This window comes from Somniosus microcephalus, chromosome 2 (genome assembly GCF_052327205.1).
Source record: "Somniosus microcephalus isolate GS21.2 chromosome 2, FLI_Smic_1.0, whole genome shotgun sequence".
Lineage (NCBI taxonomy): Eukaryota > Metazoa > Chordata > Chondrichthyes > Squaliformes > Somniosidae > Somniosus > Somniosus microcephalus.
In genome coordinates this window covers 158,231,570-158,373,829 of record NC_140988.1, presented here as the reverse complement: position 1 = coordinate 158,373,829, position 142,260 = coordinate 158,231,570, and the positions used below count along the sequence as shown (strand labels likewise).

The 142,260-nt window shown below is 45.1% G+C and overlaps 1 protein-coding gene and 1 long non-coding RNA gene across 2 annotated transcripts; one reads left to right on the top strand and one right to left on the bottom strand.

The window, feature by feature from the left end:
* Positions 1-6,596: 6,596 nt before the first annotated feature.
* LOC147123065 (uncharacterized) lies at positions 6,597-18,386 on the top strand. The gene is made up of 3 exons (XR_015080391.1): positions 6,597-6,715; positions 17,935-18,028; positions 18,132-18,386. It is a non-coding gene; the product is annotated as an uncharacterized LOC147123065 (long non-coding RNA).
* A 26,227-nt stretch (positions 18,387-44,613) lies between these two features.
* Positions 44,614-141,265, bottom strand: LOC147123064 (stearoyl-CoA desaturase 5-like). The gene is made up of 5 exons (XM_085964922.1): positions 140,620-141,265; positions 130,901-131,031; positions 76,142-76,347; positions 69,931-70,163; positions 44,614-49,609 (listed from the first exon to the last, which is right to left on the bottom strand). The coding sequence occupies exons 1-5, from the start codon at positions 140,828-140,830 to the stop codon at positions 49,419-49,421; spliced, it is 972 nt and encodes a 323-aa protein (XP_085821048.1). The 5' UTR covers positions 140,831-141,265; the 3' UTR covers positions 44,614-49,418.
* Positions 141,266-142,260: the final 995 nt, after the last annotated feature.

Sequence of the window (142,260 nt, the reverse complement as noted above, 5' to 3'; positions counted from 1 at the left end):
TATTCAAGAAGGAGTTGGATATATTTCTTAAGGCTAAAGGGATCAAGGGATATGGGGAGAAGGCAGGGACAGGGTACTGAATTTGGATGATCAGCCATGATCTCATTGAATGGCGGAGCAGGCTCGAGGGGCCGAATGGCCTACTCCTGCTCCTATCTTCTATGTTTCTATGTTTCTGTATTACGTATTCTAAGTACAAAACAAGAAAAGACAATAACAAAAAAGGTGCTTTTTAACATAGAAAACACTCTGCTTTACAGAGGGAGAAGAGAAAATAAATAAAATAGATAAAGCAACAAATGCTGAGCCATGCTGGGAAAACTTGGTTGAAAAGATGAGATTTGAGAAGGTTTTTTAAAAGGTGGAGAGACAAGTGGGAGAGGCAGAGGGGTTTAGGTAGGAAGTTCCAGAGAAGGCAGCTGAAGGATCAGCTGTCAATGATGGGGCAAAGAGAGAATGGGATACACAAAAGGTCAGAATCAGTGAACCAATGGGTGCAGGAGGAGTTATAAGACTCGAAGTAGTTGCAGAGATAGGGCACCACACAGGACTTCTAGCTCTCCATTCTCTTAGCTCCAACCCAATATTGTTATTAAACCTGCTGACAAGGTTGGTGCTCTTATTGTGCACAACAAAGGCACACCTGACTGTCTGATTCTTCTTCATATAGGAAAAAAGAAAGAACTTGCATTTATGTAGCACCTTTCATGGTCTCAGGATGTCCCAAAGCGCTTCACAAAAGTGCAATTACTTTGTGTAGGAAAAAAAGACAGTCAATTTGCAAATAGCAGGGACTACAAATAGCAGGGAGATAAATAACCACTTAATCTGTTTTTGGTGATATTGGTTAAGGGTTAACTATGATCAGGGCATCAGGACAACATCCTACTCTTTTTCAAATAGTGCAATGGGGTCTTTTACATCAACTGTAGCTGGCATAATAGGACCTCTGTTTACCATCTCATCTGAAAGATGGCACCTCTGGCAATGCAGCACTCACTCAGTACTGTATTGCAGGATCAGCCTAGATTATGTGTTCAGAATAGAGCTTGAACCCACAATTCTTTGGCTCAGAGGTGAGAATGCTTTGCCTGGGCCAAGTTGACACTAGCTCCCTCGTGACCATACCCCACTATCTAATACTACACCATTATCTACCAGAACATCACTGATTTAATCTCTTCCAGATATCTTCCAGGCATTTCACCACTCCCCAACTCCTCAAGATTCAAAAACAGGACTGTGTTGGAAAACCCATTGCTTCAGCTTGCTCCTGTCCTACCAAACTTATTTTCTGTTATCTTTACAATTTATTCTCCCCTGTTCAATCTCTACCCATCTATACCTGTGACTCTCTTTTATGTTCTTTGTCACTTTGATGTTTTCAGGTTCTGCAGCCTTAATTGGCTAGGAATCATTCTTGTAGCTCTCCTCTGGACCTTTTCCAAGGCCACTATATCACCCACCATGTGGGGGTACCAAAACTGGGCACAGTACTCTAGATGCTGACCAGTGTCCAAATGGGGTCCTTTGATTTATACTTAATTGCTCTATTAATACAACCCAACACCTTGTTAGCTGTTATGTATTGTGTGTTCTCCTCCCACCTGTGGTGGCGCTGTCACAGCAGATAAATGGTTGGGTGTTCTCTTGGTTAAGTTTAGCTCTCTTTGTTCGGAACTCTCCAGAACTTCCCTTTCCCTTCGAATAAAGCACTTCATGTTTGAATCTCTGAGTTCGGAGTTCTAATTGTATCTAGGTAAAAAGGTACTGACACAACAAAGTGGCGACGAGGAGCGGATGAATCTGCGTACGTTACGGGTGCAGTGAGTAAACAGAAAATTTAATTTGAAACGTGAGATGGCTACTATATTAGGAAACATCGGTGATTTTGATGAAAATGTGGAGCAATGGAGCGCTTATACGGAACGTTTTGACTATTTTGTCTTGGCGAATGCGGTGGCAAACGAAAAGGTCGTGCCTACCTTTTTGAGTGTAATGGGGCCAAAGACATTCAATTTACTTCACAGCCTTGTGCAGCCAGATAAGCCAGGAACTAAAACATATAAGCAACTAGTGGAAATTCTTGGAGCACATTTTTCACCAAAACCTCTGGTTATTGCTGAGAGATTTAGATTTCACAAACGGAATCAAGAGGAGGGGGAATCAGTGATGATGTTTATTGCTGCTTTAAAAAGGTTGTCGGAACACTGCCAGTTCAAGGAGGTGCTGAATGACACCATTAGAGACAGACTTGTGTGTGGTCTGCAAAGTGCAGCCACACAGAAGCGCCTTCTTACTGAGGACAACCTTAGTCTTGAAAAGGCCATTGAAGTTAGTGTCTCCATGGAGATGGCGGAAAAGGAGGCTCACCAGTTGAGTTCAACAGGGAGAGTTCACAAGGTGTCGTCTGAGCCTAAAGGTGCGCGGAACGGCACATGTTACCGTTGTGGGAAAATGGGCCATCACGCTAATGACTGCTGGTGTACGGAGCTGGAATGCCGAAATTGTGGCAAAAAGGGTCACATTGAACGCACCTGTAGAGGTAAAAAAAGAACAGACAGAGCTGGGAAGCATGGAAGCAAAATGTCTGTATTTGGACAAGAGAGGAAAAAGAGTGTTCATTCAGTGCAGTATGATAGAACAAGCAAAACAGAGGGGAGCGACACCTCTGAGGAGGAAGAGGTGCACATACTGATGGTTGCAGGTGGTTCAAATGGCTACTGGGTGTCACCACTGGTGGAGGGACAATCAGTGCGGATGGAGGTGGACACAGGCGTGGCTGTGTCCCTTGTTTCAGACACTGTCTACAACAAAATGCTAAAGCATCTTACCCTTCAGCCAACAAACATTGTGCTAAAGATGTATACTGGTGAACCTGTGGCCATGAGAGGCGCCATTGAGGTGACAGTTAAATTGAACGGACAGACTGCAAAACTGCCACTATATGTGGTAAAGGGAAATTACCCATCACTACTGGGACGTGCATGGCTAGAGAAAATCACGCTGGACTGGCCTGCAGTCCGCATGATGTCAAAAGGGGAGTCAGGTCTGACTGCAGTGTTAAACAAACATGCAGAACTCTTCAATGGGGAACTTGGGAGCATGAAAAAGATCAGCGTGAGACTGGACATTAAACCTGACAGCAAGCCGAAGTTTCACAAAGCCCGACCTGTACCCTATGCAATTAGGCCAAAGGTTGAGGCTAACTTGGAGGCCTTAGTCGAGAATGGAGTCCTGGAGCCTGTGAGCGTGAGCAAGTGGGCCACACCCATTGTTCCTGTCCTGAAAAAGAATGGATCTGTTCGAATCTGCGGGGATTTTAAAGTGACTATTAACCCGGTGCTGTCTGCGGAACAGTACCCTCTTCCCCTCATTGATGATCTTTTTACGGGCCTGGCCGGATGGCAAAAGTTCAGCAAAATAGACTTATGCCAGGCTTATCTACAAATGCATGTCGATGACAAATCAAAGGAGCTGCTGACAATTGTGACACACAAGGGGCTATACAGGTACTGCCGCCTTCCGTTTGGAATTACGTCAGCCCCTGCTCTATTCCAAAGGGCAATGGATCAGATTTTGAGTGGACTGGCAGGAGTCCAGTGCTACCTGGATGACATCCTTGTCACTGGGATAAATGAGGAGGATCATCTTCTGAACTTGGATGTGACACTACAACGACTGAAAGAGTACAGACTCAGAGTTCATAAAGACAAATGTGAATTCTTTCAGTCTTCAGTTCAGTACCTGGGGCATGTGATTGACGCTACTGGCCTGCATAAGGCGCCGTCAAAGGTCAAGGCGATCGTGGAGGCCCCAGCACCCCAGAATGTGAGCCAGTTATGTTCATTTCTGGGGCTACTTAACTACTATGGGAAGTTTATTCCAGACTTAGCAACATTGCTGAAGCCATTACATCAGTTGCTATGTCAAGGCAAAACATGGAAATGGACTGAACTGTGCAACGAAGCTTTCGCCCAAGCAAAGAAAGCATTGCTGAAATCGGAGGTCCTGACACACTTCAACCCAAAGCTACCCATGCAGCTAGCATGTGATGCATCACCATATGGTGTGGGAGCAGTCATATCCCACATCATGCCTTCGGGTGAAGAGAAACCTATCGCCTTCGCATCACGCACCTTGAACAAGGCCAAGAGTAACTATGCGCAGATCGAGTGCGAGGCCTTGGGAATCGTTTTTGGAATTCGAAAATTTCATCAGTACCTGTTTGGGAGAAGGTTCACACTCCTGACGGACCACCGTCCATTGACTTCAATCTTCGGGCTCCACACCGGAATTCCGTCTCTCACTGCAAGCAGGATGCAAAGGTGGGCTTTACTGTTGTCAGCACACACATACGACATCAAATATCACAAATCAGACTTGCACGGCAATGCAGACGGTCTCTCGAGGCTACCCTTGCCTGTTACTCCCTCAGAGCCTCGTCAGATAGACATCTTCTACTTTAGACAAGTGGAGGGAGCACCTGTCACTGCAGTTCAGGTGCGAAGGTACACCCACAACGATCCAGTCCTGTCTGAGGTAATGGATGATGTCATTCGAGGGAGAGCTATAGGAGATTCTCCTAGTTTGAAACCTTACGTTTCAAAAAGAAATGAGCTCTCCGTCCAGGCAGGTTGTCTTCTTTGGGGACGCCGTGTCATCATTCTGCCACCTCTGAGGGAACCTATACTGCAACAACTTCATACAGGCCACAGTGGGATGGTTCGGATGAAGGAAATGGGAAGAAGCTACTTCTGGTGGCCAGGTCTCGATGGGAATATGGAGGAGAAAGCCAAAACATGTTCCCCATGTCAAAGGGTCCGGAATGTTCCACAGCTGGCAACCCTACACCCCTGGGATTGGCCTGCAGAAGTGTGGCAGCGAGTACATGTGGACTTCGCCAGTCCTTTCGAAGAGAAGATGTTTATGGTGGTTGTGGACGCTCGTAGCAAGTGGCCGGAGGTCGCTGTGATGAGGTCTACCACGGCAGAGAAAACAATTGAGAAACTTGGTGAGATGTTCAGCCGTTATGGCTCACCGGAACAACTCGTAAGTGACAACGGTCCACAATTTGTATCACAGGAGTTTGCAACCTTCCTGCATGTGAATGGTGTCCAACACATCAGGTCTGCGCCCTATCATCCCTCTACTAACGGCCAGGCAGAAAGGTTCGTGCAAACTTTGAAGCACGCCTTGAAGGCTTCGCAAGGTCAGGGCTCAATCCACCAACGTCTGAACAGCTTCCTGTTGTCCTACAGGAACGAGCTGCATGCCACAACCAAAACTTCCCCCGCTTCGCTCATGATGAAGAGGCAGTTGCGGACAAGTTTTGACTTACTCAAATCTCCAAGGGCAGAGCAGGTTGTCCATCGTCAACAACAAGCTCAAGTTGAAAAGAGAGAGAAAAGAGCCAAGGAGAGACGGTTTCATCCTGGAGAGCACGTCCTAGCTCGAAACTACAACACTGGACCGAAATGGGTTCCTGCTACGGTGATCGCGCAGAATACCCAGCTTCTCACCTCTGAGTCAGAAGGTTGTAGTTTCAAGTCCCACTCCAGTGACTTGAGCACAATAATCTAGGCTGACTCTACAGTGCAGTGCTGAGGGAGTGCTGCACTGTTGGAGGTGCCGTCTTTCAGTTGAGATGTTAAACTGAGCTCCCGTCTGCTCTCTCAGGTGGACATAAAAGATCCCATAGCACTATGTTGAAGAAGAGCAGGGAAATTATCCTCGGTGTCCTGGCCAATATTTATCCCTTAACCAACATAACAGAAACAGATTATGTGGTCATTATCACATTGCTGTTTGTGGGAGCTTGCTGTGCGCAAATTGGCTGCCGTGTTTTCTACATTACAACAGTGACTACACTCCAAAAAGTTTTTCTTTGGCTGTAAAGTGCATTGGGACGTCCGGTGGTTGTGAAAGGTGCTATATAAATGCAAGTCTTTCTTTCTTTCTTTCGCTGACCTGCTGTTGAAGTCAGAGTATTTATGTGGCTGATCCAGTTAAGTTTCTGGTCAATGGTGACCTCAAGGGTGTTGGTGGTGGGGAATTTGGCAATTGTAATGTCATTGAATGTCAAGAGGGCTCTCTCTTATTGGAGACGGTCATTGCCTAGCACTTACTTTACTTGCCACTTATCAGCCCAAGCCTGGATGTTGTCCAGGTCTTGCTGCATGCAGGCACTGACTGCTTCATTACCTGAGGAATTGTGAATGGAACTGAACACTGTGCAGTTATCAGCGAAAATCCCCACTGCAAGTCATGGAGTGTAACTCAGAACAGAGTGTTAAGCTGCGAGTTTGGTGAGTGAGGGAGTGAATCTGAAAGGTTAATCTCTTTTTAAAAATAAAATCTAGTCTTGTGTGCTTCCAATTAGCATTTAACTTAAATTTAAATTTACTGTTTCAAGTTTTAAGTTTCTTCCAGGCTTGAGCAGAGCTGAGCAAGCTCTGTGCTGGAGAGCAGGTGAGAGTAATTAATTAATTAACTGGTCTAATCTGGTTCTGTAACCACCAGAGAGCTCACTTATTTAAATCTCAGCAGTATAAATAAGGCTTCCTTCCCTTCTCTTTCTTTTTCCTTCCAGGACAGCAGGAGCTAAAAAGCTGCACAAAAGGGGATAGAGAACTAGCGGGAGTTCGGTTCCTTGACACCTCCCCCCCCCAATCGCATTTGGAGAAAAATAAAAGGTGCTATCACAGGGAAACGGGTAAGTGATTGGTTGATGAGTATTTTGCTCACTTCCCTTACCTTTTAAAGCTCAGGACATTTATTAGTAATTGTAAGGTTTCATTAGTACTAGTTTACTAGCTGTAATAAATCTTATTCGGTGTAGTAGGGTTTGTTAATTAATAAAAAATAAATTAATTAAGACTCAATAAAGATGGCAGGGCAGGTGATGTGTTGCAACTGCAGTGTGATCCAGGGCAAACACGTCTGCGGTAAGTGTCTGCGGCTTGAGGAGCTTCAGCTCAGAGTTGAGGAGCTGGAGGCCGAGCTGCAGACTCTGCGATGCATCAGGGAGGGGGAAAGTTACCTGGACACTTTATTCCAGGAGGCAGTCATACTCCTTAGGATAGGGTCTTCTGATTTGGTCAGTGGTCAGGGACAGGAGAATGTGACTGCGAGTGAGGCAGGTATGGGGACCCAGGAGGTGGAGGAGCCTTCGCCTTTGCAATTGTCCAACAGGTTTGAGGTTCTTGCGGCCTGTATGGATGAAAGCGATGGCTGCAGGGTGGATGAGCAAACTGACCATGGCACCGAGGTACAAGAAGCCATTCAAGCGGGGGGAGTTAATAGGAATGTAGTGGTAATTGGGGACAGCATAGTCAGGGGAATAGATACAGTTCTCTGCGGCCAAGAGCGAGAGTCCAGACGGCTGTGTTGCCTGCCCGGTGCCAGGGTTCGGGACATCTGCTCTGGGCTGGAGAGGAACTTGGAGGGGGAGGAGCCAGTGGTCGTGGTCCATGTAGGTACCAATGACATAGGTAGAAGTAGGAAAGAGGTTCTGCTGAGAGTATGAGCAGCGAGGGGCTAAATTAAAAAGCAGAACCTCAAGGGTAATAATGTCTGCATTATTACCTGAGCCACGAGCAAATTGGCATAGGGTAAATAAAATTAGAGATGAATGCGTGGCTCAAAGACTGGTGTGGGAGAAATGGGTTTCAATTCCTGGGGCACTGGCACCAGTACTGGGGAAAGTGGGATCTGTATTGTTGGGACAGTCTTCACCTGAACCGTGCTGGGACCAGTGTTCTAGCGAGTCGTATAACAAGGGCGGTAGAGAGGGCTTTAAACTAAATATTGGGGGCATGGGATCAAATTTGGGAAGATGTGGTAATTCAAAGATTAGAGAAAGGTATTAATATGGGAAATGATAAACAGACCATGACAGGAAGGGATAGAGAGTACAAATCTAAGAGTAAATCAACAGATCAGGCTAGAGGTTACAAAAAAAATAAAAGGACAAAACTAAAGGTTCTGCATCTGAATGCACGTAGCATTCGAAACAAAACAGATGAAATAAATAAATATGATCTGATAGCCATTACAGAAACATGGCTGCAGGATGACATAGATTGGGACCTGAATATTGAAGGGTACATTTAGGAAGGTGGAGGGTGGCTCTGTTAATTAATGATGGTATTTGCACAAAGAGAAGGATGACCCAAGTTCAGGAAACCAGGATGTAGAAGCGGTTTGGGTAGAGATGAGAAATAATAAAGGCAAGAAGTCACTTGTGGGAGTGGTGTACAGGCCCCCTAACAGTAACCACATGGTAGGATGGAGTATAAAGGAAGAAATAATGGGAGCTTGTCAGATGGGTACGGCAATAATCATGGGGGATTTTAATCTGCATATAGACTGGAAAAATCAGATGGGCAAAGGTAACATAGATGAGGAGTTCATGGAATGTTTTCGGGATAGTTTCTTACAACAGCATGTTCTGGAGCCAATCAGAGAGCAGGCTATTCTAGAACTGGTATTGTGCAATGAGATAGGATTAATTAATGACCTCACAGTGAAGGTGTCCCTAGGTAGCAGCAATGATTGAATTTTACATTCATTTTGAGAGAGAAGAGTGGGTCCAAGACTAGTATTTTAAACTTAAATAAGGGCAAGTATGAGGGCATGAAAGCAGAGCTAGCCAAAGTGAACTGGCAAATTAGGTTAAGGGATCGGTCAATAGAGTTGCAGTGGCAGTACATTTAAGGGGCTATTTCAAAATACACAGAATATATACATTCCAACAAGAGAAAAATTCCAAGGGGAGGACCCACCATCTGTGGTTAACTAAAAAAAAGTTAAAGATAGTATTAAACTTAAAGAAAAAGCATATAATTGCACAAAGATGGGTGGCAGGTCAGAATATAAAAAACAGCAAAGAACGACTAAAATAAGGAGCGAAAAGTCAGAGTACAAGAGAAAGCTAGCTAGAAATAGAAAAACAGATAGTAAGAGTTTCTATAGACATTTTAAAAAGAAAAGAGTTAACAAAGTGAGTGTTGGTCCTATAAAAAGTGAGTCTGGGGAATTAATAATGGAAAATAAGGAGATGGCAGTTGAATTGAACAGGTATTTTGCATTGGTCTTCACTATCTGGGATACAAGTAATATCCCAGAAATAGCTGTAAATCAGGAAATGGAAGGGAGGGAGGAACTCCAGAACATTTTTAATCACCAGGGAAGTGGTACTGAGCAAATTGTTGGAGCTGCGGGCTGACAAGTCCCCGGGTCCTGATGGACTTCATCCGAGGGTCTTAAAAGAAGTGGCTAGTGAGATAGTTGATGTGATAGCAAAATACTGCAGATGTTGGAAATCCGAAATAACAACAGAAAATGCTGGAAAAACTCAGCAGGTCAGGCAACATCCGTGGAGAGAAATTTGAGTTGACGTTTCGGGTTGGACCCTTCTTCAAAACTGGAAAGAAAAGAAACTAGATCGGAGGCAAGGCTGCGATCGGACAAAAGAATAAAAGAAACAAAAGAAGTAAGAGATTAGAAGCTAGACGAGATGGTAATAGGCTGGGATTAGGTGTAAAGTGTACTGGCAGGGCAAAAGATAGCTGCCAGGTGTGAGAGAAACAAAAGGAAAGGGCGGGGGGGGGGGGGAAAAGGAGTGGAACAATTACAAGAGAAAATGAAATGGGGGCCGAGCTTATGATCTGAAATTGTTGAACTCGATATTGAGTCCGGAAGGCTGCAGACTGCCTAATCGGAAGATGAGGTGCTGTTCCTCGAGTTTACGTTGAGCTTCCGTGGAACAATACAAGAGGCCAAGGACGGTGAGGTCCGAGTGGGAGTGGAGCGGTGAATTAAAATGACAGGCGACCGGAAGCTCGGGGTCACCCTTACGGACTGAACGGAGGTGTTCCGCAAAGCGGTCACCCAATCTGCGTTTGGTCTCCCCAACGTAGAGGAGACCGCATCGTGAGCAGCGAATACAGTATACTAGATTGCGAGAAGTACAAGTAAATCGCTGTTTCACCTGGAAGGGGTGTTTGGGGCCCTGGACAGTGGGAAGGGGGGAGGTATAGGGGCAGGTGTTAAATCTCCTCCGCTTGCACGGGAAGGTGCCAGGCGAAGAGGAAGGGCTGTTTGGGGTGATAGAGGAGTGGACTAGGGTGTCTCGGAGGGCGCGGTCCCTGCGGAATGCTGAAAGGGGAGGGGGGGGGAAGATACGTTTGGTGGTGGGATCACTTTGGAGGTAGTGGAAATGCCGGAGGATGATCCGTTGAATGTGGAGGCTGGTGGGGTGAAAGGTGAGGACAAGGGGAACCCTATCGTGGTTCCGGGAGGGAGGGGCAGGGGTGAGGGCAGAAGTGCGGGAGATAGAACTGACACGGTCGAGGGCAGTGTCAACCACAGTAGAGGGGAATCCTTGGTTGCGGAAAAAGGAAGACATGTCTGAAGCGTTGGTGCGTTGGTTTTAATTTTCCAAAATTCCCTAGATTTGGGGAAGGTGCCATTAGATTGGAAAATAGTGAATATAACTCCTTTATTCAAAAAGGGAGGGAGACAGAAAGCAGGAAACTACAGGCCAGTTAGCTTAACATCTGTCATAGGGAAGATGTTAGAAGTTATTATTAAAGATGTTATAGCAGGGCATTTAGAAAAGTTCAAAGTAATCAGGCAGTCAACATGGTTTTGTGCAAGGGAAATCTTGTTTAACCAATTTATTGGAGTTCTTTGAGGAAGTAACATGTGCTGTGGATAAAGGGAAACTGGTGGATGTAATGTACTTAGATTTCCAGAAGGCCTTTGATAAGGTGCCACATCAAAGGTTATTGCGGAAAATAAAAGCTCATGGTGTAGGGGGTAACATATTGGCATGGATAAAAGATTGGCTAGCTAATAGGAAATAGTAGGCATAAATGGGTCATTTTCTGATTGGCAAGATATAATGAGTGGTGTGCCACAGGGATCAATGCTAGGGCCTCAACTTTTTACAATTTATATGAATGACTTGGATGAAGGGACCGAAGGTATGGTTGCTAAATTTGCTGATGACACAAAGATAGGTAGGAAAGTAAATTGTGAAGAGGACATAAGGAGGCTACAAAGTGATATAGATAGGTTAAGTGAGTGAGCAAAGGTTTGGCAAATGGAGTATAATGTGGGAAAATGTGAAGTTGTCCATTTTGACAGGAAGAATAAAAAAGATGCATATTATCTAAATGGTGAGAGATTGCAGAGCTCTGAGATGCAGAGGGATCTGGGTGTCCTAGTGCATGAATTGCAAAAGGTTACTATGCAGGTACAGCAAGTAATTAGGAAAGCTAATAGAATGTTATCGTTTATTGTGAGGAGAATTGAATACAAAAGTAGGGAGGTTATGCTTCAGTTATCCAGGGCATTGGTGAGACCACATCTGGAGTACTGTGTACAGTATTGGTCTCCTTATTTAAGGAAGGATGTAAATGCATTGGAAGCAGTTCAGAGAAGGTTTACTAGACTAATACCTGGAATGGGCGGGTTGTCTTGTGAGGAAAGGTTGGACAGGCTAGGCTTGTATCTGCTGGAGTTTAGAAGAATAAGAGGTGACTTGATTGAAAAATAGAAGATCCTGAGGGGTCTGGACAGGGTGGATGTGGAGAGGATGGTTCCTCTTGTGAGAATCTAGAACTAGGGTTCACTGTTTAAAAATAAGGGGTTGCCCATTTAAGACAGAGGTGAGGAGAAATTTTTTCTCAGAGGGTCGTGAGTCTTTGGAACTCTCTTCCTCAGAGGGTGGTGGAAGCAGAGTCTTTGAATGTTTTTAAGGCAGAGGTAGATAGATTATTGGTAAGCAAGGGGGTGAAAAGTTATTGGGGTAGGCGGGAATGTGGAGTAATCGGATCAGCCATGATCTTATTGAATGGCAGAACAGGCTTGAAAGGCTGAGTGGCCTACTCCTGCTTTTAATTTGTATGTTGTGATGGAAAGAAGTTTGATGAAGCAGCTGAAGATGGTTGTGCCTAGAACATTACCCTGAGGAACTCCTGCAGTGATGTGCTGGGATGGTTGGCCTTCAACCACCACAACTATCTGTCTGTCATGCATCTCTTACTGGCAATTGATACTATGACATAAGAAAAGGACTCAAAATAATTGTTTCATTTCCTCTTTCTAATCTGGTGATGGTGTGTCAAGACCACAAGATAAAATCAAGTTAAATAAAATTGTTTAAAAAAAAATTCATATAAAACCATGAGTGTATGGAATGAGTACCTAGACTACAGCCCAGGAAGGTTCCAGGTTCAACCCATAATCTGTGCTGTTAAGTAATTTCAACTAAGGCAGCAGAAAGGGGATAATTCAGTTGGTTTCTGTGCCCCTGGGTTATAGAGGGGGGGGGGGAAATTGAACAGGCTTCCTTCTAATTGCCATCCAACAGGAAATGAACACGTGTGAGGGTGTCAGATGAGGACAGGATTGGGCTCGGCTGTAACAATCCCCACAATTGAACAACTTGTCTATGCTGAATGTCAGGACTCCCACTTGAATAGTGGCCACTGGAGCAAGTTACAGGAAGGTGACTGGTGCCATTGGAACCATATCACAGCAAGGAGCCAACATCAGGAGACGGAGAAAACTAGCAGAGAAAAATTAAGCAAAAAATATTATTAAAAATGTGAAAATAAAGTAAAGCTGAATAGGTAAATGCATTTGCTGATGTGGTACTGATTCATACAAATCAGAGGTCTCAGGTTTGACCTTTGGGCCGCGATTTTCTCAGCGGTGTCGGGATGGGGGGGGGCGGGTCAGCTGGTTTCTGGGTTCCAGTCCCGCCCCCAGCTGCCGCCGCTCTGCAGATGTGATTTTCCCTTGATTGGCCTTGTTAAGCCCGTCCTGCGGGCTTACCGGCCAATTAACAGGAAGCAGATTTGATGGCGCATCATCTGCTGGTTTCCTTAAAGGGACCATGCACAATTTTATTTTGACTGTTGATTTTTCAGTGTTTGACAGCGTTGAGGTGCTGAAAACACTGACAATCACTGCACAAAGGTGAACTCTTGCACCCAGGCTCTCCAATGACTCCCTCCATATGCATATGGAGGGAGTCACAGTACGCAGGGAGGTTCTCTTCCCTTCCAAGGACAGAAGAGACCACCCCAGGACACCAAATTACCTTGCACCTCCACCCAACCCTCTCTATCTACTTTATCACTTCCCCATCTCACTAGCCACCCCTCGCACTCAACCTCATTCTACTGCAAGCATACCAACAAACAACACACAATAATGGGCACTTGAGAGGTTTAGTCAATGTCCATGTGAAGTTTCTGGTAATGTGTTGTCATATAGTGAAATCTCTTTCAAATAGTGCCCATTATTGGACAGTTCTGAGCGCACCTTGAAGTGTCTTACTGAGTTCCAGTGAATGTTCAGTCATAACGTTTCCCCCCCCCCCCCCTCCTCTACCCCGCCCCGCTATAGTGATGTGTGTGCATGGAATGGCTTGGACATTAAAGGGATGCTTCACGGTGCTGGTGTGGGATGGTGTCAACCTAGTGCATCATGTGGCAGCCAGGGTTTCCAGCATCAAGTGAAGAAAGTCTGGCCATGGTGATGGAGGCCAGCAATTTTGTCAGAGGCTGATGCCCTGTGCCCAGTGCAGCATCAGGTGAAGGTGGCGAAGGTTGTTGATGAGGCTCGTGATGTTGGTGTTGGGGCTGATTGTGGCAGGATTTGGAGGACCAAGGTCTGATTGTTTCATTGGCTCCAATGTTGCTGGAATAGATGGCAGCTACAAGTGAGATGACAGAAGTGAGCTGTCACTGGTGAGAGGTTCTCCCAATGAGGTGGCACTGGACATACAGTTGGATTTAAAAACTTGTAAGCTAAAGAAATCTGTGTATTAAAAATGCAGTAACCAACATTTTCTTTGCACTGAAACTCACCATGTGCAACATGGCATCCTTGACACCACTTCTGCAGCTGTCATCTTTTCACAAACATCAGACCAGACTCTCAACACACCACACTTACCTGGCGTGTTGTCTGAATGTTGTAAAACCCGACCCAGAAGCTGGAAAATCAAAAAAGACCCTGAAAGTTGCTCACAAATACCAGTTAATAGACAATTAATTGCCTTTAATCCGTTTCCCACCGCCAGGGGTCGGGTCCATTTGCAAATCGGGGACCCGACACTTGAAGGTTGTGCGGAGGCGGGATGACAGCAGGTTCTGAACTCTCCATCAATCAAAATGACTTTAACCCCGGACTCGCCTCCAAACCCGCCCTGAGTGCTGGCAAAATTGCGGCCTTGATCTTGGTGAGTCAACTGATCTTAATTTGAGTGTTACAATTGGCCTCAGTATCTCTAGACTAGGCAGGGAAATAAAATCAACTGGAGTTGCACCATATGCTCACAATCTAGCAGCCCCTGATGGAACTGTGCTCATCAATGCTGCAACCTGTGATCGAATAGCCTACCAACATTTACTGTTTAAAGTAACGCATAAAGAATGGCCACTTGGGGGAGGTGACAGAGGGCTGCTGGCATCCAGCGCCCAGCATGAATCAGGCATCGGGGGAGTTAGAAGAAAATTGGTTGTAAAACAAAACCAAAGGGAACTAATGACAAGAAATGCATGGCAACTGCTGAATAATTTATTTCTCATCTCCCAAACAATGGCTAGAATTAGGAGTAGGCTGGAAACCTGCCGGTGCCACGCAAAATAATAGTGCAAGCAACAAGGGTATTTTGGTGCTGCCTGCAAATTTAAATTAGCGCTGCACTAAACCGACCGTGCAAGATTGGTTTTCTGGCACTACTCACAGCAGGAGGCCCATGTGGTGTGACCGTAGCGTCCCTGGAACAAGAGTGGTGTTGTCTTAAAGCAAGGCTGTCATTTTAGAAAGCAGTGTTGGTCCCTTAAAGGGAAACTGCCTTCTAAAATGAAACAAAATTAAAATAATGTAAAAATAGGCAGTTTTAGCCCTTACAGTTCAACTGCCTTCTGGAAAAAAAAATTAAATAATTCCCAAATGGCAGTCTTCAGCTCTAAAAGCTGAACTGCATTCCACACCTAAAAAAGTAGTAAAAGTGCTTCAGCACTAACACAAATGGCTCAACAAGCCAGGGAAGGGGCACACACCCAGGGTCTCGCACGCAGCACTCCAGCTTTGTTCAGGGGGTTGACACTGCAAGAGAGGTCCTCTACCCACAGGGGCCAGGAGGCCCTCAAGAAAGAACAATGTGGGACCACATCACCGAGGCTGACACTGCCAGCAGTGTCACCCCCACCACCTGGCTTGTGTCCAAAGAAGCTTCATAACCTCAGACCACTGGTCAAGGTCAGTGAATGCATCGTCAAAAGCCATCTCCTACCAACTGAACCACTAGCCTCACACATTGCTCATTGCACAACTCCCCGCCCCCCCCCCCCCCCAAATCACTCGCTTGCCAACAATCTCTACCAAACATGACACACACCGTCCATTCCTAGCTTCACCTAGCCCCCTTGGAGGAGACGGGGTTGGCCACTCTTGGAAGGAGCCCTTGGGCAGTGGCGGTGCTGAAAGGATACAAGATGCTGGTATCCTCATACATTATCCTCCTTCTCACATCCCTCTTCATTCGTTCCTGGTATCTGGGTGTCGCTGGTAGGCAGCATTTATTGCCCATCCCTAATTCACCTCTAAGGTGGTGGTGAGCCGCTTTCTTGAACCGCTGCAGTCCAGGATTTTGACTGTGAATATGAAGGAACGGCAATATATTTCCAAGTCAGGGTGATGTGTGATTTGGAGGTGATGGTGTACCCATGTGCCTGCTGCCCTTGACCTTCTAGGTGGTAGAGGTCGTGGGCTTGGGAGGTGCTGCCGAAGAAACATTGGCGAGTTGCTGCAGTGCATCTTGTAGATGGTACACACTGCAGCCATGGTGCGTCAGTGGTGGAGGTTGTGAATGTTTAAGGTGGTGGATGGGGTGTCAATCAAGTGGGCTGCTTTGTCCTGTATGGTGTTGAGCTTCTTGAGTGTTGGAGCTGCACCTATCCAGGCAAGTGGAGAGTATTCCATCACACTCCTGACCTGTGCCTTTATAGATAGTGGAAAGGCTTTGGGAGTCAGGAGGTGAGACACTTGCCGCAGAATACCTAGCCTCTGACCTGCTCTTGTAGCCAAAGTATTTGTGGCTGGTCCAGTTAACTTTCTGGTCAATGGTGACCCCCAGGATGCTGATGTTGGGTGATTCGGCGATGGTAATGCCATTGAATGTCAAGGGGCGGTGGTTAGAAGCTCTCTTGTTGGAGATAGTCATTGCCTGGCACTTGTGTGGTGCAAATGTTACTTGCCGATTATCAGCCCAAGCCTGAATGTCATCCAGGTCTTGCTGCATGCGGGCATGGACTGCTTCATTATCTGAGGAATTGCGAATGGAACTGAACACCGTGCAATCATCAGCGAATATCCCCACTTCTGTCCCTATGATGAAGTGAAGGTCATTGATGAAGCAGCTGAAGATGGCTGGGCCTAGGACACTGCCCTGAAGAACTCCTGCAGCGATGTCCTGGGGCTGAGATGATTGGCCTCCAACAACCACGACCATCTTGCTTTGTGCTAGGCATAACTCCAGCCACTGGAGAGTCTTTCCCCTGATTCCCATTGATTTCAATTTTACTAGGGCTCCTTGATGCCACACTCAATCAAATGCTACCTTGATGTCAAGGACAGTCACTCTCACCTCACTTCTGCAATTTAGCTCTTTTGTCCATGTTTGGACCAAGGCTGTAATGAGGTCTGGAGCCGCATGGTCCTGGCGGATCCCAAACTGAGTATCGGTGTGCAGGTTATTGGTGAGTACGTACCACTTGATAGCACTGTCGACCACACCTTCCATCATTTTGCTGATGATTGAGAGTAGACTGATGGGGCAGTAATTGGTCAGATTGGATTTGTCCTGTTTTTTTGTGGACCAGACATACCTGGGCAGTTTTCCACATTGCCAGGTCGATGCCAGTGTTGTAGCTGTACTGGAACAGCTTGGCTAGAGGCTCGGCTAGTTGTAGAGCACAAGTCTTTAGCAAGACAGCCGGGATATTGTCGGGGCCCATAGCCTGAAGGGATAATTACAGTCCTAGCCCTTTTGGGCTATCCCAGATCAGGCATATTCCCTAGACGTTCACCCTCAACTTAAGTTAGAGATAGCCGAATTCCAGAAGATGCTTTAAATGGGTCTAAAGGTTCAGGCTATCTCTCCCTAAAGGAAAGGAATGACTGAAGATGTTACTGTCCTCCAGATAGTACTTTTAATAAGTTGAACTAGACTGTAACCTTCCAGATATTGAGGGTCTGGAATATCCCCCCCCCCCCCAGAATTCTGCAACTGCTTACAAAAGAGTGTACAGAAATGTGGGTTCGCGAGTTTATACTGATTTACTCTGACAATTCTAAAAAATATATAATTTTATTTAAGAGCTGACATTCATTTAACATCTGCTGAATCAGTCGCAACATTAACAATTCAAAATACAATTAGCTTACATTTCTTATTTCTCAGAGATCCTTATTCTCAAATTTTTACTTTGTTACATTTCTTATTTCATATTTATTTCTAAATCCAGAACATCCACCAAAATCAATCACTTTGACTTCCCGAGACTCATAGTTAAAGACTTAGATGCCTCCTGAAGAGTTGAGAAATGCTTTGCCTGTTCAGCAAGTTCTGACTGTCTGTTAAAAAGGTCTTATTTTTATACCCTTTTGGCAGTGGTTTCTTCTTTGATGTTCTCTGCTGATGTCAGCTAATTGTTTTTATTGATACCTCTTTCGAATGCTTTCTATTTTCCTATCAATTCAACTATTGCATGCATAATTATTTCTCTGTTTTTGGAACACCTAAAAAAGGTAATCATAAAAACAATGACTGCAATGGTTTCTGTTTGTCATTCCTACAAAATGCTTTCATTCAATTCTTAATATTGGCTTTACTTTTTTTTACAGACATTGTGACCCCGTTCTGCTCCAAGTTTAATACAAACACAATGCAATTGCTTGGTGTCTCTATTGAAGTCATATTTTCAAAGCCGCCTTGTTGGTAATATATTTACAATATGTAAATTAAAACCACTAACTGTTTACTTGTTTTCTAGCTATCTCAATTGGTTGCGTATTTAATCTTATGGTTCATCCGCTCGCAGAGGGAAGAGGAAGAGGAAGACGCAGAAGAGGAGGAAACAGAAGGAAGGATGTAACCCAGACAGCCTCTTTCTGGCTGGGATGTTTGGGATGGAATCATCCGCCTGCAGTACTAGTGCCCACACCCCCAATTCCCCTTTCAACATTTGTCCCACACCTTACATTCCCTCTGTTACTGACCATCACAGTGTCCTCTTGGCCACAATGCTGAGTAGCCACCACAAAGCAAACTTTATAAATCTATCCATCCAATATGACATCAAGTAATCAACTCATTACCCTTAGTGACTGTCTTGTGTGTGCCTTTGCCTATCTTACTGATGTCACCCAGTGCTACCTCTGTGAATGCAGCATGACTTGTGGAAGGCTGCTGACTTTCAGTTGGGAGAGACTGCAGATGGCCTTGCCTCTCACTCTCACCCTCACTTGAAATGAGGAAGGCACAAGGGTACAGTTGTGGTGAGGGGAGGGTGGGAAAGCAAGAGGTGCATGCTTACACCATGCACACCTTGTAAATTAGAAGATATTGTGGGATGCATGCTAACCAATGGAAGCAGCATGCTATAGACAGAGCTAAGTGATCCCACAACCAACCGATGAGATCAAAGCTCTGCAGTCCTGCCACATCCAGTTGTGAATGGTGGTGGACTGTGGACTATTAAACAACTAATGGGAGGAAGAGGCTCCCTGAACATCCCCATCCTCAATGATGGTGGAGCCCAGCACATGAGTACAAAAGACAAGGCTGAAGCGTTTGCAATTATCTTCAGCCAGAAATGCCACGTGGATGATCCATCTCGGCCTCCTGGAGGTCCACACCATCACAGAAGCCAGTCTTCAGCCAATTCGATTCACTCCACATGATATCAAGAAAATACTGAGCACACTGGATACAGCAAAGGCTTGTGAAGGAATAGCCATGATTCAGAGAAATACATGATACCATGAACAAATTTCTAATATTAATACAGAATATACTGGGTTTAAAAATCTAAAGCCTCACACAAGTCTCAGCAGACAGGCTGCAAACAGAAATACAGGCTTCTGAGAAAAGATCAGTTGATAACAAAGTTGTAAACAAGCTTTGAAATGGGAATTAGTTAAATATACTAAAACAATGAAAGATTGAAGCAAACCATTGGTGCTTCCGAAAGGTCTAGTTTGGAGGCAGCACGATGAGAATGCCTAGTTTAAAGTGTTGAGATAACACGTTGGAACAGAAACACAAGCATTAAAAGAACCATGTGCCTTTGAAAACATGACATCAAGTAAAAGAAACACCTGCTGATCAAATAATTTTATGTTAAACTTGAACCTTCCTTCTGTTTCCTCCTCTTCTGTGTCTTTCTCTTCCCTCTGCAAGCAGATGCTGGAAATCTGAAGTAAAAGTAGAAAATGCTGGAAATACTCAGCATGTCAGGCATCACTCAACCTGAGACGTGAACTATGTTTCTTTCTCCATGGATGCTGCCTGACCTGTGTATTTCCAGCATTTTCTGTCTTCTCGGAGGCCTTCCTTTAACAGCCGAAGCCTTGCAAGCATCCAGCAGCATTCCCTGCACACCTTAAAAACTTAACATCTATTGCACCAAGCCACTACTTCAATAAAATATTTTTTTAAAGTCCAAATCTAAACTTACCTGAAAGATGTGTGTTTCCCTTTAAGAAGCACTGACAGCATCTCTGCAGGGCTGCTTCAAGCACGCTTTTCTGAACGTGCTTAGGACCCGGTGATAAACTCTGCAAAAAGGTTGAAGTTTGCAGAAGTGGCGTCAAGTCGGCGATTTACTCTGGTGATTTACATTTGAGTCCAGTACCGCTACCAAAATGTCGGCTGCTGAGTCCCCCACCGGAGGCCGATGGAAGTGAGGCAGCCGCCAATTTTTTCCAAAACGGGCCTTAACAGCCAGCGCAAACAATGCGAATTTCTAGGCCAATATCTCCACAGAAGTATTGCATTTTCTTTTAAATGTTACTGTATGCATTAAATACATTGTTATAAATGTAGAGGCCCTTGAGTTGTAACTGAATAAGGTGGCAGAGTAAGGTTAGTGTCTTACTCATAGCCATTAACTAGTTAGTTCTTCTTCCCTAAGCCAACTGTCTAAAGAGTCCTGTTACTGACGGGATAAATGTTCCACCTAGTTTAGAAACATAGAAGATAGGAGCAGGAGTAGGCCATTCAGCCCCTCGAGCCTGCTCCGCCATTCAATGAGATCATGGCTGATCATCCAAATTCAGTACCCTGTTCCTGCCTTCTCCCCATTTCCCTTGATCCCTTTAGCCTTAAGAAATATATCCAACTCCTTCTTGAATATAGTTAATGAATTGGCCTCAACTGCCTTCTGTGGTAGAGAATTCCACAGGTTCACCACTCTCTGGGTGAAGAAATTCCTCCTCATCTCTGTCCTAAATGGCTTACCCCTTATCCTTAGACTGTGACCCCTGGTTCTGGACTCCCCGCCATCAGGAACATCCTTCCTGCATCTAGTCTGTCTAGTCCTGTTAGAATTTTATAAATTTCAATGAGATCCCCTCTCATTCTTCTAAACTCCAGCGAGTATAAGCCCAATCGACCCAATCTCTCCTCATTCCTGCCATCCCAGGTATCAGTCTGGTGAATCTTCGCTGCAATCCCTCCATGGCAAGAACATCCTTCCTCCGATAAGGCAACCAAAACTGTACACAATACTCAAGGTGTGGTCTCACCAAGGCCCTGTACAACTGCAGCAAGACATCCTTGTTCCTGTACTCGAATCCTCTCGCTACGAAGGCCAACATACCATTTGCCTTCTTAACCATCTGCTGCACCTGCATGCTTACCTTCAGCGACTGGTGCACAAGGACACCCAGGTCTCGTTGCACTTCCCCTTCTTCCAATCTATTACCGTTCAGATAATCTGCCTTCCTGTTTTTGCCACCGAGTGGATAACCTCACATTTATCCACATTGGGCAGATGCATGGCAGATGCAGTATAATCACCCAACCTGTCCAAATCATACTGAGTTTCTCGGCATCCTCCTCACAGCACACACGCCCACCCAGCTTTGTGTCGTCTGCAAACTTGGAGATATTACATCTAGTTCCTTTGTCTAGATCATTAATATATATTGTGAATAGCTGGGGTCCTAGAACCGATCCCTGCCGTACCCCACTAGTCACTGCCTGCCAAAAGCCTTTAGTTACGACAGTAGGTTTAGAGAGCTAGCTTTTTTACTCTAGAAAAGCGTAGACAATCGGGTGCTTTAACTGAAGTGTTTAAAATTCCAAGGGGGAAAAATTCAGTTGTCTGCGCCTCCCATTAACGCCTTAAGAGGGCGCTAATTGGGGCACAAAGCAACTAGAGGCCGGACGCGGCGATGTTTGTGCTGCTCACGAAATTAACTAGACATTTTGTGGCGGCGCTAAACACTACCGCCACGATCTCCTGTGCTGGCAGATTATGTCGTCATTAGAGTGCGCAACGCCCCGTTAGCGCCCTGGACTGGATATTGAGTGGCGCCCCCTGCCTTACCGCCTGCCGCTAGCAACGACAGGTTGAGGGAAGCGTTATGCTGTCCAAAAGGGACTAGGGGAGCGCTATTTAAAGGCGACCACTTCCTGCCTTTTTTTGTCGGTGACATTTTTGCACCACGCAGTCAGAGAGGCTTCTGGAGCGATTCAACGCTGTGTGAAGGAGTTTTGAGTACTGAGCAGCACTTTGCAGGTTTATTTTGATTTGCCCTTCCTTGCTTCGCCCGCCCTCTGAGGTAGCGCCTCACTCCTCGGCCTTTGTGCCTTAAGACAGGTGTGAAGCGCCTGATTTAGCGCTCCAATCACCTCCAGGGGTGATAAAAGCCAAGTTTGATGTCAGAGGCAATAATTAGCACCAGGCGCTAAATTTTGCGCACGGCCAATAACGGCGCCTCAAATGGAGCGATACCAAATTTTTCCCCCCAATTCTATTTGGATAGGCTATGTGAATTAGATAGGCTAGGGAGATCCACGGGACATGCATATAAGTTAAGTAAGCACAGAACTAGGTTGGATGTCAGGAGATCGTTATTTTGTGGAGGGTCTCTGACCTAAGGAACAAGTTGCTGGCTCATACAGTGAGTGCGGATTCGCGCAAGCATCAAAAAGGGAGTTGGCCGATTTCCTGGCTGTAGCTGATAACACTGCGGAAAGAAGGTAGGTGTGATATTGGCCGATGTGCCTCATGGTCTCCTGGAACTCATTTTGACCGGGTCTGTGGGGTTGGAGAGGAATTTCCAAGGATTTATTTTTTCCCTGAATTAGTCTGGAGATTTATTTAATTTATTTTGTTGCCTCACCCAGGAGATTAGTGCATTTCACCACCTCAGGACATCCCAAAGTGCTTTATAGCCAATGGAAGCCCTTTTGAAATGTGGTCACTGTGTTTCCTACATTACAACAGTGACTACACTACACTTTATTGGCTATAAAGTGCTTTGGGATGAGCTGAGGTTGTGAAAGGTGCTATATAAATGCAAGTCTTTCTTTAAAGTAATTGGTTGAAGGATTAGAGGGGAGTTGAGGAGACATTTTTCATCTAGAGAGTGTTGGGGGTCTGGAACTCACTGCCTGAAAGGGTGGTAGAGGCAGAAACCCTCATCACATTTAAAAAGTACTTGGATATGCACTTGAAGTGCCGTAACCTACAAGGCTATGGACCAAGAGCTGGAAAGTGGGATTAGGTTGGATAGCTCTTTCGGCCGGCACAGACAGGATAGGCCGAATGCCCTCCTTCTGTGCCGTAAATTTCTATGATTACCTGGCTGCTGGTGGGTGAGGAGGGTTGGGGGATCATCAGTTGCAACATGACTGTGTGGGACCGGCTCGATGGACCAGTTGGCCTTTTCCTGTCCATCATTTTCATATGTTTGTATATCCTGGCATCCTCCCCAGCATTAATAGGATGTGAAGTCGTTCCTGCTGCCAGTGGCACATGGAAGGTTCACAGATGGGTACATGGGTAGATTGAGGACTTAGAATTGTTAAGTCCGTGAATGATTGAGACACGGACTAGCAGGAGAGAAACAAACAAGTCTTTACTGGTGAAAGGAATAAACGAAACTAACCAACAGAGGCTCTCTAGCGCTTTTTATACAGGGGTGGTCACTGCCGGTATTGCAGTCTGAGACCAGTTATTCTCTTAAAGGTACATACACAACAATTCCTCCCCTTTTAGATAAACAGTACATAACATTCATTTAACACTAATGATAACGAATTACAATCACAATTACTGTTGCTAGATACATTGGTTAAGTTTAAGCAATTATAAGTTCAGTCTTTGAGGAGGCTTCCTGATTCTGTCTGGATAACGCCTCTTTGGAGTATCAGGTTCTTCTGGCAATGTTAAGTCGAAATCAATGTCGTTGTTTGGTTCACCTGCTTCCAATATTACCGGTTCTGCGGTAGCTGCAATTGGAACGTCGATTTCATTACCAGGTGTATCAGATCGTGGTGTGGAGTTGACGTTTTCCAATGACTCTAGAATCTGGTCAGCATGGCGTCTTACAATGCTCTCCCCAACGTCCACGGCATACATGAGAGGTCCTTGTCGTGTACAAATCGTTCCTGGCTGCCATTTCTCAGTGCGGTAGTCCCGGGCCAAAACTGGTTGACCTATCTTAAAACTCCTGGTCGGCCTTTCATTCATATTCTGAAACTGCCTGTTCTCCACATCTCTTCGGACGTTTGGCTTAACCAAATCCAAGCGGCATTGTAGTCTTCGATTGAAGAACATCATGGCTGGAGTTTGGTTGGTAACCGCATGTGTCGCATTCCGGTAGGCAAACAAGAAGTTGTCCACCTTGTGTTGTAGGGGTATATCTTCATTAGACATTGCCTTGATAGCCTTCTTGAATGTTTGGACAAACCTCTCGGCCAATCCATTAGTGGCTGGATGATATGGGGCAGATGTGTAATGCTTAACACCATTGTTCTTTAAGAACCTCCGGAACTCTTCAGACACAAACTGTGGTCCATTGTCAGAGCAAATCTGTTCAGGCAGCCCATTCCTGGCGAATATGGTTCGTAAAACTGCGATCGTTTTTTCCGTGGTGGTTGAGGACATTTTTATTACCTCTGGCCACTTTGAATGTGCATCCACCGCAATTAAAAACATCGAGTCCATGAAGGGACCAGCAAAATCAATGTGCACCCTTTGCCATGGAGATAAGGGCCACTCCCATGGATGCAGAGGAGCTTGTGGTGGGGCGTTTTGGACCTTCTGGCATCCTGCACAGCTCTTGGTCATCTCTTCGATTTCTCTATCGATTCCCGGCCACCACACAAACGCTCTGGCTAAGCTCTTCATTTTTACCCCACCCAGATGACCCTCATGAAGCTCATTGAGCACTCTATCCGTCAACTTAGGTGGAATTACTACTCTGGATCCACACATCAAGGTTCCTCTGCACACTGACGGCTGTTCTCTTCTTGACGAAAATGCTGGCAGCAGTGGTTCGCGATGTGCTGGCCATCCCTTCACCGTTAAATCATAGACCCGTGATAGTGTTGGGTCATTCCGTGTTTCCTTTTCTATGTTTGCATTCGTCACAGGGAGACATTTGACTATGGTCGAGTGGAATAACTCCATTGGATCCACTGCAAGGTCTTCTTCTTCCACCGTCGGCAACGGTAGACGTGACAATCCATCAGCATTTCCATGCTGTTTAGTTCCCCTGTACTCGATGTCATATTGGTGTGCCCCTAGGAAAAGGGACCATCTCTGCAGCCGTTGTGCTGTCATTATCGGTACGCCCTTCTGAGGGTTGAAAATGGAGACAAGAGGTTGATGATCGGTTAGTAGAGTAAATTTTTGACCGTGCAGATAGTGATTGAACTTCTTCACCCCCCACACTAGGCTGAGGGCCTCTCTGTCAATCTGGGCGTAGTTACGCTCGGCAGAAGTTAACGAGCGTGACGCAAAAGCTATCGGCCTCTCCAAACCATTAAGGAATTTATGTGACAGTACCGCCCCAATGCCGTAGGGAGACGCATCACACGCCAGCCTGAGTGGCAGTGCTGGGTTGTAGTGAGCCAATACTTCCTTCAAAGTGATTAAGTCCTTACTCTTCTGAAAAGCACGTTTACAATCATCGCTCCATTTCCATGCTACCCCCGTTCGTAGCAGGGCGTTCAGTGGATGCAGAATTGTCGACAAATTCGGCAAAATCTTATGATAGTAATTCACCAGCCCGAGGAATTACCTCAATTGCGACACATTTTCAGGTGCTGGGGCCTTAACAACCGCTTCAATTTTGTCAGGGGACTTATGTAACCCCTCTTCATCAATCACGTGGCCACAATACGATATCTGTTTCTTAAAAAATTCGCACTTGGGGCGGTTGGCTCGCAGCCCATGTTCCCGTAGTCTAGTGAGCACCTGTTCTAGGTTGTTAAGGTGTTCACTGTCATCTTCACCTGTTACAAGGATGTCGTCCAAGTAACACTGAGTCCCCGGAATCCCTTGCAGGACTTGTTCCATCGCTCTTTGCCATATCGCCGGAGCCGATGCTACTCCGAATACCAATCGATGATATTGGTAAAGACCTTTGTGAGTGTTTATCGTGAGATACTTCCTAGAGGACTCTTCAACCTTCATCTGCAAATATGCTTGTGCTAGGTCAATTTTTGTAAAACGCTTCCCTCCAGACAGTGAGGCGAAGATGTCTTCTATCCTTGGAAGAGGATATTGTACTGTGTGAAGGACAGGGTTCACCGTCACCTTGAAATCCCCACAGATGCGAATCTTCCTTGGCTCTCCGGACTTATTGCTTAACGTTTTTTTCATGACAGGAACAATGGGTGTCGCCCACTCACTCCAGTCGACCTTAGACAACACGCCCGCCTTCTCCAGATTCTCCAGCTCTGCCTCGACGGCTGGACGAATTGCATTTGGTACCGGTCTCGCTTTGAAAAACTTGGGAACTGCATTCTCTTCTATTTTTAACGAGGCGGTTACGCCTTTAAGCGTGCCCAGTTCTTGTTGAAATACCTCTTTGGCGTTAGCTAAGATTGTTGACAATCGTCCAGGAGTGACGTCTTCATCTTTTTTACCGTCCACCGTCATTGCATGAATGGAATGCCAATCTAAGTTTATCTTCTTGATCCATTCCCGTCCCAATAACGGTGGTCCACCATTTGGCAGTATGTAGAGATACAATTTCTGTATTTTCTTGCCATTGTATTCGACAGGCACCCTTATTTTTCCTCTGGGGTATACTTTTTGCCCCGTATACGTCGTCAAGACGATGGATGTCTCTCTCAAGGGTATGTGTGAAAATAGCCGCTCATAGTCTCGTCGATTCATGGCGGTTAGCGCTGATCCTGTATCCAATTCCATTTTAACTTGGGACCCTGCTATCGTGAGGGTGACCCAAATGGTTCGGTGATCCTCTTTTGTGATTACATTGTGAAGTTTGAGACAGCTTAATCTCCTGTTCTCGGATTCACTACCGCTCATCTGGTCTTCGGAACTACTGTCCGTCATCTTTTGTACTTTCTTGTACGGTTCCTTAGTAGCCTTTTTGTTGTCGCTGGTCTTCTTCCCAGACCTACAAACTCGTGCAATGTGTCCAATCTTCCCGCATTGTCTGCATATTTTGTCTTTGGACCAGCAGTCCTTCTGGTCATGGTTAGTTCTGCCACAGCGGTAACATTTTGCAAATCCCCGTGTCATTTCGTGGGTGCTGTATTCCTGTGGTTTTTGTTGAATTTCTGCAGCTCCCCTGGCTGCTGCTTCATACGATACTGCCACGCTGAAAGCCTTATCTAGCGTTAGCTCTTTTTCTGCAAGTAACTTCTTCTGTGTTCCTTCACTCAGGAGTCCACAGACAAATTTGTCCCGTAGGGTATCTGCCAGTCCTGCTCCGAACTGGCAGTGCTTTGATAGCTTGCGTAGTTCCGTAAGATACTCAGCATTGCTCTCATCTTTGTGCTGAGTTCTCCTGTGGAATTTAAATCTTTCTGCTATCAACAGCGGTGCAGGGTTTAAGTGCTCCTGTAGAACAGCAACAATTTCGTTAAAACTCTTTGCCTTCGGTTTGGCTGGAGTAATCAGATCCCGCAATAGGCCGTACGTTCTAGCGCCCATTACGTTTAGCAATATTGATGCCTTTTTCCCCTCCGCTATTTCATTTGCCTCGAAATATACCTCGACTCTTTCCACATACGTGGTCCAGTCCTCTAATGTATTATCAAAAGCAGTGATACAGCCAGTCTTCGGCATCTTGCAATTCTAAAATGGCGCCTCCCGCGCTTTGCCTTCTTCTCTGATTTAACAAAATGGCGCCTCCCGCGCTTTTCCTTCTTTCCCGCTGTTGTTAGCGCTGCTTTCCACGGTTTCTTGCGCGTATTCTTTTTCTTTTATTATTTTCCCGTCGTGGAGCGGACCCTCTGGAACACTTCCCTCCCTCTTCTGAGGTCCGAACGCTGCCCAGCTTTGAAACACCGGCCGCGCCCTGTATGCTCCACCCTCTCTCTCTCTCCTTGCTTCCCGACTCGCTGCCCGGCCCCGTTGCAGCCCAGGAAGGATCAGAGCACTACCTGCCACCAGCCCGATTAGCTGGGAAACCACGGACCGAGGAACCCAGCCTGGCTCTGGAAAGTCGCTCCTGCAAAGCCTTGAACCCGATGATTGACGGTCGACGCCCGTTCCTCAAGTTTCAATGGACTCTTTTTTTTTCTTCTTCCGACCTTCAACATCGTCGGAGCTGCTGCTGAGTTGCAGGTAAGTTCTTTCTAACTCGTCGCCAGTGTTAAGTCCGTGAATGATTGAGACACGGACTAGCAGGAGAGAAACAAACAAGTCTTTACTGGTGAAAGGCATAAACGAAACTAACCAACAGAGGCTCTCTAGCGCCTTTTATACAGGGGTGGTCACTGCCGGTATTGCAGTCTGAGACCAGTTATTCTCTTAAAGGTACATACACAACAATTATGATAAAGAATTTATTTTCAGTTCTGTGTTGCTGCTGCAGGGAGGCTGAAAAAGTGAAGTGTCCTCCTGAACAAAGCAATGGGGAAACCGGTGAATTCAACATAAGTGGAGCAGAGTGTACAAGGGGCAGAGAGTCTAATGCATGTTTACACTGTAATGCAGAACTTGGGTGCGATATCTGAATATCTAACATGCTCATTGGTTGAATATTCAAAATATTGAGCCTGGCTTACTAAGGTGGTAAAACTCTACCACACAGTGTATGAATAGTTGTTACATTATTTGCCTTTTTTAAGCATTATGTTAGGAACACACATCATTGGTGCTTTTTGGTACTGTGTTTTAGGGTGAAAGCAATGCACCTTCTAATGCTGCATCGCTTAGAAATAGTACACCAGGAGGACCACATAGCACTACTATACAAAGCACACGGGGAAGGCGTGTCACTTTATGGTAAACGTATATTTATTATATATTAAAAACACTGAGTGGGTCCAGGGCCCCAAACACCCCTTCCAGATGAAACAGCAATTTACTTGTACTTCTTGCAATCTAGTATACTGTATTCGCTGCTCACGATGCGGTCTCCTCTACATTGGGGAGACCAAACGCAGATTGGGTGACCGCTTTGCGGAACACCTCCGTTCAGTCTGTAAGGGTGACCCCGAGCGTCTGGTCGCCTGTCATATATTTTAATTCACCGCCCCATTCCCATTCGGACCTCACCGTCCTTGGCCTCCACGGAAGCTCAACGTAAACTCGAGGAACAGCACCTCATCCGATTAGGCACTTTACAGCCTTCCGGACTCCATATCGAGTTCAACAATTTCAGATTATAACCTCGGCCCCTATTACATTTTTACTTATTTTTTTATCCACCCCTTTGTTTTGGTTTTTCGTTTCCCCCCTCTTTTTTTCTCTCTCCCACATGGCAACTGTCTCTCATTCTGCCAGAACATTTCACACCTAATCTAGAGCTGTCTTTTGTCTCCACTAGTCCTATCACCATCTCGTCTCGTTTTGAATACCTCTTAATGGCTCTTCACTTCTTTTGTTCTCTCGCAGCCCTGCCTTTCGATCTATTTCATTTCCTTTCCAGTTTTGAAAAAGGGTTAGACTTGAAACGTTGACTCTAATTTCTCTCCACGGATGTTGCCTGGCCTGCTGAGTTTTTCCAGCATTTTCTGTTGTTATTTCGGCCCTTCATCAATGTTATGCTCAAAGCCTATGTCTGAATACGAGTTGAAGTATAAGTGTTGGGATTGTACTTATTATGTATTATGAAATTATTTTTAATAATTTACACTGGCCAGTCTGACCAAAGTCAAGCTCCCCCACACTCTCCTGGCCTGCTGGAACTATTTACATTATCTGCCCTGGCCAAAATCAGAGTCTCCACACTGTCCCATAGCTCACCTCCCACAACCTACGGTGCAAAACTTACCCAGTGGCATTCCATCCCAATGTTGCCCCCTCCTCCTGCCAATGGTTGCTCCTCAGCTATTTGAAGCTGTGGGCCTGGATTCTGGTAAGATTGGCCCAGCCAATAACCCCCCCCCTTTTGAGATTTATTACCCTGTTGCCCCAGTAATTATTGTCCTTGCCACACCCCCATAGGTTCCCTCCCACCCACTGAGTTGTTCTCCACCTCCCCCCCCCCCCACATAGATGGTTTCCCAAGCCCTTCCACTCCCTGCCGTGTTTGCCTGCCTGCTCCTCCATATAGAGGTACTTTCCCTGCCCCCTCTCCCCATCCTCCTCTCCATGCCCTCTATCCTCCCCCATACCCTGACCTGCTCCCAATTCCTATCCCCTTTCTCCCAGCCTCCTCTTCTCCCTTGTCCTGTCTTTGTTTCCCAACCTCTACACCTCTACCCATCCTCTCCTCTCACTCCCTCTCCCTCTAACTCCTCCTGCCCTGCCATGGTCCAATTATCCATCTGCCCATAACACTGCTTGATCTGAATAGTGCACTTGACCTTGACTCCCTATGTGCAATGCCACAGTGGGGTCAACTTGTATTCACTATTATTGAAGTAAGGTACAACATATCAATTTAAATTTTGCAAATAGTGTTTTCTTTCAAAATTAATGCTTTCCAGATAAACAGTAGTAACAAGGAATGGTTGATGAAAATAAAGTCCAATTAAACCTAAAAGCAGGCCTCAAGGGAAGAAGTCCAATCAGGGTGTTGTAAACCCAAGCTGCTTCCTGTAGCTTCAACTCTGCTTTTTAATAGTATCAGAAAATGCCAAGGGGGAGTTTGTTCCTCCAGTGGTCCAACTCGCCCAACCCAGCATCCGACTGCATTTTGAACTCTCGAATATCTTTGGTTCCATTACTTTGCCTGGTAGATTATGCAAGATGTTTAATCACCTTTTGAATAAATAATGGGCCAGAATTTGCTGAAAAAATAACGGTGTCTGAACAATGCACGCTGTTATGAAAGTGCAAATTAATGCAAGGAAGAAATACCTTGTGAATTGCCACAAGTTGTCGGCCGCTCCGCCATCAGCTTTGCGAAAACAGCATCTCATCCCTTAACCTCTCCATGAGTTTCATGAAGTTGCTGCATTTGCATGTTAATTGCCCATTAAACACGCCACAAAGTTAAGTCTAGTAAATAGTTAAGTCTACAGGGAAAAGTAACATAGTGGTTCTGTTACTGGACTAGTGATCTTGGAGATGTGAATTCAAATCCCACCACAGCAGCTGGGGAATTTAAATTCAATTAATTAAATAAATCTGGAATAAAAAAGTTAGTACAAGAATCCCACCCTAACTGCAGTTTTGCCATACGCGGATTTCAAGTATACACAGTTTCCTCTTCAACTTTTGCCAACCACGGCAGTGAATTTTGCATATACGCGGTTTTTAATTTAGTATTAAGGTAAATAACATGATTTTATTGCTTTTTATATTTTTTATTGTTATTTGAACATTTATACTGTATTTGCCAATGGCGGTTTTACTAACCGCGGGGGTTTTCAGGGACGTATCCCCTGCGGTTGGGGAGGGATTCCTGTATCAGTAATGACCATGAAACTATCATTATCGTAAAAAACCATCTGGCTCACTAATGTAGTAAATCTGCCGTCCTTACTTGGTCTGGCGCCATGTGACTAGAGCCCCCTGGATGTCTAGGGACATACAGGGTACGATAAAGAAAAAAAAGGGAGGCGTATGACAGATACCGAGGACTAAATACTGCAGAATCTTTAGAGGAGTACAGAAAAGTGCAGGGTGCAATTAAAAAGGATATTAGGAAAGCAAAGAGAGCATGAAAAATTCTTGGCTAGTAAAATCAAGGAAAACCCAAAGATGTTTTATAAATATATTAAGAGTAAGAGGATAACTAAAGAAAGGGTAGGACCAATTAGAGATCATGAGGGTAAACTGTGTGGTGGCGGGAGACGTCGGTAGGGTTCTTAATGAATACTTTGCGTCTGTTCTCACAAAGGAGAGGGGCGAAGCAGACATTGCTATCAGGGAGGAGTGTGAAATATTAGATGAAATAAACATAGTGAGAGAGGAAGTATTAAGAGGCAGCTTTAAAAGTGGATAAATCCCCAGGCCCGGATGAAAGGTATACCAGGCTGTTATGTGAAGCAAAAGAGGAAATAGCAGAGGCCCTGACCACCATTTTCCAATCCTCTCTGGCTTCAGGTGTGGTGCCAGAGGACTGCTAATGTGCCACCCTTGTTTAAAAAGGGAGAAAAGGATAGACTGAGTAATTACAGGCCAGTCAGCCTAACCTCGGTGGTGGGAAAATTATTGGAAATAATTCTGAAGGACAGGATAAATCTTCATTTAGAAAGACATGGATTAATCAAGGATAGTCAGCACGGATTTGTTAAGGGAAGGTCGTGTCTGACAAACTTGATTGAATTTTTTGAGGAGGTAACAAGGAGGGTCGATGAGGGTAGTGCATTTGATGTGTATATGGACTTTAGCAAGGCTTTTGATAAGGTTCCACAAGGCACGAAGTTAAAAGCCCATGGGATCCAGGGCAAAGTGTCAAGTTGGATTCAAAACTGGCTCGGAGGCAGGAAGCAGAGGGTAATGGTTGATTGGTGCTTTTGTGACTGGAAGGCTGTTTCCAGTGGTGCATATATCAATAATCTAGACTTGAATATAGGGGGTATGATTAAGAAGTTTGCAGATGATACTAAAATTGGCTGTGTGGTTGATACTGAAGAAGGAAGCTGTAGACTGCAGGAAGATATCAATAAATTGGTCAGGTGGGCAGAACAGTGGCAAATGGAATTCAATCCAGAGAAGTGTGAGGTAATGCATTTGGGGAGGGCTAACAAGGAAAGGGAATACACATTAAATGGTAGGACACTGAGTAGTGTAGAAATGGCCTCCTTCCTTGCTGTAACTTCCTATGATTTCTTTGATATGTGACTCCAGACCCACAGCAATGTGGTTGACTCTTAACTGCCCTCTGAAATGGCCTAGCAAGCCACTGAGTTGTACATAACCACTACGAGAAACAATAATAAGAATAAAACTGGATAGACCACCCGGCATCGACCGCTTTCGGACACTGCAACAGCACACCCAGCCCAGTTGACCCTGCAACATCCTCCTCATTAACATCTGGGGACTTGTGCCAAAATTGGGAGAGCTGTCCCACAGATTAGTCAAGCAACAGCCTGACATAGTCATACTCACAGAATGATACCTTTCTGCCAATGTCCCAGACTCCTCCATTGCCATCGCTGGGTATGTCCTGTCCCACCGGCAGGACAGGCCCAACAGGGGTGGCGGCACAGTGGTATACAGTCGGGAGGGAATGGCCCTGGGAGTCCTCAATATTGACTCCAGACCACATGAAGTCTCGTGGCTTCAGGTCAAGCATGGGCAAGGAAACCTCCTGCTGATTATCACCTACTGCCCTCCCTCAACTGATGAATCATGTTGAGCACCACTTGGAAGAAGCACTGAGGGTAGCAAGGGCACAGAATGTACTCTGGGTGGGGGACTTCAATGTCCATTCCCAAGAGTGGCTCGGTAGCACCACTACTGACCAAGCTGGCTGAGTCCCAAAGGACATAGCTGCCAGACTAGGCCTGCGGCAGGTGGTGAGAGAACCATCACAACAACTTGTATTTATATAGCACCTTTAACATAATAAAACATCCCAAGACGCTGCACAGGAGTATTTTAAGACCAAAAATTTGACACCAATCCACATAAGGATAAATTAGGGCAGGTGACCAAAAGCTTGGTCAAAGAGGTAGGTTTTAAGGAGCGTCTTAAAGGAGCAAAGAGAAATAGCGAGGCGGACAGGTTTAGGCAGGGAATCCCAGAGCTTAGGGCCTAGGCAACAGAAGGCATAGCCACCAATGGTTGAGCTATTAAAATCAGGGATCCCCGAGGGCAGAACTAGAGGAGCGCAGATATCTCGGGGGAGGGGGGGGGTGGACCTCGTCCTCACCAATCTACCTGTTGCAGATGTATGACAGCATTGGTAGCAGTGACCACCGCACAGTTCTTGGGGAGACGAAGTCCCGTCTTCACACTGAGGACACCCTCCATCGTGTTGTGTGGCACTACCACCATACTAAATGGGATAGATTCAGTTCAGATCTATCAACTCAAAACTGGGCATCCATGAGGTGCTGTGGGCCATCAGCAGCAGCAGAATTGTATTCCACCATAATCTGTAACCGCATGGCCCGGCATATCCCTCGCTCGACCATTACCATCAAGCCAGGGAACCAACCAAAGAGGAGTGCAGAAGAGCATGCCAGGAGCAGCACCAGGCATACCTAAAAATGAGGTGCCAACCTGGGGAAGCTGCAACACAGGACTACATGCATGCTTATCAGCGGAAGCATCATTCTATAGACAGAGCTAAGTGATCCCACAATCAATGGATCAGATCAATGCTTTGTAGTCCTGCCACATCCAGTCATGAATGGTGGTGGACAATTAAACAACTAACAGGAGGAGGAGGCTCCATGAATATCCCCATCCTCAATGATGGCAGAGCCTAGCATGCGAGTGCCAAAGACAAGGCTGAAGCGTTTGCAGCCATCTTCAGCCAGAAGTGCCAAGTGGATGATCTATCTCTGCCTTCTCCCGAGGTTCCCACCATCACAGAAGCCAGTCTTCAGCTAATTCGATTCACTCCACATGATGTCAAGAAAGGGCTGAGCACCCTGGATACAGCAAAGGCTATGGGCCCTGACAACATCCCGGCTGTCGTGCTGAAGACTTGTACTTCAGAACTAGTCGCGCCTCTAGCCAAGCTATTTCCGTACAGCTACAACACTGGCATCTACCCGACAATGTGGAAAACTGCCCAGGTATGTCCTGTCCACAAAAAGCAGAACAAACCCAATCCAGCCAATTACCACCCCATCAGTCTACTCTCAATCATCATCAGCAAAGTGATGGAAAGTGTCGTCGATAGTGCTATCAAGCAGCACTTATCATCAATAACCTGCTCACCGAAGCTGAGTTTGGATTCTGGCAGAACCACTTGGCTCCAGACCTCATTACAGCCTTGGTCCAAACATGGACAAAAGAGCTAAATTCCAGAGGTGAAGTGGGGATGTTCGCTGATGATTGCACAGTGTTCAGTTCTATTTGCAACAACTCAGACAATGAAGCAGTCCATGCCCGCATGCAGCAAGACCTGGCTGATAAATGGCAAGTAACATTCGCACCACACAAGTGCCAGACAATAACTATCTCCAACAAGCGAGAGTCTAATCACCTCCTCATGACATTCAACGGCAATATCCTCACCGAATCCCCCACCATCAACATTCTGGGGTTACCATTGAACAGAAACTTAACTGGACCAGCCACAAATACTGTGGCTACAAGAGCAAGTCAGAGGCTAGGTATTCTGTGGTGAGTGTCTCACCTCCTGACTCCCAAAGCCTTTCCATCATCTACAAGGCACAAGTCAGGAGTGTGATGGAATACTCTCCACTTGCCTGGATGAGTGTAGCTCCAACAACACTCAAGAAGCTCGACACCATCCAGGACAAAGCAGCCCACTTGATTGGTACCCCATCCACTACCTTAAACATTGACTCCCTCCACCACCGGCACACCATGGCTACAGTGTGTAGCATCTACAAGATGCACTGCAGCAACTTGCCAATGCTTCTTCGACAGCACCTCCCAAACCTGCAACCTCTACCACCTAGAGGGACAAGGGCAGCAGGCAGATAGGAACACCACCTCCAAGCTCGTCTCCAAGTCACACACCATCCTGACTTGGAAATATATCGCTGCTTCTTTATCGTCGTTTGGTCAAAATCCTGGAACTCACTCCCTAACAGCAAGACAGGAGTACCTTCACCACATAAACTGCAGCGGTTCAAGAAGACTGCTCACCACCACCACCTCCAGGGCAATTAGGAATGGGCAATAAATGCTGGGCTTGCCAGCAACGTTCGCATCCCATGAACGAATAAAAATGTATCAGCTTAAGTACCCTTTTTAACAACGTGATAATTGTTTAACTGCCAATTAACCTCTCTTTTTTGCCCAGAAGGTAAATAACTATGTATGGAGTCTCATTCCTTCAGGTTGTGAATTGTTTTGGGAGATTTTAAAAATGCCAAATTCAAATTTTCTTACTTTTCTGTCTCTCTTTTCTCTCTCAATCCAATCTTTCTTTCCCTCTCTTTATTTCTCTTTCTGTACATTGTCGATCCCAAATTGTCATCGCTCCAGCATTGGCGGCCATACATTCAGCTGCCAAGGCCCAAATCTCTGGAATTCCCTACCTAAACCCCTCTCTGCCTCTCCCTCGCTATCGTCCTTTAAGACAACTCCTTAAAACCTACTTCTTTGACCAATCTTTTGGTTGCCTGCCCTAATATCTATGTGGCTCAGTGTCAAATTTTGCTTGATAATGCTCCTGTGAAGTGCCTTGGGATATTTTACTATGTTAAAGGCGCTATATAAATGCAAGCCATTGTTGCTGCTGTTGAATTCACTCCAATTCACCCTCCTTCTCAATCCTTCATAGAACCATGGAAGTTTACGGCACAGAAGGAGGCCATTCGGCGCATCATGTCTGTGCCGGCCGAAAAAGAGCTAATGAGCCTAATCCCACTTTCCGGCTCTTGGTCCGTAGCTCTGTAGGCGCCACCCAAACTGATACTACATTTTGTTTTTTCGAGCCAAGATCCTTTCTCTCTACTGTCTTTATTCCCTCTTTTATTATCAGGGCTACCCCTCCTCCTTTTCCATTCTGCCTGTTTCCTAAAAGTAAACTATCCTAGAATATTTAGTTCTCAACCTTGGTCACTCTGCAACCACGTCTCTGTAATAGCTATTAAATCAAACCCATTTATTTCTATCTGCGCTATTAATTCATCTATTTTGTTGCGAATGCTTCATGCATTCAGATATAGTACCATTAGTTTTAACTTTTTTTCTATTTTTCCCTGATGTCACTTTAGTCACTAATGCCCTATTACCTTTATTAATCTTTCTGTCCCTTCCTGACCCACTCTGCTTATCTTTACCCAGATCACTAATCTGCTCTACAGCCTTGACATTTTTCTTGCTGCTTTTGAATTTACCCTTTCCTGAATCCTCCCAACACCACCCCACCATGATTAGTTTAAAGCCCTATCTATCGCTCTAGTTATTCAATTCGCCAGGACACTGGTTCCAGCCCAGTTTAAGTGGAGCCCGTCCCATCAGAACAGCTCACTCTTTCTCCAGTACTGGTGCCAGTGCCCCATGAATTGAAACCCCTGCCTCCCACGCCACTCTTTGAGCCAAGCATTTAACCTTCTAATCTGTTTGTCCTTATGCCAATTTGCGCGTGGCTCAGGTAACAATCCCGAGGTTATTACCTGTCTATCCTTGTCCTTTTCCATAACTATGCTAAATCTAACTGAATTATGCTCATAACCACCAAAATGCTCTCCCACTGATACCCCTTCCACCCACCCAGCTTCATTCCCTAAACCTATGTCCAGAACTGCCCCTTCTCCATTGGACTTGTTACGTACTGGCTAAAAAATATCTCCTGCATGCATTTTAAGAATTCTGCGCCCTCTATACCTTTTTATACTGATTCTATCCCAGTTAATATTAGGGTAGTTGCAATCCCCTACTATTACTGCCCTATTGTTTTTGCACTTCTCAGAATTTGCCTACATATTTGCTCTTCTATCTCCCTCTGACTGTTTGTGGGTCTATAGTAGATTCCCAGCAGTGTGATTGCCCCTTTTTTGTTCTTCAGTTCAACCCATATAACCTCATTGGATGATCCCTCCTCACAGCTGTAATTGTTTCTTTAACCAATATTAACACCCCCCTCTTTTTATCCCCTTCTCTATCTCGTCTGGAAACCTTGTAACCAGGAATGTTGAGCTGCCATTCCTTGTATACCATTAAGCACTGCCAAATTCCTTTCTAGCCTTTGTTTCCTCTGCCTTCCAAACTCACTTACTAATTTTCTGCCTTCCATTTCCAGCTTTGCTTCTCTCCTTTGAGTCCTAATGCTCCTACAAAGTGCCACCCCAGTGGTTGCAGCATGGCTGGTGGGTGAGTCTGCAGATAGTCTTGCAGGATGACCTCGACCAGCTCAGGGCCTAGAAGGCCCGACTGCACCACCTCAGCATGGGCGGCAGCAGTCTGGGCTGGCTGGCTGACAGGCAACAGCAAGGGCACTGGTGGAGTGGCAGTGGTGAGAGGACGAATGCTGTCAACCTGAGAGAGGACAGCAGGTTTGTGCTCCATGGAGTCACTGCCTCACCCCCGGGCAGTGCCTCAGCAATGCTAGTAATCTGTTGGACAGATTACTGGACTGCTGTGACACCCTGCAAGCCCCCTTCAATACTGGTAAATCTACTTCTTCTTAGGCAGTCCCTCGGAACCGAGGATGACTTTCTTCCCCTCGGAACTAAGGATGGCTTACTTCCACATTAAAAATGAGCTCGCATGTGACTGATTAGTCCAATGCGGGACCTACAGGCTCTGTCACAGGTGGGGCAGACGGTGGTTGAAGGGGCGGGCGGGTGGGTGGGGTGCTTGGGTTGACTTGCGCTGCCTGCGCTTGGCTTCCGCTTGCTCCCGACGAAGAGACTTGGTGTTCGGCGCCTTCCCGGACGCTTCTCCTGGCAAATGCAGCCACAATGGCAGCAGTCTGAGCCAGCATGAGAGCAGTCTCAGCTTAAATGCAGAAGTCTGAGCTTCCACTGCAGACATTGGCTGGCTTGTGTTTGTGCTACAATGGAAGCTGAGACATTGGCCATCATAGTTGGGTCCACAAGTGCTCTAATGGACTTGCCCATCACTTCCACCCTGGAAATCACGGGTTCCAAGCTCTGCGCAAAGTCCTGTGCAAGGTTGGTGCTGAACTCCTTTATGCTCCTTCAGTGACAATAGGCTCTCTGGCAGGCCTGCCAATGCACCAAGCATTTTTGTGTGCATGCCCATCACCCTTCTGTAGGCCGGCCCATCGAAGCCCTCATCTGAGTACTCTGGCTCAGAACTCGTGTGTGACCTCGCCCGCCGAGGAGCTGGCACCTGTGCTACCCTTGCCCCCTGCCCTGGCTGCAGGGTGCTCATGCCCAGTGACTCACCACGTGCAGATCCTGCCTCTACCACCTGCTAACGTACGCGCAGTGCCAGTATCTGAGCTATGCCTGCGAGTGTGAGATCGAGTGACGGTGTCTCCTCTTCTCCATCACTCTGCTCTTGCTCTTCCTGCACTGGCTGGGCTGGTGGTAGTTCTTGGGTATCCGAAAGGAGAAAGGAACAAGGGTAGGGTTGTGGTGAGAGGAGGAGGGAAAGCAAAATGTACATCCTTACACCATCAGCAGCTTGTAAATGAGAAGAGATTGTGGGATGAGGGGGATGTAGGATGTGAAAAGGAAGATTAGATATGAACATACTGTCATCTTTAATGGTTTCAGCCTCGCTGCTCGCCACTGTCTCCTCCACCTGGCTAAGGAAATGCAGGCTTGCCCATCCCCCGCCCATTAGCTACTGCTGTCTGCGCTTATGAGCCACCTTGTCTTGCAAGAGAAAGGGAAGTGTGTCAGTGAGTGTGGTGCAATGTGTTTGGGTGATTGAATAGCTGGCAGTGAGTGCAAGGTATGAGATGTGGGTGTGAGGCTTGCAGCAGTGGGAAGTGTGTGAGGGTGAGGTGAAGCTATGAATGTGAGGTATGAGTCGTGATTGATAGAGATTGTCAGTAGATGAGTGACGGGGATGTGGTGAATTGAGCAGTGCGTGAGGCTAGTGGTGCAGTTGGTGGGAAATGGCATTTGAAGATGCATTCATTGACCTTGACCACTCGTGTGAGGTCATTAAATTTCTATCGGCACTACATCCAGGTCCTCGGGCTTGACTGCTGGCAAATGACCAAGTTGGCTATCTGCTCCCAATGCCTTCACTGTCTGTCTGGAAGGCCTCCTGGCCCCCTGCACGTAGAGGACCTGTCTCCTCCTTTCCACCCCCTGCACTAAGGCCTCTAATGCTGTGTTCGAGAACCTTGGTGCTCTTTCTCTGGCCTGCTGAGCCATTATTCAGTGACACTTGCCTCCACAACCAGTTCCAGCAGCTGCTGCAGGTAGAATGCACCTTCCCATTAAGAGGTGTAGACTGCCTTTAAAAAGTGCAGGCTAGCTTTAATTGGAGCTAGCCTCACACAAAGTTGGGCCCCCTTCTGAGTGTTCAGCCACTCAGCAGCGTGTTCAGTACTGGGCTGAATGCTGCAATCATTAATTAGCAGGCAGCACAAAGGTTGCATTCCTTTCAACTGGCGTGGGCTAATCGCCCATCGTGATCCCCACAGCCTTTTTCGTGTCCAGTCCAATTTTTAACCCAAAGCATACAAGAATGCAAAAAATAGCACAGATCCTGGTGAATAGGTGAGATACAAAGAACAGCAAAGGGTCACAAAATAGATAGTAAGAGCTGCAAAAAGTGAGTGTGAAAAGAAACTTGCAAGGGATATCAAAATCAACACAAAAAACTTTTACAATTACATTAGGAAAAAGGGGGTGATTAAGAGCAATGTGGGCCCCTTAAGAACTGAAAATTGTGATATAAATGAAAATAAGGAAATGGTGGACATGTTAAATAATTACTTTGCCTAAGTATTTACAGTAGAGGACATCCCAAGGAAACTAATATTGAATCGGGGATGGGGACACCACAATTAACGTAAGCAAATTAACAGTAATGAAGAAAATAATAGCACTAAGGAGTGACAAATCCCCAGGACCAGATGGTTTCCACCCCAGGGTTTTAAAGGAAGTAGATGAGAACATTGCAGATGCCCTAACTATGATCTTCCAAAGTTCTCTCGATTCAGGAACCATTCACTTAGATGGGAAAATTGCACATGTCACTTTGCTATTTAAAAAAAAATGAGGGTGGGAAACCAGGGAACAATAGACCAGTTAGCCTAACATCTGTTGTCAGGAACTTACTAGAGCCTATAAGGATGGAGTGACTGAACACCTTGAACATTTTCAGCTGATCCAGGAGAGGCACTATGGATTTGTAAAGGGTAGGTCGTGCCTGACGAATCTGATCAAATTTTTGAAGAGGTGACTAAATTAGTGTACAAGCGAATGTATATGGACTTACAGAAGGCATTTGATAGAGTCCCTCATAAAAGACTGTTAGCTAAAGTTGAAGCTCGTGGAAATGAGGGCAAATTATTGACCTGGTTAGAAGATTGGCTGAGCAGCAGGAAACAGGCAGTAGGAATAATGGGAAGGTACTCTAATTGGCAGGATGTGGCTAGTGGTGTCCCACAGGGATCTGTGTTGAGGCCTCAACTATTCATTGTATTTATTAACGATTTAGACGATGGGATAGAGAGCCATATATCCAAGTTTGCCGATGACACAAAAATAGGTGGTATTGTAAGCAGTGTAACTGGTACCATAAAATTACAAAGATATATCAATAGATTAAGTGAATGGGCAAAAACTGGCAAATGGGTTTCAATATAGGCAAGTGTGAGGTCATCCACTTTGAACCTAAAAAGGATAGATCAGAGTACTTTCTAAATGGTGAAAACCTAGAAGCAGTGGAGGTCCAAAGAGACTTGGGCGCCCATGTACATAGATCATTAAAATGTAATGGACAGGTACAAAACTAATCAAAAAGGCTAATGGAATCCTGGTCTTTATATCTAGAGGACTAGAATACAAGGGGGTAGAAGTTATGCTGCAGCTATAAATAGCCCTGGTTAGGCCGCACCTGGAGTATTGTGAGCAATTCTGGGCACCACACCTTAGGAAAGATATATTGGCCTTGGAGGGAGTGCAGCGTAGGTTTACCAGAATGATACCTGGACTTCAAGGGTTAAATTACGAGGCGAGATTACACAAATTAGGGTTGTATTCCCTGGAATTTAGAAGATTAAGGGGTGATTTGATCAAAGTTTTCAAGATATTAAGGGGCACTGATGGGGTAGATAGAGAGAAACTATTTCCACTGGTTGGGGAATGTAGGGGACATAGCCTAAAAATTAGAGCCAGGTCTTTCAGGAGTAAAGTTAAACAGTGCTACACGCAAAGGGTGGTAGAAGTTTGGAACTCTCTTATGCAAATGGCAGTTGACGCTGGGTCAATTGTTAATTTTAAATCTGATTGATTGGTTAACAAAAATCTAAGGTATTAAGGATATGGGGCAAAGGTGGGTATATGGAGTTAGGTCACAGATCAGCCATGATCTCATTGAATGGCAGAGCTGGCTTGAGGGGCAAAATGGCCTACTCCTGTTCCTATGTTCTTTTGAAATGATTTATCTTGTTCATATACATGATTTACCCAAGAAATGAGGAAAACAATTTAATCCAAAGAATGAGTATTGCACCCAAAGCCAAGTGACCTACTTTTGCATTGTGTAAGATTCGATTCTATAGTGAAACTCCTCCTGGAATTATAACATTTAATCTCCTGAAGGGCTGCTGATTGTGGTCTGACTCAATAAAATATTGTCACGGCATACATGAGTCGTAAAGGAGAAGCGTAATTTGGAAAATATCAGGTGGACATTGTAATATTTTTAAAGAGCGCAGATTAATATGCACGATTCAGTGTTAATGGATGATGCAGCTTTTCTCCTGAAAGATATATTGACAGGCTCTTTACTGCCCAGGGTCAGCTTCAGAATGGGATGTTTTATGGAGAACATCATCAGTTAGCAGTTTGCCCATACCTATACTCATATATTAAAAACACAGGCACCCTGAAAAGTGTGGTCACCTTACTTTTGAAACTGCTGAATTTGGATACATTTTAATGTTGCAAAACTAAAAACAGTGAATGAAGGGTAAAGATTTCCTCTGCACACTAGGCAGAGATCCCATCCACTTTTCACTTTCCTTGGCAAGGAGATGCCTGGTGTCTACTCAGTGGATTATCTGGTCATTTATCTCATTGCTGTTTGTGGGACCTTGCTGGGTGCAAATTGGCTGCCACGGACAAAAGAACGTTATGACAAATGCATTAAGTCTTCCTACGCTAATATCACAAATAATAATCTTCAGGCTGTAAACTCCTCTTCTTCTTAGGCAGTCCCTCAGAACCGAGGATGACTTGCTTCCACATTAAAAATGAGTTCGCAAGTGACTAATGAGTCCAATGTGGGACCAGACGGTGGTTGAAGGGGCGGGTGGGTGGGGTGCTTGGGTTGACATGCGCTGCCTGTGCTTGGCTTCCGCTTGCTCCCGGCAAAGAGACTCGAGGTGTTCGGCGCCTTCCCGGATGCTTCTCCTCCACTTTGTGTGGTCTTGGGCCAGGGATTCCCAGGTGTCGGTGGGGATGTTGCACTTTTTCAAGAAGGTTTTGAGTAAACTCTACTAGAGTTAATCGAGGGGTTCCAGCTGTTTCCTGGCAGTGATGTGGAGATACTTTCACGTCATCCACGGTCTTGTACCGAGTATTGATCTGCAGGGACTTAACGTAGGGAGGAGTCACTCAGAGCTACTCCTGTTTGCCTCCAAGGGGCCAGTCATAAAGAGGTATTGACAAAGGAATGGGAACAGGTTACCTGCATTCTGTCAGCCATGATTAGAGAGTTAATCCACTAGAGGGGTGAACTTTGAGTTCAATGATCTTTTCCCATCCCTAACTTTCCTTATTAGCATCATACAGCATGAGAATCCGACAATCTCTCTGCTGGGCCCCCTCCTTCTCACAATGGAGCAACCAACAATAGACTATTACTAATCCCTGCAAGGCTCGGCTCAGCTCTGTATTTCTTGCATGACATCCAGTTCCAAATAAGACAATAGAAACAGAAAATGCTGGAAATACTCGGGTCAGGCAGCATCTAGGGAGAGAGAAACAGAATCGATGTGAGGGAGACATAGAAACAGGGAGAATGGAATAGAGTCCTTACAGGAAGTGGGGTGGGAGGAATTGTAGTCCAGGTAGTGCTGGGCTTATAGTGGATGTTTGTTGATAGCTATCCCCAGAAATAGTAACAGAGAAGTCGAGGACAGGAAGGGAAGAGTCGGAGATGGACCATGTGAAGGTGAGGGGTGTAAATTGGAAACGAAGTGAATTAAATTTTCTACTTCAAGACGAGCAGGAAACGGCATGCTGCTGCCTGACCTGCTGAGTATTTCCAGCATTTTCTGTTTCTATTTCGGATTTCCAGCATCCATAGTATTTTGCTTTTGTAAACATCTGTCTCTTCCCTTCCTCGACTTCTGTTACCGTTTTAGAGATTTGCACAGTAACTTTTAAAGCATTGATTTTGTACTATTGTACATCGCTTTCCTTGATATTGTGACATCTTTTGCATGCTTTGTCTCCAGCTTGTGACTTGCAATAAGCACAAAGAGCACTTGATGCTAACTTCTATGACATTTGAAACCATAATATATCGTGCTGATATTCTAAGTACCTTAGGGAAAACAATGTATACGTTTAATCTACTCACCAGCGTATTCTTCTGTGGTGGCCACTCCCCCCACTTTATTACGCACACAACTACACATACCATCAAAACAATGCGAGAAGGCACTAGTTTGTTCAGAGCACGGCAATACGGAGTCTTCCATTTCCACTTGAGCTGTTATTCCTCTATTACAAGAAAGTAGAGCGGCTGCTGCCTCCATCACTCATTGGGTAAATACCCTACCTAGACCAGACTGGAATGCCCCAGGGTTATTCCCCAGCCTGTGGAGTTGGCTCTTTCAGCTGGGGCAGTAGAAGGGTTGCTACATTTGGCCTCAGCACCATGGGTTAGGCAGGATTCTCACCAATGATCATTGTCCAGAGTTCGCTGCTGGACAGTACAGGTATGTGGACAGCAACTTGGCTTTGATGTCCTCCACACTCAAATAACCTCAATGTTAGTACACATTGTTCCAGCTCAGGCGTGAAGAATAGCTGCTTCCATGAGGTACAGGAAGGCTGTTATTGTCCGTGGAGCCGAACTCCAGCAACAGGCCGCGCTTCCAGGACTCGAGGAAAGAATTTGAGTAAAGCGAACCTCTTTATTACAATGGCCACAAAGTAAGTTGACACAATTACAAGTAACACAAATGTCAGAGACAAGACAAACTTAGCAGCATTTATTTTAAACTGTTTCAAACTCTACATTTAAGTCAATGAGGGAGCATTGAACTCCATAATATGCAAACAATATTTGCTTCAATAAATGGGTCAACAGGATAGACAGGTTTTTTCCCATTACATTTCATTCCTATTTTCATGGGTCAAATTCCAAATCTCTCCAAAAAAAAAATTAGGTTGCCTTAAGTGCACTAGTGTCTTCCATGAGCTTTGTGAGCCTAATGCAGTGATTATGGTGATGAATAAATACGCAAATACAGGATCTGGTATTCTGCGCAGTCATACGAGAAGGCTACTTCTGATTTTACTAGCAGCTTGGACAGGTTATTGCGCCAAAGAGACAACACCACAGGATTCAGCTCAGGTAAGGCAGGTTCAGCAGCACTCTCAAGACTACAGGTACTTTGGGGGGGGGGGGGGGGGTGCGCGGAGGAGGTTAGTAGGCAATTCAGCAAAATTCTGTAATAAGTAGCTGGGAATCATTTTCAAGCTGGTTCTATATTTAACATGGGCTTGACTTTGTTTTACAGAAAATCTAAAAAGGTTACTGTGTCTGTGGTACTTGGCAGATTTGTGGGCTTTTCTTCACCATCTGGGAATCAGAAGAGATAATACTTAACAACTGATGTAGATACACTAACTCATTCTAACTAGATAAATCAAACCAGACACTGGCATGGAATGGAAATAACAACAGAAAATGCTGGAAAAACTCAGCAAGTCAGGCAACATCCGTGGAGAGAAATTTGAGTTGACGTTTCGGGTTTGACCCTTCTTCATGGAATGATTTGCTAAATTACTTTATAATTAAATTAGTGCATATATATCCCATCAGGTGGAGTACAGCAGTGCATCTTGAGCAACTCCACACCCTACTCAGGGTGCACAATTGTTTTCATCTTTGCCTCTTCTCAGTTATTTTGGCAAATGGTGTTTAGTGGGAAATACATTGAAAATATTAATGCTCCAAGGATCCCCAGCATGTGTGGGCTTAGAGCAGAGATCTAACATTTGGAGCATTCCTCAAGGTTAAATAGATTGGTCTCCTTACAGAATTAATTATGCAAAGCACAATTATTTATAGATGATACACTTTTAATCATCTATTGGCTGCTGTAAACTAGGGTTGGGTACGAGCCCATGGAATGAGTTTGTATGAGACTCTTGTCCAAATGCATGTGGCACATTACTCATGAGGACAGTACCCTCATTTATAAGCAAAATCAAACCAACACCACAAAATTCAAACATGTTCACAGTTCATTTAGTAAATACTGCAAATGAAGACGATGCTATAGTATCTACATTTCTCAGATTGTACAGTACAATTCAGCATTAGTTGCCAAGTTAATTTTGCAGAAATACATATGAAAGAAAACTTGCATTAAAAAAAAAATCCTTTCCACAATTCACTATCGCACATACTATTATCACACCTACTATCTCCAGATGGGAGGGATGGTCTAGGATATAGAGTACTCTGCAATTGGTGTTATTTGTCAACTATGTATATCACCTCCAGCTGGAATAAACTCTTCACCATATATACTTCCTACTATCAAGACAACAGCAGGTACTGAGATATACTACTCCATGACTGCAATTACTGGTTACCACATTTACTAACACCCACCAAGACAGCAGGTTGGCCTAGTCACGTGCCAGGATTGCTATACTACCAGAAAGATGATGGCAGGGTTCAAGTCCATTTTTAGTGTTCTCACCAAACTCACTTAACTAAGCCAAGTGAGTTTAATAGCATGCAGCTCTAAGAACTTTCTGTTGGGAGTTAAGTGCTCAACCACACTCATTGCAAAACCAGCAAAAAAAAAGTATGTGGTGCTTCAAGGACGCAGGATACCAACAAAATATATCTGAAAATACTATGTCAATCCAAAATGTCTGATATGCTGAGGATGGCCAGAGATGGTGAAGACAAAAGTTGTTGATATTAGTGTTCAATGAAACAATAAACATATCAGACTTTAAATAAAGGAAATGTTGGTGTCCCATAGCTGAAAGGTGGACAGAAGTGGCTGACTGACAAGGCATTTGAATAGTTTACAGAGAATTTGCTGCTGGAAACATATATTCATGTGTTAACCTTGTTAGTGAATACTGTGGGCTATTTGGCCATGGGAGCATCACAGTGGAGGCCAATCCTATCTTCACCAGATGACCACTTATTTGCACTTTCAACAGGGGTTTCAGGCTAGCAATTGGGAGCGGGAACCCTGGGCTGATTTTCTCCTCCCTAATGCAGAGGCACTGAGCTCAACTGGAGCCCTCTTACCGCACTCACTTTGGTTGAGATCAGCTAACTCAGTATAGACTGGAATTCAGACCTGGGACTCTTCTGGTATGGTTCAGCTACTCACTGGATAAACTCACTGAGCCACTGGCGTAAGCAGCATCTATTCAAATTATTTTCTACCCCCTTTCCCAGGTCAGGTACCAACTGGAGCTGAAAGGGAAAGCAGGAGACTTGCTACATCTGTCTACATGCTGTTCTTGTATTGGCCACTAGGGTGTGCACAAGAATGGCCCAGCAAGCACTCTCCCACTATTCCCATGGGAAGGCGTTTGCTCTCCACTGGGTAGGCAGGTTATTTAGTCGTGTCAAGGTTACTGGTGCTGACCCACACAGGTCACCTTTTGATTAATCGGTCATCATGCAATATTACCTGTTAAACATTACATGTACTTGACATGCTAATTTTAATCTTTTTAAAATTTGTTTCATTTCATAAGTGTTTGTTAAATTTGAGTTGGTGAACTTTTTCTCTACTCATTAGTAATGTAATTTTATTTTTAATTTATTGAACTGTGGCCAAATTCATAAGGAATTGCAAGGTCAGACTTTGGTTTATTCAGATAGCAACAGAAAATATTCTGTGTAATCTCCTGTTTTTTTGTTAATAAAGTACACAATAGAAAACAGTAGATAGACCACTTAACCCATAAATTAGGCCATTTAACCCACGAACAAGGAAGATCTGATTGTCCGCAAGTAATACTGTCACAATATAAAGGACAAATGGGTTATAGAAGGTCTTCTAATAGAATGAACTCATAATCTTGCTATTATGATATGGTGCACTGTTTCTATTACAGGGAAAGGATGTAAACTTGTTTTACAGTTGTTATTTTTATACTCAATTAAATAGTTTAATGCTTTTGTAAGATCACCAAAAAGATAGCGATGGACGGTGACTGAGTTGCTGTGACATCATAAAGAGTTACTGCATGACTTATTGCACATTATCACATGCTCGTGTCCCTTGCATCTCCTCCTCCCTCTCTCCATTGCCCACTTTCTCTTACACACACATAGTATGAATAGCAGCCATCTCATATCTCATTGGTAACAAAACAGCAGCAATTTCCTTTCAAGAGTTTTAACAGTAGAGGCACAAGTTGAGTTGAGATAATCATTTGCACCAATGAAAGATTGCCCAGAACAAACAGGCAACAGTGACATAAGTGTTTTGTCGTATGTGGACATATCACCTCCCTAGAGAGTTTTCTGTGTTTCTGAAATTAATATCCAGCACACCCAGACTGCTGATGCCCCTCAAGGATTATGTAACAATTTTGATTTTCAATTTTCACATCTAATACATAATTGCTCCCAACCATACCCAAGTAAATAAAATATCATTTTAATAAGCAAGGTATAGAGCAGCCAAAAGGTTAGAAGACTTTAGTTTAATTAGGAAACATTCTACTAAGAACCTAATCTTAGTTTTTTTCAATATTTCTCATATCCTGCAGTTTGTATCCTGCATTTTTTCCTTGCCAGTGAGAAAAGTAGTCTTCTGCTGACCCTGATTCATATGTCCATACATGCATGAGGCCCACTTCTGTATTGAAAACCTAATCCCTCATCAAACACGAGGTTTACATTTGTCAATATAAACATGAAATGTAAATCATATTTATATTACATGTTTTGGTCTCAAAAAAGATTAATAGCTATCAGTACCTTCCCTAAACACAATATGTGCCACATCAAATGAACCTTATAAAAGATTCCTTTTTTTCCCCCTCTAACAATTCTCCTTTGTCACCAGAGGCATCCAAGCAGCACAGCAATTTTCCATTCCATCACCACACCAGAATTATTAAAACTGTTTTGTTTCAAATTAGACAAAGATTCTTAATAACCATTTACACATACAGACATCAAAGTTTCAAGACCCTTCACTTTCCCCTCAGTAACTACTTTCTATTACAAAGTTGACATGGGTTTGAATAAACAAACTATATGAAATATCAACATCACTGGCATTAACATTAAAACAAAATCGATGTAGCTTAACCCTTTCAAGCCCACGACACAACTTATTTTGTTGCAAGACTACTACTTCAGCTTTCTAGAGTGGGAATCATTTCACAAGCCTGTTTCACGAATCCATTATATTGACTACTTCTAACTAAATCTAAAGTCTCCTGAGGTCAATGCAAACTTGATTGATATACAGTGTCCCCTTTAGACATTGCAGGACAGTATGGGACATTTGCTGTCACTTATTACATCAGACCACTACTGGCAGACTAAGTAGGCCTGTTTGCAGTCTGTAAAATATAGTCAGCGCGCTCAAGGATGTCTTTGACCTGCATGGGCTGGAAAGAGTTAAACAGAAAAAAATAAAACTGCAATAAAGCTAGATGCATTGTTGTTGTCACAAGCTTGGAATGCAATGACTATATTTCCAAGTTAAAATATCAGCAAATTTAAATGAGTGAAATCTTCGTATGGAATTTTGAGACTTTCTTCGTGTTCCTTTTAAGTACTCCCGTCCCCAGTCCTCAATTTGCGCGCTTCAATCATCTGCTTAGAGGCTCGCTTTCGGTCACTTGCCAGGCCAAGCCAACACATGAAATCAATAAAGCATGTTGTTGGGTTCAGCCGGAGGCCAAACTCGCTTGTTGAGTAGTCGAATGGAAATGTGTGATGATAGTTGTGGAATCCTTCTCCTGTAAAAAAAAAATGCAGCAAGATTATTATTCATCCAAAATATTCCCTGTAACTGCATTTAGGGCTGTCGCAAGGACCAGCATGGTATTTGACTTGGGTATCACTGTCTATCAGGCTATATTATTCCCCCTCATCCCACTTCCTCTTTCCAGCAGCCATCAGTGCATTTTCTTTAAGTCTTTTTCAATCAGAGTTGAACAGAGTTTCAGTTTCTGTAATTATTAGAAGCACAGAATGGTTACAGCACAGGAGGCCCGTTGAGCCCGTGCCGGTGAAACCAGTTTCGTGCATGCAGTCAGGGTAAAATATGTACAGCCAGCACTTTTTAAAAATTCATTCATGGGATGTGGGCGTCGCTGGAAAGGCCAGCATTTATTGCCCATCCCTAATTGCCCTCGAGAAGGTGGTGGTAAGCCATCTTCTTGAACTGCTGCAGTCCCTGTGGTGAGGGTACTTTCACAGTGCTGTTAGGGAGGGAGTATATGCTTCTTTCATTGTCCTCACAATCGCTCCCCTCTTCTCCTGAAAGTGCTGGCGTACCACGACACCACTAGCTTCTTACCCAAGTGGCCACGCATGAGCCTAGACAGCGAGAGATTCCCGCTATTCAACAAGAAGCTTGAAAACAGCATGGGGTTCTTTCCTCACCATTCATTTGCCAGCAGTCAAGAGCACTGATTGCCTGGTGATTCCAGCTCCGCCCCCCCCCCCGCCCCTATCCCAGAGCCAAGGGCAGTACTTCACCACCCCCCCCGCCCCGCCCCTATCCCAGAGCCAAGGGCAGTACCTCACCTGCTGCCCACCTGAGAACAGCCGATGAACCACAGACCAGGGATAAAACCTGGGAGCTTCTGATGAGTAAGGACAGTCAGTGTCCCAATGGGCAGATCACAGTAATGTTTAAATGCTGCCCTTTCCTGGACTTCGTCAGTTGGTGGGGATCAGAGACTGATAGGAGTCCCTATTTAAAAATCCCAGCCCAAATTGAGATGCATTCCCCATTAAACCAGATTCCCAAAACAAGCTTGTGGTGAGTAGCAACAACAGAGTCAGAACAGTAACACAGCACTGCTCTAAAACTAGAACAGCGGTGCCGCTTCTCACCCACATATTACAAAAGAAAGTTCATCTACTGTGTGCAGAAAGCAAAGCTGTTCGAAGGGAATTGTGTGTATTGTAGATAATATGCACACACTAAATCATTAATCCTTTTTTTTTGTTAAATCTCTTTAAAATATATAATTGGTAATCTGTTAATGGTGCCCAATTCAATTATTTATTTGATTACATATAAATCACAGTTAATTCTGAATATGCTGAAATTTGCATTTAAGATGTAAAAATTGGCCATTTCTTTTTAAATGTGACACAGCAGCAAACAGCAAAAACACCCAAGATAAGGTCTTTGTTAAAAATCTACATCATCACTTGAATGTATCTGCACTAAAAGCTGCTGACATAAGTAAAATAAACTGCACCAAGCCCAGAATAAAAACATAAGAAATCATGGAACAGCCACTCAGCCCATCAAGCTGGCTTCTTCAATGCCAGTGTAAATGAAAAGTTTGGTCATCGGATTTCAAAATGGGTTTTGTGTTGTATGTGTGTGTTAATGGTAGCAGCTGCAGCATCAAACTGCAATGCAAGTGTTTTTCCTTTCTCCAATTCACTTCCATTTAACCCACGAATCAGGAAGACCTGATTACCCCAGTGTACTTTAACCTTTTTGTGAATTTGTTGGTAAAATAGTCAAATGAAAAGTAGAACGTACGAGTGTTTTTTGATCGTTGAGTGCTTTACTTTCTTAGTTACTGAATGGTGGTAGATGTTTGTTAAATAAACATGCACATGAAATACATATACCTGTATTGTGTGAGTGCATGTAAGGCATTTTCTACTAAAATTACTACACGTGGTGTAGGGAGATACAAGAAAATGTTTTTATCCCTATAATAGTCCTTTTTTATAGGGCTAAGTACAATGAACATCAAGTACTTACTCTGCCATTGGTTCCCACCATTAAACTTACTAATCTAGGGAGATCCCTATGTTTTTCCACATTAATGGGGAAGATCCAAGGGGGTGACACACAGGATGAAGTGATTCTCCTGTGGGGCAACTGTTCCATGGGACTGATGGGTTACATTTACAAGGGGCTGAATTCGATAGCCCCTGAAAATGGGCGCGAGGCTCGCGATGAGCGATTCACCCACACCCGTTCAATGTGATGCAGGCAGCAGGCCAATTTCATGCTGCCTGCTCATTTCCATGATCGTAGTGTGCAGCCAGTGGTAACCACGCTGTTTATTGGCTGCATGTATCAGCAGGAGGCCCAAAATCGAGAGAGGTTAGCACCACTTAAAGCTAGTCTGCACTACTTAAAGCCAGCCTGCATCTCTTAAAGAGGTGCATTGTGGCTGGAGCAGGTGGTGGAAGTCCTTCTACAGCCGATTCTGACCTGGGAAACATTCATTAATGGCACAACATGGGAGAGAGCGGTCTACAAGGTTTTCCGACGCTGCACTGGAGGTCTTGGTGGACGAAATGGAAGGGAGGAGAGATGTGCTGGATCCACAGGGGGGCCAGGAGGCCCTTCAGACAAATGCTTAGAAGGCAGTGGGAGCAGATAGCCATGGCGGTCAATGCCAGGAGTCAAGCCCCGAGGACTTGGATGCAGTGGTGCAAAAAATTCAATGACTTCATATGAGTGGTCAAGGTCAGTGAATGCATCTTCAAATGCCATATCCCACCAACTGCATCACTAGCCTCGCACACTGCTCAATGCACTACACCCCCATGAGTCACCTACCAACAATTTCTATCAATCACGACTTATACCCAAGTCATAGCTTCACTTCACCCTCTCACACTTATCACTGCTGCAAGTCTCACACCCACATCTCACAGCTTGCACACACTATTCAACCAAGACGGCCACATCACCCAAACAGATTGCATGACACTCACTGACACACTTCCCTCTCTTGCAGGACAAGGTGGCGCACAACTGGAGGCAGCAGGACTTAACCGGCGGGAAACAGGCACGCCTGCACGTCCTTAGCCCCGTGGAGGAGACAGGGCTCGCCATCATTGGAACAGCCATTGCTGAGGGTGTGGCCAACGGCGGGACTGAAACCACTGAAGATGACGGTATCCACATACCTAATCCTCCTTCTCACATTCCACTTCTCCCTCATCCCACAATCTCTTCTGATTGACAAGCTGCAGATGGTGTAAGCATGCACCTCTTTCTTTCCCCACTCCCCTCACCACAACCTTACCCTTGTGCCTTTCTCCTTTCAGATACCCAAGAACTGCAACCTGGCCAGGCAGTGGTGGAAGAGCAACAAGAAAATGATGATGAAGAAACACTATCACTCAACTGCACACTTGCAGTCATCAGCTCAAATACAGACACTGCGTATAATTTAGAGGATAGCACAGAGGCGGGATCTGCAGGTGATGAGTCACCAGGCATGAGTGGCCTGCAGCCAGGGCAGAGGGTAAGGAGAGCCCAGGTGCCAGCTCGCCGGAGGCCGCGGTCGTACACAAGATCTGCGGCAGAGGACTCAGATGAGCACTTCGATGGAGCAGGCTACAGAAGGCTGATGGGTATACACAATGAAATGCTTGGTGCATTGGGAAGCCTGCCAGAAAGTCTGAGTGCAATGTCAAGGAGCATGAAGGACTCCAGCACCAACTTGGCACAGGGCTTTGCGCAGAGCCAGGAGCCCAGCCTTTCCAGCATGGAAAACTCCATTAACACACTTGTGGACCCAACCATGCCGAGATGGTACAGTCCGCAGCTGGGCCTTCTAGGCCCACAGTTGCTCGAGGTCATCCCCCAAGGCCATCTGCAGTCTCCTCCACTGAGTCAGCAGCCTTCCAACAGCCATGCTGCTGCCACTGGGGCAGCACCATGTAGGAGCACTAGAATAGGCAAAGGCACACAGAAGACAGGCACTACAGGAATGCACAAGGATGATTAGTTTACGTTTGCATGCAATATGGCATGATTTTATTTATAAATTTGATTTGCAATGTTTGTTTTGTGTTGGCTTTTATTTTTGCATTGTGGCCAAGTGACAGAGGGAAGGTAAGATGTGGGACTGTTGGTCAATGGGGAATTGGGGTTGAGTTTACTGGTATCACACTCCGATGAGTTCTTCACGGACAGTCTGGCCAGAAAGGGGTTGCCTCTTCCCTTCCTCCTCCTCATGCTCCTACTCCTCAGCTGGTCGCCATATAGCTGGTGGCAAGGGCTGTGCCCTCACGATGCCAAAGTTATGCAGCAGACCACCACTAATCTTGACACCCGCTCTGCCAAGTACTACAGGGCTCCTCCAGAGTGCTCCAGGCAGTGGAAGCGTTGTTTCAGCAAGCCAATGGCCTGCTCTATGACATTTCGTGTGGCAGCATGGCTTTCATTGTATGCATGCTGCCCACATGTGCATGGGTTGCACACCGGAGTCATGAGCCATGTCGTCAGTGGATAGCCCTTGTCGCCCAGGAGCCAGCCTTTGGTTTGTTGTGGTGGCTCAAATGCAGATGGCACAGTGGACTGGCACAGGGTGAAGGCATCGTGACTGCTGCCAGGATACCGGGCATTGACCAGCATGATTTGCTGCCTTTGGTCGCACACCAGCTTGACTCTGAGGGAGTGGAATCTCTTTCAGTTGCGGTACATCAGAGTTGACATGCGGAGCCTGCAAAGCGACGTGCGTGCAGTCAATGGGACCCTGCACCATGGGGAAGCCTGTAATTCTAGCGAAGCCGTGTGCTCGCTCCGCCTCCTGGTCTCCGGAAAGAGAGAATGAAATGTAGTCAGCTCTCTTTAAATACAAAGCCTTACACAACAGTGGATGGCAAACTGGGAGATGTTGCAAATATCTCCAGCTCCAGCCTGGAAGGAGCATAAAAGTTCATTGCCATGGTCACCTTCACAGCCACTGGGGTCCTCACTCTGCTCTGAGGTTGCAGTTGTGGCTGCAGCAGGTGGCAAATTTCAGTGAGGACGTCCTTACTGAAGCCCAGATGTCTGATGCACTGTTCCTCGCTGAGGTTCAGGAAGGAGAATTGCTCCCTGAATGGATATGGCCTCCTGCTGAGATCCCTTCTCCCCCCTCTTCCAGCAGCTTGCCACTGAAAGAATAAGATTTATAATGATATTGATATCATTGGCAATCATTCAATCATTTAACTGATAAAGTTATCTTTATTATAATAATTTCAGAGATATTAAAATCGAAAGCATTTTGTACCTTAGAAGTCAAAGTACACAGAGCTTGACTAGACTTTGATATAAAGAAAGACTTGCATTTATATAGCGCCTTTCACGACCTCAGAATGTCCCAAAATGCTTTACAGCCGATTAGATACCACTGTTGTAATGTAGGAAACGCGGCAGCTAATTTGTGTTCAGCAAAAACAGCAACGAACAGCAATGTGATACAGGAAACTTTGGTTTATCCGGAGGTTGTATGTCCGGAAACCTCGATCTACCGGCAGAAATCAGGAACTGTTTTGTTAGGTTTTTTTTCTTCTCGTGGCTTTTTTTTTTCAAATAGTCAGGCTCTGCAAAGTCTCTCTGAAGCTGTTGCTAAGCTACAGAGACGCTTCTAAGGTACAGCGGACTGTTTAGAAGCTGTTGCTAAGCAACAGTGTTTGTTGCCAGATACGGAGCTGCAAATCTCCGTATGCTTCAACATTAACGCTGGTATGTCCGGCAGTTTTGATAGATCGGCAACAGCTCGGTCCCGTCGGTGCCGGATATAACAAAGTTTCCTGTAATGACCAGATAATCTGGTTTTGTTATGTTGATTGAGGGATAAATATTGGCCTGGAAACTAGGGCTATCCCCCCTGCTCTTCTTTGGAATAGTGCCATGGAATCTTTTACGTCCATCTGAGAGAGATGAGTCCTCGGTTTAACGTCTCACCTGAAAGACAGCATTTATATAGCGCCTTTCACAACCTCAGGACGTCCCAAAGCACTCCCTCAGCACTGCACTGGAGGGTCAGCCTAGATTTTTGAGCTCAAGTCACTGGAGTGGGAGTTTAGTGTCAGTTTCACTGCCAGGAGCCAGATCCTGGGTCAGAAGAGGCTAGATGTTAACTTTTAAGTTTATTTTTCAGGTTTCCTTGTAGGCCAGGAGAGACAAGAGTGCTTCTCCAGGCCTCACAAGGAAGCCTGGGGTCTCCCTTACACCGGGCTACCCACCCCCCCCCCTGTCCTCCGAGCGCAGTAGGACCCCGAACTGCCGGGGACTGTGCCCACGATGATCTAATTGAATGGGAGTGTTCTAGCATCCGCAGTATTTTGTTTTTGTATTATCTAGATTTGTGCTGATTGTGCATTTTGAATTGAGAAACTGGCTTAGAGGGATGAGTGAATTCCTTGATGAGTCATCCAGGTAGAATCTTGTAGGTATATAAAAAGTTTGTGCTAACAAGAGGCTTCTTGTTATGTGAGATACCAGTCTAAAAAAGAGGGGCGAGTGTCAATCTGCAATTCAGTGGTCCAGTGGATGTAATGCAAGGAACCACAGGGCAGGTACTCAAGCCCACAGGTGATACAGCTATCTCTCAGGACAGTGGGACACCTGTAAGTTTCTCCCATCAATGTTCCCTCTATTTTTTTTGGTGCATGTTCCCTTTAAGTGACTGCACGGTCCATTCAAATTTTCGCACATGTGCAGTTTTTTCCATTTAAAAGCCAGTGAGCGGCCTGCGTGGGACCTCCAGACCAATGCGCAGCCACGCAGCTTAGCAGGAACATGGTCACCAACGCAGAGAAATCCTGAAAATGCAAATATATCTTTTTGATATATATTAATGACCTGAACTTGGGTATACAGGGCATAATTTCAAAGCTTGCAGATGACATGAAATTCGGAAATGCAGTAAACAGTGAGGAGGATAGTAACTTACTGCAGGAAGACATAGGCTGGTGAAATGGGCAGACACATGGCAGATAAAATTTAAGGCAGAGAAGTGTGAAGTGATTCATTTTGGTAGGAAGAATGAGGAGAGGCAATATAAACAAAATGGTACAATTTTAAAAGGGGTGCAGGAACAGAGAGACCTGGGGGTGTACATACACAAACCTTTGAAGGCGACAGGACAAGTTGAGAAGGCTGTTAAAAGGGCATACGGGATCCTTGGCTTTATAAATAGAGGCACAAAGTACAAAAGCAAAGAAGTTACGCTAAACCTTTAGAAAACACTGGATAGGCCCCAGCTGGAGTATTGTGTTCAATTCTGGGCACCACACTTTAGGAAGGATGCCAAGGCCTTAAAAATGGTGCAGAGGAAATTTACTCGAATGACACCGGGGATGAGGGACTCCAGTTATGTGGAGAGGCTCGAGAAACTGGGGTTGTTCTTCTTAGAGCAGAGAAGGTTAGGGGAGATTTGATAGATGTGTTCAAAAACAAAAAGGATTTTGATATAATAAATAAGGAGAAAGTTTTTTTCCAGTGGTAGAAGGGTTGGTAACCAGATTTAAGTTAACTGACAAAAGAACCAGAGGCAACAGGAGAATTTTTTTTTTTAATGCAGCGAGTTGTTATAATCTGGAATGCACTGCCTAAAAAGGATGGCGGAAGCAGATTCAATAATAACTTTCAAAAGGGAATTAGATAAATATTTCAAGTGGAATAAAAATGCAGGGCTATGGGAAAGAGCAAGGGGGGTGGGACTAATTGGACAGTTCTTTCAATGAGCCAGCACAGACATGATGGGCCAAATGGCCTCCTGTGTTGTATCATACTATGATTCTAGGAGGTAAACAATCAGTTTGGGTGTGAAAACCACCCTCCAGTAAAACTATGTATCACCTGCACAGAGGGAGGTGGCCAACCCAATTAAAGTAGTCACCCAGCTCTCTCATACTTGGTTGCAAATGGGGAAGAAGTGCACTGCTATGGGGAGCCACATGAAGGTAAATGTGCTCCTCAGTTTTTCACATATTATTTGTGGACCCCTTCACGAGGTCTCAGATCGCCTTCCCAGGCCTCCTCCCAGTGATGATGATGAGGCCGGCCCCAATCCTCTCTTCCCCCCCGCAAACCCTGGCCGACCACTTGCCGCGATCCTTGGCTGATCCTCTCCCCAACCCCGTGAACCCTGGCCGATCCTCTTCTCAACCCCCCACCCCCCACCACCACCCGGCCAATCATCTTCCCCGCCCCCCCTTCCGGCCGATCCTTGCCTTGCACCATCTCTTAATCTCTCCTGCCTATCGCAGGCCTTCCCTTTTGTTCTTTCCTCCCCTCCCCCCTTTCCCTGCCCCTACACTTGCTTAAAAGCCTGTTCCATCTCCAGCTTTTTCCAGTTCTGACGAAGGGTTATCGACCTGAAACGTTAACTCTGTTTCTCTCTCCACAGATGCTGCCTGACCTGCTGAGTATTTCCAGCATTTCCTGTTTTTATTATATCACAAACCTAAGTTGCAAAGTGCCTCGGCCTTTGGGCAGTACTAATTCAAGCACTGTACACAGCCAACACCCTTTTGCATACAGTCTTTCATTGTGCCTGAGCTGCATAGCACACGTTTTGCTAAAGTTAAGGTGGCAGCCGAAGCACAGTAAACAGATGCTCAGGTGTCCATGCCAAGGTGCCGCTTTGTTGTTGGGTTTCTCAATGGGGTCAGAAGCTACGGCTGCAGAGCATAGCCCTGTTGTCCTAAAGAGCTATCCACTTAATGTTTCTTCTTTTTCAAATGACGTGGGCACCATGAAATGCCGTACAAGGAGGATGTCATGGCTGTTTTCTGGATAACGGTTACTGATGTACACTAGAACACCAGATTCTATTGAGGCAGACTTTAGAAAGATGAGGAACGAGCTAGCTGAGGAGGGGTTGAATGAGAAATTGGCACACAGGACCGTACAGCAACAAGGGGATTTTTTTTATTTTTTTTTAAGGGATTGCAGATGTACAGAATAAGTATATTTCATTAAAAAAGGAAACTACTAGTAGTTTCAGGCTACCATGGACAAGTAAAAAGGTTAGAAACCAATTAAAATTGAAGATGAGGGCACATAATGACTAAACTAATGAAAAAAGTAGAGTATGTGTAGTGTATGTACCCGTCTACCTTTAAGGAAACTATTGAATGTAACCGTTCACCTTTAAGAGAACTACTTTAGGTGTGGCACTACTTGTTTGGCTTCTGTATACTGTAATACCGACAATGACCACACCAGTATATAAGTGTTGTGGCAGGATTGCTGGGGCAGATTCGCCCTGACCTTCGAATAGTAAAGACCTGTTTGTTTGTTATTCCTGAAGTCTGTGTCGTTATTTACAGTACAACCCACAGACTTTACAGTGGCGACGAGTCCGATCGTACCCTGCGGCAAGACTACCAAAGCAACTAAAGAGCGTCGAAGAGAGGCAACCGCCCTCGTCGTTCTGCTGGGAGAAAACACGAGGCTGCAGCAATAGAAAGGAGGAAGACTTTAGCAACAAAAGCTTCCGTCTGCAACAGGCACTGACTACCCTTCTACCACGGTGTGGAGTGAGCCGATCAGCAGGAAACAAGGCGGCCGCGGAGACTGTGAGTAGGGGAAAAGTGTAACGAAATCCGGAGGATAAGGGCTGTGCACTCGACCACGGTCGAGGGGGAGCAGAGCTGGTCAGGAAGGCGGGTCCAACGGCATCGTGAGACAGCCGGACCGCGATCGGCGGGAAAAAGCCGGGCAGCGACCGAAGCCACGAAGCGCTGAGACCAGGAGCCGGCGCGGGAAGAGAGAAACTCAGCCGCAGCCGGGGAGGGAAGCACCGGACTGCGTGAGGGCTGGGAGGCGAACGGGAACAGAGCGTGTGGGAGAGGCAGAGCCGACCAAAGGAGGCTGCGCGAGAGCCAGTCCAGCGGCTGAACTGTCCTCCACCAACGGGGTACCCAGCGCCGGTAGAGCCGAACGTGTGGGAGAGAGAGACAGAGCCGAGCAAGGGGAGAGAGACTGCGCGAGAGCCAGTCCAGCGGCTGAACTGTTATCCGTGAACGGGGTGTACCCAGCGCCGGTAGAGCCGTGCGAGCGGGAGAGAGAGACAGAGCCGAGTAAGGGGAGCTGTGCGGAAGCCAGCCAGCGGCTGAACCTGTCCACTGTGGGGAAAGCGTACCCCTTCCACCAGGGAAGAAACGCGGGAAGCCGCCATTAGGCGGAGAAGACGACAGAAGCGGGAAACCGCCATTGAAGTGGGCGGGGAGAGAAGGAAAGAGCGGGAAACCGCCATTTTCGCGGGAAAACCGCCATCTTAACTGCCATTGAAGTGGGCGGAGAGAGAAGGAAAGAGCGGGAAACCGCCATTTTCGCGGGAAAAACCGCCATCTTAGAAATAAACAAATAAATAAGAATACTTAAAGAAATACTTGTGCTGCTCCCAAGGAAAGAAAGATGCCTAAGCGAGGGAATATTAACGATTTTAATTCTGAGATAGAAGACTGGGCCACGTACGTGGAACGCATAGAGATTTATTGTGAAGCCAACAAAATAGAGGAAGACGACAAGGCGATAACATTGCTAAACTCGATGGGGGCAAAAACATACGGGCTCTTGAAGCATCTAATAGCACCAGATAAACCGGCGGATCAGACTTTCGAAGAGATTGTGGCTGTGCTGAAGGACCACTTGAACCCCACACCGTTGATGCTGGCTGAACGTTTCAAATTCTATGCAAGAACGCAGAGGAAAGACGAAAGTAACGCGGAATACTTGGTCGAACTGCGTAGGCTGGCGAAATACTGCCAGTTCGGAGGGAATCTGACAGAGGCACTGCGAGACAAGTTCGTATGTGGATTGTCCAAAGAAGGGACGCAAAAGCGACTACTGGAAGAGAACGACCTCACACTAGACAGGGCTGTTCTTATAGCTGCATCGCACGAAGCCGCAGCGAAAGGAACGGCAGAAATGCAGCTGAAGGCGGCGGCACTCGGGGTGGACCAAATTACCTCGAATACAACAAAATGCTATCGTTGTGGGAAGACAACGCACGACCAGAATCAATGCTGGTTTAAGAACCAAGAATGTAGGAAATGTGGCAAACTGGGTCACATCGCAAAGGTATGCCGGTCAGGGAGGAAGACCAACAACCAAAGGAAGCCACCACAAGAAAAGTACAGCAAGGTACACAAGGTGACTGAGAAGAGTTCAGACGAACAGAATTCAGACTCAGACCCAAACAACCAGGAGCTGGGTAGTCTGAGAATTCACAATGTGGGGAGGGAAGCTGATCTACAAACTATCTGGGTCATGCTAAGAATAGCTGGAGTCCAAGTAAGAATGGAGTTGGACACTGGATCAGCTCTATCAGTCATCAATCGAAGGGACTACCACCGGCTATTCTCTCACATACCCTTAAGGAATACCAAGTTCGTATTACAGACATACACGGGGCATAAAGTATACCCCATGGGGAAGATAAGAGTCAAGGTGAGAGAGAGGGGTAAAGAACACCCAAGAATGAACTTGTACGTATTACCTGAGGGAGGACCACCACTTCTAGGACGGGAGTGGATTAAGAAAATAGACATGGAATGGCACTATCTAAAAGCCATCACAAGTGAGGACTCGGTACGAGCAATCAGCTCAGATTCTGGAACGGATGACGATAAGACTAACTCAAATATGGAAGACAAGGCTGAAATGGACTTGCCGACTATGGTGGAGAAAACGAAGACAGGCATAAAGGCTTATGCTACCGAGAAGGATAAAGCTTCAGAGCAGAACTCCAGGTTGACAGAGAATTCTGAGCCTGTCCAAGTTAAGGACTTATCCACGACGGAAGAACACAGAGCCCGGACTCAAACGTATCGCAAAATACAACAATTAGAACAGTTGAGTTACCGTCTCGTACAAGAGATGAAAACAATGGAACAATTCTGGGACACCGAATGGGAGAACCTGGAAAGACAACAGAGGCAGCTAGCTCAAGCTGAGAGCGACCATAGGGCCATCATGGCTAAGTATCGATCACATCTCCCTGATGCTGTTCAAGAGTTAGAATATTTGCAGAACGAAACAAATGAAGAGGAATCTCCAGGCAGCCAGGATTTTATCCCAGTTCCTCTCTACGACTCCTTACAAGCAGAGTGTAAGAAGTTGAAAGAACAGTATGAACAGGCCCAGGCTACAATTCTGGAGGGGGTTAACTCGGCAACCTCCGAAAAGCTAGTTTTAGTGAAAGCATATGAGCAACTAAAGGTTGAACATGAGCAAGAAGTCCAAAGGATGCAGGAAATGTTTGAGGAGCTCCAGGCCAAGACAGACTCATCGGTAGAGATTCCATCCATCGATGAAAAATTGGAGGTGGAAGACATGGCAGAACATGGAATCCAAGAGGTTCAAGAACTCATAAAAGTACTGAAGGAAACCCAAGACAAATATGAGGCGGAAATGACCAGGGTTCAACAACTTGAAGAACATAGTCAACTGGAAATCCGGGCAGTGGAAGGAAAGGCAACTGGAAGAGAAACAGAGACTCGAAGAATGGCCCCTGAACTGGAGCTAGAGAGCATCAAGGCGCAACTTCTTCGAGCGCTTAAAACCCAAGCACCAGAGGGAAAGGTGGATGAAATAGAGAAGAAGCTGATCCACAGTGTCCCCGGGGAAGAGTTAACGACCAGCCAACTCCTTCACAGGCGGAGTGACAAGACTCCACAAGGGGAACACGAGCTTCAGGCTTCAAAGGGAAGGAATTCGGAGCTTCCAAAAGGGATGGAGATAGCGGAGGTGGCAACACAGCTTTTACAAGGATGCCAAAAGGACGCTGAATTACGTCAAATTGAACAGAAGAATGAGTAAATAGCCGGATAACGCAATCCCCGATGGAAGGGAAGGTATTGAACTCACAAATGAGGACAGTAGTGAAGGAATGGCAGACAACCCAGGAAGAGCGTGATGAATATGAATGTATGAGGAAGTCTTTTCAAGAAAGATGTCTAGGGAAGGAACCACAGTCGGCTAACGTCCAGATGGGTAAGGAGGAAGTAGAAGGCCCTCTCGCTGGCCTAACTCAGGACGACCCCGAATATTACCATGACCTGTTGAGTGACACTGAATATTACGAGGATCTGGTCTGCCCAGTTTGTGAGGAAAACTCCCAAAGTGCTGAAATCAGGATGAAACACTTAAGGTCTAAGGAACATAGAGAGTTGGTGGCGCTACAGCTGGCAGCCGAGAAAGGAGCCCCGAGAGTCTCAAAAAGGCAGAAAAGAAAAAGAAGAGGCAGAAGACAATAACTATCTAAAATATTATCACTTCTACCAGCTCAGGAGGGGACCTACGAAAGGAGCTAAATTAGTTGAAAAGTGGGAAATTATCAAGACAGCCAGTTGGTTATAAAAGTCGGCACTGCCAGTTCAACAGGACGAAAGTTCAAGCTGTTACGTCAAGGAAAAGGCTATGGAGGAGTCACACTATCCATGTGAACCGGCTACACCAAAGAGATGTTGTTCGGACCAAGTCAAGATCGGAGACTGAATCTGTGAACTGTTCCCGCAGAGACTGACTTTGTGAACTGTTTCCCACCGAGATTATATCTGTAAAGTGTTTTATATGAAGTTGAAGATATGTATGTTAATGGGACTCTGTAAGTCATAAGCTAAAAAGGGAGTATTGTAGTGTATGTACCCGTCTACCTTTAAGGAAACTATTGTATGTAACCGTTCACCTTTAAGAGAACTACTTTAGGTGTGGCACTACTTGTTTGGCTTCTGTATACTGTAATACCGACAGTGACCACACCAGTATATAAGTGTTGTGGCAGGATTGCTGGGGCAGATTCGCCCTGACCTTCGAATAGTAAAGACCTGTTTGTTTGTTATTCCTGAAGTCTGTGTCGTTATTAACTGTACAACCCACAGACTTTACAGTATGAGAAATTAAGAAACGAGTGGGAGAAGAAAAGCCGAGGGCGTATGAGGAAATTAAAAAAAAAAAATCAAAAGGTAAAGTATTTTACAAGTATATCAGAAAAAGAGAATTGATTAAAAATCAGGTGAGACCCTGAGGAGGAGAGGATTCGTAGATGATCAAAAAATGGTGGCGGTATTTAATAAGTACTTAGCATTGGTCTTCACTAAAGAGAAAGGCTGGCATTTTCTCAAGGGAGGCGGGTTGGGGCGAGGGGGCTCTGGAGCTTTAACGCCAGGGCCTGATTTGAATGCGAGGCTTCGGATTCCTGCCTGCAGCCAGCCAGGTTGACAGGCTGTGGACCTTGGTGTGCATGTACATAGATTCCTGAAGGCAGCAGGACAGGTAAATAAGGTGGTTAAAAAGGCATATGGGATACTTGCCATCATTAGCTGAGGCATAAATATAAGAGCAGGGAGGTTATGTTGCAGCTGTACAAAACCCTGTTTAGACCACACCTGGAGTACTGTGAGCAGTTCTGGGCACCACACCTTAGGAAGGATATATTGGCTTTGGAGGGAGTGCAGTGTAGGTTTACCAGAATGATACCCGGACTCCAAGGGTTAAGTTATGAGGAGAGATTACACAAATTAGGGTTGTATTCCCTAGAATTTAGAAGGTTAAGGGGTGATCTGATCGAAGTTTTCAGGATATTAAGGGGAACAGATAGGGTAGATAGAGAGAAACTATTTTCGCTGGTTGGGGATTCTAGGACCAGGGCCATAGTCTAAAAATTAGAGCCAGACCTTTCAGGAGTGAAATTAGGAAACACTTCTACACACAAAGGGTGGTAGAAGTTTGGAACTCTCTTCCACAAACAGGAACGGTAGCATGTTATGTTACTGGACTAGTTATCCAAGGCCTGGAGTAATGATCCGGAGAGGCAAGTTCAAATCCCACCACAGCAGCTGGGGAATTTAAATTCAGTTAATTTAGTAAGTCTGGAATAAAAAGCTAGTGTCAGTAATGGTAACCATGAAACTATCGGATTGTCGTAATAACCCATCTGGTTCACGAATGCCCTTTAGGGAAGGAAATCTGCCATTTTTACCTGGTCTGGCCTATATGTGACTCCAGACCCACAGCAATGTGGTTAACTCCTAACTGCCCTCTGAAATGGCCGAGCAAGCCACTCAGTTGTAAAAAACCGCTATGAAAAATAATAAGAATAAAACCGGACAGACCACTCGGCAACGGCTACGGACACAACGGCACACCCAGCCCAGTTGACCCTGCAAAGTCCTCCTCACCAACATCTGGGGACTTGTGCCAAAATTGGGAGAGCTGTCCCACAGACTAGTCAAGCAACACAGCATAGTCATACTCACAGAATCATAGCTTTCAGCTAATGTCCCAAACTCCTCCATCACCATCCCTGGGTATGTCCTGTCCCACCGGCAGGACAGACCCACCAGGGGTGGAGGGACAGCGGTATACAGTCGAGAAGGAGTGGCCCTGGGAGTCCTCAACATTGACTCCAGACCCTATGAAGTCTCATGACTTCAGGTCAAGCATGGACAAGGAAACCTCCTGCTAATTACCACCTACCGCCCTCCCTCAGCTGATGAACACCACTTGGAAGAAGCACTGAGGGTAGCAAGGGCACAGAATGTACTCTGGGTGGGGGACTTCAATGTCCATCACCAAGAGTGGCTCGGTAGCACCACTACTGACCGAGCTGGCCGAGTCCTGAAGGACATAGCTGCCAGTCTGGACCTGCGACAGGTGGTGAGAGAACCAACACTAGGGAAAAACCTACTTGACCTCGTCCTCACCAATCTCCCTGTCACAGATGCATCTGTCCAGGACAGCATTGGTAGCAGTGACCACCACACAGTCATTGTGGAGATGAAGTCCCGTCTTCACACTGAGGATACCCTCCATCGTGTTGTGTGGCACTACCACTGTGCTAAATTGGATAGATACAGAACAGATCTAGCAGCTCAAAACTGGGCATCCATGAGGCACTGTGGGCCATCATCAGCAGCAGCAGAATTATATTCCACCACAATCTGTAACCTCATGGTCCGGCATATCCCTCATTCTACCATTACCATCAAGCCAGGGGACAAACCCTGGTTCAATAAGGAGTGTAGAAGAGCATGCCAGGAGCAGCACCAGGTGTACCTAAAAATGAGGTGCCAACCTGGGGAAGCTGCAACACAGGACCACATGCATGCTAAAAAGCAGAAGCAGCATGCTATAGACAGAGCCAAGTGATCCCACAATCAACAGATCAGATCAAAGCTCTGCAGTCCTGCCCCGTCCAGTCGTGAATGGTGGTGATCCATTAAACACCTGATGGGAGGAGGAGACACCATGAATATCCCCATCCTCAATGATGGTGGAGGCCAGCACGTGAGTGCAAAAGATAAAGCTGAAGCGGTTGCAATCATCTTCAGCCAGAAGTGCCAAGTAGATGAACCATATCGGTCTACTCCTGAGGTCCCCATCACCACAGAAGCCAGTCTTCAGCCAATTCGATTCACTCCACATGATATCAAGAAACGGCTGAGCACACTGGATACAGCAAAGGCTATGGGCCCTGACAACATCCCGGCTATCGTGCTGAAGACTTGTGCTCCAAGTCGCGCCTCTAGCCAAGCAGTTCCAGTACAGCAATAACACTGGTATCTATCTGACAATGTGGAAAACTGCCCAGGTATGTCTTGTTCACAAAAAGCAGGACAAATCCAATCTGACCAATTACCGCCCCATCAGTCTACTCTCAATCATCAGGTGATGGAAGGTGTCGTCGACAGTGCTATCAGGCAGCACTTACCAATAACCTGCTCACTGATGCCCAGTTTGGGTTCCGCCAGGACCACTCGGCTCCAAACCTCATTACAGCCTTGGTCCTAACATGGACAAAAGAGCTGAATTCCTCAGGTGAGGTGAGAACGACTGCCCTTGACATCAAAGCAGCATTTGACTGAGTGTGGCATCAAGGAGCCCTAGTAAAACTAAAGTCAATGGGAATCGGGGGAGAAAACTCTCCACTGGTTGGAGTCATACCTAGCACAAAGGAAGATGGTTGTGGTGGTTGGAGGTCAATCATCACAGCCCCAGGACATCGCTGCAGGCGTTCCTCAGGGCAGTGTCCTAGGCCCAACCATCTTCAGCTGCTTCATCAATGACCTTCCCTCCATCATAAGATCAGAAGTGGGGATGTTCGCTGATGATTGCACAGTGTTTAGTTCCATTCGCAACTCCTCAGATAATGAAGCAGTCCATACCCACATGCAGCAAGAGCTGGACGACATTCAGACTTGGGCTGATAAGTGGCAGGTAACATCTGCACCACACAAATGCCAGGCAATGACTATCTCCAACAAGCGAGCGTCTAACCACCACCCCTTGACATTCAACGGCATTACCATCGCAGAATCCCCCACCATCAATATCCTGAGGGTCTCCATTGTCCAGAAACTTAACTGGACCAGCCACATAAATACATTGGCAACAAGAGCAGGTCAGAGGCTGGGTATTCTGCGGCGAGTGTCTCACCTCATGCCTCCCCAAAGCCTTTCCACCATCTACAAGGCACAAGTCAGGAGTGTGATGGAATACTCTCCACTTGCCTGGATGAGTGCAGCTCCAACAACGCTCAGGAAGCTCGACACCATCCAGGACAAAGCAGCCCGCTTGATTGGCACCCCGTCCACCAACTTAAACATTCACTCCCTCCACCCACCAGCGTACCGTGGCTGCAGTGTGTACCATCTACAAGATGCACTGTAGCAACTCGTCAAGGCTTCTTCGGCAGCACCTCCCTAAACCCGCGACCTCTACCACTTAGAAGGACAAGGGCAGCAGGTGCATGGGAACACCAGCACCTCCAAGTCCCCCTCCAAGTCACACACCATCCTGACTTAGAAGTATATAGCCGATCCTTCATCATCACTGAGTCAAAATCCTGGAACTCCATCCCTAACAGCACTGTGGGAGTACCTTCACCACACGAACTGCAGCGGTTCAAGAAGGTGGCTCACCACCACCTTCGAGGGCAACTAGGGATGGGCAATAAATGCTGGCCTTGCCAGCAACACCCACATCCCATGAACGAATTTTTAAAAAATGTTAATTTTAAATCGGAGATTGATAGCTTTTTGTTAACCAAAGGTATTAAGGGACATGGGCCAAAGGCAAGTATATGGAGTTAGATCACAGATCAGCAATGATCTCATCAAATGGCAGAACAGGCTCGAGGGGCTGAATGGTCTACTCCTATTCCTTTGTTCCTATTTGCAAAGAACACCAAAATAGGAGGTAGAGTTAATTTTTTAAAAGACCAAAGGAAGCTGCAAAGAAATATTGATAAAATGGGGGTAATGAGCTAAAAAGTGTCAGATGGAAGTCAATGTTAGTAATGGAAGTAGGCTCGGTGCTGTGGAAGAGCAAAAGGATTTGGAGGTACAGGTTCACAGGACATTAAAAGGTAACACCTCAGGTTGATAAGGCCATTAAAAAAAAACTAAGAACTCTAGGGGGTTAATTTTAACCTAACTGCCTGGCGGGAAACTGACAGGATCAGATTGACTGCCCATTTCACACTGTCCGATTTTACTTTCCACTGAAGTCAATGGACAATATAATTGGGTGGGATGTAAAATGGGCAGCCGATCTGAAACCGTCAGCTTCCCGCTAGGTAGGTTAGCTTAAAATTGCCCCCCAATGTTTTATTACAAGAGGTATAGTATATAAATGCCAAGAGCTAATAGTAACCCTAAATAAAACCTTAACAAGGCCTCTGCGTGATGTATTGGGCTCCTCCACACTATAGGAAGGATACTGAAGCTGTAGAAAGGGTACAACACAGATTCACTAGGATGCTGCCTGGTATGAGAAAACACAATACGGAGAAAGACTTGAAAAATTGTGTCTTTTGTCCTCAGAGTAATTCAGATTACGGGGCGATATAATAGAAGTTTTTTAAATTGTGAAAGGATGTGATGCAGTAGATAGAAGCAGAAAGTTTCCAGCAGTTGAGGGGTTTAGATCGAGAGGTCATAGATACAAGATTAAATACAACAGATTTAGAACAGAGAGCAGGAGAAATTTCTTTACACAGAGACTCGCAAGGTTGTGGAATTCACTTCCAAAATTTGTGGTTGAGACAGAAACTCTGTCAACACTCAAGATAGATTGGATAGGTGGATGAAGGAAAAAGGGGATAAAGGGAAATGGGGAAAGGGTGAGGAAATGTGATTAGAACTATTTAAACCGAATACAGGAAACTTTCGTTTAACCGGAGGTTAAATGTCCGGAAAGCTCTATCTACCGGCAAAATTCAGGAGCCGTTTCCTATAAGTTTTTTTACTTCTCGTTGCTTTTTTTTTTCCAGTCAGGCTCTGCAAGGTCTAGCTGAAGCTGTTGCTTAGCTACAGAGACGCTTTTAAGCTGCGGCCGACTGTTTTGAAGCTGTTGCTAAGCAACAGGGTTTGTTGATTCACACGGAGCTCAAAAGCTCCGTATGTTTTAACATTAGCGCTGGTTTCTACGGCAGTTTTGATGGTACGGCACCAGCTCGGTCCCGTCAGTGCCGGATACCAGAAAGTTTCCTGTAGTCTGTTTCTGTGTTGTAACTTCTATGTAATTCTGTGATGTTTCTGTGGTGAGATACCACCTGACCGTTAATTGAGTGCAAACCTTTTCTCTTCATGAAGGCCACAGAGTTGATATGAAGAGCCCTGATGCCCGCATGGATACAAAGTGGGGCCCTTTGCACTCAAGAAAACCCTGCCACCCGGAGAAAACTTATGCCCTGTTCATCTGATGCCTCATTTCCACAGCAAAGGTGATGGAAAGTGTTGCCCCTTTCAAACAAAGCAGTTGTCACTTCCCTGAGTACTGCAGACTGTCTAGTGTGGCAGGTGTCTGCTGGAGTGATCTGGTTATGTGAAAGTTTCACATTGTGGTATAACCATCACCCTCTATGCAAACAGACATCCCTGACCCAGATATTGCATGCAGGCCATTGTGCAGCAGGTGGCAGCGCTCTCTGGCTACCTGCTTAGTGAAGCAGAGGTGGTGAAGACAGATCTCCTCTGACATGTCCAAGTGTAGGTCACAGGGTACTGAGGCCAAAGCACCTGAGAGAATGTGGCACCTGCATTAGCTGGCCCCTCCAGTGCCCGATTCTATATTCTTCACCCCTGCGTGCAGGACCCTGCCAGCGGCGAGGGGCCTCACAAAATCGAAGCTATTGTCTTCAGGAGGCAGAAAGGAAAGGGGGAAAAAAGGTTCAATTCGATCACTAAAATCCCAGATGCTTGGGTCAATGTGAAATTCGCTGTATCCCTGAGCCCCTGTCAGTCCCCTCCTGCTATCAAATATTGTAAGTTCAAGAACACATCCAAGTTCACAGAATAACTTAACAGCTTGAACCAGCTTCCTACTCACCAATTGCTCCGAAAGTAACTAATCTGTTTTCTCTAGGGCTGATGTACTTGTCATAGGGTCTGTTTCCATACATGTGAGCAGCGCTGTTTACCAACCAGGTGACGTTCAGAGATACAGTGTATCGAAGGATGGAAGCCAGGAAGTAGGAATTCCACAGACTTTCCCCCCAGAAGTACCAGGGGATAAAAGTTGGCATTAAGAAACACATGATTAAAACGGAGCTCTTGTAGTACCTATGAAAGAGAGCAAATCTTATTTAGACACAAATCACTAGCACAATTCTCTTAAAAGATAATCAGTACATGTGTACAAGATAAAAACAAATAATAAAACCGCTGACACTCAGGTAAACCTTTCAGTGGCTGGCTAAAAGTCCCCTTTCTTTGAACATATGGAAACCAGTTTTAATCAAGACCAAATGGTTCTTCTGGAATCTACAAGAATTATCTACAATATACACGTCAGTTTTTGGTTACCCTACATCAAAAGGGATATAATGTTATTGGAGAAAGTTAAGTGGAGGGCTGTAAGGTTAATACCAGATCTTTCTGTACCAAAATATGAAGGGCAATTGTGTATCTTGGGATTTTTTGGGATATTGATGGATATTTTAAGATTATGAAAGCGTGTAATAAGTTTATCTGATGTATACAATGATCCAGAACCAGTGAGCATGGATTCGAGACATGGTAAACTAAAGTGAATAATGCAATTCAAACAGAATCGCCATGAATTTCTTCGAGGGGTTCTCCTGATTGGTCCTCGTAACTTTGCCAGGGTGGGATATGTGTTGGTGTAGGGGTTACGGGGATCGGGTGGGATATGTGTCGGTGCAGGCTCGATGGGCCGAAATGGCCTCTATCTGCACTGTGGGGTTTCTGTGATTCTGTGAAACCCCAGATAGATGCTAAACAGGGTTTCCACCAATCTTCCACCGAAGTTAGAATGGCCAATTAGGAGAACCCCCTCTGGAAATTCCTGGTGAATTCTGTCATTTATATTTACGGCAGTTTTTGAATATTTGTTGGGATTAGAATAGAGGGTTAAACTGGTGACACACCACTATAAATATGAATACTGTAGGGAGTGTTGGCACGCTATTCGACAGAGGGCGTCACATCCAAACCTGATCCTTTCTTCATCAGATATCCACTTTCCAGCAGGCAGTCACTGGAAAATGATTGGCAGCAGGAACCCTGGCTGATTCTATTTCCTTTCCCTAGATCAAGGGCACTGAAGCCAATCCTAACATCCCAAACTGCTGCCCTAGCCGAGATTTGAAACCGGAGCCTTCTGGCTTGTATGACGATCCCTATACCAGGTAGTGCCTTACCCACTAGGCCACTGGGGAGCCTAAAGGTGAACCTTTGACACATTTACAGCTTCCTTCTTGGGTCTGTGGTTTCAATTCATATGTCATTAGTGTTACCTACTTAACACCACAACCCAGTTCAGCACAATCAAAGTCAACTGTAGGACCTATTTATCAAGGCTAAGAATTGTGCACAGTTAGCATGCAGCAAGTTATGTGAAAGATACAATACAAATGCAGTAATTGGACGTGATTCAAGTAGAACTTACAGTCTTGAAATAACCAACTTACTTGGAGGTCAGTTAGCTTTTCATTAAAAATACATGAGAATCTAGGCACAGTTTTTACTGTACCTTGGTATTATGGAACACACTTGTGCAATTTAGGTCATCAATTCTTCCTCATCAATGAGGTAAATAATTCTCAAAAGGTAGAAAAGAAATAAATGCGAGATGTGAAGACTGGACATGTTTCTTAATGCCTCTGACAACTGCAGCCCACAGGATTTGATGGTTATGATAAAGTGGTTCAATGTGCATACTTCAAAAACCATTGACATTTCTAATTGTGGCCAACTATGTTTGAAATAATTAGTAAACACACAACATGGCACTTTTTTCTTACATATGCCTCACTTATGTAACTGGCAGGGTAACCCCCCACTCAAAAATACATGCTCAACATTGATTTGACTCCTAGATCTCCTAGGTAAATAATGAAATATTGTTTCCACTATTTGGTGAGTAAATGACAACAGGGAACAGACTTAGACATTGGAATTTATAATTTAAAAAAAGTTGACACAAAAGTGTAACAAAAACATGACAACAGGAAGTAAGATTTTGTAGAAAGGAAGTGCATACAAGATTTTTAATATATCATAGATGGGGAAAGTGAAACAGGATTGGAGTGGATGGGGGCAATTTTAACTTTGGTCAATGGTGTAAAATGGGTGAAAACGAATTAGCCGTCCGTTAGACACCACACCCCATTTCCCTTCCAATTGAAGTGAATGGAAGAGAAAATCGAGAGGAAGGCATACTTGGCAGCCAATTCGACATCGGCCATTTTACACTAACCCCCAAAGTTACTATTGCCCTCGATATCTCCAGTTGAAGAGCTAGCAGCAGTATGGGTGCAATGGCTGAATGACCTCCTTCTGTGCTATAATTTGTCTGATTCGTATTTGGTGATGTTTTGGGTTCCAAGCAGCACTAATTAGAAGGAAACTGAACATTCTGCCTGCTGGTGTGAAGGCTGGCACTGCACTTCATTGTAAAGCAACCTATCCATCAGATCTACTATCTGAGGGCACCGCAGCACACCTCAGGTCAAGGTACGAACAGATTCCACACCTCTACACTTCCGGGCATTTGCGGCTCTCTTATCCAGTTTCTGCAGAGTTATTAGCAATCCTGACGGCCTACATCTTAGGGTTCTAAAAGAGGTGGCTGCAGGGATAGTAGATGCACTGGTTGTGATCTTCCAAAATTCCCTAGATTCTAGAACGGTCCCAGCGGATTGGAAGGTAGCAAATGTAACCCCGCTATTCCAGAAAGGAGGGAAAAGAGAAAACAGGGAACTACAGGCCAGTTAGCCTGACATTTGTCATCGGGAAAATGCTGGAATCCATTATTAAGGAAGTGGTAACAGGACACTGAGAAAATCATATGATTAGGTAGAGTCAACATGGTTTTATGAAAGGGAAATTTATTAGAGTTTTTTGAGGGTGTAACTAGCAGGGTAGATAAAGCGGAACCAGTGGATGTAGTTTATTTAGATTTCCAAAAGGCATTCAATAAGGTGTCACATAAAAGGTTGCTACGCAAGATAAGGGCTCATGGGGTTGGGGGTAATATAGTAGCATGGATAGAGGATTGGTTAATGGACAGAAAACAGAGAGTAGGGATAAATGGGTAATTTTCCATTTGGCAGGCTGTAACTAGTGGGATCAGTGCTTGGGCCTCAACTATTTACAATCTATATTAATGACTTAGATGAAGGGACTGACTGCAATGTATCCAAGTTTGCTGACGATACAAAGCTAGGTGGGAAAGTAAGCTGTGAGGAAGACACAAAAGCTTAGATTTTCAGTGTGTCATGAGGCGGGCTTTTAGGCATGCGGGGGGCTAAAATCCCGAATTCGGGGGTCCCAACACCATCCCGCCCAAAACCCGCCTCCACGTAAGTTTCAAAGAAGGCGGGTACCCGCCCCGCACTGGGACCCGCCGACCCGAGGCGGGAAGGGATTAGTGCCAATTAACTGCCTGTTAACAGGTAGTTAACAGGCAGTTTTTAGCCTAATCCCTATTTTTAAGGGTGTCGTGTGGGATTCCCGACGGCTCCAAACCACGCCAAGTTAGAGGAGGCGGGCCGTCGGGTTGAAGGACTTGGAGGGGTCGAGATGTCGGTGTTCAGGTGAGTGATGGGTGCATGAGTGCAAAGGTAAGTGTGTTTGGTGTGTCTAAAGTGTGTAAAGAAGTTTAAATTACCTGTACTTACCTTTACAGCCTTCCTTCCTCTAGGCGTCGGGAGTCCATCACTCAGCCGGCACTGAAAGCAGAACGGCTGCGATCTGTCAGAAGTGACAGCCTTCAGCTTTCAGTGCCGGTGAGAGTTCTAACTGAGTCTGCGTAGAAGGACTCAGGTTAGAAGTCAGACTGTCAGTGTCTGACAGCTTCAAACAGCTGTGAAACACTGATATTTCATCTGTCAACACCTCTTGACAGATGAAATTTCAGTCTGTGACGTCACCTGTTGCCGGGTGGCCCTTAATTGGCCTGCTGAGCCCGCTGGGCGGGCGCAACAAGGTCAATCAAGGGAAAATCGCGTGGATTGGCCGGACGTCGATGGAGGCGGGTCAAAAACCTGAAAATTGTAGTCCCGCCTCCTTCCCGACTTCTGAATGAAAATGCAGCCCAAAGAGTCTGCAAAGGGATATGGACAGGTTCAGTGAGTGGGCAATAAGGTGGCAGATAGAGTATAATGTGAGGAAATGGGAGAACTAGGGGGCATAGTCTCAGGATAAGGGGTCAGCCATTTACGACTGAGATGAGGAGGAATTTCTTCACGCAGAGGGTTGTTAATCTTTGGAATTCCCTACCCCAAAGGGCTGTGGATGCTAAGTCGTTGAGTATATTCAAGGCTGAGATAGATACATTTTTGGACTCTAGGGAAAGCAAGGCATACGGGGATTGGGCGGGAAAGTGGAGCTGAGGTCAAAGATCAGCCATGATCTTAATGAATGACGGAGCAGGCTCAAAGGGCGGTATGGCCTACTCCTGCTCCTAATTCTTATGTTCTTATGCTATTAAGTCTAGTTTAGTAGGTTTTCAGTGGTAAAGTCACTGGCTCTGAACCATACAGTGTAGGAACATCTCACATTCGGTCCCCAGTTTGTGCTGAGTTATCTGATCCCAACCAGGACAGCAAAGGTTGCTCCCAGTCTGGCACCGTGCTCCCAGGGAAGGGGAAAAGAATCAGCCAGAGGTCCTGGTCCTGACCACTATCCAACGACTCCATTTGGTGATGGAGGTGTGTGGACATCAGGTAAGGATGGAATTAGGCTTAGTTGTGATAACCTCCACTGTCAGATAGCTGGCCAACATTCCTGGTCAAGGCACACACATGAACAATGGACATGAGGGCAAGCTACTGGAGAAAGGCCAGTGTCTGTGGGATCATACCCCAGTGCAGGTCATTCTGTGAGGAGACATGTACCAACAGATCAAGAGAGAAGATCTGAACAATAAAAGGAGATGAAGGGAGGAGAAGGGAAAGATTGTAGAGGAAAAAAAGTCTGGTTTTGTTCACTATGAAAACACAGGATGAAGATTTGCTCCCTATGTTATGTTTTAAAAGGACAGGGTTATGATTTTGTTACACATTGTGCCCAAAGAAAAATTTCATCAACAGCAGCAATGAGATTAACAGAGATGGTCTTTTTTTTTCCACTTCCAACTGCAGACAGCAAAAAGAGATGGTAGTTGGAAAAAAGAGCTATCAAACTTTTGGACTCAAGATTTGAAAAGCACTGCTCAGAGGAAGGAGTACAGCTAAGCAAACACTGCAGTGTTTGCAGGAGTATAAACAAATGAGTCTTTCCCCTTTATTGAAAGTGATTTGAAGAGCTAGCTTCGTTACAATGTAGTGCCGTTAGCGGTCTTAAATTTTTAATATGGCTGAAATAAAATAAATCCAATTATCCTCGTGTCAGAATAGCTGTTGTTTTCAGCTTGATGCAGACAGCCAGTTTTGTATCTCTCCCAAATGTCACTGTATGTAAAAAAAAATTAAAAAGAGCAGTATTACTTGCTTTTAAAATTTTAAATGAGACTAAATTTCAACTTCATTAACATAGAGACTTCAATAAGTCACTTAAACAATATCTATATATGCAATAGCACATAAGCCTGGTCACATTATATCAGCTGCAGGGAGAGATGCAGTCATGTGCGTCAGTGTCCCACGTACCACCTAGGGGATGGGATCAGACTGTGGGTGGGTTTATCAGCCCAGCTGTCACCTGCTCTGACCGCCTATATTAAAGTCAAAACATTGGCATGAGTGCTAATCTACAAGAAATTATTTATTTAGTTAGCTTTCTTTAATACAAATTACTCATTATTTATTGACAGTTTGTTGATGGTGGCTTAGTATTACTAGGGATTCTACCATTAACAATGCCAAGTAAAGAACACTACTCCTTAGATTAGGGCAGAGAAATACTTTGTGAGCCCATGCTGCAGATGATGACGATAATCCAAAGAAACCTGGTTACTTTTTGACCTTATTGGGATAAAGTTTCCAAAAAAGAATCCCCTTCAATATTTATTATTAGCAATAGTGAACAAGTATTGCAAGTATTCCTGAGGTTTTCTCTCACTCTGTAGTGCTTACTTTCTCTGGAACAGAACAACAGGGTCAGCAAGGAGGTCACGGACGTCCAGCTTCTTTCCTTTCTCCGTTACATCCGGGTGTTTTCGCAGAAACAGCCAGCCGATATGAGAAAAGAAGAATCCACGGGTGGCATTGTGGGGGTCGGCGTTGGACTCGGAGTATTTGTGATGTACCCGGTGATCCCGGGACCACTCGTAGATGTCATTCTGTGAGGAAACAGGTGCAAACAGGTTGAGAGAGATCTGGCCATTAAGTCACCTTATGAAAAATCCTATACTTCCTGATCTAGTTCATCTTACAAACACAGTGGCCGCGATTTTGGTGGCGGATCAGGTGGCAAAATAGCAACTTTAAGTGCCGATCTCGCAGTCAACCCGCCTCCGCGCAACTTTGACAAAAGTGGGCTCCCAGACTCCTGTTTGGTCCCGCCACCAAGCAGCGGGATAGGCACTTAAGGCAGTTAACGGCTTGTTAACTACCTGGATAATGCTATTTTGACAGCCGTTTAACATTTTACCACTTTTTCTGCGTGTTCCACGCCGTTCCCAAACCATGCCAGCTAATTGTGTCGGGTTCACAAGTGGCTGCCTTCTTGACAGCTGCAGCTCCAGCATAAAAACGGAGCTCTCAACAAGGATCAGTTGCAGGTGGCAGAACTTTGTTTTTTCAGGTCTTGGAAAACTTTTTGCAGGTCTACTGATCTTGGAAGTGGTGAAGCTGTGATCCATCTCCACTGTGACCTCCTGGGAAAACCCTCTCCCCACACTGACTGAGGGCTTCTTCAACGGAGATATCTACCAGCAGCATGGGAACCATTTATTTCCTTTCATCCTGGTCCTCAGATTCTGAGGACGAGCAGCCGCAGCAGAACCAGGCACAACAGCAGCACCAACAGCAGGAGCGCCAACCTCCTGCTCAGCCACCTGATGGTGCACAGGGCAGAAGGCGTCAGCGCAGGGATGCATGTCTCGGCAGAAGATACCCCCACACAGGGTCTACAGGCCGAGGATTACCTTGCTCAACATGGCTGAGCAGCAGTGCCAAAGGAGGCTAAGACTTTTGCAAGAGGTAGCCGGTGACATCTGCGCACTGCTGCACCAACACCTGTAGCCCAGAGGAGCGGGTGGACACCCCTTAATAGTGGCGGTCAAAGTCACCACCGCCCTCAATTTTTTGCTTCATGATCCTTCCAGGGATCATCAACAGACATCTCCCAGTCGGCCGCACACACTTGCATCACACAGGTAACCGATGCCCTCTTTGCCAAGGTGCACAATTACATCCACTTCTCGATGGATCAAGCAAGTGTAACCGTGCATGTGGTTGGCTTTGCAAATATGGCAGGCTTGCCAAGGGTGCAGGGCGTCGTAGACTGCACACGTGGCCCTTAGGGCACCCCTCACAACCCAGCTGTTTGTCAACCGCAAGTGCTTCCACTCCCTCAACGTGCAGCTGGTGTGTAACCACAGGAAGGACATTTTGCATGTTTGCGCGACGTACCCTGGCAGTTGCCATGTCTCGTTCATCCTGCGGCAGTCTAGTGTGCCTCCGCTGTTCAATCCGCCAAACCAACTTTCCGGGTGGCTACTTGGAGACACGGGCTAATGACGCGGTTGAAGAGGCCATCGAACAAAGCTGAGGAGCGCTATAATGTCAGCAACATTTCAACCAGATTCATCATCGAGCACACCATCGGCGTGCTGAAGATGCGATTCAGATGCCTTGACAGATCAGGTGGAGCCCTATAGTGCTCAGCAGCCAGAGTCTCCAGAATCGTAGTGGTCTGCTGAGCACTGCTCAACATCGCACAACATCGTGGCTTGCAGCTGCCTGAGGAACAAGTGGTTCAGCGCATAGCCTCCACAAATGAGGAGCAAGTGGAGGAGGACGACGAATATCTTGTGGAGGCGCATGAGGCAGCTGCCGCAGCAGCCGAACACATTGCTGCCCGGGATGCACTAATATTTGCCAGATTCGCTTAGGTAGACGAATCAAACACATGTGGCTGGCACCTTCTTATCATACCATAAACAATGGACAAGAACCTGTGGATTCCTATTCACTCTGAGCACCATCATTACAAATGCAAATCGCCCTGAGCCCTCAACTTGGAACTTCCATTTCCGAGATCACATAGACCAGAACTTCAACTGTTTGCCATCACTTCTGTTTAATCCATTCACAAAAGAATGACAGTGTCAAAAATTACACACAACAGAACAGAACACCCAAGTGACTACCCTTGTGACTAATTGTGCTTTATCTTCCTTTACGCGTGCTTCTACGTGGTGCTTCCCCTGTGGCTTCAGCAGATGTGGAGGCACCTTGCTCACTTTCATGCTGCTCCTGCGTCGACACCTTTGGTGGGCGTCCTCTGGGTTTGCAAGCCTGTGAGGGCTCGGCAAGACTGCTCCTCCTGCGTCTGTGCAGGGGCTGAGATGCCCATCTCAGTTGGGTGAGGACTCTGGTGGGGGTCTGACCGAGTGCTACTCAGTGGCATGGGAGGGTGAGCGCTTGGAGAGAAGCCCCCACTTCCTTCTTGTCTGCCACCAACATCCCTCTCATGGGTCAGCCCCACTTCAGTGCTAGCAAGTGGCTTGACAGCACCTTGCTGCACATCAGGGGGGCCATGAGGACCCATCTATGCACTGGCAATCCTACTCAAAAGGACTTCCATGAAGCTCTGGTTTCTCTGCTCAATAGCTGACTATTGCTACACCAGAGATGTCAGTCTATTCTGAACATTGACCATGTTTTCCTGACTCTGGCGACTTATTTCCTCCATGACCTTAGCCATCTTCTCCTCTACTGTAGCCATCCTTTCCAGAGAGATAGCCATCCTTACCATGGAGGTTGCCATCCTTTCCGGGGTGGTGCGTTCATGCGTCATTGCCTCCAAAAAGGCACTGCTCATGTTAGAGATGGACTCCTCCATCCTCTCCACACTCGCTGTTACCTTGGAGACAAAACCTGCCAGAGACTCCTGCACCTGTTCCTGGAGTTCCAGCACCGCTCTCTTTCTGAATGGACCCGGAGGCACAGGGTCGACATGCAGCTGAGCAGAGCTGGGAGCGCCCTGCGGCCTCCGACAAGGACTCTCCACTGCTGTCCCTGTCTCCGCCATCTGCTGATGCTCACTTGTGAGTTGTGATACACCAGGTGACAATACGACTATCTCTCACAGGTCCCACCGAGGTGTGCGTCTCTGCGCTGGTGCTGGGCGCGCTCAAGTCTATTGACTCTGCGCCCTCGGAGGTTGCAGGTTCCTCTGAGGAATCTTCTGGCTCCGGCTCTTCCTCCTGGACAGTTGGGAAGGGGGCTGTCGATGGTCCTGTGGGGGAGTAAAGGTATGAGTTAGACATGTGATATAAACATTGCATGCACATGGAATAGTGCAGATCATCATAAGTCCATCTGTATGAGCATCAGAAGCAATATCAGTCACTCATGCAATGTAAATGAGAGAGATGCAAATCTATTCTGTCACCAGCTTGCTCTGATGTGCCTATCTGTCCATCCCCCACTTACAGATCCTCTTCGGCTCCAATGATCTCCAGGGCTGCCTCCTCAGCGCTGGTGAGATGGACTATTGAGGGTGGCCCTCCTCCTGTCTTAGCCCTTTCCCTCTTATTGTTGGCTCTCTTTTCCTGCAATGAGGGACAAGTGGAGTTTGAGTGAGAATGATGGAGTGAGTGTAGAGAATCCATAGCATAGATGCTTAGAAGGAGACAAAGATGCAGCGGGGTGCCAATAACAAGGGTCCTCCCTGCGTGTTGTTAGTTGTTGGCATTGCATAACAGTGATAACGAGTGTGAGGGCAGCATAGTCAAATAGTGAAGTGATTGTGTACATAGAGAGAGAGGGATGGTTAAGAGTGCAAGGGATGAAAGGGTAAAGTGAGATGTGGAGGAGTAGGTTGACAATGCAGAGTGCTGGCGATGAGAAGAGATGGGGAGCAGATTGAGGGCAAGTGTGATGTTAAACTCACTTTTCCTGAGCGGACCAGGTCATTGAACCTTTTTCGGCACTGCACCCAGGTTCGAATGCACATCGATCTCGAGCTGACCTCCTGTGCAATTTGCAGTCACACAGCTTTGGTCTGCTGTGGTGGCTTCTTCCGCCCAGAGGATGGGAAGAGTACCTCCTTTTGACCTCTGACTCCCTCCACAAGAGCATGGAGGGAATCATCATCAAATCGTGGTGAGGCCTTCGCCCCTGAGGTTGCCATGTCAGAAGTAGTCAGCAGAGTAGACAATCCAGAAGCAAAAAATGAGAGAATGAACCAAGGCTGCATGGGCCCCTTAAATGCAGCTGGCTAACCGACGTCAGCAGAGGTGAGTTACAGACCCAAAAGACTAATTGGCGGGAGCGCACACGCAGGGAATCAATTGCCCAATTAGAGAAAAATCGCAAATTTTTACCGGCTGAAAGCGGAGGCGGGACCGGAACCTGTCGACCACCTGACCCGCACCCAACTCACCACCAATGGGAAAATCGTGGCCAGTGTAACTCTGACAATCCCATTGGCAGCCCAAGTGGGGATTTCTGATATGGTATAACAAGGGTCATCAAAGGCTGTCACAATTTTCATTAATAATGGAGTGATTAAATCCCTCTTGAGCCAAATGTCAGGTTGGTCAGAATCCACAGATCAAGCATAAAAAGGCATAAAAATAAAACAAAAAAAGTAACTCAACCGTGGCTAACAAGGGAAATTAGGGATAGCATAAGGTCCAAGGAGAGGACATATAAATTGGCCAGAAAAAGCAGTAAACCTGAGGATTGGGAGCAGTTTAGGATTCAGCAAAGGAGGAAAAAGGGATTAATTAAGAGGGGGACAATAGATTATGAGAGTAAACTTTCAGGGAACATAAAAACTGACTGTAAAAGCTTCTATAGATATGGGAAGAGAAAAAGATTGGTGAAGTCAAGCATAGGTCCCTTGCAGTCAGAATCAGGGGAATTTATAATGGGGAACAAAGAAATGGCTGACCAATTAAATGTATACTTTGGTTCTGTCTTCACAAAGGAGGACACAAATAACCTCCCAGAGATGTCGGGGAACATAGGATCTAATGAGAGGGAGGAACTGAATGAAATCTGTATTTGTAGGGAAATGGTGTTAGGGAAATTGACGGGATTGAAGGCCGATAAATCCCCAGGGCCTGATAATCTACATCCTAGGGTACTTAAGGAAGTGGCCCTAGAAATAGTAGATGCATTGCTGGTCATCTTCCAAAATTTTATAGACTCTGGAACAGTTCCCATGGATTGGAGGGTAGCTAATAAAACCACACTATTTTAAAAAAGTGGTAGAGAGAAAACGGGGAATTATAGACCGGTAAGCCTGACATCGGTAGTGGGGAAAATGCTAGAGTCCATTATAAAAGATGTAATAGCAGAGCACTTGGAAAACAGTGACAGGATCGGACAAAGTCAACATGGATTTACAAAAGGTAAATCATGCTTGACTAATCTACTGGAATTGTCTGAGGATGTAACTGGTAGAATAGATAAGGGAGAACCAGTGGATGTGGTGTATTTGGACTTTCAGAAGGCTTTCGATAAGGCCCTGCATAAGAGGTTAGTGTGCAAAGTTAAAGCACATGGGATTGGGGGTAAGGTATTGATTTGGATAGAGAACTGGTTGGCAGACAGGAAGCAAAGAGTTGGAATAAACGGGTCTTTTTCCGAGTGGCAGGCAGTGACTAGTGGGGAACCGCAGGGATCGGTGCTGGGACCCCAGCTATTCACAATATATATTAATGATCTAGACGAGGGAACTAGATGTAATATCTCCAAGTTTGCAGATGACACAAAGCTGGGTGGGCGTGTGTGCTGTGAGGAGGATGCAGAGAAACTCCAGCATGATTTGGACAGTTTGGGTGATTGGGCAGATGCAGTATAATGTGGATAAATGCAAGGTTATCCACTTTGGTGGCAAAAACAGGAAGGCAGATTATTACCTGAACGGCAATAGATTGGGAAAAGGGGAAGTGCAACAAGAGCATCTGCAGTATTTGGCTATCGAGACCTGGGTGTCCTTGTGCACCAGTCGCTGAAGGTAAGCATGCAGGTGCAGCAGGCGGTTAAGGCGGCAAATCGCCTTCATAGCGAGAGGATTCAAGTACAAGAACAAGGATGTCTTGCTGCAGTTGTACAGGGCCTTGGTGAGACCACACCTTGAGTATTGTGTGCAGTTTTCGTCGCCTTATCTGAGGAAGGATGTTCTTGCCATGGAGGGAGTGCAGCGAAGATTCAGCAGACTGATACCTGGAATGGCAGGAAAGACGTATGAAGAGAGATTGGGTTGATTAGGCTTATATTCACTAGAGTTTAAAAGAATGAGAGGGGATCTCATTGAAATTTATAAAATTACAACAGGACTAGACAGACTAGATGCAGGAAGGATGTTCCCGATGGCGGGCGAGTCCAGAACCAGGGGTCACAGTCTAAGGCTAAGGGGTAAGCCATTTAGGACAGAGATGAGGAGGAATTTCTTCACCCAGCGAGTGGTGAACCTGTGGAATTCTCTACCACAGAAGGCAGTTGAGGCCAATTCATTAAATATATTCAAGGAGTTGGATATATTTCTTAAGGCTAAAGGGATCAAGGGATATGGGGAGAAGGCAGGGACAGGGTACTGAAATTGGGTGATCAGCCATGATCTCATTAAATGGCGGAGCAGGCCCGAGGGGCCGAATGGCCTACTCCTGCTCCTATCTTCTAGGCTTCTATCTGACTAAGCCAATTGGGACAGTCACTTGGCAACTCACAGCCCTAGAATCTTTCCTTGTATCCCATGAAAGCACAGTCAGGCTAGTATCTTCGGGATATGCAATCCTTATTGTTCCCATGTGCTCAAACAATATAAGACAGGCTGGGAAGGAGCTCTTGACCGAACCTTCGATTTGCGAGGTAGGATGTACAGTATCCACCTGCAGCAAATTTAAATCAGCCTTTCGGCATTTCACTGCCCAACAACTGCACAAATAAGACTTGAAAGCCTTGGCAAAATGTTGGAGAAGCTGTGGAGTGGAGGCTGCAATCTTTCAGATTTTTCAGAACAATACCCACTCACCAGAACGAGCTCCCATAATCTGCTACGTGCAATTTGTTCGCTATCACGCTATCATTGTATCATGTACACTTAACCACGCCTACTGACAATATATAAACAGATGTATATTGCAATGAATAATATAAAATGTATTTTAAAAACAATTACATAATTCCAAAATGTCTTACAAAATCTTCAAGGAATAATACAGTATCATATAATCCTTTTATACTTAAGACAATTTCCTGTCAGTGTAGCGTGGAAGTCAATGGAAATGAAAACCAGGAGAGATGTAAAACGGGCTGCTGATTCGCTATTGCCCATTTTACACTATCGCCCAAAGTCAAAATGACCCCCCATGGAGCTGCAATGGACTAGGGTGCAAGGAAGGTTTGTTTCCCCCCAATTCAACACATAGGGCTGGATTTTCATTCAGCAGTCGGGAAGGAGGCGGGACTACAACGTTCGGGTTTTAGTCCCGCCTCCATTGACGTCCGGCCAATCGACGCGATTTTCCCTTGATTGACCTTGTTGAGCCCGCCCAGCGGGCTCAGCAGGCCAATTAAGGGCCACCCGGCAACAGGTGATGTCACAGACTGAAATTTCATCTGTCAAGAGTTTTTGACAGATGAAATATCAGTGTTTCACAGCTGTTTGAAGCCGTCAAACACTGACAGTCTGACTTCTAACCTGAGTCCTTCTACGCAGACTCAGTTAGAACTGTCACCGGCACCGAAAGCTGCAGGCTGTCACTTTTGACAGACCGCAGCCGTTCTGCTTTCAGTGCCGGCTGAGTGATGGACTCCCGATGCCTAGAGGAAGGAAGGCTGTAAAGGTAAGTACAGGTAATTTAAACTTCTTTACACACTTTAGACACACCAAACACACTTACCTTTGCACTCATGCACCCATCACTCACCTGAACACCGACATCTCGACCCCTCCAAGTCCTTCAACCCGACGGCCCGCCTGCTCTAACCTGGCGTTGTTTGGAGCTGTCGGGAATCCCACACGACAACCTTCAAAATAGGGATTAGGCTAAAAACTGCCTGTTAACAGGCAGTTAATTGGCACTAATCCCTTCCTGCCTCGGGTCGGCGGGTCCCCGCCTCCTCTGAAACTTACATGGAGGCGGGTTTTGGGCGGGATGGTGTCGGGACCCCCGAATTCGGGATTTTTGCCCCCCCGCATGCCTAAAAGCCCGCCTCACGGCACACTGAAAATCTGGCCCATAGTGAAGCTCTGATCTCAACCATGCTGCTGCAAGGAGGTCCCAACAGGAGTTGCACACTTCCCTGCAGGGAGGGAGGAGAAACAAAATCAGAAAGTCACTTAGACCAGGTCACCTTTGCATCCTTTAGTGACTATTTACTAATTAGCAACTGACACAGATTTGCAAGCAATTCTCCCATTCTGTCTCTCTGTCAAGGACGAAGTGTGTTACCAGGCAGCGTCAGGAAGGAAGTAGAAAAGGAAAAGAAAAAGTAAAAAATGACATACAAGTTTCTTTTCCATCCTTTCCACTCAGACGTCTCCAAGCCACATGACGTGACCCAGAAAAGAGAGCATCTATCTCCCCCAGATGGCGTGCTGCTCTGTAAATCGCTGCTATGAAGAGCACAAGAGCAGCCTAGGGTGACTCCTTCCAATTTTGCCTCTTACCCCATCGGCCCTGGCTTCTGCTCAATGCCTCTCTGCAACAGCACAGCTAGGACACTCCAGCAAACAGTCAACACCTTTGGACAGGGGGAGGAAAGGAAAGAAAATTGTCAGAAAAAAGCCCGTCATAGGAACATGGCAACAGGAGTGGGCCGTTCATCTCTTTGAGCCTGTTCCGCCATTCAGTTAGATTGTGGCTAAACTGAACCTCAACTCCATTTACCCGCCTTTTCTCCATATTCCTTGATACTCTCACCCAACAAAAATTGATTGATCTCAGTCTTGAAAATTTCAATTGACCCAGCATCCACAGACTTTTGGGAGCGAGATGCTTCCTGATTTCACTACTAAATGGCCTACATCTGATTTTAAATTTCTACCGTCTTCTCCTGGATTCCCCTCACCAGAGGAAATAGTTTCTCTCGATCTACCCTATCGAATCCCTTTATCATTTTAAACACCTCAATTAGATCTGCCCTCATCCTTCTGAACTCAAGGGAATACAAGCCGAGTGTATACAGCCTGCCTCATAATTTAACCCTTTAAGCCCTGGTGTAATTCTGGTGAATCTGCGCTGTACTCCTTCCAAGGCCAATATATCCTTCCTGAGAAATAACAACAGAAAATGCTGGAAAAACTCAGCAGGCCAGGCAACATCCGTGGAGAGAGAAATAGAGTCAACGTTTCAAGTCGAAACCCTTCTTCAGGACTGAAAAAAACGCAGGAAATGAAACATTAAAAGGCCAGTTTGGGGGCTGGGAAATGGGGATGAAAGAACAAAAGAGAAGTGAAGAGACATTAAGAGGTATTCAAAACGAGACGAGATGGTGGTAGGACTAGTAAAGAGACAAAAGACGGCTCTAGATTAGGTGTGAAATGCGCTGGCAGAATGAGGGACAGCTGCCATGTGGGAGAGAAAAGGGGGAAGGGCACAAAACAAAGGTGTGGATAAAAAATATATGTAGAAATGTAATGGGTGAGAGTTCAACAATTTCAGATCAGCACCTCGGCCCCTATTACATTTTTAGATATATTTTTTATCCACACCTTTGTTTTGTGCCCTTCCCCCCTTTTTTCTCTCCCACATGGCAGCTGTCTCTCATTCTGCCAGCGCATTTCACACCTCATCCAGAACCGTCTTTTGTCTCTTTGCTAGGCCTATCACCATCTCGTCTCGTTTTGAATATCTCTTAATGTCTCTTCATTTCTCTTTTGTTCTTTCATCCCCATTTCCCAGCCCCCAAACTGGCCTTTTAATCCTGCGTTTTTTCAGTCCTGACGAAGGGTTTCAACCTGAAACGTTGACTCTATTTCTCTCTCCACGGATGTTGCCTGGCCTGCTGAGTTTTTCCAGCCTTTTCTGTTGTTATTTCGGATTTCCAGCATCCGCAGTATTTTGCTTTCCTTCCTGAGGTTTGGTGCCCAAAACTGAACACTGGACTCCAGATGGGGATTTGACCAAGGCTCTGTACAACTGAAGTATAACATTCTTTGTATTCCTGCCCCCTTGAGATAAACGCCGACATACCATTTTTGATTACTTTTTGTACCTGTGCATTAGATTTTAGTGATTTCTGTACATGGACCCCTAAATCCCTTTGCTTCTCCACAGCTCATCGTCTCCACCATTAAGAAAACATTCTGATTTGTCTTTCTCAGATCTAAAGTGGATGACCTCACACTTCCCCACATTGAACTCCATCTGCCAGTTTTGCTGACTCACTTAATCTCTCTACGTCCCTTTTTAACTCCCTGCTTCCATCTGCACTACTTACGGTGCCTCTTAATTTAGTGTCATCTGCACACTTAGATATACAGCTCTCTCTTCATTCATCCAAGTCAGAAATATACATGGTGAAAAACTCTAAGGTCATCCAGGTTTTTTTTTTTTTTAAACAGTGCATTCCTAGGATATTGTGAATAGGACTCAACTGCTGTTTTCTTTGTGCGATTAGCTCTGAAAAGAACTATTAATTCTGTGCTGCTTCCCTGTATGACTGACTATTGTTGCCATAGCACACAGCCATAAGTTCTCCTATCCACAGAGCTCCAAACAATACTGTCCCACAGCTTGCACTGCTTTATAATGTCATGGAAATGAAGAACACATTGTTACACTGTATTGTATATGGACCCACATAGATCTGGGAGCACCTCAACATGATTATTAGCTAAGAGGGCCACACTTATTCAGAAAAAAGGGCCTGATTTTCAATAATGTATTTCTACAGCAAATATCTTTCATGTATTTTATAAATTCAGCTCAGAACACATATATTAAATATTTAAATGCATCCTTAGTTGCATTAGATAGCTCAGGACAGAGTGGATTTTGTTGGAAAATAATAAACAGCTTCTTCCCATGACAGGGAAAAAAGTGTTAGTACTGAAAATCTAATATCTCATGTTTTGTTAGATTATACATAGCTATATGTACCAAAGCTTTGTTGTAAGACATGTTTCAGATGAAGATTTTATCCTTTCATAATACCAAATCTAATGTTTTTCCATTATAGCATTAACATCCACCTGAACAGGCAAATGGGATCTCAGTTTCATATCGTATTTTAGGCACGACACCTCTGACAATGCAGCACTCCCATAGTACTGTACTGGAGTGTGCTCCCGTTGTCGGGCTCAAATCCACAATTATCTGCCTCCGAGACAAGATAGGATGCCAAGCTGGCAACATTTCTATTATTCATAATAACTTAAATCAGTGGGACCAAGAATCCTTATTTTAAAATATTTTTATGGTGCCATTCGTTATTTCTGTTTGTTCTCCCCCACCCTCACCTGATTACTATTACTACAATCATAAGCTAAGCACAATAAGCTAAATACAAGTTCTGTCTGTTCTTGATTTTTTCTTGGAAATAGAATTTCCACAGAGATTCTCCCAATCATCTGCTGTAATTTTGGTGTAAGATCGGTGGAAACCCTGGAAAAATGGCATTCCTCCAGAGTTTCCACCAAAGTTACAGCTGAAGAACACGAGAGCCCCCACAGAAATTCCAGGCATTCATTCCAGGCAGTAACTGTACCAAGTTCCTCCTCCCATGATACATGGAGTCTTCATACAGACCAATCAGAAACCTGGTTTCATAGAAACGAATCTATCAAAGAATCTTACGGCACAGGAGGCTGATCATTCTACTTTCATTCTTCAAGCCTCCAAGTATACAGTTCAGCAAAGATTTGGTGGAAACCAAAACCTTCTACAAAAGTCCACAGCTGGCCTGAAATTAGTGCATAAGGATACTGAGCACAATAACAATAGTGAGTGGACTCACTGAAACAACTGTAGAGCAAGGGAACTTCGTATCAGCACACCCACTCCAACCGCTCAGTCACAAATACAGAGATCCAAAAAGGCACGCTAGAAATAAGAATAGAAATAGGAGCCCTGAAATTCCAAGGTTTTGGGGGCGGGGAAGCAAGAATATGAGACAGAACCCATTCTCACCAGGTTTGCACTCCTTGACATCATGCAGCCCACGCCCTCGTCATCGTGTTATAATTCCTGGAGACAGGACTGGCGAGATGCTGGGTTCCGCCGCAAATCTCACTAGTTCCACCTATTGTATGAAGCAGATGTACTTGCTGTAGATGGGCCATAAGTGGGCCCCAAATTGCAGTATGCAAACGACAACTGGTGCAAGAGAGATCAATTGCTGTTAGTATATCAACAACGTATAACCTATAAATGTTACTCATTGACAGTAAAAGTTATTCACTTTGGTTTAAAAATGAGAAATATGGGCTACTCTGATGGTTCAGTAAGTTTACCTAGTGTTTAGTTGAGCCAGAAAGGCTAGGAAAGTCTCTCTTCACAGAGGCTGTCTAACCTACTGAGTATTTCCAGCATTTTCTCTTATTTTAGGAAAATTCCTGGTTTGATCCCCAGTCTATGCTAATTTATCTGATCTCTGCTGGGGTGGTGATAGGGTGCTAAAATTTATCGCAGCATGCTGGATTAGGGAGAGGAACTCAAAGATCTTACTTCGGAGTGCTGTACAGCAATCCTCTGCACTGTCACGATTTTGGTTTTCTGGCCCTAATCATCCCCTTTTCATCATGTCCCTTTACAACTCCATTCCTCTCCAAGCCAAGTGATCCAATCAGTCCCACTACACCACCACTCTCCTCCACCTGGCTGAACCTGTTCTCACCCTGAACAATTCTTTTAATTCCACTCATTTTCTCTCGCTAAAAGGCATTGCCTTGGTAACATGCATGGCCCACAAGCTTTACTTTCTTTTTGCTGGATATCTGGAACACTATCACAATCCAACTCATCACCCATCCCCACAACCTTTCCTCCATTACATTAACATTTTTGTTGGACACTTTGTGCTCTGATTTGAAAATTTTATTATCTACACTTCCAATTTCCACTCAGCTCTCATGTTTATTTGATTCTTCCCTTCCTGGACTTCTCTATCGATCTCTGGCAATTTCCACATGCACCTATTACAAACCCACAGACTTTCTCCTCCATTTTCCACTTTTCAGAAGCACGGTTCCCTCAAGAATATCCTTGTTCATTCTTCCACTACCCCTACCTCCAGCTGCTATTCCCTGGCACTTTCCCATGCAATTGTAACAAATGCAACACCTATTAATTCACTGTTCAAGGCTCAAAACACTACGTTCATGGGAGGCAACTATTGATGTCCAATTCCTCCAATCTACAGGAACTTTGTTGCCGATCTATCAAAACTGCCGGACATACAAAGTTAATGTTGAAGCATACGGAGGTTTTCATCTCCGTATCGACAACAAACACTGTTGCTTAGTAACAGCTTCTAAAGAGTCGGCTGCAAGCGTCTCTAGCTGAAACTGTTGCTATAGCTACAGACCTTGCAGTGCCTGACTGGGAAAAAAAAAGAACGAGATCTAAAAAAACTTATAGAAAACGGCTCCTGATTTTTGCCGTTAGATCGAGTATTCCGGACATACAACCTCCGGATAAACCAAAGTTTCCTGTAGTATGATGTATTCACTTGTTATAGTGGTGTCTGCTCTACACTGGAGAGCCCAAACATATACTGGGTAACTGCTTTGCTGAACAGCTGAGTTACATAGAATTTACAGCACAGAAACAGGCCACCAGGCTATGTCGTTGTTTATGCTTCACACGAGCCTCCTCCCACTCCATTTAATTCATCTCGCCCCATCAACATATCCTTCTCTTCCTTTCTCCCTCAATCATATCTAGCTACCCCTTAATGGCTATTCACCTCAACCACTCCATGTGTTAGCGAGGTCCACATTCTCACAACTTTGAGCGAAGAACTTTCTCCTAAATTCCTTATTGGGTTTCACAGAATCACAGAAACCCCACAGTGCAGATAGAGGCCATTTCGGCACATATCCCACCCGATCCCCGTAACCCCACGTATTTAATCCCCCTAACACTAAGGGTGAATTTATCATAGCCAATCAACCTAACCCGCACATCTTTGGTTTATTAATGACTATCTTATATTTATGGCCCCTAGTTCTGGACTCCCCCACAAGTGGAAACATCTTCTCTACATCTACGGTATCAAACTCCTTTATAATCTTAAAGACCTCGATCAAGTCATTTCTCAGTGTTCTCATTTCTAGAGAAGAGTCCCAACCTGTTCAGTCTTTCTCGATAGTTGTACCCTATCTGTTCTGGTATCATCCTTGTAAATCTTTTTTGCACTTTCTCCAGTGCTTCTATATCCTTTTTGTAATATGGAGACCAGAACTGTGTACAGTACTCTAAATGTGATCTATCCAAGGTTCTATATACCTGCCTCACCTCCAGCACGACAAATCCACTCCACATATCTACTTTTGAATTTTATTCCTTTAGCAATGAACCCCAGCGCATTATTTGCACTTTTTATGGCTTTATTAGCCTGCATTGCTACTTTTAATGATTTGTGTATCTGTACCCCTAGATCCCTTTGCGCCTCTACCCCATATAGACTCTTAGGGCTGGATTTTCATTCAGGAGTAGGGTAGGAGGCAGGACTACAACTTTCGGGGTTGTAGTCCCGCCTCCATCGAGATGTGGCCAGTCCACGCGATTTTAACTTGATTGACCTTGTTGAGCCCGCCCAGCGTTGGAACTGGCAGGACTGAAAATTGGCATTGAGGAATAATGAACATTAAAAAGAATTCCCAAATGGGAGCCTTCAGCTCTTACAAGCTGAATTCCCTTCCGCGTATAAAAATATGGGAAAAGTGCTTCAGCACTAACACAAATGGCTCAGCAAGCCAGGGAAGGGGCACCCAGGGTCTCGCACGCAGCACTCCAGCTTTGTGCAGGAGGTCAACACTGCAAGAGAGGTCCTCTACCCACAGGGGCCAGGAGGCCCTCCAGAAAGAACAATGTATGACCAGAACACCGAGGCCGACACTGCCAGCAGTGTCGCCCCCCCACGACCTGGCTCCAGTGCTCAAAGAAGCTTCATGACCTGAAACCAGTGGTCAAGGTCAGTGAATGCATATTCAAAAGCCATCTCCTACCAACTGCACCACTAGCCTCAGACACTTCTAAATGCACGACCACCCCGCCCCCTCCCGCCCAAATCACTCACCTACCAACAATCGGTACCAAACACGAGGGGTGTTGGCATTGGAGGAGAAACACCCTCACTCGATTTCACACTTCCAGCCACCAGCTCCTCAAAGTCGACCAGCAAGGCCATTTGCAATATCCCCCACTGAAAGTCAGCAACCTTCCACCAGCCATGCTGCGGCCACTGGGGTAGCACTACGTGACATCAGTAGGATAGGCAAAGGCACACACAAGACGGTCACTAAGGGAATGCAAAAGGGTGATGGGGTACAGAGTGGAACTATAGTAGGGGGTGATTTACAGCCAAATACGGAGGAAAAAACAAGTCAGCTGGGAAGGCAGAGCAAATATGTGAAGGCAAAAGGGAATATGGCAAGGCTGGAAGGCATTTATTTTAATGCAAGGAGTCTTGCAAATAAGGTGGATGAACTGAAGTTGTTGTTGAACACATGGGAGTACGATATTGTTGCTATCACGGAGACATGGTTGAGGGAGGGTCAGGACTGGCAGCTCAATATTCCGGGGTATAGAATCTTCAGGCGAGACAGAGGGGGGTGTAAAAGGGGAGGGGGTGTTGCAATATTAATTAAGGAATCAATTACTGCTGTAAGGAGGGATGATATATTAGCGGGTTCCTCTAATGAGGCCATATGGGTAGAACTTAAAAACAAAAAGGGGGCAAGCACTTTGCTGGGAGTGTACTATAGGCCCCCAAACAGTCAGGGGGAGATAGAGGAACAGATATGGAGGCAAATCTCAGAGAAGTGCGAAAATAATAGGGTAATAATAGTGGGGGATTTCAACTTCCCCAATATTAATTGGGATAGTCAGAGTATGAAAGGCTTAGAGGGTGCAGAATTCTTAAAGTGCATCCAGGTGAGCTTTTTGAGCCAACATGTAGAAAGTCCTACAAGAGAGGGGGCGGTACAGGACCTAATTCTAGGGAATGTAGCCGGGCAAGTGGTGGAAGTGTCAGTAGGAGAGCATTTTGGCGACAGTGACCATAATTCGGTGAGATTTAAGGTGGTCATAGAAAAAGACAAAGACGGCCCAGAAATAAGGGTTCTAAATTGGGGGAAGGCCGATTTTAATATGATAAGGCAGGATCTGGCCAAAGTGGACTGGGAGCAGCTACTTATAGGAAAATCCACATCAAAGCAGTGGGAGACTTTCAGAAGGGAAATAGAGAGAGTACAACGCCAACATGTTCCTGTAAAGGTCAAGGGTGGGACCAACAAGCAAAGGGAACCTTGGATGACAAGGGATATACAAAAATGCATTAGGAAAAAAAAGGGGGGCTTTTGGCAGTTACAAAAGACTAAAGACGGAGGAAGCCCAAGAGGAGTATAAAAAGTGCAGGGGCATATTTAAAAAAAAAATTAGGGGGGCGAGGAGGGGCCATGAAATAACACTGGCGAGCAAAATAAAGGAAAATCCTAAGATGTTTTATAAGTATATTAAGGGCAAGAGGATAACCAGGGAAAGGGTAGGGCCCATTAGGGACCAAAGTGGCAATCTGTGTGTAGAGCCAGATGATGTAGGCGGGGTTTTGAATGAATTTTTTGCATCTGTGTTCACTATGGAGAAAGACGATGTAGACATAGAAATCGGGCAAGGGGACTGTGACATACTTGAACATATTAGCATCGAGAGGGAGGAGGTACTAGCGGTTTTAGCAGACCAAAAAGTGGATAAATCCCCAGGCCCGGACAAGATGTATCCCAGGCTGTTGTGTGAGGCAAAGGAGGAGATTGCAGGGGCTCTGACACAAATTTTCAGAACCTCTCTGGCCACAGGGGATGTACCAGAGGACTGGAGAACAGCTAACGTAGTACCATTATTCAAGAAGGGTAGCAGGGATAAACCAGGGAATTACAGGCCAGTGAGCCTAACATCTGCGGTAGGGAAATTATTGGAAAAAATTCTGAGGGACAAAATTAGTCTCCACTTGGAGAGGCAAGGATTAATCGGGGATAGTCAGCATGGCTTTGTCAAGGGTAAATCATGTCTGACCAATCTGATTGAATTTTTCGAGGGGGTGACTAGGTGTGTGGATGAGGGAAATGCTGTGGATGTGGTTTACATGGATTTCAGTAAAGCTTTTGACAAAGTCCCGCATAGGAGACTGGTCAAGAAGGTAAGAGCCCATGGGATCCAGGGGTGCCTGTGTCCAGTGGGGTACCTCAGGGATCGGTGCTGGGACCCTTGCTGTTTGCGATCTACATAAATGATTTGGATGAGAATGTAAAAGGTATGATCAGTAAGTTCGCAGATGACACGAAAATTGGTGGGGTGGTAAATTGCGAGGAGGAAAGCCTCAGGCTACAGGACGATATAAACTGGTTGGTCAGATGGGCGGAAAAGTGGCAAATGGAATTTAACCCTGAAAAGTGCGAGGTGATGCATTTTGGACGGACAAATAAGGCAAGGGAATACACAATGAGTGGTAGGACCCTAGGAAGTACAGAGGGTCAGAGGGACCTTGGTGTACATGTACATAGATCCCTGAAGGCAGCAGAACAGGTAGATAAGGTGGTTAAAAAGGCATATGGGATACTTGCCTTCATTAGCCGAGGCATAGAATATAAGAGCAGGGAGGTTATGATGGAGCTGTACAAAACGCTGGTTAGGCCACAGCTGGAATACTGTGTGCAGTTCTGGTCGCCTCACTATAGGAAGGATGTGATTGCTTTGAAGAGGGTGCAGAGAAGATTCACCAGGATGTTACCTGGGATGGAGCGCCTCAGCTATGAAGACTAAACAGGCTGGGGTTGTTTTCCTTGAGAGCAAAGAAGGCTGAGGGGGGACCTGATTGATGTGTACAAAATGATGAGGGGCATAGATAGGGTAGATAAAGAGGAACTTTTCCCCTTAGTAGGGGGGTCAATAACAAGGGGGCATAGATTCAAGGTAAGGGGCAGGAGGTTTAGAGGGGGTTTGAGGAGGAACTTTTTCCACCCAGAGGGTGGTTGGAATCTGGAACTCACTGCCTGAAAGGGTGGTAGAGGCAGGTACCCTCATAACATTCAAGAAGCATTTGGATGAGCACTTGAAATGCCATTGCATACAAGGCTATGGACCAAATGCTGGAAAATGGGATTAGACTGGACAGGGATTGATGGTCGGCGCAGACACGATGGGCCGAAGGGCCTCTTTCTGTGCTGTATAACTCTATGACTCTATGAGTTGATTTCTTGATGTCATATTGGATGGATAGATGTATAAAATTGGATTGGAAGGTTTGCTTCATGGTGGCTTTTAATTCAGCATTGTGGCCAAGAGGATGTTGTGATGGTCAGTAACAGAGAGAAGGTAAGGTGTGGGACAAACGTGGAAAGGGGAATTGGGGTTGTAGTCACTGGTACCGCAGGCGGATGATTCCATACGGGATACCCCGACCAGAAAGAGGCTGTCTGGGTTGCATCCTTCTTTCTGTCTCTTCCTCTTCAAGTGGATGCTGCAAATCCAAAATAAAAGCAGAAAATGCTGGAAAAACTCAGGTCAGGCAGCATCTCAACCTGAAACGTTAACTCTGTTTCTCTCTCCACAGATGTTGCCTGACCTGCTGAGTATTTCCAGCATTTTCTCTCTTCTTAGGCCTTCCTTTACCATCTGAGGCTTTGCAAGCGTCCAGCAGCACTCCCTGCACACTTAAAAAAAACTTTTAACATATATTGCACCAAGCCGCTACTTCAATATAATAAAAAGAAATCCAGTCCAAAAGCTTAAATGCAAACTTACCTGAAAGATGTGTGTGGCCCTTTCAGAAGTGCTGACAGCGTCTCCGTCAGTCTGCTGAAAGCTGCTTTTCAAAGCGAGCTTAGGACCCAGCGCTGAACTCAACACTAAGGTCAAAGTTTGCAGACGTGGCATCAAGTTGGCGTCATGCTCTCTTCATTTACATCTCCAGGGCCAGCAGGAAGGCCCTCAACACAATGGCGGTCGCCAAGTCCCGCGCCAGAGAAGGGCGCTAGAGTGGCAAACGCCATTTTTCACCAGGATAGAGGTGCAAACGGGTGGCGGTAAGTAGCCCAATTTTTGGGCCCCAAGAAATTTATCTCAACTTAGATCTCCATTAGTCAACTCTGACCGGCTCCTTTTCACTTATGACATTCTATGGTTACAGCAGCACAGGAACCATAGTCCATGGAGTATTTAATCATTTAGATCTATATTTATGCCTATAATCATCAATCCCATTCCTAACCAGGTATAATTTATTCAGCTCATAAAAGCACACGACTCTGGCTTCACCCTGGTATTTTATGCCCTTTTCTTTCAGTGATCAGAACTAAATTACTGAGTTGTATATTTCACTGACTGGAGGTTAACAGCCCAATTAAAACTGCAGACAAAGGAACTTTACACAAACATGCAATTTCACCCAATAAATCTTATTCCCCATCCCTCCTTTACCACCAGCCAGGGATTTTGATATTTTTCATTCCTCTTCATTATTGCTCCCGTTCACACTGTACACAGGCATAGATAACAGATTGCAACAGTCAGTTCTTTTTCCAATTGCTATGAATTGAAATGAAATTTCTGTATTGATGGTGGCTTTGAACAAACTTCTCTTGCCACTGATGTTTCTTCAGCAGCAATATGGGACTTTTTTGCTGCTCTTCTTCAGACTGCCGTTGTTACTAGCTGGCCCTGTCTATTAAACTGACAATCACCAGAAATTAGCACACTTCAATATTATCTTCCTACAAGAGCATTACAGCTGTCTACAGCTTCAGGATTTTTTTTTCCTCAAGAGTCTTTGTGGGACAAGCGAATACAGGGCTAAAACTTCACACGTGATATGGTTGTCACAGATGCCAGTGAAAGCTGCGCTTGAAGGGTGACCTTGACTACAGTAAGATTTATACTACTTTCCACATACAATAATTCTTGTTGAGCGAATAGATTCAGGAACCAGCATTCAAGTGTCAATAGCATTAGCATTGTTGATAGGATGTGTGGGTGTGTCTCTTGCTCCATAGAAGCCAGAAAATAACACAAGACAGTTCCAAAAATGCACAGAAAGTGCCAAAACACATACTGAACATTTGAATACTTGACCTCCACCTTTTTCATGCTCCGACATGCTGTTGCAGATTGATTGTAATTACAATGGCCTAGAATTTCCTCAAAGTGAGTAAAAAGAAAATAAGAATTTGTGCCTGCCTGCGGAGGAAGTTACACGTAGTGTTCCTGAGTCCGTTTTTTGCATTCTCATTGGTGTAAAAGCCATGGAAAACGGGTGTAAGCCACTCGACTACCTGGCAACTTCTGAGCAACCTTTAAAAAAAAAGTTCGGCCTAAACTCTTCAGCAGTAGACTGGAAGACATAAGGGGTCAGAGTGTTTGGCTCTATTACATCATTCTCCAATAGTTTCTCTGCATGTCGTACCAATATTTTTATTATACTTATAGAATCATAGAATGGTTACAGCACAGGAGGCCGCCATTCAGCCCGTCAAGCCTGTGCCTGTGCCAGCTCTCTGCAGGAGCACTTCAGCTAGTTCCTCTCCCCCGCCCTTTCCCCAAAGCCCTGCAAATCCAATTCCCTTTTGAAAGCCATGATTGAATCTGCCTCCACCACCCTTTCAGGCAGTGCATTCCAGATCCTAACCTGTGTAAAAAAGTTTTTCCTCATGTCGCCTTTGGTTCTTTTGCCAATCACCTTAAATCTGTCTCCTCTGGTTCTCTATTCTTCTGCTAATGGCAACAGTTTCTCTCTATCTAGACCCCTCATGACTTTGAACACCTCTATAAAGTCTCCTCTCAACCTTCTCTGCTCTGAGAACAACCCCAGCTTCTCCAGTCTATCCACGTAACTGAAGTCCCTCGTCCCTGTAAATCTTTTCTGCACCCTCTCCAAGGCCTTCACATCCTTCCTAAAGTGCGGTGCCCAGATTTGGACACAATACTCCAGTTGAGGCCAAACCAGTGTTTTATAAAGATTCATCATAACTTTCTTGCTTTTGCACTTTATGCCTTTATTTATGAAGCCCGGGATCCCTTATGCTTTTTTAACCGCTTGATCAACCTGCCCTGCCACCTGCACATATACCCCCAGGTCTCTCTGTTCATGCACCCCTTTTAGGATTGTACCCTTTAGTTTATATTGCCTCTCCTCATTCTTTCTATCAAAATGTATCACTTTGCACTTTTCTGTGTTATATTTCATCTGCCACGTGTCCACCCATTCCACCAGCCTGTTATGTCCTCTTGAAGTCTATCACTATCCTCCTCACTGTTCACTATATTTCCAAGTTTTGTATCATCTGCAAATTTTGAAATTGTGCCCAAGTTTATGTCATTAATATATATCAAGAAAAGGAGTGGTCCTAGTACTGACCCCTGGGGAACACCACTGTATATATTCCTCCAGTCAGATAAACAACCGTTCACCACTACTCTCCGTTTCCTGCCACTTAGCTAATTCCGTATCCACGCTGCCAGTGCCATTTTATTCCATGAGCTTCAACTTTGCTGCCAAGCCTATTATGTGGCACTTTATCAAACGCCTTTTGGAAATCCATGTACACCACACCAACTGTATTGCCCTCATCAACCCCCTCTGTTACCTCATCAAAAAACTCAATCAAGTTAGTTAAACACGATTTGCCTTTAACAAATCCATGGTGGCTTTCCTTAATTGATCCACACTTGTCCAAGTGACTGTTAATTTTGTCCCTGATTATTGTTGCTAAAAGCTTCCCTACTACCGAGGTTAAACTGACTGGCCTGTAATTGCTGGGTTTATCCTTGCACCCTTTTTTGAACAAGGGTGGAACATTTGCAATTCTTCAGTCCTCTGGCACCACCCCTGTATCTAAGGAGGATTGGAAGATTATGGCCAGTACCTCCGCAATTTCCATCTTTACTTCCCTCGGCATCCTAGGATGCATCGAATTCGGTCCTGGTGACAGCCAGCCTTTCTAGTACCTCGTCTTTATCAATTTTTATACCATCCAGTATCTCAACTACCTCCTCTTTCACTATGACTTTGGCAGCATCTTCTTCCTTGGTAAAGACAGATGCAAAGCATTAATTTAGCACCTCAGCCATGCCCTATGCCTCCATGTGTAGGTCTCCATTTTAGTCGCTAATCGGCCCCACCCATCCTCTTACTACCAGTTTACTATTTATATGCCTATAGAAGACTTTTGGACTCCCTTTTATGTTAGCTGCCAAACTATTCTCATACTCTCTCTTTGCCCCTCTTATTTCCTTTTTCACTTCCCCTCTGAACTTTCTATATTCAGCCTGGTTCTCACTTGCATTCTCAACCTGACATCTGTCATACGCCCCCTTTTTCTGCTTCATCTTACTCTCTTATCTCTTTCGTCATCCAGGGAGCTCTGACTTTGGTTGCCCTATCTTTCCCCCTCTTGGGAATGTACCTCGACTGTATCCGAATCATCTCCTCTTTAAAGGCAGCCCATTATTCAATTAAAGTTTTGCTTGCCAATCTTGGATTCCAATTTACCCAGGCCAGATCCATTCGCAACCCACTGAAATTGTTCTTCCTCCAATTAAGTATTTTTACTCTAGATTGCTCCCTGTCCTTTTCCATAGCTAATCTAAACCTTATGATACTATGATCACTGTTCCCTAAATGTTCCCCTACTGACACTTGCTCCAAGTGGGGTGGTAAATTGTGAGGAGGAAAGCCTCAGGCTACAGGACGATATAAACGGGTTGGTCAGATGGGCGGAAAAGTGGCAAATGGAATTTAACCCTGAAAAGTGCGAGGTGATGCATTTTGGACGGACAAATAAGGCAAGGGAATACACAATGAGTGGTAGGACCCTAGGAAGTACAGCGGGTCAGAGGGACCTTGGTGTACATGTACATAGATCCCTGAAGGCAGCGGAACAGGTAGATAAGGTGGTTAAAAAGGCATATGGGATACTTGCCTTCATTAGCCGAGGCATAGAATATAAGAGCAGGGAGGTTATGATGGAACTGTACAAAACGCTGGTGAGGCCACAGCTGGAGTACTGTGTGCAGTTCTGGTCGCCTCACTATAGGAAGGATGTGATTGCTTTGGAGAGGGTGCAGAGAAGATTCACCAGGATGTTACCTGGGATGGAGCGCCTCAGCTATGAAGAGAGGCTGGACAGGCTGGGGTTGTTTTCCTTGGAGCAAAGAAGGCTGAGGGGGGACCTGATTGAGGTGTACAAAATGATGAGGGGCATAGATAGGGTAGACAAAGAGGAACTTTTCCCCTTAGTAGGGGGGTCAATAACAAGGGGGCATAGATTCAGGGTAAGGGGCAGGAGATTTAGAGGGGATTTGAGGAGGAACTTTTTCACCCAGAGGGTGGTTGGAATGTGGAACTCAATGCCTGAAAGGGTGGTAGAGGCAGGAACCCTCACAACATTCAAGAAGCATTTGGATGAGCACTTGAAATGCCATTGCATACAAGGCTATGGACCAAATGCTGGAAAATGGGATTAGACTGGACAGGGATGGATGGGCGGCGCAGACACGATGGGCCGAAGGGCCTCTTTCTGTGCTGTAAAACTCTATGACTCTATGACCTCATTCCCCAGAAGCCGATCCAACAATGCCTCCTTCCTCGTTGGGCCGGAAACATTACTGATCAAGAAAGTTCTCCTGAACACACTTCAGAAATTCTTCCCCCTCTCTGCCCTTTACACTCTTATTATCCCAGTCTATATTAGGATAGTTGAAGTCCCCCAATTTCACTACTCTATAGTTCTTGCACCTCTCTGTAATTTCCTTGCAAATTTGCTCCTCTATGCCCTTCCCACTAGTACAGAATTATGATCATTCAATGGCCATCTGGACCCAGAGGGCAACAGGGCATGGCACCAAGCCAGAGAGGAAGAACACAGAGTTCACTTAGTCAGACCTCCAAGCCCTCAGCACTGAAGACAGGAGGAAGACACACCTGGGTGGAGGTGCCACCAAGTCTCCCAGAATTATCACTTGTACTACCTGGAGGGAGTTGGTACTGGCACCAAGTGCCAACTCCCCCAGTGCCAGCTCCCTCACCCGCAGGACTACACAATAGTGCCACAAAAAGTGTTCCAAATCCTCAGCAGAGCAGAGCAGACAACACACTGCACTTTCCTCTCCCTTTTATTCCTTGCCCACCCTGGGCACCAGCACACTATTCACCCTCTTTCTACAACTAACCCTTCATGGTGCTCTCTGGTTAAGGGGGCCCTAACTCAACATCTTGCACAGTGGCTACCCATTCCCCTCACAGCAATTACTACCCCAAAATCCCTTCCGCCCACTTGACACACACTCCTCAAATAGTATCACCTCATTCACTCTATCTACTTGCAGAATAAAAAGACACACAATGCCCACCAAAATCAGGCCAGTTTGGAGGTCCTGAGAAATAACTGGTTTCCCATTAACTCAATATAAATGAATGAGCCAAACACACAATTGCTTTAGCTGCTCCATAGCAGACAGCGAGTAGTAAACTAACATTTTAAGAGGAACTCGGCTATGATAGCCTGAACTGGCAGATGTATAATCTTCCAGCAATTTCTGTGGGAAACATCCACTTTAATGCTCACCTCAGTTTGCTTTGGTTTAGGCACTTTACAGCCTTCCGGACTCAATATCGAGTTCAACAACTTCAGATCATAACCTCGGCCCCTATTATATTTTTATATTTTTTATCCACACTTTTGGTTTGTGCCTTTTCCTTTTTTTTCCTCTCTCTCCCACATGGCAGCTGTCTTTCACTCTGCCAACAGCATTTCACACTTCATCTAGTGCCATTGTCTGTTTGTTTACCTCGTCTTACCATGAATATCTCTTAATGTCTCTTCTTTCATCCCCTCCCCCATTTCCCAGCCCCCAAACTGCCTTTTCTCTCAGTTCTATAGAAGGGTTTCGACCCAAAACGTTAACTCTATTTCTCTCTCCACAAATGTTGCCTGGCCTGCTGAGTTTTTCCAGCATTTTCTGTTGTTATTTCGGATATCCATCATCCACAGTATTTTGCTATCGTATAAGTGCTTTGGTTTAGTTCTGGTTTCACGTTGGAGTTGTTTTGTTGGAACCAAACTGAATAACTGAACTGCAGTTAGTTTTCTTTTTAACAGAGCTCAGTGTGCCCTCATACCAATTAAAATTGACAGACTATTAGTAAAGGTTTGAATAAAACATTTTAGATAAAGATTTTAAGTACTCCTGGTTGCATGTGCTCCAAGACAACCTAACAAGCAGTAGCCAACCCATTCTGCAGATACAACATTAAGCCAGTATTAGCCACACAATACGTGCCCAATTCATTCTATGTGAAGTTGGATACAGTAGTGATGTGGTTATGGTACCGGACTAGAAACTCAGAGGTTGTGAGCTCAAATCTCACGATGGCAATTTGTAAAATTGAATTTAATAAAAATGACCCCGATAGTTACAGAATTGTTGTAAAAACAAAACTGTTCACTAATGCCTTTCAGGGAAGGTAGCCTGCCAGTCAGGCCTACATGTGAAACAGTCACACACTATGTGATTGACTATTAATAACCTCTGCAGTGGCTTGGCAAGTCACTCAGTTGTAATCAATTGCTACAAAATTCAAATATAAGGAATAAAGTCAGATAGACATATTAGCAACCCAAGCATCTTGTCAGAACAAGACTGAAGCAATCTCAGCCCAATCAATCCCACAAAGTCCTCCTCACTAATATCTGGGAACTGGTGCTCAAGTTGGGAGAACTGTTCACAGATTACTCAAGCCAAACCTCACAGAATTGTATCCATCAGCCACTATCCCAAATTCCTCCATCCCCATATTTTCTGTTTGTGGGAAATTGTTGTGTACAAATTGGCTGCAGTGTTTACCTACATTACCATAGTGACTACACTTCAGAAAGACCTCACTGGCTTTGGGAAGTCCTGAGGTTGTGAAAGGTTTTATACAAATGCAAGTTCTTTCCTAGTCAAGCTGTTTCACTACAGCTAAGATATTGGCATCTTCCCAACAATGTGAAACATTGCTCAGTATGATCTATCCACAAAAAAAGGATAAATTTAACCAAGCCAATTACTGCCATATACGCCTCCTCCAAATCAGTAAAGTGATGGAGGGAATCATCAATAGTGCCATCAAGTGACACCTGCTCATTAATGTTCAGTTGTGATTCTGCCACAAGCAGTTGGCACGACACCTTATCACAGCCTTGAACCAGGCATGGATGCAAGAGGTGAATGCCAGAGGAGAGGCAAGAGTAGCTGCCTTTTACATAAAGGCAGCATTTGACCGAGTATGCAGCACGGTGGCTGGAGTTACACCTGACAAAGAGGAGGATGGTTATCGGAGGCCAATCATTGCAGCCCCAGGACATCGCTGCAAGAGTTCTTTAGGGAAACATCCTTAGCCCAACCATCTTCAGTTGTTTCAATAATTACCTAGACTCCATCAGTGGGGCTGTTCACTAACAATCCCACAGTGTTCAGCTCCATTCATAATTCCTCCAGTAATGAAGCACCCCATGCCAGCCTACAGCTGGACCTGGACAACATCCAGGCCTGGGCTGACAAATGGCAGGTAACATTCATGCTACCCAAGTGCAAAGTAATGGCCATTTAGAACACAAGAAAGCTTAGCCATTTCCCCTGATCTTCAATGACACCACCATCACTGAGTCACCCACCACTGACATCCTGGGGGTCACCACTGACAAGAAGCTGAACTAGACATACCTTGGCTACAAGAACATGGCAGATGCTGATAATCTACAATGAGTGGTTCACCTTCTGACCCCACAAAGCCTCTTCACAATTTACACGGTCCAAGTCGGGGGTGTGATGGAATACTCACCTGATGGATGCAGCTGCAAAAACACAAGAACCATCCAGGATGGAGCAACTCAAGTCCTTTACCTACATTACAGTGCTAATCTGATCATGGAAGGATATCCTCAAGGGTCTTCCTGTGACTAAGCACTATCCTCTCTCAGACAGTGATTCCATAAGTTGTTTATTTAGCTACAATTCCTTCTTCCTCCTGCCCAAGTAGCCGCAGTGCATTAACACCCAACAGCAATGCATGGTTCTACATTTAAACAATCTTCAGTCCCATGATAGCCCATTTTTTAGCCTGCTGTCTCTTCGGGTGATGCTACAAGGAGCACTGACTCCCCTTGAACAGTCTACTGAGAAATTCCAAACCAAAAGATCTGCTTCTGATGTGTATTTTCTTGAACTCATTTGTGGATCATCCAAGTGGCTGGGTGACATAAGCATAATGTCCTACTTACCAGACTGCTGGTGCTACTTTAGTGCAATGGAGTGACTTAGAACAACGACGAGGGACATCTTCATTGGAGGCATATGCCCTCTCCTTCATCTCTCCTCTTTTCTTGAGGTCACTTGGGGGATAGATTGGCCCTTGCTTGTGCCAGGATGAGATCATTTCAGTAGTTCCACTGCATCATATACTTCCTTATACTAGGACCCAACAAAAGAGCTTTTCCCCCCTTGCAACTACCTATATATGGGAGCACCACAGAAAGTTAGCAGAACCTTCAATACCATATATGGGCACAGGCCCTCGCCACAGTTGGTTTTATGAAGCTTCTTTGCTGGTAGCCACCCAGTTAGTCATTCCACTTCCACACCACCCATCCTTGTGCCCTCTCTGAATGAGAACACCTAGTATGTGCTAATTTATGGCTTGCCAGTTTTATATTATGAACTATTATCAGCTGGGAACCTGGTTGGGATGGTTTAAACTCATTTCCCGTTGCAATCCGTCAGAGAGCCGGGATTTTCATCCAACTTGACTGCGGTTGTTGCAAACCAAGGTCTTAGAGGCAATAGAACAATTTTTTAAATCACTACGCAAAGTTCCCAATCAACCTCATTTTTAATTGCTATATCAATGTCAAAATTGTGCTATACTGATGTATAACTCACTCCATCCTTGAGTTACATTGGTCAGTTTTGTTTTTGTTTTCAAGTGAATATAAGGGTGTACTTATTCTGCAACTTCCCTGCAAAGTGGTTTCAAGTTTGCCATGATGCTAAGGTGTCAGATTGGCAACATAGTCAAATTGTTCACTCCAGAATATAGTGAAATCCCTGACAGTTGCCCTATATTTAAGATATAAAGTATAGGTTCAAGTACAGCTTGTATGTCAGATTGTAAAATAGTTTCTCGGCTGGAACATAAATGGATACACTAGACAAGATCTATTCTGCATAAGAACATAAGAAATAGGAGCAGGAATAGGCCATTTGGCCCCTCGAGCCTGCTCCGCCATTCAATAAGATCATGGCTGATCTTGGGCTCAAAGCCACTTCCCAGCCCACTCCCCATAACCCTTCACTCCCTTATCTTGTAAAAATCTGTCTATCTCCACCTTAACTGTATTTAATGACCCAGCCTCCACGGCTCTCTGGGGCAGAGAATTCCACAGATTTACGACCCTCAGAGAAGAAATTCCTCCTCATCTCAGTTCTAAAAGGGCGACCCTTTATTCTGAAACTGTGCCCCCGAGTTCTAGATTTCCCCACGAGGGGAAACATCCTCCCTGCATCTAACTTGTCGAGCCCCCTCAGTATCTTATATGTTTCAATAAGATCACCTCTCATTCTTCTAAATTCCAATGAGTATAGGCCCAACCTACCCCTGGAGAAAGCTTCCTTTTGACTCTCTTACCATCGCACTCTTTAATTCCCAATTCCTTCTCCTCTAGCTCTCTATCTGCTATGACACTGTTGCCGGTCAACTGGATCAACAGTTGCCTTGGTTCTACCTTGTATTTTCTTGTCCCTATAAAAAGTGTCTTCCATTCTGGCCATTCCATTAATACAGTTCCCATCTCTGCACCTTTAAGTCTGAATTCCACAGACTCAAACACACTTGGAACATAAATAGCCTGGTTGTTTACTGCCAGATCTGACTAGATCATCTCAAACAGTACTACAACTCCTCCACAAAGGTCAACTCCTACTACTACTTCAGGATCATCCTAGAGGCTCCTCTTCTTAACAACCGACTGCCTCATCCAATCCCTTTCGTCGCACCCTCTATCTTCATTTCTAGTGCTAAATGCAAGGTGTTCATGGGTCTTTTGTCTCAAGAACCCAGACTTTCCAAGTAACTGCCTCAGCCTCCATATTCCCTGCCCCAACTCCATATCTGTAGCTTCTCCCCCACTGACCCCACCCATCACAGATTTCCTCACCTCCCTAAATGTTAACCATTCAAGCACCTCTCCTTGCCCCATTGCTTGCTGATACTGTTAATGGCTCCTCTTATACTGGCATAATTTCACTCTTCAAAACTGCTGTCATAACCCCCTCCTCAAAAAGCCCACCCTCAACCTGAATCCTCTCCAACTATTGTGTCCCTTCGCTAAGCTCTCTTTTCACTCTAAGATTTTTGACTACGTTACTGACACCCTGGTGTTAGTACTTAAGCAGCCATATCGCAGCAAGTATTAGCACATTCACGAGAAGTGAGAGAGGAAAGATCAATGGCACTGTGGTGGTTCAATACATAGAAATTACAACATGGAAACAGGCTGTTTGGTCCAACCATTCCATGTTGGTGTTTATCCTCTCCATGAGAAGGAGTCCGAGTCCCATGTGCCCACCCTGTTCCCAAATTCCATTATTCTCCTTTCCTTCAACCACCTATCTAACCTATTCTTAAATGCTGACATGGCCTCTACTTCAACCTCACTAATTCAGGTAAGTGCATTCCACAGCCTCTGTGTAAAAAACTTTCTCCTGCTCTATCCTAAATCTCTTACAGTTAATCTTATATCTATCTATACTCTGTCCCATTCCTTCATAATTTTTAAACTCCTCCGTTCTAACAAAAGCAGTCCTTTTTTCCAAATCTTCCTTTTATTTCTTATATCAGGCAGCATCTTCATAAATCTGTGCTGTATCCTCTCTATTGCCTCCAACCGTGGTCTTACTAAGGTTTTATATAGATTCAACATTACATCTTGACTTTTCTTAAGAAAGCAAATGGTATGTTAGCTTTTGTTACAAAGGGATTAGAGTATAAGAGTAAAGAAGTCACAATTATACAGGGCATTGGTGAGGCCACACCTGGAGTACGGTGTACAGTTCTGCTCTCCTTACCTAAGGAAAGACATACTTGCCTTAGAAGGAGTGCATCGAAGGTTCACTAGACTGGTTCCTGGGATGAGGGGAATTGTCCTATGAGGAGAGATTGAGTAGACTAGGCCTATATTCCTTAGAGTTTAGAAGAATGAGAGGTGATCTAATTGAAACATACAAAATTCTTAAGGGGCTTGACAGGGTTAATGCTGAGATGTTTCCCTTGGCTGGGGAATCTAGAACACGGGGTCACAGTCTCAGAATAAGGGGTCGGCCATTTAGGACTGAGATGAGGAGGAATTTCTTCACTCAAATCTTTGGAATTCTCTACCCCAGAGGACTGTGGATGCTCAATCATTGAGTACATTCTAGACAAAGGTCGATAAATTGTTGTGAACCAAGGGATATGGGGATAGTGCGGGAAGGTGGAGTTGAGGTAGAAGATCAGCCATGATCTTGTTGAATGGCAGAGCAGGCTCGAAGGGTCAAATGGTCTACTCCTGCTTCTTATGTTCTTATTCTATACCTCTTGCCATAAAACCCAGTATTCCAATAGCTTTATGGCCTTATCCACTTGAGGTGCTGCTTTGCACGTCTTGTGAACATGAACCCCCAAATCCGTCTGCTCATCACATCATCCAGCTTTCCCCCCAAAGTACATCTACTTAAATCAAAATGAATCACCCCAGATTTATTAACATTGGCATCCATCTGCCACTTTTTTGCCCAATCATTTTTTAAATAAATTGTTTTTTAAGTAAACATTTTTTTTTCATTAAACATTCTCACGTTTATGCCAGATTCCTAGGTTACTTAAGCATTTACTTTGCATGCCCATTTGAAGGAAATGGGAAGTCAAAAGTCATTTTACGGTGTGGTGGTGCAATCTCAGTCTTTCCCCTCCCTATTTTATAATTGTAACACTGCAGCACAGACATTATGTAAATTCCTTGTTTATACGACGTATAGAACCAACAGACACTGAAGCTGGCGTACTTCAGCAATGCACCTTGGGGGTTGATTAGAGAAGACACAGGTATAATTTAAAAGAGCCAACTTTTCTTACTTTTTCTAATAAGCCTAGTTTAAAAAAAAAAAATCAGTGATGGTAACACTTTTTAATATTTTTTTTTAATTTGACTTTAGTGATACAGGCTTGGTCAATGGCACTTTACTATATTTCTTTTATATTTGCCTTCCTTTTCGCAATCACTTTTCTCCCTTCCCTTTCCTTTCCCTTCAAGGCATTGGCTCCTTGCTGAGCTACAGGTCCATGGGTGCCTGCACTTTCCATTATATCGCCCAAGAAAACATTACTTGTGTATGAACCCAGACAGTGTCATCAAGCTATTTTACTGTAGGGTGCATCACACACCAGGGATTGAACCTCGGTCTTCAATCAGAATGATACCAGGGCTTAGAGGGTTATATTATGAGGACAGGTTGCATAAAGTTGGCTTGTATTCCTTTGAGTATAGGAGATTGAGAGGTGATCTGATCGAGGTGCTTAAAATGTTAAGAGATTCGATAGGGTAGATACGGGGAAACTATTTCCTCTGGTGGGGAATCGAGGACAAGGACACAATCTTAAATTACAGCTAGTCCATTGAGGGGGGAAATCAGGAAGCACTTTTTGTTTCACAGAAAGGGTAATAGAAATCTGGAACTCGCTCCCCAAAAGGCTGTTGATGCTGGATCAATTGAAGTTTTCAAGATTGGGATATAGGTTTGTTAGGCAAGGGTATACGGTGCAAAGGCAGGAAAATGCAGTTGAGGTGCAGATTAGCCCTAATTTAATTGAATGGCTAGAGAGGCTGAATGGCCTATTCCTGTTCCTATAGTCTGTGGGGACTAAATTCGGTTGATGTGCACCTCCCGGGGTGAAAATCAACTAGCGCCTGGGCGCGGCGCCGCTAATGCCTCCCGCGAAATTGAGCAGGAGGTTAGCGGCAGTGCTAGCCGTTAGCACCGTGTGGCGCTGCGCTCGCGCCCCGGCTGTCATGTTGGGTGGCGCCCCCCCCCCCCCCCCACTTACCGCCGGACACTATGTCCGCCGGGGTCAGGGGGGCCTACCTGCAGCCGGGGTGGTGCTAGTTAAAGGGAAGGTGGCAGGCGGCCATTTTTGTTGCTGGCCGCCTGCCAGCACCTGCCTCCGTTGCTGTCCCCGGCCCCCGTGAAGCCCCCCCGCGGGGTGCCGGCTGCTCTCCATGAGCCCAGCACTGCTAGAGTGCCAGGCTCACGGAGAGCACTGCTCGAGTACCGGGCTCGTTTGCCGGCACTCCCGATCCCTGGTGGCCCAGCTTGGCGCCGGGACATGCTGCACCAGGCCCCTCCCCTTTAATAAGGGGAAGAAGGCCTGCAGCTCTGCAGTGTGGCGCTGGGGCACATAGTGCCGTGATATTGGCTCGCAGCGCCCCAAGAGGGACGCGGGGCGCTGCCAATAGCGCCCCTCCTCCCTCTCGGGGCGCTACCTGGGAAAATCGGCCGCGGGGGCGCTAATTTTTACAGGGTGCTAAAATTAGTGCCCCGGCGAAGGTAACGTTTTTACCCCTGTCTGTTTTAGCAATTCATTGTTTTAATCAGCTCTGCCAGAGACCAGGAAGTTCCCAGCTTTGTTTGCTGGTCTGTGCTCTTTTCCTTTTAGTATATTCAGTACAAATGCTCTTTGAAAAATGCTTTTTTGATCTTTCCAGCATCTGCAACTCCACCATGAACCAAAGTTAATGCAGAGGTAAAATTAGAAACTGCATCAATACCATTGTTTGTGAGAATATCAAAATAATCCAGCACTAGAAGGCAGTACAGTGCTGTCGTACACTGGGGCCCTAGCATGTTTTGATAGGTTATGGATTCTTGTTTGCAATTCCCTCAAACACATAATTTTAAGACTTTCCACTACTGGCAGTGAGCCTCAGTCACCAGAAGTGCCTATCAAAAATTGGGGCGGTGTGCTGTGTGTGACTTTCCAGTGAATACCCCAATTTCCAATATACACTTCAAGCGGTTCAGGCTCACTCAAGGGTATGAGCCCGAAAAATGAGTCCTACTGTGCTCTCAATCATCGTCACGTTGTTATTAACTGGTGCACAGCAGAGGCCGTGCCCCAGCAGAGAAACTCTGACAAACCCAGGCAACTAACTCCCCAGTCATGGAGTGCCACTGGCAGAGACCTGCTCACCATGCCAAGCAAGGATGGTGTTTGGCACAGAGAAAGAGAGAGAGAGGAAGGGAAGACAGTAATACAGATGTCAAGATCAAGATGTCAAAAAAGAGCAAGTCTGATCCAAACCCATTTCAATGTAGGGAAATATCCTTTTTTTTATTAAAAGGGTGAAATGCATTAAAACTGATTAAAATTGTAACATAAAATGAGCGGGTCTCAATGCAAGTGTCTGGGTCAGAAAGGTGAAACAAAAAATTACATTCAATTTACAAAAACAGGCTATTCGGCCCAAATGATCCATGTTTAAGCTCCACGTGAGCCTCTTCCCACCCTCCTTCACTTTCCCCTATCAGCATATCCTTCTAGTCCCTTCTCCCTCATGCACTTATCTAGCTTCCCTTTAAATGCATCTACACTATTCGCCTCAACGGCTCCATGTGGTAGCAAGTTCCACATTCTAACCACTCTCTGGGTAAAGAAGTTTCTCCTCAATTCTTTATTGGATTGAGGCCCACTATTCATGATTGGGGTCATTCTGCAAAACCTTTGAAGAAAAATCCCTAAATCAGTGTAAATGAGTGTGAATACAGTCAGGGAAAAGACCCCCTCCACCCTGGAATAAACACTGCAGTAAAGGGATGGATGGCAGCCATAACATACAGCTCGGAACGAGCTTGTGGATGGGTCATGATAGAGAACAAGAAAGATAGTCACGTGGAATCTACACCCAAATGTTAACCTATCTTTTTTTAAATGCTGACAGATCTGCTGTACATTTCCAATTTTTAAAAACACTGACAAACTTCTTTATTTCAGTTGGGTGTTTGCTAACTCTCTTCCTACCAGCTTGTGATTTCCATTGCACTGGTTCCCAGACTATCCAGTAAGTCCACATCATCACCACCACCCAGTGACCAGCAACTCACCAGATCTGTCACAGTCGCAAAACAACCACAATTTCACAGCGGTAAAAAAAGACAAAATAACTAACTATATCTAAAAGACAAAATATCAAGATAACATTCACTGAAATGCAATTCATCCTCCAAACGCAAACTATTCTGAAGTTTTTTTACACAACTTATATTTATTTATATATATCATAAAAAATAAAACATCTCAGAGAACTTAACAAGCCTGTGACAGGTTGGGGGGGGGGGGGGGGGGAAGAAGCGACCAGCAGCAGATTTGGCAGAGATGGGGAAGGAAAATCCCAGTCAGGGCGGTAAAGCCTTACCACCCAAATTTTCCCTCACTCCCTTCGGGCAGAATCATGAAAAATTCTTCACAACGTGTAAAGAGGGAATTTATGGGAGATTAAGCAGATAGTGATTGAATTGTTAATGAGCATTTTGTAAAAGTTGTGTGTGAGTAAATGCTTGCGATAGAAAAACACACATAAATAGCCAAGAGTATCTGACAAATATGATGTCCGTTCATGTCTCTCACATGGAAAAGGGCCCAATCTTCTATAACTAGCCCCTCACAATCCTGGACTCCGTACACATCTCATTCAGATTTTACACAAGGGCCCAAGACTGTAAACTCTAAGGCTCCCATACACAAGGTCTATTACATATCTCATACAGGTACCAGAAAAGTGCTCAATTGTCTAACACGTGTCTCTCAAATGTGTTTCAAGTTGCCTCGCTCTTTTTAATGCAGCAACATTTCTAGACTGGAAAGAGAGAGATGCAAAAGATTTTGAGGATTCATCAAAATAGCACTGCTCCAGCCATTTTGCAGCTATTTTTCCCTTTCTTTTTTGTGATTTTTCTTCCTAATATTTTTCCAAATTATTGTTCCCATGTTTCTTTCGACATTTCTTTTTCATGAGATATTTTTCACGCTACGCTTTATTGTGACGATTTTCTCTTGCTGCTTATTGTATTTATTTAAACGATAGCCTTTTTATCCATTTTTATTTTGTCTTTCTCACATCAGACTGCTGCCACCAAGTGCTGCCAGCTAACTGGCAAACCAGCCCAGATTCAAACAATATTAGGACAGCAACAGCTATCAGCAATATAGACTAGAAACACCAAATCAACAGGAGAAAATATTTCTGTCAAGAAATTATTCTCTTGTTGCACAGATGCTGCAACTGGAAAGAGATTTCTGGAATGAAATACAGCCAATTATTATAAAGCCCTACTTTCTTTAAATCAAAACTCATGTAATTTTCCCCAAACATAAACATAATAATCCTGGGACCTGAAATTTCTGTGGAGACCTTGGGAGTGGAATTGCTGCCCACCCATTGATGATGTCCCTGACCCCTTCTGAAATTCAGGCTACTTTAAGTATTTTGAGCAGGCGCTCATGCTGTTCTTGGTGGATTTGGGGCAACTATCTGACAGGGGGATAGGGAGAAGGAGAACACAAATTTTATTGGTGTACTTGGCCACAGGATCAGCAGCACCACCCCCCACGAACCATGATTATAATATATTTCTTTAAAAAGAATGCTGTTAGTTTCTTCTGCTGATCGGCAATGCAATCTTGCTCGGTGATTAACTACTTTGCGAAACTGGCCTTTAAACACACAGGTGCCCAAAGCATCCAGCATTACTAATGGTAAGGCTGAAGGAAGTATGTTGCATGATGTGTTTCACTCATTTAATTTGAATTATCATACGTCTGCCCCCAAAAGTATTAGGATTTCCAACAGAGCAGAAAGGGGGAAGAAACCAGCCAAATCCAAGTTCTGCCCAAAATTTTGGCTGGGAATTGTAAGATAGAAAAGAAAAACTTTGAACGCTCAATGTTACATTTATAATTTTTATATAGTTTTTTCCTCCATCGTAACTAAATTATAACAGCAAATCAATGCTCCTGTGTGTATTGTTGAGTGCTAATATTTCACAATGTAAACTCTTAATACAACTATGTATCACTGCATTAATAGCAATGAACATTTTACTTAATGAAAGAATCCAGATTATAAAAGAGAGCCATAGGATGGATGACCCCAGAAAATGTTCTACAGGTACTACCATGTTCAGCTGATCTATTATTTTTTTCCCATCTTTCATAGAATACCATCATGACGAAAAAAGGCAGCACAGGACAATGACACAATGGATACAAACCTTTTATTCCAAAGAATGATTAAACTTTTATTTCATAAGTAATTAAAAATATAGAACATGGATTGTAAACTAATTAAATACTAAACAAAATTGCATTCACTACATAACTGTCAACTTTAAAACAAAGGGTTGGATTTTCCCTCCGAGCGGACTTCAGGCCATTGACCAGTCAGAGGCCCGGTTCATTTTAAGGGACAGACCTCACTAGGATCAGGATGGGGGGCTGCAGCCGTAGATTAGGTGTCTCAGAACAGTCTGCTGGCTCGGAGCCGCCGCAATATTGGTCAGCCCTGCCAGCCTCCGAGTCCAAAGAAGGTAAGTCCATGGGGGATGGGGGTTTGGAGCAGCAGCTCCTCAAGCCCCACAAAAATAAAGAGGAACTTACCTTTGGGATTTTCTTCGGCCAGCTGATACTGGTCAGAGCATGGAAGCGCATGCTCCACCCAGTGCAGACCAAAAATGGCAATCGAGGTCCTATGTACCTCATTTTAAATGGGCCTACCTCCTGACTCTGTTAGGAACACTAGCAGGAATGGTTTTTATTAAAAAATACATTTTATGTTTAAGACTCCATACTGTGGTTAAAAGACAGTTTTTGCAGAATCTGTTGAAAGAGACCATGGCCTAGAAATTGGAACCTTTAGCGGTGGCCATTAAGGCCAGTTCTGAAGAAAAAATGGCGGCAGCCTCACTTCCGGCAGAGAACACGGTGGCTGCCATACTGGACAGGTCGGCAGCGGTGCAGTAGCCTGCGCTCGCCTCAAATATTTTAATGATCAAGAGCATGACGTCAATTGGCGTGCAATGTTGAATTGACGCACGCTCAGCAACTTTGGACGTCACCGCTCCTTTTACCGCCCTCTCCAAAGCACGCCTGTGCATGCAGCCAGCGCACGGGCCTGGGAGATGGCGGCAGAGATCTCCGCCAAAGTCTTCAGTCTTCAATAACTATGCAGAGTATGTCCAGTCCAGTAAGATGGCTCATGGTGATTGCTGCAGAAACACATCAGCAGATTGAATGCCTGTTCTGTGCACCTTACATGCCAGCACTCAACCGGAGCAGGTCAATGAGTTCTGGCATGTAATGTGTACAGAACGGCATCTGGTTACAAATAGTCTGGGGGACTTGTACTGCATCTAAAGGCCTGATCCATTACTGTCGGTCAGTTGTGTAATGCAAGACGTACACTTGTACACCAGATTTTCAAGTCTTACTAATAAGCACTTATAGTTGTATCAGTAAACAGGAAATGAAATATTTGGGCTTTGTAAATATTTACTGTTATTGTTACAAACGTCCATATTGAATATGCATCCTGTTCCTCTAAAGTAACAGGTGTGAGCTTATTATATTTTCAATGAAAGGAGACCTAATGACTTGTTCCTGTTTCTGAAGGAATTTGTACATCTGCATTTACTCGCATCTATATTCAGGTGTTCAGGGTATCCAGTAAACTTGTCACATCCCTTGGTCTATTCAGGGAGGAATCATGGATCATCTATGCCAGCTCTGACATTCAGTATTGCATACAAATCTCCCAATTCCAGTACGCCATTGCCCTTTCAAAACGCTTATCCAGGTACTTTCTAGAGATGTATACTCCTAAAAAGACACAGTGAGAAGCCTCTGTAATTACAAAGCTTATTCACTACATATGTGTATAAAAGAATAGGTTGCTTTTATTTGTATTCTAGGGAGTAGCATTGGAAATATTGGTTGCATTCTTTAAAATGACAGATTAGTCTATTTTCAGGTTTTCATTTATCTTGCATACCCTCTCTCTCTCTGTCAACCTACAAAACACGACAAACATAACCAAAAACATTGCACTTCACTTTAATAATCGAGATTTCCTGATAACACCGCAAATATAGATTAGACCAGACCGTCAGCCTCCAGCTGATCTTGCTGCCTGAAAGAGCGCGTTGCTCGGGAGGTTTTGCACTGCGCTCATTTAAATCAGCAGGCAGCACCAAAATAACCAGGTTGCCTACGCACTTTTATGGGCGGCCATTAACCTTAGCCCGTGGTGGCACCGCGTGTTTTTGGGCTTAATCGAATTTCTAGGCCCATAACTGTAGAAGGTCAAAAGACAGCTCAAATCACCAAGGCCCCTTTACAAGACTATCGACTATCATCACATAAGATAACCTTGTTTAGTTCTAATCTTTTAATAGATATATCTATCTGATTGACAACTATATGTTTACCTTTTCTGTACATGCAAGGACAACTGTTGTTATGAGACCCATTCTCTCAAATACTGAGCTGATGCAAGTTAGTGAACACCAACTGTTAAGGTCATGGAGGAGATACGGGGCTAGAACTTGCAGGAAAAATGACGACGTAGTAATGACGCACACTCTTATTAATGTGCAAATCAGGCAGCAAATTCAGGAGATTAAGAGATACGGCGTGAGTTGCGAATCTCCACAACTTGCTTTGTGCAAACGGCATCTCGCCCTTAGCCTCCCCATTATTTTTAAGAACTTGCTGGATTTGCACAACTGCCCATTAAACTTGCCACAGAAAGTTAGGGTTGGAACTTAACAGTAAGTACCTTTTTAACGACGTGATAATTGTTAATGCAGTGCCAATGCCAATCAACCGCTCAGGCCCAGAAAGGGAACAACTTAAACTATTCAATCTTATTTCTTCATGTAGTAAATTGTCAGAGATTTTAAAAATGTCAAATTTTAATTTTTTTCTTATTTTGCCTTTCTATCTCTTTTTTTCTCTGTCTCTCTTAATCTGGTCTTTCATTCACTGTCATTATTTCTCTTTCTGCACCTGATTTTACTAATTCACCGACTCTAATTTACCCTTCTTCTGTCATTCCACGTTTCTTTTTCAATCCATAAATCTCACTGGTTCAGGAGATAGACTGTTGGTCCCGCCGTTCACCAAGATCCCAGAGGCCCTGTTGCCCTCGCCACGCCATTTACCAACTTGCACTTCCAGCAAGTTACAGCGCAAAAAATCTGAGCTGAAGATTGCAGAAAAAAGTCTAACTAACGGCATACTTCATGAGATGTCCTGCTCCAGCAAAATCCGGCCCATGGTGTGATAGACTTTTAGCGGAGGATAAAAGCAAGACCATTCTCACAGAAGACGACTCAGGGGCTAGTCACCCCGAGAATGAGCTCAGCAACTGTAACATGCGGTCTCCTCCCACAGTCTTCAAATTGTCATGTGTGTTATCTGTGAGTATCATTCCCTCTAATAAAATCTATAAGCAAAGATGCTGCATCTAGGCTTTTAATTCCGAGCACAGAGACAACAGCTCCAAGCTGGTCTCTCTCGCAGTATTAATCAATTGACTCAGGGGGCTGCTCAGTCCACCCAGTAGGCCCGCGTTAACATTGCCGCAGCAACAGGGCAGTAGGTCATCATATTCAGGATGCTACCGTCCTGTTTCAACCAGGCAGGGATCCTGAAAATTCACTCTTTGGATTCATGCCAACATTAAATCTCCACTAATGTACAAATCAGTGTTATTCCAAAAGTTGCAAATATATAACTATGCAGCAAAACTATGACAAATGAAAGCAACTAACACACAGATAGCACTGTGAACTTTTCTCGAAAGCCAATTTATATTATCCTACTGTTTGCAGACAGAATAAACTCTGTGGAGTTTCTGGAGAAACCTTCAGAGGTGATATCATTAGAGTGGCACTTAAGGCATAGCGATGCCCTTATATTCCCCTTAAAGTGGCCTTCAGCTGACTACCAAGGTCTGAATAGCAACACGCGGGACTTGTAAGCAGGACGACTGCTGTCTTTGCTCATATATGTGCAGCACATCAAGAGAAACAACCTAACTGTCCACCCACAATACTGAAAACATCCTGCAACATGCAAGGCCATAGCGATGTCCTGTTGCATTGACCTAAAAAGGTGGAAGAATCATCTGTGGAAATAGGAAGAAAAAGATTTTGCTTAATTAATGTTGGACTTTGCATTAGCTGAAGACAAAATACAATAGAACTGTGAAACAATTTTGAATACCAAACATGACCAGTTTGAAATTATTAAAAAAATGTAATTACTGAACCAATAATAGATATCCATCATGTATTAAAAATCTTGTGTACATGCACTTCTTGTCTACAAAACCTTAACTCCTATTGTGAACTGTTCCATCATAAATTTCTATGTTCACATTTATAATAGAAACTGCCTATGTAAACTAGTCATACTGTTACACTCTGCCACTAGCAGTGGTGCTGTAGCACCTCAGTTTTGCATCTCTCAGTTCCTCAGCCTATACTACACAAACTCTTATGTTCCACTCAACTCTACTTCTCAAATTTCCATAAGTTTTGCTATTTAACTAAATAATAACATAAGATCAAAGTGTTTAACATAAGAAAACTACTAGGCACTTGGTCAGAGTATTAAACAAGGCTTTAATCGACTGTTTCACAACATGGAAGTCTAGTTATCCTTCACTAGTTCCCGTTTACAAAATGTCCTTGAGCAAGCTGGGCCCGTGTCCGAGTATTTATACTCTCCCTGGACAGCGCCACCAGCAGGCTGCCCAGTATATTTCATAAGTCCTTTCTACATGAATGGCATGATTTATTTCATTCTTCCCGCCTGAAAGATTGGAAGTCTGGTGGCTTCTTTCTACCGAACTAGTCGGACTAATAGATGCAGCCGTTTGGATCTCCGTCGGTGGCCGGAAGGCACGTCTCCTCGGACCGTGTTTTGGTCCCTGGGTCGCTTAGTTCGTACCAGCGGGCTGGCAGAGTCCGTGTTGCCTTGATCGACCTGAGGGGGACCGGGGAGATCGTGGCTCCGTGTGCGGGCCCCCACAGGCGCAGAACTGGCTTCACCCTGCCCAGTAGTCGGTGACTGACCGGCGTCCTGGCTTCGGGTGGCCATCCCGCGGGGAGCGCTCTGTTCCCCGGGTTGATCCGGCGGAATAGCTGGCAGATTCTGTGATGTCCCAGGTATGCGTCATCCTCAGAGGAGCGCAGGGTATCAGCATCATTGATACGGGTCCCACCATCGATTGGGTTCATGTGACCGGTTGGGCAGGGAGCCAGATCCCGGAGTGACACTGCGGATTCCCGGCCATCAGGGTACCACACGTATGCGTACGTGGGATTGACATCCGTCAGTTCCACTGCGTCGACGAGGAGATCACTCTTAAGAGGATCAGACAAATCTTCGGAGTAGCATGGGGCTAGGAGCTGCCAACCATGATGGTAGGGATGTCCCATGAGTGGAGCGACTCTGGAACCCAAAGAATCGTTCGTGAGGAGTAGCGTTGGTGGATGTAGAAAGAAGAGACCTGATGGAATGCAATGCGTCAGGGAGCATAGTTTCCCACTGCTGGTCTGATAGGTTATGTGACCTCAGTGCAAGACGAACAGCATTCCAAATGATAGCATTGTATCTCTCAACTTGTCCGTTTCCAATAGGATGATACAGTGTCGTTCTACTTGTGGCGATTCCCCGTTGGGAAAGATAACTTTTGAGTTTGCTTGACATGAAGGAGGGACCCCGATCAGAGTGGATGAAATTGGCCGTACTGCAAAGGGAAAAGACCTGATCGAGGCATTTGATCACTGTGGAAGTAAGCATATTGGGACAGGGGAAAGCGTGAATATTCGTCCACCATAGTAAGCAAGTAGGTGTTTCGCGTTGAGGAAGGCAGTGGCCCTTTAAAGTCAATGCCGAGTCGCTGCATAGGCTGTATAGCGTGTCTGAGCAAGCCATCCGAAGGACGGAAGAATTGCGGTTTTAATTCCGCGCAAATTCTACAAGTAGAGCATGTTTTTCTCACGTCTTCTGTAGAAAATGGGAGATTTTTAGATTGCACAAAGTGTAACATACGGGTAACGCCAGGATGGCATAAGTCAGTATGAAGATCCGCAAGAGTCGAAGTTGACATGGAAGAGTAGAATGCACGCGTGAGGGTATCCGGGGCCACATTCTCTTTGCCGGGTCGATAATGTATGGTGTAGCCAAAGGCGGCCAATTTCATCCTCCAGAGCTGTATTTTGTTATTCTTGATCTTAGTGCGTTTCCGGTTATCCAGCATAAAGGCCACGGAGCGCTGATCGGTTATAAGCGTGAAATGGCGATGAGCGAGAAAATGACTCCATTTACGTACTGCTTCAATGATAGCCATAGCCTCCTTCACGATAGGATAATGGAGCTCGCTACCCTGCAAAGTTCTGGACAGAAATGCAACGGGTCGACCACCTTGATTCAAGGTAGCCGAGATCGCCACATCCGATGCATCGCACTCGACCACGAAAGGGAGATTTTCATCGATGGAACGAAGCGTGGCTTTTTCCAGTTGTTGCTTGAGGAGGTCGAAAGCTGAAATAGCCGTTGCCTTCAACGGAAATGACTTCGCGTGAAGCAGAGCTGGATCTTGTCGGAAAAGCGGGGTATCCACTTCGCATAATAGGCGAACATGCCGAGGGCCCGACGAAGAGAGCCGAGATTCGTAGGAGGAGGGAGCTCCTGAAGCGGACGAAGTCGCTCTGGATCCGGTTTGATGGCACCGTTGCCCACCCAGTAGCCAAGGATGTTGACTGATGGTACTGATTTCACAGATTTGGACTCATTTAAGGTTAAGTTGCGACGACGGAGAACGTCAAGAAATTTCTGGAGGTTGGCATCGTGCTCCTTCTGGTCATGACCAGCAATGGTGATATTATCCAGATATGGAAAAGTGTCCGTTAAGTTCTCCTGTTTGACTAGGCTATCCATTGCCCGTTGGAAGACGGCCACCCCATTGGTGACCCCAAATGGAAGGTGACAAAACTGGTAAAGCTGACCATTGGCCTCAAAGGCCGTATACTTTTTGTCAGAGTCCTTTAACGGTACTTGATGGTATGCGCTCTTTAAGTCAAAAGTTGAAAATACCTTGTAGTTGGCAAGGTTATTGACCATGTCATTGATGCATGGTAGTGGGTAGGCATCCAGGTCGGTATACTGGTTAATAGTTTGCGAGTAATCGATGCAAAGTCGTTTCTTGTGTTGCTTCAGAGGATTTTTGACGACGACGACTTGAGCCCGCCAGGAAGATGAACATGGCTCAATGATACAGTCAGCTAGAAGGCGAGAGATTTCTGCCTCGATAAAGGATAGATCATCTTGGCTGAAACGTCGTGATTTAGTGACTATGGGCTTACATCGGGGGGAAAGATTGGCAAACAAGGAGGGCTCATCGAGCGAAGCCGCGGAAAGCGCACAAAACGGTACTTTGGAAATAGTAAGCTCCGGTTTTGACCCTCCAAACTCAAAAGTGAGTCTTTTGTGTTGTTTCTGGAAATCCTGTCCCAGGAGCACATCACTGCATAGATTTTTGAGCACCCCGAGCCGGGTGGAGGAATAAGTGTGGCCATTGAGAATAAGGTCGACAAGACAAAAGCCGGAAGAGTTGGCGGTCAGTGGCGTCAGAGCCATTGCAATGTCCCTGTCCAAGGGGGAAATACGAAGTTTTAACTTACTGACAGCCCGCTCACTGATGAAGCTGTCAGCTGCATGAGTCGATTAGTGCACTCAAAATCTGTCCATTTACCGAAACCTTCGTGGCCGCATGGGACAGGCTTTGGGGAAAAACAGCTGTGATGGGAGGAGGAACAGTTTTACCCTCGACAGTTGTAACCTTAGTAGTGGCTCTTGAGGGAGGAGCAGTTTTATAGATAGCAGCTGTAACCTTAGTAGTGGCTCTTGGGTGAGGAGCAGTTTTATAGACAGCAGCTGCAAAACTAACAGGGGCTCTTGACTGACATACCCTAGAAAAGTGACCTTTCTTACTGCAATGACTGCAGGTTGCGTTACGAGCAGGACAAAATTTCCTATAGTGGAATGCACCTCCACAGAAGAAACACTTCCTTCCAGATTGCCAAGATGCCGCTAGGGCAGGGTCATCATCAGTGAGGGCTTCTAGGGTAGGGTCGTCATCGGCTAGGATAGAGTAGTCATCAGTGAGGGCTTCCGCCCGAGGCCCATTGGAGGAGTCACCAAAAGTGATAGCAGCAGTCTGTGCACGCGGTAAAAGATAGGCATCTGCATTTTTTTTGCTAAGTCCAGAGAACATGGCTGATCATAGGCCGCTTGTAACTTGAAGGTTTTATTCTCCAACAGACGCTGGCGTATGAAAGGAGATGCAATTCTGTTAATAAAGGAATCACAAATTAACTCCTCCTGGTACTGCTCAGCTGAGACAGCTTTGAAATTACAATCCTTGCTGAGCCTGCAAAGCTTTTGAAGGAATTTGTCAAGTGATACCCCGAATTGTTGTCGAGTTGTGGCCAGTAGATGCCGAGCAAAAATTTTGCTTGGGGCCTTAACATATAGTTGCTGTAGTATTTGGATAGCGGAGTCATAGTCTACACAGTCTTCGATATAGTCAAACACATGAGGGGATACATAATTGGCAAGTATCTCTAACTTATCAGGAACATTCTCACCACACACTCTGAGGAAGTTGTTGAAGGTACGATATCAGTGTTTCCATACCTTAGCCGTTGTAGGTGAATTCGGGTCCAGGTCAAGATGGGCGGGTCAGAGTAGTTTCTCCATGATGGATTGATTACTACCTCTGGTTCCCTTCTACCGTTTGAGTCGTAGCCGTCTGTTCCCAAAACCACTCAGAGCGTGGAGCACCAGTCGATTAAATTGACGTAAGAAAACTACTAGGCACTTGGTCAGAGTATTAAACAAGGCTTTAATCGACTGTTTCACAACATGGAAGTCTAGTTATCCTTCACTAGTTCCTGTTTACAAAATGTCCCTGAGCAAGCTGGGCCCGTGCCCGAGTATTTATACTCTCCCTGGACAGCGCCACCAGCAGGCCACCCAGTATATTTCATAAGTCCTTTCTACATGAATGGCACGACTTATGTCAGTGTTTATATACAAGTAAGGACAGAATACATGACTTTAAAATGGTCCAATTATATCCCATACTCTAATCAAACTTCATCAAGTCTACATTTGGTCTTAACACTCTGTGTACAACTCTGTGGGAAATTAATCAGTATATGCTAAAAGTCTCGCATATTGTAATAAATATTACATTATGTGCAATGATGCGAACCAATACGGTTAGATATAATGTAACAGAATATGGATTGATAAAACAATGCGACACTCACCAGAATCAGTGAAGTCAGAGGATATCACTGCAAGAGTTCCTCGAAGAAGTGTCCGCAGCCCAACCATCTTCATTAATGACCTATTCTCCATCCTAAGGTCAGCAGTGGGGCTAGTCACTAACGATTCCACAATGTTTCACTCCATTTACAATTCCTCTGATCATGAAGCAGCTCATGCCAGCCTACAACGGGACCTGGACAACATTCAGAGTTTGGCTGACATGTGGCGTGAATGTTACCTGCAACCTAAGTGCCAAGTATAACCATCTCCCAACAAAAGAAAGCCTTGTCTCCTCCCTTTGACGTTCAATGGCACCACCATCGCTGAGTCCCCACCATCAACATTCTGGGAGTCAACACTGGACAGAAACTGAATTTGACCAGCCAAAGCAACAAGAACAGGACAGTAGCTGTGTACTCTGCAACGAGTGGTGCACCTCCTGACCATTCAAAGCCTCTCCACTATCTACAAGCTCAAGTCAAGAGTGCGATAGAATACTTACCATTTACCTGGATGGGTGCAGCTGCAACAATACTCAAGAAGCTCAATACCATCCAGGACAGAGCTTAATCATTGCCCCTGCCACTGAACTCAACATCCATCCAATCCACCACCAGTGCACTGTGGCTGCAGTATGTACAATCTACAGGATACACTTCAGCAACTCAGCAAGGTTACTTAAACAGCACGTGACCTCTACCACCAAGATGAAGAAGAACAGCAATGTTGTAGGAACACCATTTATTTCCTAGATCGCCTCCAAGTCTCACACCATCCTGATTTGGACATACATCATTGTTCCTTTATCGTTGCTGGAAAAAAATCCTGGAATCCCCTACCCAACATCATTGTGAAAGCACCATCACCACAAGGACTGCTGTGGTTTAAGGAGAAGGTCCACCAATCCAATCTCAGGGCAACTAAGGATGGGCAATAAATGCTGGCTTTGCCAGTGTCACCCACATCTTGAGAATGTTTTTAAATGGGATATTAAGGACTTCCTTTCTTCAACTTCTGCTCATAGTTTGCTCCTGGGGCAAACTGGTGCCCGAGTTATTTTTTTCAATCACTTTTGTTCTGTTTTGTTTTGTATGTGTCGCTTTCACGACTTTGTTCACTTTTTTTAGCAATTGTTTGCCAGCTGCATCAATAGCCCTGTACGGTATTAGTTTCTCTTACAGTATCTAGAAATTAATGTTTTCATTTCTTAAAATGTTTGACAAGAACTCTTAATGACATTGAGGAAAATTTTGGATTCCATCGTAAGCAATTTTTCAACACCATTTCCCACTGTTTATTATCAACAGGGAAAGGAAAAAAGCCATCTGCACAGCTCATTCAGTTAATATGGAAGTGAGGTGGAATAATGCAAATGATTGCTAACAAGATGCTGTAATTTTCCACTAGTGGGCTGTTAAGTGTCACTGTTGTAGACAATTTGGTGAAAAAATGCTAGATGGATTTTTTTCCTCACAAAGTGGCCAAAATCTGACCAAAATGCCATTCATTCTTCTCTATTAACAGGGGAGCTGCAAGTGATGTGCGTTATATTATAAGTGCAAGTATACATTATAAGTAGGTTTCAAAAATTAAAACACATTTTTGCCTGGAATTTCCAAGGGGGAATCTCCCGTCGTATTTCCATGATTTCTGCTAATCTTCCCTCTGTGGAAAATCTACACCCTTCTCCCACATTACAACAGTGACTCCACTTCAAAAGTACTTCATTGGCTGTAAAGCACTTTGAGACGTCCGGTGGTCATGAAAGGCGCTATATAAATGCAAGTCTTTCTTTCTTTCTTTTTATCTCAAAAACAAAGCACAACACAAGATGGCCAGCTGAAAAATCCAAAAGTGCATTCACTCATGCATGCTTGCGTCATTTCAGGTCAGCTTCATAAAATACAAACCAACCAGGCAGGTAGCCAAGCTAAAAGCATTGCAAGATCACAAGACAATTACAGATGAAGGCAGCCAGTCAACCCATCATCATCCATCCATCCAGAGAGATCCCGACATCACCACTGCAGCATCCATTGATTCTTAAATATTCCAGGGGTTTTGCCTATATTACTCTAATATGGAAGTTTAATCCATGAGGTGATTCCTCTTTGTATGGAGAAGAATTCCCTGATTTCAGTCCTAAAATGATAATTTTTTGGTTTGAACTTGAATTCCCCCTAGTTCTAATATCACAATTTAATTTAAGGTAATAATCTACCCTTAAATATCTTGTATATCTCTAAAAGATCACTTCCTTTCTGAGCTGAAGAGCCCAAGGGGGAGAAATTCCCTACCTTAACGCCACGTTAACAGGTGGCGCTAAGTCAAGAAAGCAGCGGCCACCGCTCTACCTCCAGCTAGTGGCGGGCCCCGCAGCGTCCTCAATTTTCGACATCCTGGTAGCGCTGCCAGTCTTAAGTTGTGCCCTGAAAAAAAAAGGCGGAGTGGTGACATCAGTCAGCATACAATGCCGACTAAACGTCACCACTGCGAACTTCGACCAAAGCACTGGGTCCTAATCATGCCAGAAAAACCTAGCATGCAAGCAGACTGACAGAGATGCTGTCAGCACATCTTAAAGGGACACACACAGCTTTCAAGTAAGTTTGCATTTAAACTTTTGGACTGGGATTTTTGATTTTATTGAAGTAGTGGCTTGCTGCAATAGATGTTAAAAGTTTTTTTTTTTTTTTTTAAAGTGTGTAGGGAATGCTGCTGGACGCTTGCAAGGCCTTGGATGGTTAAAGGCCTCTGAGATGACAGAAAATGCTACAAATGCTCCTACTCCTCGGTATAAGGATGAACAGGTTGGGTCTCTTTTCGCTTGAAAAATGAAGGCGGAGGGGTGACCTAATTGAGGTCTTTAAAATTATGAAAGCTTTTGATACAGCCAACACAGAGAGAGTGTTTCCACTTGTGGGGAAGAGCATAACTAGAGGCCATCAATATAAGATAGTCACCAAGAAATCCAATAGGGAATTCAGAAGAAACTTCTTTACCCAGAGAGTGGTGAGAATGTGGAACTTGCTACCAAAGGGAGTTGTTGAAGCAAATAGTATAGATGCATTTAAGGGGAGGCTAGATAAGCATATGAGGGAGAAGAGAATAGAGGGTTATGCTGATAGATTTAGATGAGGAAAGACAGGAGGAGGCTCAAGTGAATCATAAACGCCTCCTGGACTGGTTGGGCCAAATGGTCTGTTTTTGTGCCATATATCCTATGTAATCCTATGTAAGCAGGTTAGGCAACATCTGTGGAGAGAGAAACGGAGTTCACGTCTCAGGTCGAGATGGTGCCCGACCAGCTGAGTATTTCCAGCATTTTATGCTATCATTTCAGATTCGCAGCATCCGCTCACAGATGAAAGCGGAGGAAGCAGAAAAGGAGGAAGCAGAAAGGAAGGATGCAACCCAGACAGCCCTTTTCTGGCAGGAAATCCAGATGGATTCATCTTTCAACATTTGTCCCACACCTTACCTTCCCTCTGTTACTGATCATCACAGCGTCCTCTTGGCCAAAATGCTGAAATAAAAGCCATCAAAAAGCAAACTTTCCAATCCAACTTTATAAATCTATCCATCCAATATGACATCAAGAAATCAACATCATCAACTTTATGCATTCCCTAAGTGACTGTCTTGTGTGTGCCTTTGCCTATCCTAGTGATGGCATGCAGTGCTACCCCAGTGGCTGCAGCATGGCTGGTGGAAGGCTGCTGACTTTCAGTGAGGGACACTGCAAATGGCCTTGCTGATGGACCTTGAGGAGCTGGTGGTTAGGAGTGTCAAATTAATTATCATCTTCTTCACTCTCCTCTCCTGCCCAGCCAGTGGTTGACCAAGGCTGCATTTATGGGTGTGTGAAATGAGGAAGGCACAAGGGTGGAGTTGTGGTGAGGGGAGGGCAGGAAAGCAAGAGGAGCATGCCAGAAGGAGGATAACATAGGAGGATACCAGCATCTTGCATCCTTTCTGTCCCGCCGCTGGACAAGGGCTCAGCCATGTTCCTGCCAAGAATGGCCAGCACAGTCTCCTCTAAGGGGGTGAAGTGAAGCTAGGAATGGGAGATGTGCCTTGTGATTGGCACAGATTATTGGTAGGTGTATGATTGGGGAGGGGGGGCGGTTGTGCATTGAGCAGTATGCGAGGCTAGTGGTGCAGTTGATAGGAGACGACTTTTGAAGATGCATTCAATGACCTTGATCACTGGTCTGAGGTCATGAAGCTTCTTTGGGCACTGGAGCCAGGTCGTAGGGGCGATACTGCTGGCACTGCCAGCCTCGGTGATGTGGTCCCACATCCTTCTTTCTGGAGGGCCTCCTGGCCCCTGTGGGTAGACCTCTCTTGCAGTGTTGACACCCTGCACAAAACTGGAGTGCTGCGTGCAAGGGGGGTTGCGAGGAAAAACTTTTTTACGCAGCAAGTGGTGATGACCTGGAATTCGCTGCTGACTGAAGTGGTGGAAGCGGAGACACACTATGTTTTCAAGGGGAGACTGGATAGGCACTTGAGGGAAATAAACTTGCTGGGCTATGGGGATAGAGCGGGGGAATGGGACTGACTGGATTGCTCTACAGAGAACCGGCATGGACTAGATGGGCCGAATGGCCTCCTTCTGTGCCGTTATGTCTCTATTACCCTGAGTGCCCCCTTCCTGGCTCGCTGAGCGATTTGTGTTAGTGCTGAAGCACTTTTACCTTTTTTTTTTAGGTGCAGAAGACAATTCAGCTTTAGACTGCCATTTGGGACCTATTTTTAATGTTTTTTTTGAAAAGCAGTAAGGGCTGAAAAATACATTTTTCCCCCACTTGATTTAAATTTTTAATCAGTTCTGAGTGCATTGCCCCTTTAACCCATAGCCCTTTTAATTGCCCATAATTCATTGCGAACTCCACAGCCTAACTCCCAGAGGCTGCAATGCCGCTCCTGGACGGGAACTTCCGGTCACATGCCTCCACTAACGCCACCAGGAGGGCGTTACATGGTAAGTTAGCGCTGCACTACAAATCTCCAGGCCCCAGCACAAATTTTTGCCCTGTAGCGCTGGGGCCATTTTCAGTGGCCGTAAATCCGAGGCCACGGTGACATCAGCAGGTTTCTGTCAAATGTCCAATCTCCCCCCCACCCCAAGTTTTTCTAGTCTTTCCTCCTCAAGAACTCAAAACAGATATTATGGCATCATTTGCTGCTTAACACAACATTGTGCTTGTAATTTAGAGAAGTGCATGTTATTTTATATTTCTTACCAATTAACAATTTTTTTTAAACTTAAGGCAACTTTTTAAGGCCTCAGTTTCTTTATTTTCCCATCATTACATCAGCCTATACGATTGTGTATTCTGCAAACAGGTGTCTGTCAATAATAATGATTTAAAATGGGTAACCAAGAGTTATGCGAGACCAGCCAGATTACCTCACCAGCTATTTTATCCCTTTCTCCCTGCAGGAAAGCAGCCAGCCTCTGCTCCGCAGTTGCTCACCATACTCATTGTGTGGGAAAATCACAGCCTCGTACCAGTCTGTGTTATGCAGTGCGTTGGAAGAGAGCACTGCCACACTGCACACCTCTGCACCATCGTGCTGTTACTGCTATTAATCTCAGACAGTACATCTGTCCGCTGGACACAGGTGTGTGTGTTATGGTCCACAGCACTAAAGAACTTCATTTTTAAAACTGAAAACTAAAGGTTGCCCTTCACCATCAGAGTTCCCACTAGCTTTCAGTAGCTGACAATACAGCTGACCATAATGTTTACCCAAAGCAGCAACCTTTATAAGATTTTTTTTTTTAAATGATTGGCACTGAACATTCAGTGCAGTCATGTTATTGTATTATTAACTTTACTCCTGCTCCTATCTTCTATGTTTCTATGTTTAATATATAGATCCATGAGGGAGCCAGGACTTCACATACAGCGAGTTACTTTATGAGCTGTTTGCTACTCTATAGGAAGCGGGAGGCTCTGTCCAGTGTGTTATGGAGAACTGTATGCTGTATCTGTAGCACTGCAAATTACTGCCAACTAGACAGTGATATTCGAACGTAGAAATTCAATCGCGCCCGAAAATGGCTACACGGGGCAGGTGCATGCTGCGTGTTCACGTGGCCCTGGGGGGGGGGGGCACACAGGCCAGACGCATACTGCGTGTTCACGTGGCCCCGGGGGGGGGGGGGGGGGCACACGGGGCAGATGCATGCTGCGTGTTCACGTGGCCCTGGGGGGGCACACGGGGCAGGCGCATGCTGCGTGTACACGTGGCCCTGGGGGGGCACATGGGGCAGGCGCATGCTGAGTGTTCACGTGGCCCCGGGGGGGGGGGGGGCGCACACGGGGCAGATGCATGCTGCGTGTTCACGTGGCCCGGGGGGGGGGGCACACGGGGCAGGCGCATGCTGAGTGTTCACGTGGCCCCGGGGGGGGGGGGGGGGGGCGCACACGGGGCAGATGCATGCTGCGTGTTCACGTGGCCCGGGGGGGCACACGGGGCAGGCGCATGCTGCGTGTACACGTGGCCCGGGCACACGGGGCAGGCGCATGCTGCGTGTACACGTGGCCCTGGGGGGGCACGGGGGGCAGGCGCATGCTGCGTGTTCACGTGGCCCCGGGGGGGGGGGGGGGGGGGGCGCACGGGGCAGACGCAAGCTGCGTGTGCTTGTTCACATGGTCCCAGGGGAGGTACACTCTGGCTGCAGACAGCAAGAAAAGCTTCTGAAGAAAAAAAATGGTTGCAAGACTTGCAGATTGTTCCCTCAGATTCTCCGATGTCCCGTTGGAGGCCCTGGTCCAGGCTGTGGACAGGAGGAGATTCTGTTCCCCCCGGGGGTGGGGGCGCAGACTGCCCTCCAGATAACACCTACGTTGCCAGTGGGAAGAGGTCATGATGTGCTGCCTGTGGTCACAAATGAGCTGGACACTGAGTGAGTGAAATCCCTTTCTATTCAGAAAGATGTCAGGCTGCTGCTGGAGAGCAGGCAAAGCAGTGTGGGTGCAGTCTATGGCACTTTGCACCCTGGGAACCCTGCAATGCAGTCACAGCCTAGTGCTCTCTCAACCTGATTTGCTGAGTCCATTAGGAAAGTAATGTCGTTATTCCTCCTGGTGTAGAGCGTCACGGTCACCTCCCTGATACAACAGTGAACTGCAAACTGGGAGAGGTTGCTGATGTCACCTGCTACAGCCGTGGCATAAGGAAGTGCTGTTCATGCCCTGGTTTGAGGTTCAAGTTGTGGATGCAGCAGATGACATAGCTCCGTGATAGCCTCCTTTGTAAAGTGAAGGTGCCTGAGACATTGCTCCTCAGTGAAGTTCAGGTCGGAGAAGTGCTCCCTGAAGACCTGCCTGTTGTGGGTGCGACCTCCTGCTCAGTGCTGTCCTCGCCCAGCTGCTCCTGCTCTCTCCCAAAGGCAGACCTATCAGACCACCCATGGCTGCACTAAAACTGTTTTGAAGGCAGACAAAAGCAGTCCAGCACCAGCAAAAACTGGTTAGCATAGTCAGAAATCCGTCGTAGAAGGCAGAAAATAATTAAAAGAAATGCCCAGAAGTTAATCAGCAACTAACCAGTATGGAGTGGATGAGTCCTTTAAATAGTGCTGCTGTAGGGTCCTTCCTGCCTGTTAGCACCAGGAACTGCTCAGCGAGTTTATCATGTAGCGAGTCAGGCACTGAGACAGAATCAATTTCACAAAAAGGTCCTACAACAAACATGGGACCCTTACTTTAGTATCTTAATGAGGCTTTTTAATACTTTCGGCACAAGCTCTGGATGCCTATGGAGGAGCCCGATCCAATATAGTGGGCAGCGCACTTCCAGCGTTGAATGGTTGCGTGCATGCCGCCCACCATATTGGACCCTTAGGCGACGTGATTAAGCTGCTAGTCCTCTGTCTTCTTTCTGTTTTCAGACACGTTTCTCGGCGAAGAAATCTCAGCAAAAACAACATTCTGGATGGGAACTACTATCCAGAGAACTTGGTTGTAATAAACTATGTAAAGCAAATGGCTATGTGGTCACAACTGCCAAAGTAATGGGTTGGATTTCTTCAGAACAGAAGCCCAGATGGTTTAAAATCCTGGGCAGTGCATTCTGTTTGTGAGCAAACTACTGAATGACATAATGGTTAAAAATAAATGGTCCGAGTTCTCAATCTCCCGACAATCCCCTAAATCGGAATTTCACACATAACTCTACCTCTTTGATTATACCTCACATGGTGTTCAAGCCATAGGTACAAAATATTCACGTATCATGGAGCTGACGTCCCAGTCGAGAACAAGCCGTTGTCCGTGATGCCACTGAAAGCAGTCTGCAAGCCACTCAGCAACACAGTTCATGTGACAATTAGCACTTCTGCATCTAAGCTTTATCATTTTAATTCTTCAGCTAAAGCATGCTATAAACAAAGACTGTAATGAACAGCTATGCTTTACAACTTATATCCTACTCTAAGCATTAATTGTGACTCATTGGCTATTAAGTCCAGTCTCTTGTGGGATATAAGCTGTATCCCATGGCTCTTTATATATATCTTAACCAGAAATGTGTTTGCAGCTGATCTTATTCCATCACCATGTGGGTAAAGTGTTAATATGTAACATATTCACAACTTGCAGCATCCAACCTCATAACCTGTATAGGTTAAAGGTTATCTTTTAGTTGCATACCCTATTCAAACTTGTATATATCCAATAAAAGTACAAAGGGTTAGATGAAGTATGGTGGGAGGAGGCTCATGTGGAGCATAAATACTGGCACAGTCCAGTTGGGCCGAATGGTCTGTTTCTGTGCTGTAAATTCTGTTTCTGTGCTGTAAATTCTATGTAAAACAAACTCAGTGAAATGTAAAGTATATTTCACTCACATTAAATTAAATGGGAATTAAAGCTTGATTTCTATTGCTGGTAACCACAAATTAATTTCAGCGCAACAAATATGCAAATAAATAAATACACAACCCACTGAATAAGACAGAAGCGCTACTTTCAACACATATTTGAAAGTCATAAAAATCACCTGAAAAGCCATGGAGTTGGCAGCGGCCAGGAACATCCGCAGAGGCAGTTTTGCCTTGTAAGATCGGTGGCTCCATAAACGGTGCGCACCAGCTGTCACTCCGAGAGCCGTTACTATGAAACAAAGGTAAGCTGTGGAAATACACAATAGCCTGGGATTAGTACCATGGCACATCACTTTCTGCATTGCTGCCTGTGTAGCCGGGATTTCCAGTAAAACAAGGCCAGTGATGGGAGTGATTTCTATCCCTTCACAGTTATTCGTCATTTTTGCCAAAATAATTGCTCCCTCACTTCGTAGCCTCTGCACCAGCATACTGCGTTAATCAAACAGCAGTATTCTTGGCCCGGAGAGATAATTGCCATGTGAGTAAAGAAAGTTATTGAGATGGTGGTAGGGTCAGAGCTATATTGTAAACATGGGGGAAAATTTGGACAAAATATACAGTTTTCAGGCCACCAAAGTAAAAACAGAAAACATTGACACAGCATATCAGTTAGCTTCTGAAAAGAAAAAAGGTTAATATTTCAGGTGTTCGGTCAAAAGGTCTACACCTGAAACATTAACCTGTCGTCTGTCATTACAGATGCTGCCTCACCTGCTGTGTACTTTCAGCATTTTCTGTTTTTATTTTAGATTTCCAGCATTTGCATCTCCTTTCCCCTCCATGACATTGAACTCACTTTAATAACACAAATCAGTGCATTCTGATGCTATAGGACACCCCACTGATATAAACTTTGAAACTTATGAGAGGTTGGGGAAAAAATCATCCGAAATACTTAGCTTTCAAAAGATCCAGTGAGACAATGGAGGACAGTTTTGAAAATATTGGGAGCCGTTACTGTTGACTGAGCCATTGTTGATGAGTTACTCCTTCAAGTGGCTGAATGTACCTCATTAGCTGATGATGGGGTGAAATTAGTCTTGGGCAGTGGCGTAAAGCAGGCGATAGGAAAGTGGGACTATTGACTTCAATGAAAAAGACAATCGGGTGCAGCGTAAAACGGGCTGCCGACTCACTAGGAGTTGTTTCACACTACCACTGAAGCTGAATTTCACCCCCGTGCTACGCCTAAATCTTTGGACATAAATCTAAGTCAGTGCATTGCTGGCGTAAATGCAGGACACTCGCGTGAGCTGGCCTTTCACATGGGGGTAGCGTTATGTAAATGAGCGGCAGAGTTTCAGCAGACGTATCTCAGAAACAGCGCAAATGATCGAGGAATAACGCGTAAAAACCAGTGTAAATCTATCCGCACAAATTTCCTCAGGGAAAAATAAATGGTGCAGCGCCGCCTCTTACACTGCAATTACGTCAAAGTTTTCCAGGAAATGAAGGGTATGTCAGAAGCTTTACAATATCAGGGCTGGCTGATTTTGAGCATCACTTACTGACAGTTTACAACAAGTTCATGTTCAGTTACTTCGGGCATTCTGCTCAGATTTAATTTGTTCTGTTCTTTGCACTGATTCAGAGAATATCCTGTTTAAAGCAGGTTCTCTATACTCTGCCTCTCCAGAATGTCAGTCTGATTTGAAGCAGACTGATTTGGGGAAAAAAATTGGTAATCTTGAGATTCTGTAGCTGAACTTCAATGTACACTTTTTATTAAGGAATTTAATTAAGAAAATTAGTCAGGGAGAATGATTTATGACTAAAGATGCTGGTTCCATTGATTGGTTAAGACACACGGCTTGTTATGGGCTAAACAGTGGAAGATGAGCACCCAGATTTCACCGATATTTTCATAACAGAACCATCACTCTACTGAATTACTTGGTAAATAACAAGTTGGAATCCTTTCACTATCAAAGTTTCACTATAAATGAATTCACTATACTGTTCAAATCTGTAGAACTGCCATCATTACAATTGAAGGTTTTTGTAATTTGTGTACATACAAGACTAGTTTTGCCCCATTTATGCATGCAGATTGTAAATGCCTGTATGTACCAATGCTGGGCTAGTTATGTTGCCCATTCAATGCAGTTTTATGGACAGGAGTCCACATACCCACTGTGGTTGATCCACCCAAGCAAATTCTAAGTGCAAAATTAAGACAAACTGCCATTTACCCTGACTCACTGTCTGTGCAACATTCTTCCTGTGTGCAAATGACTAAATGACCAATAAAGTAATCTGGAATAAAAAGCTAGTACCAGTAATGGTGACCATGAAACTACTGGATTGTCGTAAAAACCCATCTGGTTCACTAATGTCCTTTAGGGAAGGAAATCTGCCATCCTTACCTGGTCTGACCTACATGTGACTCCAGACCCACAATAATGTGGTTGACTCTTAACTGTCCTCTGAAATGGCAAGCCACTCAGTTAAGGGCAATTAGGGATGGGCAATAAATGTTGGCCTTGCCAGCGACGCCCACATCCCATGAATGATTTTTTTTTTTTTAAATCACACTTAAGTTTTCACATTAGTTATATCTAGGTATACATGCTCCACACAGGAGACACAGACACAAACTTTTTGCACTCAGGTTTATCTGTATAAACCCCTGATCTTACTTCCTAATATAAAGGCTGTTGTCACCTGTCCTGATTTGAACAAGTCCTGTTTCTGAGTGGAGTAGAAATTTCTAGAATGTAAAGAAGTCTGTTTTTAAAAAATGTCCATTTTCCCATTTACAACTGTATCTACATAGATACATAGAAGATAGGAGCAGGAGTAGGCCATTCGGCCCTTCGTGCCTGCTCCGCCATTCGATGAGATCATGGCTGATCCTTTAATTCAGTATCCCGTCCCCGCCTTCTCTCCGTAACCCTTAACCCCTTTTGCCCGTAGAAATATATCTAATTCCCTCTTAAATATATTTAATGAGCTGGCGTACACTGCCCTCTGTGGCAATGAGTTCCACAGGTTCACCACTCTCTGAGTGAAGAAATTCCCCCTCATCTCTGTCCTAAATGGTTTAGCCCTTATCCTTAAATTATGTCCTCTAGTTCTGTTCTCACCCGCCAAGGGAAACATTCCTTCTGCATCCAGTCTGTCTAGACCTGTCAGAATTTTATACACTTCTATGAGGTCCCCTCTCAATCTTCTAAACTCCAGTGTGTACATCCCTAAACTACATAGTCTCTCCTCATAGGTCATTCCCGCCATTCCTGGTATCAGCCTGGTGAATCGCCGCTGCACCCCCTCCATGGCAAGAACATCCTTCCTCAGATGAGGCGACCAAAACTGTACACAGTACTCGAGGTGTGGTCTCACCAGTGCCCTGTACAGCTGCAGCAAGGTATCCCTGTTCCTGTATTCTAACCCTTTTGCTATGAAGGCCAGCATACCGTTTGCCTTCTTGACCGCCTGTTGCACCTGCATGCTCGCCTTCAGTGACTGGTGTACAAGAACACCCAGGTCTCTCTGTACTTCCCCCTCTCCCAATCTATTGCCATTTAAATAATAATTTGCCCTCCCGTTCCTGCACCCAAGGTGGATAACTTCGCACTTGTCCACATTATAGTGCATCTGCCATTTATCCGCCCAATCGCCCAGTCTGTCCAAATCGCTCTGGAGCTTCCTGGTCTCTTCCTCTGAGCCCACCCCCCCTCCTAGTTTAGTGTCGTCTGCAAATTTGGAAATGCTGCATCCGACTCCCTGATCCAGGTCATTAATGTAAATTGTGAACAGCTGGGGGCCCAGGACAGATCCCTGTGGTACCCCACTTGTTACTGCCTGCCATTCAGAAAATGAGCCGTTTATTCCAACTCTCTGTTTTCTATCTGACAGCCAGTTCCCTATCCACGCCAAAACTTTCCCCTTTATCCCATGAGCCTCAATTTTCCATGCTAATCTTTTATGTGGGACCTTATCGAAGGCCTTTTGGAAGTCCAGGTACACCACATCTACTGGCTCTCCCCCATCTATTCTACCAGTTACTCCCTCAAAAAATTCCAATAGATTAGTCAAGCACGATTTACCCTTTGTAAATCCATGTTGACTCTGTCCTATCCTGTCCCCATTTGCTAAGTGCTCCGCTATTTCATCCTTAATGATGGACTCCAGCATTTTGCCCACAACTGATGTAAGGCTTACAGGTCTGTAATTACCTGCTTTTTCCCTACCCCCCTTTTTGAATAGTGGGGTAACGTTAGCTACCCTCCAATCCATCGGCACTGTTCCCGAGTCTAATGAATTCTGAAAAATCATCCTTAGTGCATCCGCTATCTCTAGGGCCACCTCCTTCAGTACCCTAGGATGCATGTTATCAGGCCCTGGGGATTTGTCCACCTTCAATCCCTTTAGCTTCCTTAACACCATATCCTTAGAGATATTGATTTGCGTCAGTTCCTCCTTTGCCAATGTCCCTATTTTTCCCGATATCCCAGGGAGGTTTTTTGTGTCTTCCTTCGTAAAGACTGACCCAAAGTATGCATTTAGTTGATCTGCCATTTCCTTATTTCCCATTATATATTCCCCCGTATCTGACTGCAATGGACCAACTTTGGTTTTCACCAGTCTTTTCCTTTTGATATACTTATAAAAGCTTTTGGAGTTAGTTTTTATATTTTCCGCCAGCTTGTTTTCGTAAGCTATTTTGCCCCTCTTGATTATGCCCTTTGCCCTCCTTTGCTCTATCTTAAACTGTTCCCAATCTTCCGCTCTGGCGCTTTTTTTGGCTATTTTATACGCCCTATCTTTGGATTTTATGCTGTCTCTAATTTCCCCTGTTATCCACGGTTGAGTCACCTTTTTAGATTTCCTTTTATGCCAGATTGGTATAAACAATTTTTGCAATTTTGTCATTCTATCTTTAAATGTTTGCCATTGTTTATCTACCTCCAGTCCTCCCAGGAACGTTGTCCAATCAGACCTACTCAGTTCCCGTCTCATGGCATCATAATTCCCCTTGTTTAAATTCAGGACCTTAGTCTCTGAGTCAATTTCTTCGCTCTCCATTTCGAGTGAGAAATCGATCATGTTATGATCGCTCTGACCCAAGGGTCCCCGTACAACAAGATTACTGATTAGTCCCTTCTCATTGCACAGTACCCAGTCCAATATAGCCTGTTCCCGAGTTGGTTCCTCGACATATTGATCCAGATAACCATCCCTTAAACACTCAAGGAATTCCTCCTCCTCATTATTTTTACTGATTAGGCTAGTCCAATCTATATGTAAGTTAAAGTCACCTATGATGACAGCTGTGCTCTTATTGCACGCTTCTCTAATTTCCCTCGTGATGCCCTCCCTAACCTCTATTTTACTATTTGGAGGCCTATATACCACTCCTATTAATGTTTTTCGCCCCTCGCTATTTCTTAGCTCCACCCATATAGATTCTGTATTAACTGAGTTAATATCCTTCCTTTCAATTGCATTTATCCCCTCTTTTACTAGCAATGCTACCCCTCCTCCCTTTCTTTTTTGTCGATCCTTCCTAAATACTGAATACCCCTGTATGTTAAGCTCCCAGCCCTGCTCACCCTGCAACCATGTTTCCGTAATCCCAATTAGGTCATAATTATTAACCTCTATTTCCACAGCTAATTCATCTACCTTGTTCCTGATGCTTCTCGCATTAAGGTATAAAACCCTCAGGCTTTTTTTATGCTCACATTTTTTATGAATTAGTTTGGCCCTTTGTTTTTTGTTCCTCACCCTTTTATCATTTATTTCTGTCTGCCTTTCACTTTCCTCTATTTCACTACATAGGTTTCTAGCCCCCTGCCATACTAGTTTAAATGCTCCCGAACTGCTTTATCAAAAATTACCCCGAGAACATCAGTTCCATCTCTGCACAGGTGTAGACCGTCCCTTTTGTATAGGTCACACCTACCACAAAACTGGTTCCAATGCCTCAAAAATTTAAAACCCTCCCTCTTACACCACTGCTCAAGCCACGTATTTAGCCTAACTATCCTGTTCTCTGTACTCTTACTAGCACGTGGCACTGGTAGTAATCCAGAGATTACTACCTTCGAGGTCCTACTTTTTAGCTTGGCTCCTAACTCCCGAAATTCTACTTGTAGGACCTCTTCCCTTTTTTTAGCTACGTCGTTGGTACCAACATGTATCACGACAACTGGCTGTTCCCCTCCCCCTCCAGAATGTTCTGCACCCGCGCCGAGACATCCTTGACCCTTGCACCAGGGAGGCAACATACCATCCTGGAGTCTCGGTCGCGACCACAGAAACCCCTATCTATTCCCCTTACAATCGAATCCCCTATTACTATAGCCCTGCCACTCTTTTTCCCTCCCTTCTTTGCAACAGAGCCAGTCATGGTGCCATGAGCCTGGCTGCTGGTGCCTTCCCCCGATGTGTCACCCCCCCCGACAACAGTACCTAAGGCGGTGAACCTGTTGCTAAGGGAGACAACCCCAGGGGATTTCTGCACTACCTTCCTGCCCTTGCTCTGCCTTTTGGTCACCCATGTACTGTCTACGCTGGCCTTAACCTGCGGTGTGACCAACTCACTAAATGTGCTATCCACACCCCTCTCAAAATCGTGGATGCTCCAAAGTGAGTCCATCTGCAGCTCAAGGGCCGTCATGCGGTCCCACATGAGCTGCAGCTGGACACACTTCCTGCACACATAGTCGTCAGGGACACAGGAAGCGTCCCTGATTTCCCACATGTTACAGGAGGATGATGATGATGTAGAGGCGATTGTTTTTAAAATGACTAAGATTTTCAATTAATTTTCAGGTCAGGATACGTCTGATTGTACCCATTAGTCCCTGCCCTTAGTATGGTTTTAGACATGGCAAAAAAAATGGTGACTGCAGCTGTTGACATCTCTCCAAATGGTGCAGGGACGGACTATTTTAACACACATTTTAAACTTTGAATACTATGAACCACAAAGGTACGGAATAATGGAGGGACTCATTTCTTGCATAATGCTGCACCCTTTTATTGAACTTTGGATCAATGTATAGCAGGATTTGGCCTCTGGTATCTGACTGCTACATTGCCCATGGTCACTTAAAGCTGGATCAGATAAAGCTTGAATATCAAGCAACACAAATACCAACGCCATGAGTTCAAGCCCTGCAGGCAAATACAGTAATTTCTCATTATAACTATCTGCTAGATCAGGTGGACCTCTTTATGGCTTCATGATTAACAGGCAAAAAAAGTGTATAATTTGCTAAATGTGGTCCCGCCTTGCTATATACAATTTACTCCTCTTGCTTCTAAGTTGTTTAATTCAAATTATCTAATAATCCACATTTTAAGCACTGGAATCCCACTTTGCTGTTATCAACATTACTTAATTCAAATTATTGAATAATTCATTTTAAGTACAAGCAATGACTTTGAATTATCCATTGACTGTAAAGTCATTTTAAATACCTCCTAAATAAAGCATTATAGAAAGGGTGTTCTCAGTTGCATCTGTCTTCAATGATTAAAAATTAAATATATTGAAGGATACAGAGTGACCATCAGCGCATTACACAGCAGTGGATCAACTGAGGGGTTCCCATGATATCATGAACTATTGAAGAGAAGCTCTGAGCTCAGAACTCAGAGGCTGGAGCGCTGCCTGTAAATAACTTGACAGCTATATAGTATTCATTTTATTATATGGACACTATTAGAATTTTGATTTTTTTTTGATTAACAAAAAATTGCTCCTCTCAATCATATTTTCAGCAGTGATAGCTTTGCCATTGCATCATCAGTGGGCAGTTCATTCAATGTAGTGCTACTGCACATGATATAGCATATCACAATATTTGGATTCATTGCACAGGTCTCACAGGAAACTATGCAGTTTTTTGTGACAGTGAATTGTACATTCACTATTATTGGGATAGTGTTAGTGGTAGAAAGCCTAGCAACACCAAACTCTTATTTTTTTGCCATATCTTGCCACATGAATTTACCCTTTCCTCAATAACCTTAACAGCTTATGTGTATACCCAGATTCTTTAGCAATCATCAATATTAATCTTAATACTGATACAACTCCTCCTCTCTCATGTACATCCAAACTGATTAGACCCAATCTGTATTAATCTACTACATAGTAAATCTTGGTAGATTTGTTGCATATCCAAATTGCTTATGCCAATCCCTAATACTTTTAATAGTACTACCACAATACATTTTAATGGATTCTTTATGAAAGTCACTTAGAATCGATGAACATAATCTTGTAGCCACAGTAATCTTCATAATTTCCATGGATATCCAAATGGTTTAGAATCTGTGACAAACTGGTTCATTTACAATTGTATCTGTGCCATGGAACCTGGGCTCATTCCCTCATTTTAAGATTAAGGGTTTATCTATATAAGCCATATTTCAATAGGTCATAAATCAATCTCACAGTGCATCTTATTTGCACATTCCAACTTTGTGTGCAAGCTAGAATTCAACACGACAGCACTAAATCTTGAGTGTTTTTAACTTTGTGCTGAGGGCCAGGAGATATTTTGTTTGTAGACCCGTAACAATATAAAATTATAACTTTACTTTTAATTAAGAAATTATTTGGAACTTTTGAGGTTCGGGTTGTTTCAACAGATCATACATAATAACCACATCATAAACAAACATAGATAAATACTTTCCCAGTCAAGATAGGGCATGATTACCATCTTGTCATATGACATGGAACTCTTTTTGATCATAATTGGTAAATAATAAGTCCAGATTGAACTATTGATTACTCCAAAGTCTAATTTACAAAAATGGCTAAATAAAAGAAATTCTATCATAGATCATCCCAAACCCTCTCTTCCTGAAGTACATCTAAATAATTTGACAACACTGTGATTCCCTGGGGAGATTATAACAAGAAGATGGACTCAACAGAAAGTTAAATGAAATCTCTTTTAAATCTTCACCTCTAATTTTCTACTCTTTTGCTCAGAAAAAATATTTTTTTCAGGTGACTGTTATAGTCGGAGACCGAAACGAATTAACAACCTGGCTCTTGAATTCTATCCCTAAACCTCTCTGCATCTCTACCTCTCCTCCTTTAAGGCCTCCTTAAAACCTACCACTTTCTTGCCCTAATTTCTCCTTATGTGGCTCAGCGTCAAATTTTGTTTGGTGATACTACTGCGAAATAACTCGGGACATTTTACCAAGTTAAAGGCGCTATATAAATGCAAGTTGCTGTTGTTGGAAAGGCGTCACAAATATTCAGTGTCCACTTTTTCTAGGGGACGAATGTAAACACTTAACTGAGGAACAGCGTTCAATTATTCACACGATAGCGTACTCGGGACTAATGGGTCCCTATTCCCTGCCCAGACATTGACACCTGCTGTGTGGGGAATCAAACATGATGCGTCATTCAGGGGCTGTAATTTTTGAACCACTGCAGCCTGCACTGTGCCGTCTGATTAAAACTGGCCTGTATTCCGAGAACGGAACGGCCGGCACCGATGCGCATTAAGTTTCATTTATTGTGACTAAAAAAAAATCATTCATCTTTGCTGCTTTTATTTATTTATTTATTCAACTGAGCCGATGCCGCGCCAAGTGCCCGCCACCGGCACTGCTGACCACACAGGGCTTCATGTGAGGCGGTGCCCGGCAATAACACAAGCTGCCCTTCGATGCAAAGGTCGCGCGTTTCCCCCCTCACAGGGGCAGACGTTAAATTCACTCCGGGGCTGTTTTTGTCTGAAGAAATTCTGCTGCGAGCCCGATCATTGGGTGGCGGCGGCTGGCCGCGCTGCCTTGGCTCTGCAAAGGGAGGGAGCTGCGCAATGAATGCGGACACACTGCCACTTACCCCACAGCCATGTTAGCGGCTGAGCTTGCGGGAGCAGGCACAGCGAGTACACGGCGCCCAGGTGCAGCAGGCTCATCAGGGCCACGTTCCTCCAGACGATGTTCCGCTCCGGCGTGGCTTTCCGCTGCTTGCTGTCCGTGGCCGTGCTGTGGGCTCCTTCAGTCGGCTCTTCCACCGCCTCCTCTCCATCGATTTTGTCCTGATTCTCCATATTCGCCACCTTTCAGTATCACCGGCTGTGGAAACTCGGACAACAGTCGTTAGCTCGCTGGCCGGCTGGTTTATCAATGCCGACTCTATTTTTTAAAGCATGTGTCAGTGCGCAGACGGAGATGGAAAGGAAGGCTACAGATGAGCGTTCATCAGCAGCGCAGGCATCTTGCACCAGTGTGCAACCCTCTCCAGCAGGGCAGCCTGAGGCAGCAGCCAGCCAATCACAGCACGGGCTTAAGAGCGGCGCGTCCTATAGGGACTGACTGCAGCAACACCTTCACCACAACACCCAGTCCACAGCCAGGGTCCCAGATCACAGCCAGCACACCACAGCCAGGGTTCCAGACCACAGCAAGCATACCACAGCCAGGGTCCCAGATTACAGCAAGCACACTACAGCCAGGGTCCCAGATCACAGCAAGCACACCACAGCCAGGGTCCCAGACCACAACACCCAGACCACAGCCAGGGTCCCAGACCACAGCAAGCACACCACAGCCAGGGTCCCAGACCACAGCAAGCACACCACAGCCAGGGTCCCAGACCACAGCAAGCACACCACAGCCAGGGTCCCAGACCACAGCAACACAACCATAGTCAGGGTCCTGCAACCAGATCAATGCCAGGATTCAACACCACAGTAAATAGCTCACAGATAGGGTTCAGCGCCTCAGAAACCAGACCACAACTCAGCACCTGCACCACATGAGCAAGATCACAGTGAGGATTTAGAGACCCGCCAACCAGATCACAGCCAGGATTTCTCTGTTCCAACAACTTCAGAGCCAGAATTCTCCAACCCAGCAGCAAGATCACAACTCTGATTTTGCTGCTTCCATATTTAGGATCACAATTAGGAGTCTTTGGCCTAGAAATTCATGGCTGCCACGAAAATTGAGTTAACGGCCGCTGAAAATGGACGAAACAGTAGACCGTGTTTTAAGAACATAAGAAATAGGAACAGGAGTAGGCATTTCGGCCCCTCGAGCCTGCTCCGCCAATCAATAAGATCATGGCTGATCTGATCTTGGCCTTAACTCCATTTTCCCGCCCGCTCCCCATAACCCTCGACTCCCCTGTAGCTCAAAAATCTGTCTATCTCTACCTTGAATATATTCAATGACCCCCACCTCCACAGCTCTCTGGGGTAGAGAATTCCAAAGATTCACAACCCTCAGAGAAGAAATTCCTCCTCATCTCCATTTTAAATGGGCGACCCCTTATCCTGAAACTATGCCCCCTAGTTCTAGATTCCCCCACGAGGGGAAATATCCTCTCAGCATCTACCCAGTCAAGCCCCCTCAGGATCTTATATGTTTCAATAAGATCACCTCTCATTCTTCTAAACTCCAATGAGTATAGGCCCAACCTGCTCAACCTTTCTTCATAAGACAACCCCTTCATCTCAGGAATTAACCTAGTGAACCT

Coding starts and splice junctions, on each gene's coding strand:
- LOC147123064 (XM_085964922.1), bottom strand. CDS start 140,830: ATGGAGAATCAGGACAAAATCGATGGAGAGGAGGCGGTGGAAGAGCCG. Junction 131,032..140,619: donor GCCGCTAACATGGCTGTGGG/GTAAGTGGCAGT, acceptor GTATTTCCACAG/CTTACCTTTGTTTCATAGTA. Junction 70,164..76,141: donor GTTGTTCTGTTCCAGAGAAA/GTAAGCACTACA, acceptor TCTCTTTCATAG/GTACTACAAGAGCTCCGTTT.